At 42.3% G+C, this 142792-nt stretch overlaps 3 protein-coding genes and 1 long non-coding RNA gene across 8 annotated transcripts in view; 2 read left to right on the top strand and 2 right to left on the bottom strand.

The window, feature by feature from the left end:
• The window catches only part of LIMA1 (LIM domain and actin binding 1), a 34404-nt gene extending 940 nt beyond the window's left edge, over positions 1-33464 (bottom strand). The window contains exons 1-12 of the mRNA XM_067314030.1: positions 33395-33464; positions 30166-30301; positions 27562-27607; positions 25131-25478; positions 19603-19714; positions 18027-18181; positions 15578-15685; positions 13360-13417; positions 12495-12610; positions 9295-9428; positions 8382-8872; positions 1-778 (exon numbers count right to left, since the gene is read on the bottom strand). The exon at positions 1-778 is cut by the window's left edge and continues 940 nt beyond it. Of these exons, the coding sequence (XP_067170131.1) occupies positions 261-778; positions 8382-8872; positions 9295-9428; positions 12495-12610; positions 13360-13417; positions 15578-15685; positions 18027-18181; positions 19603-19714; positions 25131-25478; positions 27562-27607; positions 30166-30284 (2205 nt within the window). The 5' untranslated portion in view covers positions 30285-30301; positions 33395-33464 and the 3' untranslated portion in view covers positions 1-260. The remainder of the gene's footprint in view (positions 779-8381; positions 8873-9294; positions 9429-12494; positions 12611-13359; positions 13418-15577; positions 15686-18026; positions 18182-19602; positions 19715-25130; positions 25479-27561; positions 27608-30165; positions 30302-33394) is intronic.
• Positions 33465-44770: 11306 nt separating this feature from the next.
• LARP4 (La ribonucleoprotein 4) lies at positions 44771-65078 on the top strand. 4 transcript variants are annotated; one of them, XM_067314167.1, is made up of 16 exons: positions 44771-44841; positions 49834-49978; positions 51583-51741; positions 53179-53254; positions 53809-53945; positions 54372-54475; positions 55433-55543; positions 55970-56023; positions 56724-56933; positions 57506-57609; positions 61314-61547; positions 62347-62395; positions 63047-63205; positions 63782-63903; positions 64193-64361; positions 64615-65078. In XM_067314167.1, exons 1-16 carry the CDS (start codon positions 44824-44826, stop codon positions 64960-64962), a joined length of 2199 nt encoding a protein of 732 aa, XP_067170268.1. In that variant the 5' UTR covers positions 44771-44823; the 3' UTR covers positions 64963-65078. The 4 variants fall into 4 exon arrangements, with proteins under 4 accessions (XP_067170268.1, XP_067170269.1, XP_067170267.1 ...); XM_067314168.1 differs by having other exon boundaries at positions 49831-49978; positions 61344-61547; XM_067314166.1 differs by having other exon boundaries at positions 49831-49978.
• Positions 64595-70520, bottom strand: LOC136994853 (uncharacterized). The gene is made up of 2 exons (XR_010886689.1): positions 70321-70520; positions 64595-64720 (listed from the first exon to the last, which is right to left on the bottom strand). It is a non-coding gene; the product is annotated as an uncharacterized lncRNA (long non-coding RNA).
• Positions 70521-70649: 129 nt separating this feature from the next.
• DIP2B (disco interacting protein 2 homolog B) lies at positions 70650-142467 on the top strand. 2 transcript variants are annotated; one of them, XM_067314163.1, is made up of 38 exons: positions 70650-70857; positions 101293-101364; positions 109308-109448; positions 110299-110424; positions 112196-112408; positions 114796-114939; positions 115737-115856; positions 116481-116678; positions 116934-117025; positions 117564-117656; positions 119191-119314; positions 119857-119966; positions 120414-120516; positions 121746-121810; positions 122168-122261; positions 122823-122942; positions 123660-123774; positions 124424-124563; positions 125059-125195; positions 125529-125609; positions 126084-126211; positions 126972-127086; positions 128066-128267; positions 128959-129068; positions 129209-129289; positions 129843-129966; positions 130951-131072; positions 131710-131821; positions 132495-132604; positions 133274-133404; positions 133973-134141; positions 135189-135359; positions 135891-135952; positions 136082-136139; positions 136804-136878; positions 137484-137661; positions 137851-137974; positions 138475-142467. In XM_067314163.1, the coding sequence occupies exons 1-38, from the start codon at positions 70770-70772 to the stop codon at positions 138725-138727; spliced, it is 4701 nt and encodes a 1566-aa protein (XP_067170264.1). In that variant the 5' UTR covers positions 70650-70769; the 3' UTR covers positions 138728-142467. The 2 variants fall into 2 exon arrangements, with proteins under 2 accessions (XP_067170264.1, XP_067170263.1); XM_067314162.1 differs by having other exon boundaries at positions 117564-117674.
• The last annotated feature ends 325 nt before the right edge of the window (positions 142468-142792 follow it).

Below are 142792 nucleotides of genomic sequence, written 5' to 3'. Positions count from 1 at the left end.
TTCTGTTCTCATGCTGTGGACAGAGAATACCTGTTGAAGTTATCCCACATCAACAGATACTTGTTTCCATGCACCTAAATATACTCTTTGCAGGCTTCAACAGTACTTCTGTATTCAAGATAATGTGCACATATGATTCCCTTACATGTCAATGTGCAGTACAGCATCACTTTCACAGAGGACAGCTGCTTGTTAAAGCTAAAAATACCGATTTAAAAAGGCCCAGCACCTTGCAGCAAATTTTCTAGTAAAAGGCCAATTCATTCTTCATCTTCTTCCTCATAGTAACGATTCCTTTTGATCTGTTCTTCCACAGATAGATCTTCCATATCTTCACCCTCCCAGAAACCAACATCTTGGGATTTACGATTCTGGTTAGGAGATGATTCGTTAGCAATCTTGATGTTGGCTAAGCTGGAACGTTTAGGAGAATTTGGCTCAAGAAATCCTTCACTTAGAGTTTGCTGCTCTTCCACAGCATGTTCTTCCTCATCTGTCTCTGCACTCACCTGGCCATTTTCTACCAAGTTATGCTCTACTGCTTTGCTATCAGATAATTCCCACTCTTCCTCTTTCTCTTCAGCATTCTGGATGTTCCTATTCTCAACCTTCTTTTCTTTCTGCTTTTTGTCTGTCATGACCTCTCTCTCCAGTTCCTCACTTCTTTTCAAGATGTCTCTCTCTGCCTTAGAAGGAGAAGATAAATTCTCTGTTTTATGACCTTTAACAGACATTGTTCTAAATGAGGCCGCTACTGTGAAGGGACGGTGTTGGGGCCCTTGCGGTACTTCAGAACAATAATCTATATGAAATATAGAGTATGGAACTACACTGTTTAGGATTAGTTGCTTAGCACAACTTGCTTAGCATAAGTAGCTAAATTTGCTGAAGCCTTAGGCCTCAGACTGTAGCTGCTGCTATGTGCTTTGAAGTAGTTTACCAAGGACACTGGTGCAGCTGGGAATGATACATCCTGAGAAAGTACAGATAAACTAGCAGAAGCCAGTGGGAACCAAGGTTAAGGGCTAGACAGCTTTGCCAAACAAGTAGCAAGGTACGAGGCATGACCGCTGTGTGCGTGATCGGTGCAATGATTGGCTACCTGTGACATAATCTGTATGAACCACAAATCAAGGGCCAGAGCGCCGAATACTTGTACTTATAAAATAGGCAAATTGCTGAATAAAGATGGAATTGAACCTGCATTCTGTGAATGCGTATGATTCATTCCCGTCACTCCCGCGGACCGCGACATCTGGCGACCCCGACGTGATACTGCAGAGGAGAAGCTGGCTTTGCTAAGAGTTCGAGTAACGGGAGTGGATACCGCCCGGGAGGCTCGTGCCCGGGGAAAACGAGCCTGGCCGTCTGAAAGAAGACGGGAAAAGTCGTAGCTACGCAACTCTTCTGACCGGTGAGTCAGGCGCCCTTGTGAGGCGGCGGGCGGTATGGGAAACGCTGTATCAGCGGTAGAAAAGGCCACGTTAGAAAAATTGTTACAAGTGGCAGCACAAACAGAGCGCCAGGTGGAGCGCCAGGCGCTGGTGGACTTGCTGTGGTGGAGAAGGCGGCGCGGTTTGTTACGGGAGTCCAGCCAGGTCTTTAGCGCGGTAACCTGGAAGAAGGTCGGGAAGGAACTGTGGGAATCCATCCAGAACGGAGAAAAAGAGGCCAGGCGTCTGGCCAAAATATATCGAGACGTGCGGCTCATGATCGAACAGCTGCACGGGGAGGCACAGGCGACTGCTGCCATACGGAGGGCGCTGCAAGTGGAGCCCTCTGCAGCGGCACTTTCGCCGGGGAGTGAGTGCGCGGAAGGAGCGGAGTGCGCGGTGCCCGGAGCGGAGTGCGCGGTGCCCGGAGCGGAGTGCGCGGTGCCCGGAGCGGAGTGCGCGGTGCCTGTCTTTGATACACCATCCGCGGGGGGGCCCTCGGTGACAGATGAGCCCTCCCTGCCGTGTGCGGCACCTCTCTCTAAGCTAGAGCGGGAGGCTTGGGGGACTGGCACAGGATATGAGGACTTGCCACCGTACAAGAAAGGGGACGTTGCTGATGCCTTTGCCGCCCCCCCGCAGCCGTCCGCTCCCCCTATGGAAGTGGATCCGGCCACTGTGCCTTTACCTGAGGAGAAAAGCGTTGATCTGACTGAATATTCAAAAAAAATGGAGGAACTGTTGGAGGAAATGAGGAGGTTGGATAGGGGGTCGAAAAAGGCGCATGTGAGGGAGGCGTATAAGAAGGCACATCAGGCTATTGTGGACGGCCTGAAGGCGGTTGAGGAACGGTTCTCCGGGGATCCTGCTAGCGGATCCCAGGAGAACCAAGAGATCGCCCCCAGAGACTGGGTGATTACCAACGTACTCAAAGGGACGTGGTCCCTTGAGGAGGCGGAGCAACATCTGCAAGCCTGGAAAAAAACCCCTTTAACACAGAAAGAGTATCGAATGATTTTGGACCGTTTACCGAGAGCACCGGAGAAAGCCCTACCACCTAGGGACCCTGACTTTGATATGGCAAAAAGGTGGCGCGGGATCATTCAGAATGCTGAACTGGTTGGGGACATGCAGTTTTTCCCTATAGTAGCCCCGGTCGTGACCACGGGTCAGGGACAGACGAGGTGGGAGCCTCTGGATTGGCAAGTGGTAACAAAGCTGCAACAGCTGGTAATGCAGTACGGGATAAATAACCATCAAGTGCAAGCGCAGCTGAGAGCACTGGTAAAATATCAGAACCTGGTGCCGAGCGATATCCGCGCCCTTGCCGAACTGATTTTGGGGCCCACCTCTTTGCTGGTGTTTCTGAATAAGTGGCAGGAACTGCTTGGTCTATGCCAATTATCTAATTTGGACTTACCGGCAGATGACCCGTTACGTATGACATCTTTGGACATGCTGATGGGCAACGGAGCTTTTAGAGACCCTGCTCGACAGGCGGCACTGCATCCCCGAGTCCTGATGCAGTCAAAAAACGCTGCCTTAGAGGCATTCGCCGCACTGCCCCAAATAGGGAAAGCTAATCCGCCTTACCTGTCAATAAGGCAGGCGGAAGACCAACCGTTCCTGCAGTTCGTGGACAAACTTAAGGAAGCCGTTGATGCAGCCCCGAACGTGCCACAGGATATGAAAACAATCATGGTTAAGGAGATCGCTACGCAGAATGCCAATCCAACCTGCACAAAACTGCTCGCCACCTTGCCTCCAGGAGCAACTTTGCTCCAAATGGTGGAAATTTGCTCCCGAGCACCCATGGAGCTAGAAAAAGAAAAGGCGAAGATCCATGCTACTGCATTAGCTGTAGCTATGAAACAGGGCCCTACACAAGGAGGGGGCGGCCGCAAAACAGAGAACTGCTACATCTGCGGACAACCTGGGCACTGGAAGAAACATTGCCCCCTCAGACGACTGGCTAAAGACAACCGTATCTGCCAGCGTTGTGACAAGTTTGGGCATCGGACAAGTGAGTGCCGTTCAAAATGCAAGAAAAGCGGCACCCCGTTGTCGGGAAACTGGAACAGCCGCGCCTGGGACGCGGCGAAGAAATATCCCATGGTTGCCTCTTCGAACACCATGCAGCCACAAGAGGGAGCGCCGGAATCGATCTGGCCCTGGCAGAATCAGTAAGCATTACCACTGAGCAGGTCCACTTGGTAAATTCAAACGTTTGTGGCCCCTTGGGGGGGGGGCTGTCGGCCTTACTGATAGGACGATCATCTGCCTCTAGACAGGGAATTTTTGTTCTCCCTGGGTGCATCGACGCCGACTACTGTGGACCTATAAAAATCATGCTGAAGGTCTTCTGTCCCCCAGTTACAATACCAGCAAAAAGCAAAATTGCCCAATTGATCCCTTTCAAGTCTGCGGTCCCCCTGGCCAGCGGAGATGATAGAAGAGGAGGTTTCGGCTCTACGGGGACGCCCCTGGCCTTGTTCTCGACTGCTGTGTCCTCGACTAGACCCATTCGAAAGGTCATCATTACCTCTCCAGACGGAATGAATCACCTAAAAGCCGAGATGATGATGGATACCGGTTCCGACGTCACCATAGTACCTCGCGACTCCTGGCCTGCCGCTTGGGCGCTAGTGGATAGCACCACTGCAGTACAGGGGATTGGTGGTTCAGCCCCCACCTGGAGAAGTGCGAGACCCGTGAGGATCTGCGACGAAGAAGGTCATTTGGGCGTGGTAACACCATACGTAATGAATACCCCTCTCTGGATCTTAGGCCGGGACCTTCTGTCTCAGTGGGGCCTAGTTCTCTCGTGCCCTTTTTAGTAATGGCCGCTGCTGACACTTCTCCGCCCACGCTGAAAATTACATGGAAGACTGACGAACCAGTGTGGGTCGAGCAGTGGCCGCTGCAAAAGGAGAAGCTAAGGGAACTTCACAAATTGGTAGAAGAACAGCTACAATTGGGACATATTCAACCTTCAACCAGCCCATGGAACACACCTATCTTTACCATACAGAAAAGGTCAGGAAAATGGAGACTGCTACACGATCTGCGAGCTGTGAACGCAACAATGGAAGATATGGGAGCGTTACAACCAGGACTGCCATCACCTACCATGCTCCCGCGGGAATGGAGTCTGCTAGTAATTGATCTGAAAGACTGTTTCTTTAGTATCCCCTTACATCTGGAGGACTCCAAACGCTTTGCATTCTCAGTGCCAACGATAAATCGATCTGGTCCTTCGAGACGCTATCAGTGGGTCGTTCTACCCCAAGGTATGAAAAACTCCCCCACGATATGTCAATGGTATGTAGACCGAGCCTTAGAACCCTGGAGGCAGAAACATCCCGAGGCTATAGTATACCACTACATGGACGACATATTAGTCGCAACAGAAACCCCGCTGCTAGAAGAGAGTCAACGGGAATTGAGTCAACAACTCCAGGCCTGGGGTCTTACCATCGCCCCTGAGAAGATCCAGCAACACGCACCGTGGAACTATCTTGGTATGGTCATAACCGAGACCCGAGTCTACCCAATGAAAACCTCGATCACGCGGAAGATCGCAACAGTGAACGATGTACAGAAACTTCTTGGGGACATTCAATGGATCCGTACTTACTGCGGCATTACCAATGAGGAAATTCAACCGCTGGTGAATTTACTTAAGAATAGCAAGAACCCCAGAGAAGCAAGAACGTTGTCTCCTCCAGTGCAGGAAGTCATGGCTAACATAGAGAGGAAGCTTGGAAATGTACAAGCCTATCGCTATGACCCCATGAAACCCATTGACATAGTGTGCTACAATAAACAACAGGAGGTGGTTGGCATAATTGGTCAAACAAACGAGACAAATCAGCTCACGATCCTGGAGTGGGTGTTTTCGCCAGTCCAGCCACGCACAGTGATTATGCCCAGGAAAGATGCTGTGGGAGAACTGTTACTAAAAACAAGACAGCGCGTCCGCATCATATCAGGGAAGGAGCCCTCACGCATCATTCTGCCCCTGGTTTCTTTGGATCTCGTATCCGAATGGACCCAACAGAGCATTTCATTCGCCCTGGCGACGTGTGGGGTTCCCCTCGACAATCATTATCCAAAGCACCCACTACTGCACACGCAATTGATGCTTGAAGAAAGGAAGGTAATGGCAGATGGCCCCATCCACAACGCGAAGTCCGTCTTTACGGACGCTAGCGGCAAAACAAAGAAGTACGGATACGAATACGTGAATGTACGAGGAGAATGGGCTCGAAAGATCATGCAAGGTGCCCCCGAGCACTCCGTGCAAATTTTAGAACTCATGGCAGCTGTACTCGCGTTGAAGGACTTTGCAGAAGAACCTCTTAATCTTATAGTTGATTCACTATATGTGGCGGGTGTGTTACAACGACTACACTCTGCTCTTATTGGGCAGACCGCTAACCCCAAGATTCAGGCGTTGTTGATACAAGCAAGCGGCCATTTAAATTCTCGCGTTCAGCCATTCTGGTGCACACACGTCCGTAGTCATTCGGGACTGCCGGGAATATTGGCGGAGGGCAACCAGCGCATAGATGCCCAAGTCTCAGCCGCCGGTGAAGAAAAAACTAGGTTACAGCTGGCACAACGATCTCATGCGTTTTTTCACCAGTCAGCTAGATCTTTGCAAAAGGAGTTCAACTTATCCCGGGCAGAAAGCAGGGCCATAGTGGCCGCGTGCCCTGATTGTGCACACATTCCCCCGCTGCAGGATACAGGGACAAACCCACGCGGGTTAGAACCTCGCCAGTTATGGCAGACCAATGTCACAGAAGTCCCTGCCTTTGGGCGACTGCGCTTTGTCCATGTATCAGTCGATACATTCAGTAAAATGACCTGGGCCACTGCCGCAACCTCCACACGCTTTACTGCCTGCCGCCTGCATTGGCTGCAAGCCTTTGCCGCGCTGGGGAAGCCGGCTCAGATAAAAACCGACAATGGACCTGCCTATACGAGCGCCGCGTGCGCTGAGTTTATGAGAGCTTGGGACATTACACATTCCACGGGGGTCCCCTATAATTCCACTGGCCAGGCCATAGTGGAGCGCCGTCATCAGGATTTAAAACGCCTTTTTGCTATTTTGAAAAAGGAGGGGGAGGTATCTCTCCCCGTCCATGACATCGTAGCAAAAAGCTGTTATGTGTTAAATTGGTGCAACCTCATTGAAATAGACCAAGGGGAGTTGATCAGCCCAGGGGCACGCCATGCACAGACTACGAGACCTATTAAGACGCTCGTGTCCCGATGGGTACCACAAACACATTCATGGCAGGGGCCTGTGGAATTACTCACTTGGGGCCGAGGGTATGCTTGTGTCATTGCAGGTACTGGTACGGAGTGGATACCGGCGAAGTGGGTTCGACCGTGGTTGAAGAAGAGTAACGTTGGACCTGCGGATGACTGCCCACTGGAAACAGCCCGTGAGTCAGCTACTACCTGCGCTTGAAGACCAGCGGCAGGAACTGGAAGCTCTTGACAGAGGACGAAAACAAAGCACCAGCCTCACCCAGAACGAACGGGATTGTGATTGTGAGCGTGCTGCAATGACTGGGCACGAACAAAAGAGTGTTGGTGGGGTTGGTGGAAGAGCGGTCATCAAAATGGGTAACCTTGAATTCCGCCTTAAGCAGCGGTGACGTGCATGGCCAGGTGTATACGAACTGCAACGCAACAAGCCACATAACAGCGAAAGCACTGCCGCCTGGTATATTTCTGATATGCGGGGATAGGGCCTGGAACGGTGTGCCACGCATCCTGCGTGGAGGCCTGTGCTACCTGGGGAGATTGAGTCTGTTCCACCCCAATCTCACCCAACTGCAGAACTTGGTCTTGATGAAGCGCGGGCGGGGCAGAAGGAGTGTGCATGAGCTAGAGTGCAAGGACATTGGCGATCCCGTATTTTGGTCAGGCTTCCGGCAGCTGGCGACTGCTACGCTACTGCCGGGAGCCGCTGGGCTTAAGGCGATGAAATTGGCGGAGCAATTGGCTTGTTGGACCAAAAATGAGTTAACTATTACATCACGAGTACTAGATGAGATGTCTCAGGATGCACTGAGCATAAACCACGCTGTGTTACAAAATAGGGCCGCTATAGATTTCTTGCTCTTAGCTCATGGACATGGGTGTGACGAGTTTGAGGGGATGTGTTGTCTCAATCTTACCGACCATTCACAATCAATCCACGCGCGTATACGAAACATTCAGAATGGGCTATATAAGCTGAAGCAGGAGAATGGCCTTGGGATTGACGGGTGGCTTCGGGGGCTGGGGATCGGGCCCTGGTTGGCAGCAGGATTAAAACAACTGATTACCATAGGTATCGTGGGTATGTTCCTATTGATTTGTGGGCCTTGTATACTACAATGTATCCTAGCTCGGGTACAGAAAATGGTTGATCTATTATTTGAAAGAAGAGGGGGAAGTGTTGGGGCCCTTGCGGTACTTCAGAACAATAATCTATATGAAATATAGAGTATGGAACTACACTGTTTAGGATTAGTTGCTTAGCACAACTTGCTTAGCATAAGTAGCTAAATTTGCTGAAGCCTTAGGCCTCAGACTGTAGCTGCTGCTATGTGCTTTGAAGTAGTTTACCAAGGACACTGGTGCAGCTGGGAATGATACATCCTGAGAAAGTACAGATAAACTAGCAGAAGCCAGTGGGAACCAAGGTTAAGGGCTAGACAGCTTTGCCAAACAAGTAGCAAGGTACGAGGCATGACCGCTGTGTGCGTGATCGGTGCAATGATTGGCTACCTGTGACATAATCTGTATGAACCACAAATCAAGGGCCAGAGCGCCGAATACTTGTACTTATAAAATAGGCAAATTGCTGAATAAAGATGGAATTGAACCTGCATTCTGTGAATGCGTATGATTCATTCCCGTCACTCCCGCGGACCGCGACAGGACGGCTTCTCTCCTTCAGTGAGGAAGATCTTCTTAACTTTTTGAGATCCAGATCCACATCCTCCTGCATATCTGGCTTAGAAAGCTCTTCTTCTGGGGGCCATTTGGGTTTAAATACTTTGATGCCTTCATCTAAGGCACTTCCTTGAATACTTTGGTCAGATGGAGGCGGCCAGGCAATCCTGAGCTTTTTTGTTTCTGCCGGTCTCTCTTCTCTTTCAGGCAAAGCTGAAGCTTTTGCTTCCATGCTTGCTGCCAGAACTCCCACTTTTGCAATTGGGGCATCCTCTACTCCAGGACTTTGAGGACTTTCTGCTGCGTGTACATCATGGACAGTTTTCTCCAGGGATTCTTCACATTCAGTTTTGCTTGCCCATAATTCCTTATGCTGTTTGTGTCCAAAGCCTTCATCATAATTGCCTTTAGCTTTGAAGAGCTGATTGAAGTGAGGCTTGCAGTAAATGTTCCCACGCAGAGATGCATATGTCCCAAGACTGTTCAGAAAGATATTAAATGAAATGTTAACATTCCATATCTCAGCCACCAAGCAAGGCGTACATTTTAGTTCTGTTACTGAAGAGATTCAGTTTCAGTCTTGCAACATGTTTAGAAAAGACAAACTTGACAGTGGTCCCAGCTTCCATGGGTTTGTATGGTCATCTTTTCAAATTTCAGGAGTTGTCTACAATTATATTTTTCCCCCACATCAAATGACATTAAGAGTTTAAAATAGATTGCACCAGGTGCAAAGGCTACTGGCAGAACTAGGACTATAATACCATTCCTATGCTCCTGTTCAACCCACAGGATTAAAGTTGCCTTCACCTTTGCTAAGCCTGAACAGCATCTTATTCAACTTCTGAGAATAGCATAGCTGAACTGCCTAAAAGGCAGCCAAATGTAGCAGTCTGTTTACCTGAGTTTACTGTTGCAATAGGAACAGCGGAAACAGCTGATGTGAAACACCTGCTGGTTGGCAAAGAGCCTCTCCATTGGGTACACAGTCTTCTGACACCCAACACAGATTTCCTTCGCTGGCAACTGAAACTTCTAAGGGAAGAAGAGAAAGCTGGTTTACTGGCAAATGAATCAACTGCTAAGAGATTTGGCTTGGGTTCATACACAGCTTCCCGAGTTCTCAGAAAATTTGCAACATTTCACTTTCAGCAATTCATTGCTAGTTACGGTACAGTGGGTGCTGGTGGGCAACAAGGGAAGAAAAGGCTACAGCAGGCCCACAGGATTGCCTTGGCTTCGCAGTTAGCCAAGATTTTTCCCCAGTGAATTCCACAGCTGAAGCATCACTAGTTAAGTAGGGTTTGAAAAGCAACAATGGAAATACTAGAGTTCTCAGTCACAACTTTGACAGAGCCAGTTCCCAGAAAGCTGTCTTATTTCTGCAACCTGAAGTTTTCTTTGTTGGAACATGATGAGGAAATATTAAGGTAGATTACAATCAGTGTGAGATTTATCAAAATCAAAGAATTAAGCATAGGAAAAGAGCCAAAACAACCTCAAAAGAAAAGGCAGGGGATGGGGAAAGAATAGGAGTGGAACAGGCTGCTCAACAGTTTGAAACAAACCAATTTTGCTAAAGGTTCTCCTCTTTAAAAGAGGAGGAAATAGTCTCGGCACAGATGCAGGCAGCAGGAAACATTTCTGACTTCATTTGTAAGCGGTTCCAATTCTGTAGCAAAGAAACTATACTCAGGGTTCAGGACACACAGCCCTCAAATTTACTCAAGACTTAATATTAGCAGGTTTTTGACATTAGGCAGCTAGAATTGTTTATGTACTCATGAAGAGAATTTCCTGAGAGTTTAGTGTAAGGGTAAGCTTAAACGCTAAGGAGTCAAGTGTCACTACTGTGCTGCATGGGAATAGTTTCAGATTTTGTTTTCTGACAGCAACAAGGAAGTAAGTACATTGTCCATGAAAAAAGGTCACTTGACGCTGTTCACTTCTTGGAATCTATTAAGGTTGGCCCGTAGGAAACACACTTTAATATAAGAAAAAAAATAAATAACAGGAAGATGAAAAATTGCCGTTTTTGGACTGCATGTTGATTGCAACCACTCTAGCAACAGGGTAAAAGAGTGCCCAGGCTCCATATCCATGGATGTGCAGAGACACATTGATATTGTAGCTTGCTTTTTTCTTTTTTCGGACAAAGAATGACCTGCTACAAACTTACTAAAAAGCTTTGAGGAAAAATATGATGGTTAAAGAAAAAACAGGAAGGTCACAGGAAGACAAATAATTACAGCAATTTATTTATAACAGGCTAGAAACAATGGTTAGGCAATGAAAGTTACAATATGTGAGGGACAGATTGCTGAAGGCAGAGCCAGCTGAAGTCAGTTTTTCACAACCATAAAGTTTGCTGCAAATTTAATTCCAGTTTAACAGGTTTCTATTTTTTCTTCTAATTTAATTTAAGTTTAGTATAACTTCAAACAATGCCTTAAAGTTCAAATTATGATGACAGCTTGACCAAAAGCTTGCAATCTCAGCATTCAGAGCTCCTTCTGGAAAAATAAAAAATAAAAAGAACACCCTCTGGGTGTTGCCAAAACTGCATACGAATTCTCGATGTTGAGTTGCTAAATGCAATCTCAAACATGAGGTAATTTACTGACCCAAACAAAAATCTAATCATCCACACTTGCCACATAGAGCAAGGCAGTGACAATTCGCTTGCCCATCAAAAAATAACTCTTCCTGGGAGCTGAGTTTTGCAAGAAGACATCACAGTGCTGGCAGGTGCTTCTGCAATGCACATCCCCACCTAAGAGGAGGAACTTACTTGTATAACAGTGAGCCCTGTGTCTGATGGAGAGGTGTTTTGGGGTGTGAAGAGAAAGAAATTCCTTTCCAGGCATACTACAAATAGGTGCTACAGGAGGAAGGTGAGGCCCAATTAATATAAAAAACTTGAGAGAAAGCTGAGAGTTGAGCTCACATTAGGAGGGAAGCAGAAGGCAGGAGTAGAGATTAGGAACCAAGAACAGGAAACAGAAGCTGGAAGAGACAAATAGGAACCTTACATGAATAAACAGCATCTAGTTTTCTATCTGAGCAGTGTAGCATCAAAAGCAGTAACAAGGCAGAGGACTAAAATGGTTCTACTACTATAACCAGATTGTACAGGGGACCAAAATGCATAGCTTGCATGTATCTTGCATGCTTTAACAGACTGAAGTTATAGAAAAGCTATAGGCGGCTCTAATTTCACATACTGGCATTTATACTCCAGAACACTAGGAAGCCACATCTCACTCGTCTTGGTGAGGTCAGTACTGTTCCTTTCAAAGATGGGGAAAACAACAAAAGCACAGTTGTTTCCTCAAGAGTGAGCCAGGAAGTCTGTGGCAGCACAGGGAATAGGCATCCTAAGTCCAGACGGCACACGTGACAAGCAAGTACAGTGTGATCAAAATGTTCAGCACTGCAGTTTTTGTGTTTAATAAGATTAGCAAATACATTCCTATCCAAGACGTTCTCCACCTGCTTTATGCTTTAGAGCTCCTGCTAAAGAAAATTTAAAGACTTGCTATTCAAAATGCCAAACTCAAACTTTGTGGAGTCACACACTAAATTGCCCTTACTGTAAAGTTCCTGCCAATTGCAGTTGCTTTGGGAACAGCTGGAAGGGGAAGGCGGAGAGCCAGGTCCCAGCCTGCTGAAGGCTGGGAAGTTCAGTATCAGGATCCTCAATACCAGTCTCTAGAAACCCTGACTTTACCAGAGGCACGGACAAGCCCTGATAGGATCTGCATCCCGACTTCCCTGCTCAACCCCCTTTTCCCATACTGAAGAGACACAGATTGCCACTACCACAGGGACACACTGTTCTAACAGCAGCAGGGCAACTCCCAGCAAGCAATTCAAACTTCATCTTTGAAGAAAAACTGACAGTTTTGCAATATTTTTCCATTCTGAACTTAAGTTCCCTTGTGAACACAGTCTGATGAAGACTGGTCAGATATTGATATAGTCACTGCCAGATTCCTTGAGAGCACACTGATTGGCTGTATAAAGATTGGCTGTTTCAGTAATAGTGAAAAAAGTTTATTTAAACCATTGCTAATGTTTAAGAATAAATAGCTGCTTTACCTTCATTGCTTTTGGCAGAGATGCATCCGTCTGGCCAAGTGGTTTGGAACCAAAGTTTTGCTGTTTTGTGTTGACAGGTTTCTGAACTTCTGTCTCGCTCTCTAAGTTGAGTCCAACTAAGGGAGAAGAACAGGAAGAAAAGAATAACTACAGTGATTTGAAAACCACGGAAAGCTTATTCTGGTAAGGCTGAACTGCAATCCTGCCAGCTAAAGGCCCCAACATTTGTTCTTAAATCTTGCGAGCTAGATCAAGTAAATATATTTAAAAATGATCAGTTTACTCTTCTCACTTACCAGTGTTTGTACAGAAAAGAAATTGCATTGATATATCAAGGAAACTAGTATACAGTGATCCAACATCTAACTCTCAGGAACTGTTTTTCATTTCTGCAAAGTGCTCAAGTATGGGCTTAAATAGGTGTAAAGCTAATGCAACATGAGAACACGTTTAAGCACTTTACTGAGTAGGAACTTGGGTAGCTTTGGACAACACTAAAGATATTTGGTAATTGTCCTCCATTAATAATTACATTCAGACTATTGACTGATATAGTATTTGCTACAGCCAGTAGTTTAAGCCCAAATGGTGAGGAAGCTACACCTAAATATATTAAATCAGAGCAAACAAGAGTTACAGATGTTTCAGAATTACAATTACAAACCAATTTCTAAGCCTGAAAGAAATTATTATAAAGTTGGAGTTAGGCACAGGACTGATTTTTAGTACAAGGCAGATTTTTCCTGGGTCAAATTCATCATTTGGCAAGAGCGACCTTAAGCATCATACACACAAAGGGCAGAGTTTAATATTTTTCCTCAGCCATGCAGTCTACTCTTATCGAGGCAGGAGAATGAGTGCTTACTGTTGCCATCCTCGGAAAGACCCGAATGGAAATGCGGGCTGTTCTCACCTACAGGAGCCTGCAAGAGAATGTTATACAATGAGCATGTTTGACCTTCACGAGTCTGAATAATCACGGCCTGAGTAACACAACAGGCAATTTGATGGAGGAAGGCGCTTAAAGAGGAAGAGACTGGCCACACTGAGGTACACATGAAGCTACTTGTTGTTCTGTAAGGCACAAGGCAGAGTCCTGTTGACTGCCAAGACTGTTCAGTCCTTGCCACAAGGCAGACATCCTCACAGCTTCACACCTCTCGCAATATTCAGATCATCAGTTGTAGTGATCACACAAACATCATGCTTTTGTGCTCCCAAACACCTGCAGCTTGTACACCTCTATGTATTAGTCTTCAGAAAGCCTTGTTGCTTTTGCTGGTGTACTTCCTAGGTTTTCTTACTAAGAAATCCCTTGCCACCAAAGAATACCCATTCACTGGAACTCTCATGACTTCCTCTGAGATTTGACAAATCCGAGATTGAAACACGAAACAAACACAAAACTTTTTTTTTGGGGGGGGGGGGGGAGGGGGGAAAAGCTGAATTTTCAAAAAGGTTCTCTAGGACTAAAAGTTTGGTGTTCCCAGGTTGGGACAAACATGCCTGGACCTATCCTGTTCATCCTCCTTTGGAAATCTTCATTTTTTTTAAAGCAAACTTTTTAAGTCAGGTATAAACCAGTTTCAGATACCAAGTGTGTTACAGATAAAGTTCTTGATGTAGACTTCTTAGTTAAACATGGCCATATTGCTATTAAATCAAATACAGCTAGAAGCAGTGACACTGAGAAACTAAAGTGCTGTAATAAGATTAGCTGTATATAAAATAACATACTTTGTTCTGTTGAAAAGTACAGCTTTAACACTAGCATATTGGGAAGTGCATCAGCATGCTCTGTGTAAGAGTCACAAGTGCCTGGTTACTAAATCTTTCATGAATTTAGTGTGGAAGTGACAGAAAAGGCTAGCAAGTTTGTTTCCTTTTTTGCCAGAGATTCCCATTTCTTTCATTTACTACTAAGAGTTTTAATTAGGCCTAACACCAAAGTTTATCCTGTAATTTTAAAATGACAACTATGACTCTCAAACACTGTTCTGTTCAGGTTCTTTACCATGTTTGGACCCCTCAACAGGATGCAACATAGTAAGAATATCAATAAAGTAAATTGAATAAAATTTCTTGCATTCAGCAGTAATTGTAAAAATCTTCCATTCAACAACAGGGAAGTATTCTGATTTAACAGGTGTTCTTTTAATTAACTCACCTTTTAGCAAAAAGCAGCCTTTACCAATTAAACATGAAGCTGCTCAGCTGTCAGTGAGGAACAGCTGAAAGCAACAATTTGGCCCTCTGCCCAAGGAAGGCTGGAAAGCTCTAAAAGCCCTCCTGGCATTAGGCTGCCATGTGTTCAGAATGGCTGGAATACACAGTACCCCACTTATTATTCAGCTACTTTTATCCCTTCTGCTATCCCCAATTTAGTATACAAATGTCTGAGCAGGCTTTAATATCCCTGTATTCACAGAGTAATTTAGTCTCATTTACAGCTGAAGCTCAAAACCAGGAACAAACCCAAACTGGCATTCTCGGTTACATTAATCAAAATTTAGCCACTAAATGCAGGAGAAAGTGACCCACTCCCTTCGCTTCTGTCACACAAAGCTTTTCATATGTATATTTTTTAAACATCAAACAAATACCTAGCTCTGAATCATCATTTTACAAGTAGGGAACATAACATAAAAAAGTTTAGGTGGCTTTCCCAAAGTCATCAAGTATTAATGGCAGAGATTAAAGAAAACCTTCAAAGGTTTTGGCTCCAGTCAGCTGCTAAAGCCATTAAACAACACATCAGCATGATATTCAAGGATTCTGCCACACAAAGAGTATGTTATTACTGAGAAGACAGGGGAACTCTCTAAAAACGTGTTAATAATTTATCTCTAGATATTCTCTACAAAGGAACTGCTTAAGTCTTCCACAGAGACCTGCAGAGCTTATAGTTCAGATAGAGTCTAAAAATAACATAAAATTAGGAATTCTGCAATGTGTAAATAATTTATATCAGCTGGTAATGTTCAATTTCCAGATGGTATGTGGAACAAGCATCTCAGCTCTGCCTCTTCAACTAGTTCCGCTTAAAGTGAAGTCCTTGATCTTCACCAGTGTAAGCATCTTACCTTCTCCCCATCCTGACAGGAAATGGAGTCCTCAAGACTTGGTGGCATATTCTCCTTCTGCTCAGATTTGTAATTCTTGGGTTCACTTTCACTGGCTTGAATCTCATTCTATAGAATAAAGCACTTGAAAGTTGACAGGTTCTTTTCCCCTAGGAAAGTACTTGCTTTCCATTTCTCTTAAAAATTTTTTTAAACTGTTTTCCTGGCAATGGAGTCATAACTAAAGGGAAAGGCATAAAAATCTACACATACTTTATAAGTGATTCTAATGAGGAGGAAAGATAAGGCTGTAGAATTTTATTAATTCTATGGATACAATGCCAATGTTTTTCTAAAAAACCCTTTTCTCTACTCCTAGATTTCTGCTTAAAATCTCTCTTTCGTTTCCCCCTGCTCATTCCACATCTCCCCTTTCCAGAATGGTTAACCTTTCATTTGAAATTACAAGTATTTCAGGACAAACGCTGTGTAAAGCACTGTGCAACTGATAAATACAATTCAACATAAAAGCAAGTTCTACCCTTGCTTCAACATCAGTCAAAAACATAATTGTTATCTATTAAGATTTTGTTCTTGACAAACTGACTTAAGATTTTCTCAAAAGAGTCTTTCAGACATTTAAAAAACATCCAGTGAAACCTCGTGCTTCTTTCTCCAATTATCTTGAATCCTGTGGCAATGAAAGACTCGTGCCTTTCACAAGGCATCTTCTCTGTAACACGGAAAAGAAAAAGCCAAATGCCAGCAGCAGCAGCTTACTGGATTTTATAAACAGGTCTACACAAAGAAGATCATGTCTAATATGAATGTAATTGAATGTTAGTATTATAATGTACAGATCTGTAAATAAATATCCTGTCTATCATCTCCCCCTCCCCTTTTTGTATCACTTGCAATGCTATAAAAGGATTGCTTCTCACCCATACTCTAACCAGCTATAAAAAAAAAGTATCAGTTTTAATCAGTTTTAAACTCTACCACAGTGCCCTCAAATTAGTTGTTCCCAAAAGAGATTATGTGACACACAGTAAGAGAAGGGAAGTACAAATACCAAACTACCATATCAAAAGACCCATAGTTCCTTCTGGCAGCAGGGAAGAAGCAAAAAGGAGTTACGGCTTCTGTTGGGACACAGAAGTACTGCAGACTCTGGCCTCAGCTGCAGTTGTTTGTTTCCATTTTACCTGCTGTCCTTGTCAGTGCTCCAGGCCAAAATCAAGAGAGATTCTGCCAAATAGAACATCCCAAGAGCATCAGGCTGGACTGACACCCAAACTGATAGTGTTTGAGCTTCATAAACAAGAGTCTCAAGAGATGCCTATGGTAAATCTCGTGCTATTAGGACATAATTTAGTGGATCAGCTACAGATCTTAGCCACAAACTGAAAAAGGCAATCTAGCCAACCAAATACAGGTGAGAAACGGGGTGTAGAAATCAGCCATTAGCAGTTAATCAGATTTGTTGCACTGCCTGCAATTAATTCCCACTCATGCCATGAGGTTTACTTGACTTTCTTCCCAAGGGCTGCAAAGTTAGGCCCACACTGCATATGAAATGCAGAAATCGTTTCAGTTGTGTAGAGATTTTTGCATCTGTATGAAGATACCCAAGAAGCTTGTGCTCTTCTAAAGTTTAGGACCAACGTTTTTTGCTTCTATTGCCAGTGCAAGTTTTCTAACTTAAAAAGGTCCCATCCCTTGGAATTTATCAATACGGTTAAAAAAAAGACATACTTAAACAATGAAAGTTCCCATTACTTAAAAAATAATAATAATAAATCTTCAGACAGTTCCAGCAAATGCACTTAAGCACTTTTTAACAAAAGCTTAGATTCTTGCAGTCTCTTCAGCTGCAGTAGCTTACTGTGATTCATTAATTGCTCATTTCCTGTTTAAATAGCTGTAAAATTGGCACAGGTTAATTCACTGCAACAGAGTAGTTGGATTCATGTAATGGATGAGAAGACTTGAAGGGAGGCGATAACAGAAGGGAGGAAAACTGACTAGAGAACCCAAGGCTGCAGGCCAAGAGATACAGGTTCCATGCACTGTATGACACTGCAAGTCGCTCCATCTTACTGCGCTTCACTTTCCCCTAGTTTACAGCTAATTTACAAATACCGAATTGAGATTTTTAAAGTATGCAGAGAGCTACAGACACACAGAAAAAGAATGTCAGCTATGTTTCAGAAGGACCTCAGTCAGGGTGCCAGCAATTAATTTCTTGGAAAGCTTTCAAGATTATTTCAGGAAGATGCAAATACTTATTTCTTCCTGCAGCCTGTAGAGGAAAATCTTCATTAGAAATTACTCTCATGAGCAAAAAAAACCTCTCTTCAAAACAAGATGACATTATCTTCAAAAAGCCTGCTTTCCGTAAGACCTTCTTTTCAGCCTCAGGTTGAGGCAAAAATTCACTTCTACACAAGCCAAAGAACAATAGACTTACCAGAAGGTTGGTGGCACTGCCCTGCTTGGACACAGCTGCCTGATACTTGGCCAGCCTATCCTTTATTGAAGTTTCTGTCAAGCGAGGCATGTCCAGGGTTTTCTTGCTCTCTGCCTTATCTGGGCTGAGTACTGGACTACTATCGACTAGATGCCCTGGAAAAAGAATTATATAAGTAAAGAGTAACTTCCATGAAACACCAGTAGAGATTTACAAATCCCATCCCTTCACCACTACCAAGACCACAGAAATTCCAGAGCCGAAAGCACAGGCATGCTTGAGTCAATGGCTTATGCTCCAAGTCTTGCAATTAATCCAGCTAGTTTCAGAAGTAATACATTCACCAGACGTGGAGTCCAGCCAGCAGCCTCAGAAGCAACAAGAGCAAACGGTTTGAACCTTGAAGACTGTCTTGCTGTTATTGTTAAATAAGAGCAGCTACTACAGTGGCTAAATACTTCACTTCTGTAGTGGAATAGTTTCAAAGTCTTTTTGGAATGACATGGGAAGTGAGGGAGGAAGTCTCACCTGCCACTTCTAACCTCTCCGTAAATTTAAATCTCTCACATGACATATTACAGCTGAGGAGCTCAAAAAAAAACATTATGAAATAATTCAGTTTAGCCTTGCTCATCCTGGCAGCATAGTTTTGAAGCATCTGCTTTTATCTCAAGAGGAAAGAAACATTTGGCAGCTTACCTACAGGCTTAACTCTTTACATAGGTCCAGATCTCCCAACTCCCAGAACTATTCCCTCGTGCTTGCCATCCATCCTTCATTTTTGCTGCCAAATGTTAGCCAATTAGGTTTAAAAAGCCAGCTCGTTTTACTGTTCTGCTATCTAACTTCCTTATGTAAGGGTTAGCACTTTAGTAATAGCTTTATCGTTCAATACAGAATGATAAAAAGAGACCTTTCGCTAGCTAGTGGCCTTGAATGACTAAAGCATTATGTGGATCATTAAGGTCCCTCTTGGGGACAATAAGCGAGTATAAGTAGTTCTTGCCATTCTCTCCAGTATTGCTCAAATAAGGACATAATCTGTACCACTAAGTGGTAAGATATAATATTAGCCATAGGCTGAAAACACAAAAGTCTGTAAATGCTTTGTTAGAAAAGTGCCTTTAAACATACGAAAAATACGTAATTTTGCTCAAGTCATAAGGCTAGCTGTAGTTGTCCATTTCTGGAAAAGATAGGAAGAGGGAAAGGAATTAAAGCAACAGAAAGAAGGCACATCATCTTGTCCATTTGTATAAAAGAGAAACGTTTGCTACTTAGTTTTTAAATTAGTTTGACTATTAAGGAAGAAAACATTGTCCTAGGACTAAGACACAGGAGAAAAACAGGTTCCGTTCTTTAATTTGCTAGTTATCTCCTGTGCCTTGGTGTCCTCACTTATAGGGATAATGGTTTAACATTCACAGCATGATTTAGTTCATGAGATGTGATGCTCTCAAGGACCTTACAGATGGAAGATGGCTCCATTTTTTTCTGTTTCTGAAAGGCATAAGGCTATTTCCATTGTATCGTATAAAATAGTTTTATAAACCGAAAAAAAATGAAGATTACTAACCTGAGGTACTGTGGCTCTTCTCTCCTTGGCCAACATCAAAGTCCTCTGAAGAGTAGCTGTTTTCAGAAATCCTCCTACCACTTGCTGCTGTCTTCCTTTGGTCCCTAGGGACCTGCTAGAGACAAACCCACCTATCAGCTGCCTGGACAAACAAAGATTGCTGCATATAATCCTTTAAGATGCACAGGTGTCACTAGCAAATCTGCTTTACTGGACTAAACAAGTCTAGCAGGTGACATCCTATTTAACCAGTATAAAGTTTGATCACAGAATACCTAACCCCCGTTCACCTGGGAAACACTTTCTTGAAGAGGTCCATAGGTGCCCTTTGACTGGCTGTCTTTGCTGAAAAGTCACAGAACCACAAAGATCATATTTGTAGGCATTTACCGCTGCAAGAACAAAACTTCAGTCTAGGTGTTCACATCTCATACAATTTATTTGTAAGTTAATATGCAAAGTCATAAATCTTTATGAAGATTTAAAATCAGAGGATGAGAAGAGTGATCTACCAATCTGTATGCATTAATTTTCAACAACAGAAAAGAGAACAAATACTATGGTAATGAAAGTTATCTGGACTTACTTGTTTTGACTTGGATAGCTCATGCATTCAGTACCAAATAATTCCCTAATTAGGTCTGATAAGACTGAAGCTAAGCAGAACAGTGCTAGAGATAAATATTCTCAGATATCCAGGATAATCACTATCTGCAAGGCTGAACTGCTGGACAGGGTGTTTTGTAGCTCTACCAGACAGATGCTCTGGCTGGCTCAATCAGATTTGATAGTCTTTTGTTGACACCGACTCCCCAAAAATCTAACACTCATTAAAAGAGATTGTGAAAAGAATTTCAACAGCTTCACTAAATACTCATGAAGCGCAGAGTTTGACTTCATCAAGATAGGATGTTTTCACAGCTGAAAGTCAGCCTATAAAATACTAGAAGGTGATAGATCTTTCTCCCCTCCCTAGGAAGAGTTAAATCACAGAACCAATTGGAAATTAAGATCGAGGGTAAAGTAAAGAAAAAAGGCAGGTTTGGCAACATGCTTCAACCACACATTTTTTTCTCCCGCTGCTTCCAACAAGTTTCTTATTTGCTGGTCACCAAACTGAAGGAAATTCCAAAGTTTTACTTTAACAGAGCTTCAGTGTAAGATAATCACTGTGAAAAATCAGGCTGCTTTGGCATACAAAACAGCAACTTCACCAGGAAAGAAAAATGCAGCTGAAAGACCTTTTTTTCCATTAGCATGGGAAATATTTTTTATTTCTGTGGTTTAAGACTTTGGTAATGTTTCTTACTGGAAAAGAGCTTAGCTATGACAAGTCTTTTCCTTCCATTGAACGTGTTGATAGGTTCAGTTTGGGAGTGCCTGCACACTTGCAAGAACTTGCAGATTCCTTATTCTGTGCAGACTATCCTTAGATGATTCTTATCCAGCCTACGTCCACTTTAACGTCACCTTGAGCCCACAAATCTAAAGTTCTTACAGCTCAGCAGTTTGTTGTTCAAAGAGTCTAACTTTTGACCAGCATATGTAAGAGAGCGTTATAGGTAGAATGCATTTGAAGACATGATCGTTTGAGGACAGAGAAGAGAGAAAACGTTTATTAGCCCACTTGAAAACCCTGACTGCTTCATCTCAGCCCTATTGGCTTCAGAGAAGTTGGGTTTCTTTTTCTTAAATATAGCACCACGTACATTTTCTTGCACACAGTGAGAGTGACAAAGCTACAAACAGAACAAATAAGTTTGCAATACATATGTGGGGAGTTTAACTGATCAGCAGAGTACATAAGGAAGATTTCACTACTAGGGAATGAAGGTCTTAATTCAAGAACTCTAGATGAAGTGTCTGGGATTCCAATCTCGCTGAAAGAAACTACTAATACTTTTAAGGGCGGGGGGGGGGGGGGGAATCAGAAATCAAGACTGGAAACGTGTTCAGGCTGCCTCTCCTCATTCTCCTTTGTCTCAGGATCTCACTTCAACATACTTTCACTGAAGTCTTCCTCCAGTAACATCATGCTGAATTGCACTTATGTTGAAAAGACGATGAATTCTCTATTATTGCTAAAATAAATTACTAAAGAAATTAAACCTCTAAGTAAGGCTTGGCAAAGTGCCGCTGCATTGTCAAACAATTACAAAAGGTGTTTATCAGTCACCAACCCCCAACAGAAGTTCTGGATCAGGCTCCAGAACCTCATCTAGACATGCGCGCAAAATCAAGTTTTTCCTCCCAAGTAACCAAAATTTTCATCAGAAACAGTCTTTTCTGTTTGATTCTGTATTACCTTCATCTGACTTGAACGTCATGTGAGTTCTGACTTAAGAGCAAAAAAGCTTCCCCCCCGCCTTATCCCACCATGCTGAGAAATCCACGGCAGCAGGAAAAGTCAATTATCAGGGGCAGCTATCTCATGACTCGCTGTACAGACCGAGTTCATGAGCACTGCAGCTCTCAGCTGAATCACCTCCCCGGCCCTGCCTCTCCCCTCCTTCCGTCCCCTGTGCCACCTCGGCCATCTGCAGGTGATACAGTCAGGATAATTTCCCCTGAAGAACTTTTCTGCAGATGAGTCGCATGACACAATTAGACTATGTCTTAATAAGTAAAATCCAAAACAAGTTCAAAACACCAAAATACAAAAGCTTTACACGGAATTCAGAGACAGGTCTTAATACTAAAAACTGCAACTGTAAAGCCGGCATTAATATAGAAGGTACACAACATTCCTACATCATGGAAAAAAGCAGAGTAATAGGGAGGGAAAAAAAGGGTTTACCAAAGAGAAGATGAGGGACTTTCTCTCTCCACTGCAATCAATAGACTGACCGCAAGTAGTTAGGATAACTACGGTTCACGGTAGGCAACGCTTCAGCAGGAAGGAATCCGTGACTCCCAGCCTTACACTCGTGCCACCCAGTTCCCTTTACAGCCCTGACTAGGTCACTATTCCAGTAGCGCAACTTTTGCTACCTGCAAAATGGGATAAAATATTCCTTGTGTCTGGAAAGCCCCAAGGTTCTAAGACAAGAGAGGCAAGAGCAGAAGTACCACAAACAGAGTTAACAACATTTTGCCTAGGGCACAAGGAGCTTTTAGGCAAAACACCAAAGAAAAGTTACACCTACTTCAGTATACACTAACTGTGTCAAATGTGACCCAGCACATTAGGTTAACTACACAAGACAGAGTACGTTTTTGCCTTAAAGGGGGAAAAAAAACCACAAACCGATTTGGAGACTTTCTTTTAAACTGTTGCAGATATGCTTGGCTTTTCTTTTCTTCTAAGCTTCCTTGTGCAAGTTTTTACTGTCATTTAACAGGAAGTATTCTTTGAAATCAGTAAAGACCTGAGATTCAACATTTGCATGGTACTAAAAAAATCAATCTAGATGGATATGCCTGCTTTGATTCCAACTAACATGTTTAGAGGCATTTTCTTCCATGAAGGTGCAATAAAAAAAAAAACTGCCTTGCATCTAAATTGCAGGTGATGGAGCAAGATCTGAATGAATACATGAATAAATTAAGTGGGTTTTGCTTATGTCCCTGAAAATCAGAATAGGTTTGTTTCTGTTGAATGTGATTTAGAGTACGTGACTGGGTCAGGAGATCCAGGCTCTAATCTGGATTCTGCCACATGCTTGCCCAGCAACCAGGCAGATCATTTTACCTTTACTGCCTCAATGTTATAGCCATGTTGCTACTTATCTCATACAGATGTTCTGTCAGCAAAGCTTTGACAGCACTTATACCATACCACTGAAATAAATACCATCTCTGAGCTGAAGCCTTCCTTGCACTTAAACCAGGGCTTCATCAATGGACAGAGTTCAAGGAAAAGCACAAATGGAAGAGCCAAGAGCCAGCTGCACAGCTTGCAGTTAGCCAAATTTATACTACTGCTCCCATTGCTTCCTACTGTCGTGAAAAAGAATTGTGTCTCCATACTATCATTATACGTGACTGCATGACATCATCCTCCAGCCCTCAGATAAACTCCCAGAGCCAGAAACCTTACAATAGTGCTTTTTAATCACAAAGCCCTCCCCCCTCACACACACAGTTAAACTTTAGAACACTTTATGCTTTTTCTCATCCTAAATTAAAAAGTAACCAGATGAACTTGGGATAAGAACAGAGTTTGAGGGAAACCTAACCTGAATAGTTTCATATCTACTGTATGACGGGTACTGTATTAAACTGGTTTTCAACAATATTCAAATGACTAAGCTTGACAGAAATACCAATTCCAGATTCAGTCAGCCCAGAAACAATTTATTCCCCAGGCTAAGATAAAGTTACTTAACGTCCATCTGCAAAACGGTACTTTCCTGTGGAATCCCGACTGATTAATCTTGGAGCGAGATCTCCGAGAACTGCTATCAGGAGATCACCCTCTGCAGCCAGCCCTTTGAATGGGGCTGACAGCAGAGGCAACGCTTGCATAGTGACAGAGACTAAAAAATGTAAGTTGTGAAAGACTGCTTTGATTGCTATGTTCAGACCCCAAACTCATTTTAACGTAAAGCTTCTCCTCTGAAGCTCTCAACTATTATGTATTTAAATAACTTTTATACGAAATTTGTTTGCTTTACTCAATACTGCAAGAAAACCACCCGCGGTAAGACAAAGCCAGAAGTATAGGAAACTATGAGAAAACTGGAAAATCCACCAGCATCTAGGCCTCAGGACTATGTTGCAAGTCACTGGCATATGCAACTCATTTTCTAGTTAAGCAATTCTCCCCGGGGACACAGAGTCTGCAGTCCACATGCAGGATCAGATTTCATGAGCAGTTGTAGGAAAATGCAAGCCCTGTGCATTTGCAAGTCAAAACTAGTGAAGGCAGGAGCTTGCCTGGCTATCTTTGCTTACTTTTCCCTCTGAGAATTTTTGTTGATAAGAAACATTTGTTAAGATACAAAGATGAGAGGACAGCAAAGAAAAGATGGAGTATTTGCTTAGTGCTTTTATGAATACATCTGGATAGATATGTTAAATATAAATATTTTATATATAAATATGCATAGTTAGCCCTGGAACTCTGGCAGTGCTTCCATCTCATCTGCAAGTACCCGAGACTGTTGAGCTTACTTCAAACTTATTTCATATATATATATATATATATATATATATTTTTTTTTACACAATTCATGTTTATGTAACTCATTTCAGTCTTCAGACATGATGCAAACAATCCCAACTTGCTTTAAAAGAACACTTATATATTCCATACTTATTTTTCTCATCTTTAATTGATCCACTCTGTCAAAACCAAGTTCATTTAAAGTCTGCAATGAGCAATCGCAGATACGCACGAGCCCATGCACTTTATGTAGCTCAAAGAAGTTATTAACAGCAGCTACATGAAGTTTCAGCTGGAGCAATGAACAAGGCTGCTCCCCGCAGTCGGCAGCCCGCAGCCCCCCCCTCCGCGGACTTCTCCCGATGCCCAGGAGGCGGCCGAGTTTTAGCTTCTCCTGGGGTTTCACGGGACGGACCCTTACCTTGGCGTGAGCGGCTTCGCCCTTTTCAAACATCATCTTCAGTTTGCTCAGCGGAACGCTGCACTTCTCGATCTTCGCCGCCGAGTCCGGGCTTTCAGCGGCTTCGGGCTTCTCCACCTCTCGCCTGGCTTCTCTCGGGCAGTTTTCCATCTCACCCCCCTCCAGCGAGCGGCTTCTGAGCTCCTCGCTCTCGGCGCCGGGGCACGGCGGCTGGCCGGGGGGGGCCCGGCGCTGGCAGGCAGCGGCAGCCCCCGGCCGCGGCTCGGCGCCCGGGCTCGGGCTCTCCCAGCGCTTCTTCAGCGCGCTCAGCGTCCCCCTCCTAAAGTGAGGGGGGAGATTCTCCGCGCTCTGCAAAGAACGAGGAGTTAACTGCAGTTAGCTGCCTGGTGAAGCACCGAAGCGCTTCCTTTAAATGCGAAAGGAAGTTAATGGCTCAGTACTGATCTCAGCTCTCTGCTTTTTTCAGACAGCTGTGAATAGTTACAACTGTGCCACATGGAGAAAGCATCCCGGATAGGAGAGGAAGGAGGGGGGAGAGGAGAAAAGTCAGGAGCTCAAGCAGGAAGTGATCAAACAGGATGGCCTTATAAGGAAAAAGGGAGTCGAGGTCTAATGAGTTAAATGACACACAAAAGGCTTGAATCTACACATGAAGGAGAGGGACCAAAATCCACATAACAAGGGTCTCTAGTCCTACAACAAGCAAACAGAAAAAGCAGCCATATGAGATGGGTGGTGTGCCATATGTTGCAATGTCTTCCAGCTGTTTCTGAAGACAACAATTAGTAGGCTGTTCTAAAAAGCTATAGATTATCTTTCAGAAACAACTACTTTTTTGGAGTTGGCTATTTGTACCATCAGTTAACCGTAGCATTTTAGTTAGCATTTAGTTACAAGACATCTCCATCTTCCATATTTTATACCATACCTGTAAGGCACAAGCTAAACACTGACTACTAATTTCTTTGTGCTCATGTTTAAAAATACCAGACAATTTGGTGGAATTTGTCTTCTATTTTGCACCACACATTGCAAGCTCTAGACAGGATACAAACACACAGACCACAAGCTCTGCCTTACCATTGCGAATTTGATGGTAACACACGGAGCAGTACTCCTCAGATTCAAGTGCCTTCCAGACTAGTTTTGCTTACAAGCGGTTACCTGTCCCCAGAGTAACAGGCCACCCTACGTTTGATTCATTCAGATGTAATACCTGCCAGCATGGCATTTTTGCTGTCTGTCCCTTATGGAGACCACTACGTATCAAACTCACTGCAAGTGGAACAGGTCTGTAAGGCTTATGGGAATTAACCAGGATTAGCAGCTATATTAGGATTTAAGTCTCTCACCCTGTTACTCTTCTGGTCACATTTTGAACACTGCTTTGCAAATTAACTTGAATCCACTGAGACTTCAAAAAGATCAGTGTGTTAGCTGACTGTATTTAAAAGAAAGCACTAAAGTTGTAAGGCAAATGTTATAATGTAGCAGAAGTAGTCAAAATTGCACATCAGGTTTCCACAGGAACATCTCTGGACACCAGGCATATTGCTGCCTATGAAGTCCTGGCGTACCTCATAACACAAGTCATTCTTGCTTGGGACTTGCCTGTCCCAGGTCATACTAGCAATGAAGAAAATTTAAGAGTGGATAATAATTTTTAGAACACTAGTTTATCACACCTATATCCTGAACAGGAGAATGACTCCTCAAGCATTAAAGAAATCAAGGATGCTGGCACTAACAAAGACTTACCTATATATCCCGTAAATATTGTTGGTCTTTTTAAATGAGCATGAAACTGAGGATCTGCTTATAGACGCAGACCTGCAATGTTAGTGCTTGATCTTCCACCAGGGTCCCCTGGCCCCAGAACAGTGAGTGCGTGTAGTTCACAGGAGGGAATGCGAGGCTGTAACAGAGCCAAACGGAGGGCTCTCCCCTCATCCAGGGGCATTTTGAACCCCATAAGCCCCTTCAGAGATGACTCCCCTGAATGGATTCTACAGTTATCAGATATACACATTAGATTTCAGAGAGGATCACAGATTCTTTTAAGCAGACTTCCAAATTTAGTTATGAAGAGGTACCACATAATTGCCTACAGCTAAGAACAGAGGTGGATATTCATGTGTTGTGGTTAGAACTACAGACTGACAGCCAACTGGTTTTGGCTTTTGCTTAGGACTGAATTGGTGATTCAATATACAGCTTTGGGCAAGTCACTTGATTTTCTTGTGTCTTATTCACACTGGAAAAGGGCAAGGGGAGAGGGCCAAAGGCAGAAACTGGGTCTAAGCCAACTTTTCTGTAGGACACGCGGCAACAACTTTGATATTCCCCAGATCGACTGTCACAGGAATGGTGCATGTAGGCGATCTGTTCTGATTGCAGGCTATTGCTTATTGCCTAAGAAACAAATACTTACATTTCTTTTTTTCTCAGCAGTGGCTTCTTCAGCTGCTTTCTGATACCTTTGAGAAAGAGGAAGGAGGGGGAAAAAAAAACATTTTTAATCAGAATACTGAATGCTCTTGAAGACAGCTGAGATTCTTTCTCCAGCAAGGATTTCATGCACTTCCCAGACCTATCAGATAAAACCAGACGCTGGAAAAAATAATAGTAAATAGTATCTGAACAATGTAAAGTGATAGACACATTTTAAGCCATTCAGCTTACAGTAATAGCATGCATTAACAATTTTCATTATCTAAACACTCTTAGTCTCAAATATAGACAGTTTACCTTGGAATGGCTCTATTGTTTCCCCCACCCAGCTGTCTACTCTGCCCCCTTGCAGGAATAACTCGGCTATTTATACAGCAGCTGCTGAACCGTAACAAATTACAGCTTGGCATACGAGGAAAATCTACATAAGTGCCAGTTTATCTTACTATGCTGGGTTGTAAACTGCAGCAATTCAGCAGTTGCTTCATGAGCAGCTGGACCATCCCAGCAGTGGAAACAGTAATCGCAGCCCTCTGAAGATAAGCCACCCTGGATCATGAATCAAAGTCCTTTAAGAAGCTATAGAAAAATCCCAGCAATCTGCGCTCCGCTGCACTGGGCATAAGCACATCCACAGCTAGGAGCACATACACCACGCCACTCGGGATACTGCACAAGTTGACTGCGCTTTCCTTTTGAAATGCACAGACTAATCTAATCACATATGATGAATTTTGCCACATGTAGTGTAACTAGATATTTACTGTAACTAAGCAACTGTCAATAGGTTACAGACAGTAAATGAAACACTAATAATAGTCATCAACTTCAGCCTTTAAATAATTGTTGGTGTCAAACCTATCAGAGGGCTCAATAACTTCTAAGAAAAAATCCTCTTATGTGCCGATACCTGCTCTGTTACTCAGTTCTTCCTTGTAGCAAGTGATTTTTTTCCCCACTGTGAATGGTATTCTCCCATACGGACTTCTCTTCTTGCTACTGTAGAGATCAGACAGACTGCACCCTTACCTATTCCTGTTCTGTGAGCTGCATTTACTGTGCAGCTGAAAGCTGCTGAAGGAGTGTGCATGGCCCTCTTTAATAAATGCAGAAGCATTAACCCATGTCTTCTATACTACACAGTTTCCAAACGCTGAATGAGTCATGCTGCTGAAAAAGTAAGTTTGTGGAGGAAGAGAAGTCAATACTGGAAGAAGCAGCAAAGAGACCCCTGGGGATGAAAGTCCAATACCATGGTGGAAATCACAGACAAGGACTGAAGAATCCCAGACAGCACTGTAAGTTAGCCCACCTCAGTGCATTTTTTAAGTCTCTGCTGTTAGCTGCAAATTTGTGTGTCTCTGACCTGTCAAAACTCAATCTAAACACTACATGGGATGGGAAAAGTGTTTTCACATACAAATATTTAATAAGAGCAATTTAGAAAAATTATATTTCTTGCTGCAAGTGTCAGAGTTGGCAAAGCCGATAGCACTGTGGTTTTTCAAGGCATTGACACTGCTGATGTAGAGGGACCCTACTTGATTAAGAAATAGCAGTTTGGATTACTTCCAGTAAGCCCTTTTCAAAGGATTATCAACATTTAGCAAGATGACCAGGTTCTGTAATCAAATTTCAGTGAGTGAATAAATTACTTAACAGAGTGGTCAAAGCAAGCAGCTTCTCCCTAGGACACAGTACTTAAAGAATAACAGCTATGTTTCTGTAAAGTCCAGATTGCAATTATTCTCCCTCTATAGACTCCATAAAGTTTCCCCCACACTCAGGATTTAAATACTCCAAAACCTTGCTCCCCTATTAATGCAATAGCCCAGGGGACTTGGTTGTGCAACTCCCATTGAAAATCCAAGCCATAGTCTAGAAACGCAAGCTTTTCCAGAATACACACGTAGGCTACTGCCACTCAGCAACAGTCTTTCCCAATTTATAAAATATTACTTTATTATTTGACTGTCATTTATCATCCACCTCTCAGACAAAAGGGAGAGATGGTATTCCTTTTCTGCACAGTATTGTGAGACATGTGGAAGGGGACGTGTGTAGAGAACACGACTACTGTGAAATTCTCGGAAAGAGTTCTTCCTGGGGGTTACATCCATAACTAGCAGTTGTCAGAAGTGCAGTTTCTAACTGGTACTCCAGTTAGCCAATAAAGCGTTACTGCTACTTTTTATAGTGCCAGGCAGGAAATGCCATGTTAGAGAGGAACCTATGTACCCTGTGCTCGGGCTGTAAAAGCCCATTCTGATTAAGTAAAAGTCTGATGGCAATAGCTGCTACACTCCAATGCTCTACCTTCAAAAGCATATTGTACTTTGACAGAGAATGCTGTACTTTCTTTTCTGCTAGAAGAAAAATTATAATTCTAATTGCTGTAACAATATAATTTGGCAGTAACTAAAAAAAAAATTTGCACAGCACATATTCAACCAGAAACTTAAATGCCTACAGAGCTATGTTATTTTTAAGAAGGAAAGCAACTGTCAGTGAAGCAGTCATTGTTGAAGGTAGCAGCTGCCAACCAACACATACTGATTGCATTCAAAAGCCTGACTGCACTTACTTGGAGAACCTCTCCGCAAGAGCTGATGACTTATTCTTGTTGACTAGAGAAAGCTCTTTGGCAGTGATTCTCAGAGACTGTGAAATCCATTGTCTTCTGTTAAACGGGGAGGGCTCCATCTTATCACCACGAATACCTACTCAGGAAAAAAGTAAAGTATTAGTCAATATGAACTATTCGAGCTGAAAGGTGGTTTCACAAAATGATTCAACACTAAGTCAGCATTTAGGTGCTCCCAACACCTGAACGTTGCCACCATGTCCTGGTCATTCAGGCTCTTGTGTATTAAGTGGCTAAGAAAATGACATCAGATTAAAGTTGCAATTTCCTCTGAAGATGCCTTTGAGATGGTCTCCTTGATAAAACACTAGCCACAATGTCAGGGGTAAGAGAGAAGCCGTAAGCCAGGACAGGAGTAAGAAGCAAGCTGTGATTGAAAAGGATGCTGATGTGAAACTCTGTATTTCTTTAACACACACAAACATGCACGCACTCCAGGAAGCCCTAATATGCCCTCTCTTGTTCTGGCTTCTCAACCAAATATGCTGGCATTTATGTAAGAAGGCAAGAGTTATGAAACCTAAGAGGATGTAATTCCTATGCAAACATTTTTCTTTTACCCTTGTGGTGTTCATTCTTAACGCAGCAGCCGTTTCCTTTGTGAGCTAAAACAAGTCTTCTGTTCAGGGAGGCAGCTGTAAACTTCATGTTGCAATAGCTATCAGTTACCTAAAGGAGTAATTTTAACTGCTCTGTACTGCTGTAAACTGGAATAGATTTTGTACAGCTTTTCATCACAGAAGCCAACAAGACTGTATCAGATTTTTTTTTCTTTACATAGTTTTTTTTTTTTTTGTGGAGGAGGAAAGGGGGGGGAAGTAATTTAGAGTTCTTTGATAAGACCAAAATAAAACTAGTGGGGCAACGCCTTTCCTTTTTTCCTCTTTTCTTTTATCCCTGGTCTTATGTCACACAATGCCTGTAGCAAGTGCATTAACTGATCCTACAATGCTAAGATCACTGAAGCTGATCTCTTTCTCATTTTTTCCATCCATTTCTTTAACTGATTCGCACCATTAGGTCACAGAATGCTAGAAGTCTGAGTACAGGTACACACTCCTAGACCATTAGTCACACTTTAAATGGGAGCACATTAGGAAAACTTGATACGAACAGTCAATCGAATGTAGGGAAGACCACGTTTCTGAAATCTTCATATGCATATAACATAATTGCTCATAAAATGACAAAGACTTGGACTTCAATAGCGCCTCAGTTCAAAAGAATTCAGGTATCAGCAAGCAGAGCCTCACTGATTTGGTGGGAAACTGCATCAGAGGTACCAGGGAACTGGGTCTGCCAGCGCCCGCTTGCTGCTGGAACCAGAGGACTCTCTAGTGCTGCACCCTGCTGCTGTGTACAGCCAAAACAAGGAGCAGATTAACATTTTGCTGTCCTGGCGGACGTAATCAGGAGGAATGTGACTTTCTCTAACATTCCTTAATTCACCTGATGTAACTGAGGGAATGATGCACCATGCCAGTACATGTTTTTCAAGACAATGATTTAGATGGTACGTTTAGATGTACGGATTGAATTGTCCTGGCAAATAATAAAAGTTACGCTATTTCTGTTGTAGCGTTGAAACGCACTAAAACTACTGTTCAATTTTATGTTTCCAGTTGCAGCTTATTGCAGCTTCAGATTCACATCTTCCACTTCAGGCAGTCTCCAAAATACTTCCATTGCCCCTTCCAACTGGCAGTGTTGAAGAGTTACTTTTTGAAATTTATGGTTTCCAGAAAACATTTTGTGTCATTAAGTTATTCTATTAACCTGTGCACTTTCGTACAGATTTACTAGGCTAGAAAAAGGATGCTCTCCGTCCTGCAGGCTCAAAACAGTTACCAGTCTTTGCCAATTGCACAAATGATCATCCACAAGGAAAAAGGCTCTTCTAACTAGAATATAAGAGGAGCACTCATTTTTTTCCTCACTTTTTAAAAGCATATTAACCATGCAAGTAAATAATAATTTCTGTGATTACAAAATTTAGTCCCTATTATCAATGTTCAGTAGCAAACATTTAGCACATAGCTTTAATAAAGCCACACAATACATACACAGAGATTATAGATTATATTTACATCTAAAAAATATTTCCATGTTAAAAAAAAATCTGAAACAGCTGTGTAAAGCTACAGATTAAACTTTTGTTTTAAGATTAATCTTGAGCCAAGAGATTATCTGAGGCACCACTTTGCACTTTAAATTGTCTTTTTCAAAAGGGAGTCAATTTTGTACCGGCGAGAGTAGCAAGACATTTATTAGAGTCGCCCCTTGGCAGAGAGAGCAGGTTGCCAGTCGACACCCACCTGACACGGAACGACAGGTTGAACAGCAAGGCAAACAGAAAGAAAAACAGAAAGAAAACAAAATATAGTTTAAGTGCCCAGGAAATAAACCTCTTCTTGCTGCACAGGCATTCCACTGCTCCCATTAGTGACTGCAGTTTTGGGGATGCATTTTTTTTCCTGTTGCATTATAGTTCACTTTACCTACGTTTCTTCCCCTTTAAAGCCAGAGGTACATTAAGACAATCAGGACTGTCCTGGCAAAGATCTCTGATAGAGGCAATAGCTACTGCTAGGACTTTCAAATGGAAAGTTAAGAAGCTTATTTGTATTCTCTGTCGCTAGAAAAGACCCGAAACGGAACTCTAAGACGCCCAGAAACTTGTGCCCCTACGCTTTTAACGCCATTCCACATTCTCAGCACTTCCCCAAACGCTTATAGTTTCAGCACGTCCAAGCATCTCCGTCCTTTTTTTGCTGCTCCTTCTGAATAATTTATTCCAAGTCATTTCAGGAAATAGTCCTTTACTGTAAGCATTAAAATTTAAACAAGAGCGCAAACATTCTGCACAGCGCAGTGGAGACAGATGATGTTCAGAGCAGGGCACACTTCAGAGGAGGAGGAGAAAGGGGAGGCAGAGTTTTGCAATACGTCGAAAAGGGAAAGAACCGCGATTTAGCCACCGCACCGCACCAGCCCCGCTCCGGTAACCGCCGCTAAGAGGTTAACCAACCAAACAGGACCCACGCGCCCGCAGCCCCCCCCCCCGGCCCGGCCCGGCCCGGCCCGGCGCCGAGAGCCGGCGGCGGGCGAGGCGGAGCGCGGCGGGTCCGACCCCCCCCGCCGCCGCCGCCGCCGCCGCCTCCCCACGCACCTGCGGCGCCGGCCGGAGGCGGCTCCCGCGCGCACCTGTCACGGCTGCGGCAGCGACTGCGCCCCGCGCCCGGCGGCGCCGCCGGGCAGCAGCGCCGGCCCCGCCCCCCCGCAGCCTGGCCCCGCCCCCACAGACTGCTCCCGCCTCCCGCGGATTGGCCCCGCCTCCGCAGAGTGGCCCCGCCCCGCCGCTCCGCGGTGAGGGGGCGCTTCGCCGCGCGCATGCACGAGCCTGCGCCGTTTCCCGCCTCTGCGCTTCGATGCTGAGGGGGGCGGCTCGGCCCTGAGGGGGCGGCGGGTGCCCTCGCCCCGGCGCGGCGGCCCCCGGGCAGGGCCGCCCCGAGGGGGGCTGTACGCAGCCCCCCGCCGCGCTCCGGTGGGCTGGGGCTCCCCGTGCTCACCCCGAAAGGTGGCGGCGTCTCCCAGCGGTGGCCCCAGGCCCGAAAGGCCGGGAGCAGGGGCCGAGGGGCCGCCGCGTCCCGCTGGGCCTTGGCAGCCCCCGCCGCGCCCCGCTGAGCGTTGGCAGCCCCCGCGGCCTGGGCTCGCTGAGCAGCACGGGAAGGTTTTCAGCAGCCAGACTCGATAACCTGCATTCCTGAGATAGGGCCGTTCGGCACAGCCTTGTTAGCACGACGCGAGTGTTCCCCCTCCAGCCAGCGGTGGCTCCTCGAGGTGTTTGAGCCGCATGCTTTCAGGAATAGCTTTAGGTGCCTTTTTTTTCTTTCCTCTCCTTGTTATTTTGCGTAATCTGCAAAGTACCAAATTCCTGAGCGAAAAAAAGCAACTGCGTGCAATCAGTGCTGTAACTCCGCTTCCCCGTGGCGGCTGTTGCGCGGGCTGAATCCGACGTGGCCTTTGTCACACCGCCAGCCTGGATCTGCTTTGAGCCGCCCCAGATCTCAGCCGCCCCTTCTGCGCTCGCAGACCTGCCCCAGCGCCTTCGGCAGGTGCCCTCGTCATTAGGACAGGAAGTGACTAGTTCATGTGCTGCTATTACTTTTATAGTAATCTCAGCGTTGACATGTGAAATTTACTCGTTCCAGTAAAAAGCCCAAATTATGGCCCAGAAGATACATTCAGCTCACAAATTATACTCTTCGTGGCTTAAACAAACAGCACAATGATCTAGCTGCCTGCTGAAAGTTTGGAGGTATGTCCAGGCGGAGCAGAAGTGACACTGTTATTAGAGCATGTCAGATAAACTTATATGTGCTGCTATTAAATGACTTGTACAGGAAATTGCATGTTTATCTAGATTACTTGAGCAGGACGTTTCCAGCTTGATTCAGTTGCCTAAACGTAGGTGTCTGCTGCCATTTCAGGCACCCTCAACTGTCTGAGACACCTGCACGGGGCTGGCCAGCACAACGCAGGACAGCTAGAGGCTTGTACCCTCCTGGACTGGCTTCCCCCCTTTCTGGTGGGGGCATCTCAAATGACAGTAGGTGCCAGTGTCCAGGCAACTCTAACAAGCCATTTTTGTATACCAAAGTGTAGCCTCATCCATGGAAATTGGTGATTTATTTTGACTAAGGGCTGTATAGAAAATACTATTATTTCAATAGACTTGACAAAGATTTTCAAAGGGAGAAATCAGCATCTTTCTCTATGAATATATACTGACAAAAATTAGGATTTTAAGAGTTGAAGATGTATGGTGGAGTAATTATTTGGAAATGTTAGGAATCCAAAATGTACTGCGGTAGTGCCTACAACTTTATTTATTCAAGTATCAAGGATAAAATGATCTATCTCACTAATTATCTACATTACAGCAGCTCCCAGATTGCTAATCAAAATCAGTGACAATTAATAGCATAAAAAAAAGTGAAACTGCGTATGAAAGACTGAAGTGTAACGTCCCAGTCTTGGTAACTGCACCACCTGTGCAGCTTCCTCTCCCCAGCCGCATCCAGCTCTGCTGGTTTCAGCAGAGCTCCATGTGGCAAAGGGATCTGCCTGCGCAGAGCTGCTTGTAGGATTAGTGTCTAAACGAGGCCATGGCGTAACATGAGGCATTGCACACAACAGCAAGGGTGGGCAGAAAGGCAGATGAGAGTAGCAGTGAGGAGATGCCACGTTGCCTCAATTAATTGTGTGTAAAGTTTTCAGGATTTAATTTAGAACATTAAAAACATCCTACCGGGTCAGACGATGACACCTCTAGCCCACTATCCTGTCTCCAGTGGTGACAAAGGAGATGCTGTTTGGGAAGCCAGTGAGCCCCAGTACTGCCTGTGGTCCATTCCCTCATACTCTCCAGCAGCCCAAATAGTCCCATTAGAGATGTTAAAGGTATGTCCTTGCCCAGGCCTTTTAGCAGCCGTGTCTGGACCTGTTGCTCGCGAATTTCTCTAATTCCTTTTGAACTTGTTTATACTGTCTGTCTCCACAATATTTGGTGACCACAGGTTCCAGACTTGTGTCGAAAAGTACTTCTCTCTGTTTTAAATTGATCTCTTCGTAGTTTCAGTGTACCTCCTTGTTCTTCAGTAGTGGGATTTGGTGGCTATCAGGTCTTCATTCACTTTTTTGACCCCCTTCACAACTTTGTAAACCTCAGTCATATCCCATTCAGCCTTCTTCTCTCTAAACTGAAGAGTGCCAGTCTTTGTGGTTACTCCTTATTAAGACAGCTGGTCCATCCCCTTCTCTGGACCTTCTCTAACTCCATCACATTCTTCTTGAGATGTTCGGTCCAGAACTGCACTCTGTACTCCAGATGCAAGTGCTGCAAGGATTTATATAACAGCAAAATGAGGCCCTGTGTCCTCGCCTCAATATCATTCTGGAAAACAGCCAGCATTCAGAAAGCTTTTATAGCTGCTGTCGCACACTGAGCCAGTAGCTTCGGAGAACTGTCAATGATCCAAGATCTCTTTCCTCAGTTGTAACTGACAGCTCTGAACGCAACAGCAATTTAAACTGACTGCAATGTTTTCTGGTATTTAGTTGTTTTGGTAAAAGATTGTTGGGAATTGCAGGTATAAAGGGTGACGGCTCAATAAGATGTGAACGTGTTTGGGAAGATAGTCTCAGGTGTACTTGTTAACACGTTTATGGCATTTGTTTCTTTCAAGGGCCAGCATCTTTTCTAGTATTGCTCCTAGAGCAGTATGATGCAACTCATCTCAGTGGAATTACTCCTGATTTCTACCAGAGAGGATAATCTGAAGAAATATTTTCTGTCTTCTCAGTCCTCCCTGTTGGATATTTCATCTGAAGGGTCTATCTTTTGGCACAGCAGCACTTCCTGAGAGAGGCCGCATTCTCTGACTGATTCCTCTGATTGCTGCGGCTGCCGAACTGCGTACAGAAAGGGCACGGCGCTGGCAGGCCGGAGTAAGGCAGCTGCTGAAGGAACCCGGCGGAATGGACAGCGCTAACACACCCACGTGTCATTTCTTTTTTTCAGATCTCCACCCAACCAGTGAACTTCACATGACCCCTCCCAACAGTTCTGGTTTGTTTAATCAGAGATTAAACTGGAATTTTACTTCATTTCCAAACATACTCATCAGTCCTTAAATTCCCTTTTTTACAGAGCTGAGGCAAGAGAAAAATACAACAATCATTAAAATAGCGTGGCACTAAGGAGACCTCGCACAGCTTCTTCATCAGATATGGTGACTTTGCGTCAATGAGTGCAGAGTTCACTACCCCATAATGATTCCACAAGCTTTTCCTGAGTGGAAATAGTTGACTTAGACCCCATTACTATGTAATTATATTTAGTGTTGCTTTACCCCAGCATCTTTCTTTGTATTCATTAGCATTTAGTTTTGCCTGCAATATTACGGCCCAGGTATTCTGTGTCTTGAGATCCTTCTCTAACCCATTCCAGTCAGTCTGGATATTCTGAATAATTCTGTATCATCAGCAAACTTTGTTACTTTGTTGTTTACCTGTTTTTCAGATCATTTATGACTATATTGTACCATTCAGGCCTCAGCACAGATGCTGCCTTATTATAGCTTTCCACATTGGCGGCTTATAAAGCAAAAGCTGCTATTACTTCATGATGAAAGAATCCCAACCTCCCTCCAGTACAGCAACAACATTTCATAGCAGTACTGACAGGATAGCCTGATACATCTCCTGGCGTGTTCCAACCCCCTTTTTGTCCCCAGGTAACTTTAACCATGCAGTTACTTACTGTGAGTTCTTTCATTTTGGGACACTCACAGTTGCTTCTTTATCTTGAATTACAGAATTCATTCTCACTCAGCCCTCTCAGGGACTGAGAAAGATATTGGATCTACCTGATGAACACAGTTATGGATTTCTTCCCTTTTGTACGCATTTGAGTTTATTGCAGAGGCAACAAATAGAAAGGATGAATAGATTCCCTGCAGGATAGGTGTTCTCTGTGGGACAAAGCCAGAGCTGCTGAACAGTTCTTGTAGACCCCTTTACTGGCAGGTTATGGTTATTCCTGGCATCAGTGGTTGCGGCTCTTGCTTTCGGAGCTAGTAAATCTGTGTTCCCATCCAAGGGGCTCCACTAAGCAGTCCTGTAACAACTGAGTATTTCATAGCAACTGATACAGTGATTTGTTTTTGGAGCTTCCTAATTAGCAATCATTAGGTGACTCTTGCAATTACTAGAAGTCCAGGAAGCATCGTCTGCATTTAACAATGAGCAAAGGAAGGAATAGGAACCTGAAATGGCTATTGAGTCACCACTGTCAGAGCTGGGATTAAAGTCCAGTGTCCTAGCCCTACATTTTAGGCATTATATTCTCTTTCTTATTGAGAGAGTCAAATAAAGACATAAGTACCCTTGGGAAGAAGAATTCGAGACAGAGAAAGAGAGACAATAAAGGGAAGGTGAGATCAGAGTGTGCATCACCCCAGCTTTACAGATCCACTTTCTTCCAAAGAGCACATCCTTGCCTTCCCCTTGACCTCTTCCCCTTGCACAGCAATGAGAACCAGCACCTTCTAGCTACCAGTAACAACTGCTGCGCTAGGGGGATTAATCTGCAGGAGGACACATTATCATGCCAGGAGAGGCCACGAGCCCGCTCTGCAGCCCCAAATACTGCTGGAGAGAGAACAGGCAGGGTGCAAGGAGGCTCTGGAGCATCCCTTTGGAGAAGATCATTGATTACAGCTTTCCTCTGACAACTAACAAGCTCTTCCTTTTTTTACGGTGTCAGTCTACCCTCCTGGATTTGTGGACCCAGCAAAGTGCAGGACGGGAGATTAACTGGTTAATGCCAATGGTTTTATCCATCTCCTTTCTGGAGCTTATCAGTTGCTGGGGGGCCCTTTGGACTTAATTGCCTGTTGAAAGCACAATCCCCGACCAGGCTGCTGTGGTACTGTCACGAGAGCAGCTCCTGGGAAAGCAGTATGTCTCCTGTGAGAAGCCGATGAATCTCAGTTGCCTGTTGCTAAATAAGAGACTTGTGGTGGAGTTAAACATTAACATCCTTCCCAGCTCCCATCTGTTCAAGGTTCAAGAGGGAACCCATGCTGAGTCAGCCTGGCAGCTGCATTTCCTGCTCCAGCTCTCTCCTCCCTCAGCGTGATTCACTGACTCCCCCTTTCCGTCAGGAAGTCTTAGTCCTGGATGAAATGATAAGTAAGAGGCAGAGGGATACTTCAGCTGTCTTGCGCCAGGTCACTGGAGATCAGCTCCAGATAACTTGATACCCTGACATCTTCCCTGGCTGTCCTGCAAGTAATCTTGGTGCAGCAAGGAGAAAGGAGGCTCATGGGTACCAAAAGCCCAGCCTGAGCTGCAGACGACTCTCCACCAGCTATTAGTGACCCAGTGCTTGTGCCACATGGCTGAACTCTTCCATTTCCAGGCAGCACTGGACATGGGCTATGAATGCATAGGCCAGCAGATTGTCTCGCTTTTCCCTGTATGGATTGCTTTTATACGTGCACTTTAAATAAAAAGGTAAATCCTTGTAACTGTGGCAGTTTCAGGAGAGTGGCTCGTTAGCAGGGAAGGAGGGTGGCCAGAGATGAAAAGAGCTGTTCCATGTAATATTATTGCCACGGTACATACGCTCCGGCACTGCCAAGTCTCTGGGCGTAGCCAGAGCCTGACACGGGAAATTGATTGTTCAGTGCTGTTGCCTGGCTGCCTCTTAGAGCCGGGGCTCTGCGCTGTTTGCCTCGCGCTGCTGCACGTTGGAATAAGAGCCAGCGATTGCTGTTCGTTAGCTCAGAGGCTGCCTGAGGCACCTACCCCACACTGGTGGAACTTAGTTTTGCCTGGAAAGCAAATTGTTTACTTCAGCATCGATGGAAGTTTGTGAAAATGCAACTGCACAATCTCTGCTGAGCTCAGACCTAGAAACAGCCAAGAGTCTCACTGGCTTTGGGTAAAACTTTGCTGTGGTTACAGGCGTCATGGGATCATGTGATAGCGCTGCTGATCCCTCCAACGTTGTGTTCTTGCCTTGGGTCTCTTCTGCTGTGTAATAGCACATTTTAGAGTTCAAAACATAGTCTTCTTGCTAGGGTCGTTCTTTAATGATATCAGAGCTGTCATTCAAAGGTTGTTGATGAAACCTTTTACTCCTCTGCCTCTACCTCTATTCCTAATTCCCCCAGCCTCCTTCCCACCATGCCAGCCCATACAAAGGCTTCAGCCTTCCCAGCTAAGGGGTTTCTAAGCAGACACAGCTTCTCCCTCCAGCACAGAGGCACTCTCTTGTCTGCTTAGGACAGTGTCACCTATATCTAGTCCTCAAATGCTTTTGGTTCTCAGAGTCGAGTGAATTAAGAGCGAACACAGACCTAAGTGGGACTCTGAGCCCCTTGGAGACATGCTGACAGAGGAATATAGTATGCCTTGAAACGACTTGAGAAAAAAAAGAACCCTAGAGAGGGAAAAGAGCTGGAAAAAGTGTCAGCTGTGAGCTGCCGCCCTCTCCTGAGATCTCTGCTCCCGCGATGAGCACAGCCCTGGCTCTCCCGTGACCTCTTTCTTCCCACAGGATAATGAAAGTCAGCACACTGTAAAGGCAGTCAGGGAGTCAGCTGCTCTGCCACAGGGTTAGTCCTCCCGACAGATGAAAGGAAAGTGGTTTAGTGCCCAAATGAATGTCATGGCTTTAAAGAAGAATTAAGGCCAGATGTTTCCAACAGGCCTGTTGAGACCAGCCTTTTCTGGCATATTTACCAAGCTGCCAAGGAGACCCAGCCAGTGTCCACAGCCCTCCGTGTTGGGAACACCCTGTAATCCCCACGGCTCCACTGCCATTGCTGGAGGCACGCTGGCTGTCCAGAAGGACTGCGCACACGGAGCTGGGGCAGAGATAATGCTGCCAGCTCAATATTTATTCAGTGTTTGTCAATATTTATTCTTCACTGATAATGGTGATGACAGCAGGGGTGTAATAACCAGACAAAATTTAGCACCTTCTGCCTTTGAACAAAACACTGGGGCCAAAAGGTGGCTTAGCTGTGCTGGCATCACCTGGTGTTTAACAGGCAAATAAAGCTTTTGTGGTGCAGGGACTCCATTAGAGCCAGGGAGAGCGCGTTATATTCTCCTCTTGCACAGGGCTTGATGTTTGTATTCAGCTACGTGGTTGAAGCTAAGGACCATTCAGGTGCAGGTAGAACAGATGTAAAATATTAGGAAAAAGGAAACTGAATCCTTGCCTAAGTGCAAGTCTGGGAAAGATCAACATTTCCCACTTTGCTAGGGAGTAACCCAAACCTCAGGACTGCTGGGTGTGTGGTTCCAGCTCACACCCAGCAGTAATTAATCTTGCTGCCAGTGTAGCTGCTGCAGGCCTTCTGACTACAATAGGTATTGCTCTTTTGCATTTTTCAGTCTGCCTGGTGGTTATAGCATTCAACTTTTGGCCTCTGAAGGACAAATTCCTGATGCTGTGCCCTGAGCACTGCTTTGAGGTGGGGTTTCCTCTTGCAAAATCAGCGAGCGCTGAAAATGCCCTGTTGGCTTTGATGACTGGGAAAGGCTTTGCATAGTGTTTCAGACGTAGGTGTCACGTTCCTCATCTTCCTCCTCCTGCCCCATCCTGACCACTGGGATGCTCCTCCTCTAGAGCAGCAGGCAGGATGCGCTTGAGATCGAGGGTGCCGTTGGATCACCATCTTCTACTGGGGAATAAATGGCAAATTCAAAAAGGGCACCCCAAAGCAAGCAAAAGTAAATATAGCAGAATAAAGTTAGGTGGCAGGAAATCCCACTTTTAACCTTTTTTTTCCTACTGGTGCCCACTCAGATAATCAGATACTTTGACATATAATAAAAAATACCCACTCTATAGCCTGACTCCACAAAGCCGAGCAAATGATTGCTGTAAAAAAGGAGCTTTGTACCACACCATTCATTTGTTCTCACAACGCTGCTTCGTATTTCAGTATATACATCAGGTTCGTTCTGCTCTGTAATGTTATGGATAGAAAATGCAATTGTTTCTGCTGCGGTTCCAAAAGCAAGTTTCAATAGAAGGCCTTTGGGAGAAGGAAGGTGAGCCAGGCAGCAGACTCCATGGCGGTGCTGGATGGAGTTCAAGGAAAACCATTTGCCTCACCACCCTCCTGTAAATTAACAGGAGATGGTGACTAACGGGAGGGAAACCTGACCATGGTGTCAACACACAAATGTTTGTATTTGCCTTCTAGATACGTATAAAGCCTTATCTGATTATAGCATGTTCTATACCTTGAATTGTATTGCTTCTGCACCCTTAGAAGACAGACAAAATTATTGTTATAAAACATGAATTATTTACTAGCTGTACAGACTGGCTCTGTTTTCCCACCCCATCTGCACTTAAAGCCAATGTGGTTACAGTCTGTAAGAACTCTGCCAAAACTGCAGATATCCTGACTGATGTCCGTGGCACGCTGACCACTTTACTGCCGGGCATTTCAGTTCAATGGGGTGATCTCGCAGGAGCAGCGCAGCACTGGCTTCAGGAAAATGATCTAATCTGAGCATTAACAATGATTTACATCACATCAGGGCCTGATTTCAAAGGTCCTGAGCTCCTGTAGGATATCCAGGTATTCAGCATGTCTGAAAATGAGGCTCATAACTGCTTTGTGCGACGATTTCTCCATTGGTTTGATATCCTAATAGAAGGCAATGGATGCACTAAAAATTAACGAGCAGATTCTGGAGGTAAAGAGCTCTGTAAAACACAGATAATACTTAACCGCTTCACAGGGGGCATAAGGATTAATGAGTTAATGTTTGCAAAGTGCTTTGAAGATGAAAAGTGCTAAGTCTTGTTACATCTGGTGGGTGAAGTAAATGAGAATGAGGAACAGGTTCTCGATTCCATACTGTAACTACCAGAAACAAGGTCTCTCTACATGTCATAAAAAATAAGGCTCTGAAAATGGTTTGCTCGCCTGCTGTCCAGGGCAGTTTATATTCAGAGGGCCCCTGGCATCGACAGGGCAGAAGGAAGGGTGCCACACTGATTCCACAGACTGCAGTTGGTCACTTCCCATTTATTTTGCTCCAAGTTATTTATTCTTTAATTTGCTTTTCTTTCATTCTTATGTGCACGTCTTGGAGATGCTGTTCAATGAAACTCTCGCAGAATCTGCCAGCTGGACCATCAATTTATAGTACAGCTTGTGCTATAGTTTCTAATCTCTTGGATAGACCTTGATTACTTCACTGGCTGTAACTTAAACACCTCCATTTGCTAGACCATAATTGCAGGTAATATTGTTAAGCAGGGTCCAGGTTACCTTGCTGGGCAAGTGGCAGAGTGTAGGAACATTGTCCTGACAAGTATCTTGAGCCTTGAAGGCTGCAAAACTGTATCCTTCACCCGAACCAAACCCACTACAAAATGTATTATTTCTTTAACAGCATATTTCTTAATCATCTAAAATCCCCAAACAACCCTCAGTCTCTTAATTTTGCTGTATAATTTCTGTGGAATCTTTCCATGTCCTTTCCCTGTTGTGCTAAAGCAAGATGATTGCAAGGTGTTTTTCCCCTGTGGGAATCCCCTTCAGGGCATCATTCTCCACTGCAGCCCCACGTGGCCCTGCCTAACGCCGGTGGGCTGAGGCACGTGCGAGCAGTCTGCGATTGCCGTGGGTTTGATGCTCTCAGTAGGTGAGATCTGGTCCTTTATCTGTCAGTCTGATGCTTTCGTTTCAAGTATGATGGCTCTGCAATGTTAATATTAAATGTGCAATGCCTAGAATTAAACATTCAAGTTCCCGTGGGCTCTAATGAGTCCTTCCTGTGTAAATGAACTGATTTTACGCTGTTTGGCCTGGATTTACAAAGCTACTGCAAGACATCAGTGGATTTATGCCCTTTCTATATTGGAACCGTCTGGAGGAAATCCTGCGTCCTGCGACATTTCTGGCTGGAGCCGAGGTTTCCCTCCTGTCCCCAATGTCCCCCCGCCCCGTCCCTGGTGGTGGGAGCCCTGGCAGCTGCCGCGGCCCCTTCCCCATCCGCAGGGCCGGGGACATACGGTCTGTAACCTTGGCAAGGAAAGCCCGCTGCCAACGCTGGGCAGGACCCGTCCCACCCCGAATGCGCTTGCACCGCTCTTTTCCTCAGTTAATTTCTGTATCCTTGAATCACCCACTCAATTTAACCCCGCAAATGCCACAGAGGGTGTCTGCGCGTGCGAGGGAGGAGGGGCGGGCGGGACAGGATCGGTGCAGGACACGCTGTACCGAATTTCGGGGCACGTTCACCTTTGCGCTATTCAACAATGACACCTACAGGCCGCGGAGGGACAGAAGCGAACAGAGATCGGCGCAAAGAAGCGGCCAGCGCCGCGGGTGCGAAGCCAAGGCTGCGCCTCGGGCTCCGGCTTCTGTGAGAAGCCCCGGGGAGCACCCCGCACCCCCCTTAGGCTGCTGCCTTCAGTGTGCAGAAGAGTGTTGGGATCTTTGGGGGAAAAATAGAAATAGAAAAAAATATATATATATATATGTATGTATATGTAGTCCTGCTCAGGGATGTGTGCGTCCCCGTTGTGACTGGAATAAAGCGCGCTGCGGGGCTGCTCTCCCCGCCCGTGGAGCGGCCGCGCGCAGCCGTTAGCGGTGGCGCGCAGCCGTTAACGGTCGTTTCTGTCAGGGCGCCCGCGGGCGCGCGGCGGCTGGCGCAGCCCATTCCTGCCGGCGGGGGGGTGGGGTGGGGTGGGGTGGGTGGGAGGGGCGGCTCCTCCCCCTCCTCCCTCGCGCAATGGTTCGCTCCGCCCCAAGGACCTCCCTCCCCGCCCCCGCCCCCGCCGGAAGCCGGCCGGCCTGCGCGGCCCCGGAAGCGCTCGGCGTGACCCGGAAGAGGCGGCGGGCGGGCGGCAGGGGGCCGGGCCCTGGCGGCGGAGCCGGAGGCGGAGCCCGAGTGTCCTTATCGCTGGCGCTGGCGCGGCCGCCGCCGGGCAGCGGGGAGCGCGGCGCGGGTCCCGGGCCCGCCGGCCTCGGCGCGGGCGGCAGGATGCTGCTGTTCGTGGAGGTGGGGGCGCGGCGCGGCGGGGCCATGTGGCGGCAGGCCGCGCACGCCGCGCGGGCGGGTGGCGGGGGAGGGGAGGGGACGGGCTGACACAGCAAATCTGGGGGCGGCGGCGGCGGCCACGGGCCCGGCGGGGGGGGGGGGGGCTCGGCGGGGGAGCGCCCGGCGCTCTGGAAGGTTCCGTCGGCGGCGGCGCCTCGGCGCGGGGGCGGCGGCGGCGGGTGAAAGGCACCGCCGTGACCTTCCGGGGGAGCCGCCGCGCCGCGGCCTGGCCTGAAGGTTACGGCGGCGCGGCCCGAGGGCGGCCCCGCTCGGCGCCGGCGGCTCCCCCGGGGCGCAGCCAGGCGGGGCCCGGCGCGCGGCGGCCCCGGTGCTGCCGGCGGGCTGAGCCCGGCCCCCCGGAGGGAGCAGCGCGGCCTGTCCGGGGCCTCCGCGCCGAGCGGGTTGGTTCCCTCGTGGCGCCGCGGGGGACGATGATTTCCCGGCGAGAGGTGGGGGCGGGCGGCCCCGCGGGGCGGCCGCGCCGGGGAGGACACGGGGGACGCGGCCCCGCCGGGGCTCGGCTCGGCCGCTGGGCGCCCCGGCCCGCGCGGCGCGGGTTTTCCTGCGTTTCGCGGAATCCGGCGAGAGGCAGTTTCGGTATTTGCTGGGCAAACGCGGCGCCATGAAACTTCCCAGTAAGTTTTGTCCGAAAAGCGCGCGGGGGTGGGCTGCCCCCCTCCCGGCTGCGGCGTGGGAGTAACCGGGGAGCCCCAATCGCTTTCTGCTGCAGCGCTCCGCTGAAGCGCCGTGGTGTTCCCTCGCACGGACACCGAAGCGCATACCGCAATTAAAGACTTGTAAATAAAACAGGTTGGGAAACACTTTCTGTTTTATGAGCTGGTCACCTTAGTTCTGAAATAAATACTGTTTGCCTCACACGGCGAGAAGAACCCGTGGTGTAACCCCAGAGTGACGAGCCTGGAGGTTTTGGTGTCGCAGCGTTTAACTTTGAAGAGGAACTGTTGAAGCTGATCAGAGCCGCGGCCTGGAGTCGTGAACAGCCGCCGTCGCCTGAGCCCCGGCGCGGCAGCGAGGCGCTCGGCCTGCGAGACGGCTGCCCTCGCGCAGGGGCGTGCGAGGCGGCTTCCAGGATTTGCAGGGGTGAAACGAAGCAGTAGTTTGGTGAACGGGGCTCAGGCTGCTCGCAGGAAGCCGGAGCACGTCGGGAGCCTGCGAAGGCAGGCAGGGCACGTCTGAATATTTAGCAAATCCTTTTAGAGCTTCAACTTGACTTATTTTAGTTGCTTTGTTTGATCTCCTTCCTTCTTTCCTACAGACAGTGTTACAAGTTAGTTTTTGTGATCTTCCTTCAGGAAGCAGCGGTGTTTAATTTTGAGCTTCTGAGGGCGATCCTGATTTGCTTTTTCCAAGGTGCCTTTTCGCTGCCAGGACAGGGAACTCAAGCTCTTAACTAGGTGTTCTGAAATGCTGTAGTCAAATGCTTTAAAGCAGACGGTACCTTTTATCCTAGGATCTTTGGGGTTGTCTGAAAAATACCTTACAGAACAGGATTGTATTTGAAGCCCTGAAATGCTTTTGGGAGGATTAGCTGAGTTATTTTATCTGTCAGTGATATATTTCATGTTTAACTGACATATGCATGTGCTAATTGTGAACAGATTCCTTCACAGCATGCACAGTGGAGTTCTGTTCACCTTAAATATTTCTTTTAGCTGAAAATATTTGGTGTAGTGAGAGATTTGTATAAGGCTCAGGTTATTTTTCATTCATTCATCTTTAGGGTAGATTTTATCTTTTGCTTTCAGGGGCAAGCAAGGGCCAGCATATTGTTAGCATTTAATGATAATTAAGGTGCATTTGGGAGTATTATTAAATGTGTTCTGAAAAATACTAATGGCTTACTGTGTCTGCTCTGAGGCTTGGTGAGTTGAATGCGGGTTTCTAATTCAGTAATGTAATTATATTAGCACCTTACTGGGAAAATTGAAATTGTGCATTTCAGATGGATGGAATTTTGCACTAATTGTTGTCAGTGATGTTTCCCAGTGACAAAGCAGGCCTGTAAGACGCACTAGACGTTGCTGGCCCTCTTCAGCATGTGAGGCTTCCTGTTTCACTCTGGGTGGCAAACAAAAAAAATAACGTGCACAGTTTGTACAGGACTGTGGCATTAAACATTTAAAGCTGGACAAGTCCTGGTGGACCATTTTCTGCTTTTGTTACTTCAGATACGTTCTCTCTGATCAATCTCTTCCAGGAAATCCCGGGATTGCAGAGAGGAATTCATTAAAAACTCAGTGCGGCACAGTTGCGCGAAGTCTTTCGGGTCCTACAGCGGCGTCTCCCTCCGCCGCAGCTGTGTGGGGGCAGAGCTGCTGGCCTGCCGGGGGTCCCGGCCTTTGCAGCCCCTCCAGGGAAGGCGACCGCAGACCTCTCCTGGGCGGAGAGGAAGCAGCCTCGGCAGACGGGGAATTGCGGGAGAGCTCATCTGCCCCCTCCTGATCCAGAGCCGCAAATAGCGAGCAATGTGGGGCACTGACACAGTTGAGGGTGGTGCCATCTTCATCTGGCACGACTTGCACGAAGGAGCCTGCGCTTTACCTAGCGATAAAGGAGCCGCATTCTAGTTCTGGGGTGCTTGTACTGGCTAATGAAAAAGTGTTCTGTATTCAATGAAAGTAGTTCTCCCCTGACCATTAAAGTTAACGTATGTTTTGAGAATTACCTGGGATCCTCAGAGCACTGAATAGTTTTTACGTGATGCGCTGCAGTCAGGTCAAAGGAGATCTGATTGCTGCAGAATACCTTAAAGCAAACTCAGAATATTTTCATTCTTGTTGGCTTAATTGATTATGTTACATTTAACTTAGGCTTTTGTGACAGGAAAAATGTTTCTTTGCTGTTCTTTTGAGATGAGACTGATTCGATAGTTGGTCTGGAGGAATTTCTGGAGGAGCAGCTTTGATCCACGTTTGTCGAAAGCAATGTAAACTAAAGGGAAGCCCTGCTGCAGAGGACAGCTTTGTCAGCTCATGGATACCCATGAGCGTTCCTAACCTTTGTATCTCTGTAAAGCTTTAACCTCATCATGAAAGTTCCCGATAGCAGCTGGGAGGATTGTTCTGCGGCCAATCAAATAGGCTCCGTATTTGTCTGTTAGCTGCAGTTAAATAAGCAAGAATTGATATTTTGGCCTTCTCTTCTGAAGGGTCACTTGCTAGAACTGAATGGCACTGCTCCTGGAGCATAACACACTAATTTCAGAAAATTTACGAGAATTAGGGACTTTTTTATTCTCTCAATCTGTGGTGTCTTGCTATTAAGATGAATGACATCAGGGCTGGGTCTTGATGAGCTGTGTTACAGCTCATTTAGTGTTTCTGGCACAAAGAGGAAGTAGCCCACGCTACAGTTCAGGCGTAGCCATTGTATTAATAGATCCATTCATCTCTTAATCAGCCTGAATCTGTTGGTTTCTTAGCACTTCTTGCAGCAACCTGTGATTTCTGGACTTCTGTGTTGCTGCATTTGATATTCAGTATGTTCTGAAGTGAGGAGCAGCGTCATCTGCCATCCTCGAGATTGCTCATGTGCTCCAGGGGTGCAGCAACCTCCCTAAAGGGTGTCAGCTGCAGTATATCATACTTAAAGGTACTTTCAGCTTGAGCTAAGCACTGACTTCTAAGGTAAAAGACAGTGAGGCGCTGTTTATTTCCACAGAACAATGAATCATCTCCTGGAAGTGCGACTTGTCCTTTCTCTTTGATGGAAGGGCTGTTTCAGGAAAAGGGATCTGCTTGCTTTTGGTTCTTGAGCTGGTGTCCCAGCTGACCGGCATGTTGTGTCACAGGAGTGACGAGCTGTTGAGCAAGGTTAAGTTTTCAATTTGCTCAACTGCTTTAACAGGAGGATTGAAGTACGTTGGCAGTGATCATTACGTGGGTGTAACATGCTACTGGGTGTTTTCTTGAGGAGGAACTACTCTGAAAACTAAGAATGGGAATGCACTTGTGTCCCTTCACATTAGCTTCACTGCTACCTCTTCTTTCTCTTTCCAGCTATATTTTTCTTCTAATATTCATGAAAGGGGAAAAACTGCATTGCTGTTTCAGTGAGTCTAGGAGTTTTCACATCCCAAAGAGGGCCATGCAAAAATTGTGATCTCTGTTTTGCCGTCTCTTGTGGTTGTCTTGAACTTCTGCGGTGTTTGGAGGCTTTTTGTTACTGGATTTGGGCTTGTCCTTGTAGCAAATAGCTTTGGAACTAGGTGTGACCTTGGCAAAGGAATTATCTCTAAAGCTATTGCAACTGCTTCCTTATCCTTTTGCTTTATGTATGAGGCTTGGTAGTAAGCCACTCCTTAATTTCAGACTCTAACAGGCTAGCCTCTGAAATACCAAACTTCCTTATTCTTGAATTAGGCTTCTGTGTGAGCTTTGAGCTAGGATTAATGGGTTTTGCCTTATAAATTCAAGCAAGTGTTGTGAATGAAGTGGGCTATCCTATATAGATAGGATATAGGTGACGTTTTCTTCGGATAGATGTCATGACGAAACTCAGTAACTCATCAGTTTACTCTCCTTGAAATGTGGCTTTTTTTAACCTTCCTTTCTAGGAAGAGGTCTTCAGCAGGGAAGAGTTCCCTTTTTGGTGAAAGGGGCTGGAGGATTATGAGAGTCAAGCTCTTAAAAGCTTATGAGTTATCAGAGTTCTTCAAAGCTAGTTGCTTCCTCTGCTGATGTTACTGGATGTCAATAAAAGAGAGGCTGAAGGCAACATTTCTAAGGGAGGTAGAAACTAAATACTTGGAAAATACCGAGGACTTTCCTATTTTGATCAATGAAGAATGACATTGGTGCTTAATAGATGGTTAGAAACTTGAGATGTGGAACTGTATAGGAAATTGCTAAATTCAGCTCTATTGTCTGGCTTGACTTCTAAATCATCTTTGGATTTCCTCTTCTAATAAAAGTGTTCTGGTCTCTTCAGCAGGTAACATCGAAAGGTGCTGGCTTAAACCCTAATGCAAAAGTGTGGCAAGAAGTACCCCAAGGGAGCGGTGAGGCTGTGCCAGCAACAAATGGTGCTGAGCACTCGTGGCAAGAAACAGCGGCTGCACAAGGGACTCATACCGAGGGTGAGATGTCACAGGCCTGTGTTTAAACGCTAGCAATGATACATCCCTTGCTAATTAGCACTGAGTAGTCTCTATGAGACTTAGTCTGGTAGGGAGATGCAATCTCATGCTCTTGTCCTTGGGGTTATTAGTGCTGGTGTAGTCATGAGTACAAATGAATGTGACAAATCAGTAGATAGAAAGATAATTGTTTGTAGAGATTAGATGTCCGAGTAGCGAGCTTTGGCTTAGGAATTCAAGGAGGTATCCAGAGCTGAGCTTGAGCTAGAGTAGCAGTATTCAGGGGGCCCAATGATGACCAAGTATCGCGCTAAGAGGGAAACGGGTTGCTAAATGTGTAGAATGGATTCATGATTGTCTTTCACCATTGCTGCACTTTAGTATACTCTTGACCCTATGAACAGGAAAATTATAGATCTGAGGGCCGCCTACAAGCCTGGCAGATTACTGAGCTGCTGCTGAGAACTGTTGCACGATGGCATTTGTACTGGAGTAGAAATTGCAAAGCATTTATAGTTAGCTGCTTTAAGTCTGTATTCAGTTTCAATCCTTATTTTCCATCCTTACCACATGGTTAATCCTGTCATCCGGAATTAACTAAAGATTCCAGTGGTTTAGCTCTCGATTCATTTTAGAATCGATATGGAGTGAATTGTATAGCTGATGTGACTTGAAACATAGCAGCGGTCTGTTAAAATAGGAAGCATAAGATTCTCTGGAAAAAAGCTTTAGGAAAAGTTAGGGATCAAGGAGGGAGGGTTCAGTTTGTGTGACTGTGTGAAAAGTTTCTGGTAAGTCAGGAGAAATTGAGAGCGCACTGAATTTGTGCGCTGGCTGAGAAACTCATTTGTCTCTTCATAACAATATGAAATAATCAGATCAATGTTGCACTGCTTGGAAAGCTGAGGGATATTTCTCTAAACATGTTTTTATGGCTTTCAGGCGATATCTACTGTAATGGTAAGTGCTTGAATAGTATCACTTCTAAAAGTACATTGTTAGTGGATTAGTCAGTAGTGTGGAAAAGATCTAGTAGAGCATAGTTGATTCTGAATAATCTATCTTGCCTGACTCTGTTGGATTAAACTGAAATTATGCTTGTTTCTATTTCAAGCAGCTGTGGTGAAAACTTAAGTCTGAAGTGTCTTGAACAAGAGATTGGCCAATTTCAACGTCATTCCAGTGTGGTTTTATAGCAATCACTTGATGCTTCTGAGTCCTTTATATAAACAAGGATCACGTAGTGTGTTGAATAAGTCTTTCAGTGATGTAAGCTATTGAAGTGCTTTGTTTTTTAGGCACCTAATTTAAATATTTTAAATATCAGGTGGTAAGCCTGTTTTTAGATCCTCTGCCGCTTTTTGCAATCTTACAATTTCATGATCCTATTATTTATTCTTCTTGCTAAAATTCTAGTGCAAACCAGAAGATCTGTCTGAAAATAGAGAGATAGAAAGTGCTACCCAGTACAAAGTAGACATTGAAGGTGTAAGCTTTTCAGTTAAAGCATTTATTCTTTAAAAGTTGGTAGCCAAAACTTTTCAAATGAAAAATAATCTGAAGCTTATAGTAGGCTTTCTGTTAATGATGTGTTCTTTTGCCAGGTAACATAGAGATTTCGGAGGATAGCTGCAAGCAATATGAAGTGATGTATTCTCCATCTTGTGAAGCTACAAGAAATGGCACAGTAGTTGATGAGGCATCTGCAAATGGAATGGTCCTAGCAGCTGAAGATCTTGGATACCAAATCTATGAAGTTTCTGGTGAGTATTCATGTTACAGTAACGCTGTCAATTCCTGTAATTCTGTGAAGTCTTGTGCAGTTAATCTTGTCCTTTCTGATTGCCATCTGCCTTTCTCTAGGCATTTTAAAGTCCACATCTTTTCTGGTCCACAGAAGATTGCTTATAAAGCACAGGCATTTGGAGAACAATAACGCGGCTATGTGAGGCACTCAGCAGAGCAGGAGGCTCCTTTTCTGTAGTGTTTAAATGAAGTATTTCCTATCAGCAAACCTATGAGAAGTGAATCTGTCCTGTGTGAGAGAAATGGGAACTCCATAAGTGAAAGACCTTGTCTTCTAATGTTCTTGTCACAAGTGAATCCCAAAATGTTGGGCTGTAATATTGATACTTACTGGTTTTTGTCTCTTTCAGTATGGTGAGTCTTTATGTATAGGCAAGGTTTCTTTCTTTAGAAAGAACTTGGTTTAGCTTGTTTATACTTTTCCACCCGTATTCTGGTAGTGTTGAGAATGTACATAGCTGTGAGAAAAGGCTTATTTTTCCAACTGAAATAATAGTAGCCAAGTCCACACTTCCCTCAAGTGGAGGCTTTTAAAAAGTTGATTTTTCTGGGGGAGGGATATAATCAGCAAACCTTTTTCTACCCCAAATTAATTCTGGGTTCTTGTTGTATTAGCAAAACTGGAGTGAATTTATCTTTGCAGAGGCAAAAGTTGGGAAATGTAACCAGGCACAGCAATGTGTTTTTTTATTATTATTGTATATTAAAATTCTGAAAGTGTAATTCCGCTCTTGTCTACAATTTAACTTCTAATTTGAGATTTAATGCTGTTATAGTGGGAGAAGATCTTGGGAAATTTAAGTGCAATTTATAAACTAGGTTAGTAAAGTCCAGTGTTTCTCCCAAGATGGTGCTGATAGAAATGAGTGATATTCTGTTCTTTGTGGACAGGTCTTGAAACTGCTTAATGTGGCAAATACATGTGTGCAGATAGAGCCATCAGTGTAGTTAGTAATTAACTTACCAGGCCTGTAGGTATCTCTCTGGTTACCTGGGAAAACAAAAGACCAAGCGATGTATGTGCATCTCATAGCTTGCTGCAGAAAACAAGCCCTTGGCTCTGTTTAGTAAATATTTTCTGAGTTAAGGTATCACTTGTAAATTCCTAGTAGAAACTCTGGAATTTTCCATTCAATGCGCACTTAAGAGGATCTAAGCCAGCTGCAGCACTTGGGCAAGTACCTGAAAACCATGGGATCTAAATCGCTTCAACAGGATTGACGCAACCTGGAATGCACAGTATGGTGCTGTTTAAGAATGTCTCAATTACCTTTTTCTCTTGTTCTTATCCAGAAGGATTCATGCTTGTATTATACAATGAAACTCCTTCTTGCATTGTATTCTCAATGTGGAACTGAGACCTGATGGTGTTTTGTAAATATGATAACTTTTAGGTGAAGGCAGCTCTGCTGTGTCCACAGAAGACATTAGAGAATGTTTGAAAAAACAACTTGAATTCTGCTTCTCACGGTATAGTACAGTTAATTCAACTGTATATGAAACCTTTATTAAAATTGACACATATTTCCTTTTTGGCTCTATATGTACTGTGCTTGCATCTTCAATTATAAAGTTAGCTGTGGAAAGGAGTTGGTTGGGATTTAAAGCAAGTTTCACTGAACTGCTGCAGAAGCCTTGCGGTATCAGCTGTCTCAGTCTCGTCCACACAGTCTTGTCCTTTAATGAGAATCCAGTTAATGAGAATTTCACAGCTGTAGGATCCTGAGATAATTTAGCTGTGTTGCCAGAAAATATCTCTTTGGCAAGATCCTTCTTTGCAGACAAAGTATCACCCAGAGCACTATAACCTAGGACATCTTTCCAAATGTGGTTGTCTTTAATTATCTTCATTCTGCTTTGTCTGCTAGGATTTTTTTCCGGGAGTGGAAATCTGGGTATATTTTGGCTAGAGTAGCTGTGAATGTTATCAGTGAAAATTTAAGCCTGTAGTTACCCTTTTGTTGCAAGACTTCTGTTAATAAAGTCCAGGATTTGTCTAAAGGGCTGCATTTATGTATTTCCAGTGAGAATCTCTCAAAGGATCTCTATTTGATGTCTCAAATGGATAGCGACCAGTTTGTTCCGATATGGACAATTGCCAACATGGAAGGTATTAAGAAGCTGACAACTGATATGGATCTTATTCTTGAAGTTTTGAGATGTAAGTCTGGGTGTTTGATGTCTATATTAGTAGAACAAAAACCCCTTGCTTGCTTTAGAGAAATGTGTTTGTGTCTTAGCTGGTTATGGCATATTGTCCTAAGAAAACGGTGAAGGGAACTTTTTTCTCCAAATGGTGCTTGTACATAAGTGGCTGTTCTAGACTGAATTTAATTTGGGACTGAGCTTTTTAGATACCTGAACTGTGGATGGAGGCAGCCTCAGACAAGTAACTAAAATGTACTGAAGATCTAACAGAATGCTGCTGATGAATTCAGAGTAAAAGGACTGTTTTAAGAAATCTGTTTTGTTTAGCAGCTTGTCAAAGTACTTTGTTACAAGTTGGGTATGAGGAGTCTAGTACTGCTGAGAGCTTTTACAGTATACAATGTCCAATATTAAGCCAAATTTTGTATTTTAATTTTAGCTTCTCCTATGGTACAAGTGGATGAGAGAGGGGAGAAAGTAAGACCAAACCACAAACGATGTATTATTATTCTTCGTGAGATCCCTGAAACAACACCTATAGAGGTAAAAAGAAAAACGCGCTGCTTGAAACAGCAAGTGTTGCTTTAAAGGTTGACTGGTATTTAATTTAATTCAACTCTGATATTTTTTGTAAACCACTGAAGTGATTTTTGCTGCCTTGATGTAACATCAAAAAAGCCAAACCAAAAAGTTGTTGTTATTGCCCCTTTCCATTATTTTACTAATATATTAAAATGAAATGCTCTTACATAAGTTTTTCCATAGAAACTTGAGCTACCAAGGCTTTTCTGGAAGGGAGCTTGAACTGGTTTCTTTTCAGATCCAAAAATAAAATCAGTCCAGGGCATAGCTTGGAATTCAGGCTGAATTTTTGTCACAGCGGTAACTTTACTTGAAGTCAGACGGTTGTTTTGGCATCTACAAACATTATTAAACATTTCTCATTCATTGTGACCCAGTGTGAACTGAGCTCATTATGCTCAGAGGAGAGGGGATAATAAAATTCCTACTGACATTTGGCTAACAGAATCGTATAATTCTTTGTTTTTTAAAGTTGTAACACAGGGTATTTGTCTAATAGCATTTTTAATTAGTATTTCTAATGCAAATGCTCAACAGCTGAATTGCCCCCTCTTTAAACTCTGGTTATTGCAGTTATCAAGTTGTCTTGGGTTGGTAGTATTCCTTAGTCATTCCTGTCTAGATGACTCTCCCGATCTAAAGGCATGTTTTTGCTACCTCTTTAATATTAAATACCACCAATTCTACTCTGTAGTCTTACTCTTCTTACTGGGTCTGCCTGCTACTTTTAATTTTGAGGACTCAGTATGCTGGGCTAATATTCTTGAATTCAGGAACCGGTAAAGGACAGTTTGGTGACTCTGAAGGGGTGAGTGTGTACCCAGTCAAGAGGAACTTGTAGCTGAGTTTGGTTTAGTGTTCAACTTGCAGCTTAGAGCTTGGACTAGGTCCCCTTAACTGAGTCTTTCTCTCCCTCAGGAGGTTAAGGCTCTCTTTAAAAATGAAAACTGCCCCAAAGTGATAAGCTGTGAGTTTGCTCACAACAACAACTGGTACATTACATTCCAGTCGGACACAGACGCGCAACAGGTAAGGCTGCTTTCGACTCTTAATGACATCCCAATCCTGTTAACAACGCTTCCCCTGCTCGGGAGAATTGTGTGCGCGCTGCCTGTAGTGAAGATGTTCGTTTATTTACTGATCCTCCTTTTGGTATTTTAAGAGGTTATTGGCAAATTGTGGTTGACACAGAAGAAAAGCTGGGAGACTGTAGGGTTGTAATTCCTTTGTCTGACTCTTGCCTCAGTCCTCTCTGGCCATAACAATGAAATTACAGCACCCAGCCACTGAGTACGCGAGGAACTGACATCTGATATCCTGAATTTGAAGGGGTAGCGAATGTAGCTGGCCTAGCAGGGAAGCACATGGCTAGGAGTTCATGTTAAATCATGTAATATCCTTTAAGTATTATTTTATCAACGTATTCTAACGGTTATCTTTTTTTTTGTTATGCAGGCGTTTAAATACTTAAGGGAAGAAGTGAAAACCTTTCAGGGCAAGCCAGTAATGGTAAGACTGTTTTATATGGTGAGAGATTTCAGAATAAAACATTGTTTGAATAACATTGTGAATTTATGGAAAAAAGTAAGGAATTAGCAATGGGATAGGTCATAACACTTGCCCTATAGGTTAGCTTGAATGAGGTCATGTATGGCTTTGAAAAATTGCAGTTCGGTGGCTGCTTGTTATTCACAGGGCTGTTTCTTGTGAGGTGTGAATTGAATTTGTTTCATCTTCCCTCCTCCATTTTCCCCCAAATCTGGGTCTTCCCATGCAGAACTCAGGAGAGGGATTCCTGCTATCATGAGTGTCTGGCTTGAGTTAGCAGCTCCATAAATAAGGCTGAAGCAGGCTGGTTGTATTGGGAGAGGACAACTAGTCAAATGAATAGCATCTGCTGGAGACTGAAATCTGGCTTTTTCTTTGTAAAATTGTTGAAGTTGGAGTCTGGACAGTCACTGCTATAGAAAGCAGCATTTATTCTGTAAACTTGAGAGTTTCTCTGGCTAAAGCAGCATGTGCATCCTTCCCTTTAGCATATTTTAAGGATGTGATCTGGACTGATTTTTATAACAGTTTCTATTTGTAAGCAGTAATTAACCTACCACCCCACCCCTTCTGTTATAATTTCAGTAGGCAAGAAAAATTGCAAATTCAGCTTTTCCTCTTCTCCCAATTAATGTATGTGATATCATTTCATCTCTTGCAGGCAAGGATAAAAGCCATCAACACATTTTTTGCAAAGAATGGTTACCGGGTAGTGGATTCTAGTGTCTATACTCAGCCAGTTCAAACACAAGCACAGTTTGCCTCACCACTGTTTATGCAGCCTGTATATAGTCCTCAGCAGTACTCTATTTACAGCATTGTGCCTCAGACATGGTCTCCAAACCCTGCACCTTACTTCGAAACACCACTGGTAAGTAACGGCTGCTAATCGGGGAAAATGAGGGGAGGATTTTAAGAATCTGCTGACTAGGACTCAGGCCTGAGATCACAGATCAACAGGTAGCCCAAAACACAAATAATAATTTGGATAACGAAACAAGGTGGTGGCGGGTTTTTTGGCTGCAGGATGCACAGATTTTCTAGTCAGATCCCTCTGCTTCTGTTTTACCATACTTCCCTTCAGTTGGTGTCACGGCCCTAATAATGCAAGACTGTCAAAGGAGCCATGTGGCTCGCCATTGGCTGCAGTTTATTTCAAGGAATTTTGGTGTGAAACTCCATTTATCCATTATCTAGTAACTCATGTTACTGGAAGAGCTTTGGAGCTTTTTCTGGAACCAGAGGACTCTGAGACTAAAGTAGATTTGCAGACTGTTAACCTAGTGGGGCTTTTTTTAACTAGTGAGATTACAATGCACTGGATGTGGTAGCCCAGTGTAAAAGTATGAACAGACTGGATGAATAACTGCTGAAGCTGATCTCATGTAACTGCAAACATTTCTCTTTTTAGTTCAGCCATTGAGACTGTTCTGTCTGTTGCAGGCCCCCTTTCCTAACGGTGGATTTATGAATGGCTTTAATACACCAGGATCATATAAAACAAATGCTGCTTCTTTGAGTATAGGTCGCCCATTCCATAGAAATCGGTAAGATAGTTCTGTCAGTTGCTTTGCTCTCTGAGAATTTACAGTATTCAGATCCTTAAGTGTGTTCCTTGCGCTTGTAAAGTGCAGTGCCTCGCAACGGGACTAGGCTACTTGCTTTGTTTATCAAATACACATGGTGTTTTTCAATTCTACTTGATTAAAAAAAATTAAGTCAGCAGTTTGAGATCCCAAAATAATGGACAAATGTGCTGGAGAGAGCAAAGGTATCTCCTCTAAAAACCTCGGAGGAATTTCTGCAGACACATAAATAACTTCCTCTAAAGGTAGTACTTCGAATTGTTTGTTATATACGGGTTGTAAACTGCTGCAAAACAAACTTAAGCTTTTCCTGTAGTGTGAGTAGTTTTGCAGAGAGCCATTCAGTTTATACAGCTGCGAGTTGCATGCCCTGGCTTCTGTGTGCTAAAACTGCTTGATGCTGAGTCTGTTACTGTGATTTATTTGCTATATTGCCATCTTTCCAGATAACTGTAAGGACTCAGCTCCGATATAAACATCGGAGAGGAGGAAACAGCTTTGTATTTGCTGGAACAGTGCTCTGTAAATACAATGGAGTAGTAATCTGTTTGCGTGGGTGGAAATTGTTTTATTTGCAAGCTCTTTTACTGTATTCAGCATGTGGGCTGATAGCGTAGGAATAGCTTTTTATCCTGTTTGAGAAGTCAGTTGATAACTGCCAGTACTGTTAATGTTTTTGTGACGCAGTTAAGGTTTGTGGCTGTTGGCAAAAGGTGAACTTGGAAGTCAGGTCTGCAGTGACTCAGTGGAGCCTTAATACAGGGCTCTGAGACTGGTAGTACACACCTGTGTTCAGAAGACTGGGCAATCGATTCAGTTACAGCTGTGCAGTGCCCATCTAAGGTCTTTTTAAAGTTTTTTTTTGCCTTAAGTTGTGCTCAAACTTAAATGAAGAGTTTTACAGACTTTATATGGATCATCTTAAAGAAGTATAGATACTGAAACTGTACAGGAATTGTATGTGCCCGAAGACTAACATCTTGAAATGCCCACATATTCACTCCGTGCTTGTAGATCACATTCTGTCTAATAATCTTAAGCTTTTAAAACTCTTCCTGGTTATTTTAAGACTTTAATTTGCAAAACTTCAGTCATTTTGCAGTTATAGCTTCAGAGCCATGTGTGTACAGGTTCTGCTACTCTGTCTGGGTTGTGTTATCTTTCCTGCCAAGCTCGCTCAGCCTTTGTGCTAGTACAAAGCTCTGCTTTTGCAGTAATAGAGCTTCAGAAGCTGGAAGCAGGCACAATTATGCTTCAGCAGGATTTCTTCCCAAATGGGGGACATGTAATAGTGACTGCAGGCTTGAAGGTTTGGCCCAGTGATGATCAAGTATCGCGCTTAGAGAGAACAGGTCCAACAGTCAATTGTCTGGGCAGCCTGCACTTTACGCTTTTCCTCCTTTTTACTCTCTCACATCATGTCTCGTTCTCTCTGCTTTTTTCCTCCTTATCTTTCCTTCTCTTTTCTGCTTTGCTCTTCTGCCCGGACTGAGATTGTGGCCTTCTCAATGATGGGTAAGATTATGAGATCTGAGGGCTGAATGATGCCTTACGCATCTTTTCCATTTTAAGAGTGAACTGAACAAAATGGGAGAAGTCAGTTGTCTTATCTCCTCTTCCCTGTGCTCACTGCTGATGGAAAACTTTATTGGGCCTGAAAACTGGTTCCTAATGCTTTTTGAAGCTGTAAGGTATGAACTAGTCCTTGTTCAACATGTCTTCTCTTGAACTGCGGAAGAGTTCTTTCACAGAGGTGATGCTGCTGCTTGTAGCTTTGTCCCCTGGCCCATTAAACTCAATTTATTTTGTCACACAGGCAGTCACTAGTTAAATATTGGTTTTTTTGTCTGTAAAAACAAACATTTATTTAAGCTGGTCATGTTTATTTTGTCCTCATTTGTTGCAACATGCCTGTGGGAATGGAAGGCTGTATCCTGTGACGGAGATCCTCAGTGCTAATATTAGTTAAATTGATATTTTTCTATCCAGCCATTTAAAAGATAACTGAAAATGTATTTGACAGAGCAGATGAATTTGAACACTCAGAATTGGGCTATTAAGTCAGGTGAAACTTTTTCCACTCTTTTGTTATGTATAAAATGCTGAAAAGCTTCTGGCTATTAATTGCAAGGCTATGGAGAAGCCTGTCAGAGTCATGGAGTTGATTTAAAATACTAGGGGAGAACTGCAGAGCAAAGAGAAGAATCTTGTGCTGTTAGGACCAGATCGCTTACTGCTCTTCTGATTCAGTAGTCCAGTGTTGGCAAATAATAACTTGCTGTCATTCATTAAATTCTTTCTCCTGTGTTGCTTTCTTTTCCTCACAACTTTAAGCTCCCTGGCCAAGTGGGAGGGAACAAGTTAACTGGTGGGCGCTGGAAGGAAACTACCTTTCTGTTAGCCAGTCTAGAATCCATGGTGTCCACAACGCGCCCTTCAATATTCCCTCAGCCCAAAGAAACCAGAAGCTGTGTGATTTGTAGTCTGTTGAATTCAAGGGCTCTCTTTCAGCCTGGAGTCCAGTCCTTGTTTGCTCTGTAGGAGATCATGTAGCAGTGTTAACCTTTCCTCCCAGACAGGTATCACAGTTTGACTGGCAGTGGGAGAACTTACTCCTTGATTGCATTGTTTTTAAACACTCCTGCAATAGCATACCGTAAACATGCGACATCCTCCTTCTGTCCTTAAGCTATGAGCTATGCAGGGTTGATCACGTGAAGTATGTAGTTCAAGATCCCTGCCTCATTTGCTGAAACTAGTTGCTGCTGAGTTGAAAAAACAGTGAGTTGCAGAAGTGGAAAATAGTCTAATGAGTCTGAATGCCACTCTGGAAAACTGGGTTTCCTCCTTGCCACTATTCCATGCCATGGTAGGTCAGAGTTTTTTCTGGGTAATTCTCTGTTTGAGGCCTGAGCCTTATCTCGCAGAGCCACTGAACATGTGCAGCTACATCTCAGTTCAAAGAAAACTGTGCTTTGAATGCTTTGATGCTGAATAATCAATAACTGGGTAAAATGTCTGGGGTATCACAAACTGCAGAGTCAATGTTGCAGGTGTTTGATAGCAGGAGCAGTGAGATGAAGATCCTGGCTTTTCAAGCTCTTGGAGAAATGGGCTCTCAGCCACCCTAGCCTTAGCTGCCCTGCTCTCTCCAGCCGGTTCAGTCCTTGTCTACTCCTGGCTTCTTGTTCCAGTTCAACTCTAGGCTGATGGCCAGATCAGCCTGTTCCTCAGGCATTGCTCAGTTCTCCAGAACACTTTCAAGCACCTCGTGCCCATGCTCCAGGCCTAGACAACTGAAGAATCCCTCTCGGGGTTTCTGCTGAGACAATTCCTGCCCCTATTTTTTTTTTTCTTTCCTTTAGTATCTGTCAGGCCGTGGTCTCAATGTTTTCTTTTAATGGCCACACTTGGGGGTGGGGGATTGCAAGAGAACTAGAATGAAAGGAGTAGATGAAGGTAAGGAAGAACAATTTTTTTTTTGTTTGTTTTTGACAACTGACGAATGTATGTAGGAAGTAACACTTCTCTGATGATGGAGCTCCAGTACTTACTGATCTCCTCTTCTCTTGTCAGCTACAAACTAGCTGTAGTTGGTGGTACAGTTTTGCAGAGTGTTCTTTAGAGTCTTGAGTTACCACAGCCTCTTGCTGTACCTCATGCAGTGTGAAGCCTCACTTCCGATCATCTAACAGCTCAGAACATGCTGCGGAGGGTCCAGCTGCAGTCAGTACCATGTCGATGGGGGAAGGACCACTGAACAGAACCAACTCAAGGAATTTTGTTATGGAGCGACATAACAGTACGTTACCAGGGCACCAAGACCAAGGTTATTCCCAGAAGGATTCTCCTACCATGCAGATGGAGCAGAACGGAGATTACAGCATTGGCAGGGGCAGGTAAAGAATTGTGTGAACTGCTCTCTACTGTAAAATAGCAATGCAGTTGTGACATTGTTGTGTGCTGGAGGCTTGAATGACTTGTATGAGCCAAGGAACATCAACCACTGGCACAATGCATATTTCTATAAACAAGTGAGAAAGGGAAAATTGACATTTAAATAAATTGATAAATATTTAACTCTATTAGGAGCATGGATGCTTCCTGCTCGTCTATACATCTATTAGTTTTACTGCCAAATACCTTACAGTAAGATAGCAAGGAATTTTTATTTTAAAATAACTGACTGACTTGTCTCCAGAATTAAAACAGCCAATGAAGTAAAATTGGAATTTGTATTGCCATAAATGTGAAGCCAGTCCTCGGACTGGGAATCTGATGCTCCCAAATGTTGTAAGATTAACTGTTTTTATCCTTTGTCTGTTAATTCAGGTTTCTGTTGCTTAAAAATAAGTTGCTGACCAAGATAGAGACATGAGAAATATGATCAATAAGCTTGTTACTATAGAATGCTAGTCTATAATATTAAAGTCTAAATGGTCAACATGCTTGCTTAGATACAGTGCTTTAGGGTACCTCCTTCAAGGGGAGAGAAGAGCGATTCAGGTTCCCATATTGGCTATTTTTCAGGAATATAAGAGGTTTGAGCCCACTGAAGATAGAGAACATCCCAGAATTGTAGCTTGAGAAATATCAGTAGGCTGCTGGGAATCCCCTGCCACAGGCTCCCCTCTGTGCAGATGAGTGCATACTTGAGCTAGATGAATGCACTTACTGCCTTTTTTTTTTCCTTTAAAGGAGGAATGTTTTCCGAGGTCGGAGGAGACGGGAAGATGACCGCATTTCAGTAAGTTCTGCTTCCCCTATTGCAAAGAGTTGCATGAAATGCCTGGGCTTGCTTCGTGGGCCAGAGGATGGAAGCTTGTGCCTGTTTGTAAAACAGATTGTGCACAATTGTTCAGCGAGTGAAAAGACAAATTGTTTACAAACTCAGTTTTCTCTTTGTAGAGTTTGTCTTGCATCTTGGGATGCAAGATAACCTTTTTGAGTAAAGTCATTACACTGTCTCCTTACTGAAATATGCTTCTCCATACGGCTAGGTTTTTAAGGTAGATATTGTTGAGATATTCAACGTTTAGTTATCTTGTTCTGGATTAGGTGCTGTGAAATAAGACAAGTAGCAGGCATGGCTCTTGTACTATTAAGAGATCATGTAAGCCAAAGAAAGCATGGAAGGATTCAGGCAGATAAGGATGAGTAGATGATCTTGTAGTAATTCACAATTCCCAAGTAGTTTTATGCCAATCTCTTCTGGAAAAAATGTCACTACCTGACACCAACTGCAGCGTGTTGGCTTTGCATTTACTGAAGGAATGGCACAGTCCTTAAGTCCTCTGATCAAATTGGGGGGATTCGGTGTTTCTAGGGAATTTCCTGACACTCAGTGCTTTCAGTGCTAGATGATACAACTCTCTTAACAGACCTTTTCTTTTTCTAGAGGCCTCAACCTTCAGCAGAAACAAAGACTCAGACACCAAAGTTTGACTTGCTAGCATCAAATTTCCCACCTTTGCCTGGCAGCACAGCAAAAACACCAGGAGAGCCTGTTCTGGAGAGCAGGATGTCTGATATTGTTAAAGGAATCTGCAAAGAAAAGGTACTTACTCTTGTTTCGTACATGCAAATAATATGCACATGCTGTCTGTCTCTCCTCCCCTGCTTAAAGCATCAATGTTTGTTAGAGCTGTGCATTAGAATGCCTTAAGTCCAAACATCATAATGTGTCTGTTAAGATAATATTTTCTGTCTTTCTGTTCTTGGATTTCCTTGGCTTCTTGGAGGTATTTAGCTCCTGCAGTTACACTATTGTAGATTCGGTACTATTTTGGAATAAAGCAGGCAAATGAGAAGTGTTGGCTGTTGAAGTAGGAACAGTTTGAACGTAGTGTAGGTTAGGGATGTTTTCATATCGATCTGATCGCTTGAGGTGGCATGACTGGGCATTGATTGTCTGGGTGATGTAGTCTTACTTTTTTGATTTAATTCCATTTTTGTTTAACTCATGTAAAGGGTAACTCCACTTCAGAGGTCAGGCTCTGTGAAAGAAGTTACAATCAGGACTCTAGCAGCCTTTGGAAATATCTTGCTTCTCAGATGTCTTGAACTGGCATGTGCTTAAATTGCTGAACATCTGCCGTCTTTCCATGCTTTGCAACTTATGCTTTCTGTACAGGAAAGCAAAGATTTGCTGTCCAGCTGTCCAGCTTCTGCTCAGGAAGAACAGATGCACAGCACTGTCCAACAGCCTGTCACAAGCGTGAGTTCACCAAGTCGGACTGAAGCTGTGGTGTTAAGGTATGCAGTTTGCTTGAAATGACAGTATTAAAACTTGCTTCTGCATGGTCTTGCAAAGGCTCTAGCTGGTATTCTGCAAGGTAGTCATAATACTTAAGCTTCCTTCTCCATTTGTGGTAGGCAGCTTCTCTAGAGGCCACTAGATGGAAGTCACAAATCGTAACAGCCTTACTGTGCTATTTTGTGAGTGGAAACTTTTGTGAGTGTGACTTGAAAGAAAGAAAATACCTTCTCAAACAGAATTTTTGAATTGGTAGATTTTAATGTTAAATTGTTCTTGATTTAACAGCACAGTTCAGCCAGATAGCAAGCCAGAAGAAGTGTCTGCTCAGAAAGATGTTACAAGCCACACTTCCCCACCAGTGTCCGTCTGTCCTGTCAGCGCTGCAAAGCTGCCAAGGACAAATACCACTTCATCTTCTACTAATGCAAGTGCAGCACCTGCTGTGTTGATGCAGGTAAGGTCTGTCCGGAGCAGGGAATGGGTGGGGAACATGGGCAGATTTCTCTTCGACATGCTGATGTAGCACCTGGGACCTCTTGTCAGTTCAAGACCTGGTGTTCTTGTGCGGTTTGCCATGGTTGTGGTGTACTAGTTCGCTGTACTTGTTCTCGCTGTTGTACCTTAACGCTGTGCCTAGGATAGTCTGGAAGGATGTAGAGTGGTCATTCTGCTGTGTAAACCTTGCTCTTCTACCCTTGATCCCAAAGGAGCCACGTAAGCTAAGTTACGCTGAAGTCTGCCAGAAGCCCCCGAAGGAGCCTCCTCCAGTTCCCGTTCAGCCTCTTAGGGAGCTTCGCACTAACATAGTTCCCCCTGCCAAAAATGAAGAAAATGGTACACCTGAGAAGGCTTCAGAGAAAACTTCAGAAAAGGCTCATGACAAGGTTGAAGGTCGAATGAAGGATTATTCTGGGTTTCGAGGCAACGGGCCTCCCAGGGGAGCTGCTGGGAAAATCAGGGAACAGAGGCGCCAATTTGGACGCAGATCATCGCCTCAGGGAGCACCTCGACGTATCGGCAAGGAGCAGTATGTGCCACCCCGGTCACCAAAGTAATGCTTGTCCAGCCAATTATTCTCTATTTAATTTGAGCTGTGGACTAATGAGCAGCAAAGGAGACTGTGAGAAAGAAGTATTCATGAAGGGGAATACCGAACTGGAGTGTGGCTTGTAGGGAGAAGTTGTGGAGGGTCCCAAAATTCATCTCTAAAAGTGATTTCACAAATGCTGGAGGATTCCAATCAATATAAATATAGAGATTATAATTTTTGTATTTTTGTTTTTAATTTGCAGAGGGTTTCCTGCTTGAAATCAGTTTTGGGGTTGTGAAACTAGCATTTTGACAAGGTGAAAAATTATGAATTGACAAATTAACATGTCCCTCAGTGTAGGAGGAAGAGGGTAAGAGAATATTATTTTTGAAAAATAAGCATTTCTGTAAAATTAGAACTTTTTTTAACCTATTTAACATTTGGCTTGTAGGATGATGTGTCTGCCATTAATGGCCTTGCATTGCAGAGCACATCTGCAGCTGAGGTGCTTGGTCGGCGTGTGAGTTGAATGAGTGCAGCCAGATACTGTTGTCATGACTTAGTCACCGATGATAAAAACTGAATGTACTACTGTAGTAAACTTTGTGTTTCCAGCTTGAAGTATAGTCTCTTGACCTTACTAATTCATTCAGCAAGCTTTTTAAACTATAATTTTTACAGGAGACTGGATTGTAGATCAGAGCACATGGACAGCAAAAAATGTCTTCTAGATATAATTGGAAGGAGGCGGAAGGGAGCATGTCAGAATCTTTACTTTGCCCTTTTTCCCCGCCTCCTTTTGAGGGCAACTTTTTAGGGTTTTTTTATTGCTTGTTACTTTCTCTAATCTTTATTACAGACTTTTGTGCATTTATCTTGGTATGTTTTCCCGAGGCAGACCCAGTACGGGATTGATGGACAGCTACACAGTACATGTTAGCTTCACATGTAAAGAGCCGGAACTTCCAGCTCCAGACACGGCAGTCTGCCTTGCAGATGGGCGCTCTGAGCACGCAGTTCTGGCCCCTCTCCCCCCAGTGTTAAACTGCTGTCTCTTCTTGAACAGTTAGCAATTTGGAGACGTGGCCAGGTTTCCCATTTACTGACCTATCTTTGTGTTCTGGAGTAGGGTGTTGGATGCTGTATACTAGAAATCAGGGTTTATATGTACTGGGAACTCATTGTTTACAGCTGATGTAGTAGCAACTGACTTTTTTTTTTCAACTGTTTAAAGTGAAACTAAAGGTGAAGAGTTAAACAAAAAACCCTCATGTTCAGAGAAGCTACTTGATGAAAGGTAGCATCTTGCCTAGCTTTATGCTGACTAAATTTGCAACACTATTGTGAAGTAAGTGGTTAAGTTTACAAGGTGATTACTGTAATGACTGAAATAGGAAAATACAATGCATTAATCTGCCAAAATCAGCATGCCAGGGTTCGAAGTTCTGTATAAAGCGTTAGGGAAAAGTAGCTTCCAGCAGTAAGAATCACACCTACTTTTTTCTTTTTTTTTTTTAGTGAATAGCAAGTGTACAAATTTAAAGTCGTAAGTTGTGAACACTGGAAAACTCAATTGTGATATATACCGTAAACATCTTAGTAATATATGCTAGTGTTGCCATTAGAATGAATGTAAGTGGCAGTTAAAATAACTGTGAAAACTTTCATCTTCTGATTTCTTAGCCAGATAACCCTTGGCGATTTCTTACTCAGTAGGCATTCTCTATCAGCTGCTTTGAGAACACTCATATCTATTTTTATAAATATATATATAAAGCCAGAGTTGTCATTTCTCTAACTTATTATTCAGCTTGGCAATTGCTTTGATTTGATTCATAACACAATATATTGTATTTATGCAGTTAACTGTTCATTTCTACGCATGTTATATATATACACATATATATATATAAAAAATCATTACTCACTTTTAAACTACCTGTACTGGGTTTGGGAATTTTTTTAATTTAGTAAAAATCATTGATCACATCTACAGTTTAGGGATGCTTACAAAACCCTTCTCCATTTATTTGGATAATGCTACATTTGAGGGAATAATGGAGAAGTTAAATATTTAAGTGTTAAAGCTCTGAAATGCAATGATTTCAAAGTTAATTTTTAATCATTTTAAAGTCTATAAACAATTACTGCAGTCAAACTGGAAAAAAAATTCTGTTCTGTACAATAGTCACAGATATTTTAGGATAGATGTGCACTGTCATTGCAAGTTGAGTAAGTATTGGAATGCTAATAGCTGCCTTAAGCTGGTTGCTGTTCAAAAGGAAGAGTTATTCGGGAAGAGGCTTGTACAGATGTTGATCTTTGGCCTCCACGGTGAAGTTGGCATGCTAATTCATGCGGGCATCTGCTTTCAGTGCAGTGCGTAGAATAACCTTGTAGTGCTGAAAGATAGAATTTGAATTTTTTCTAACAATTGTGAAATGTAACCTTTTTCATTTATTAGATGTGAAAAAATTACTACAGTTCAATCTTTCTTGTAAGGTGATTGGAAAAACTTGACCGTGGAAAGGATGCTTTTGTATGTCCTGGGTGTGCAGCAGCAGATTATGGCTCTTGTACAGTGTATGCAAATAAATCTGTAAACCTGTTGGCTTTTTCCAGCATATTCGAACTTTTATCAGATTAGGGCACTCATAGTTATTTATTTAATGCGTGCAAGGATTTAACAGCATTCCCCTTCTTCCTCCTCCCCCCACTGCCATTTATACTGTGGGGTTTTTTTTTTCCTCCTCTCTAATTTTTTTGTGTGTCGGGGCAGGGGGGGAAACAACCAAGTAAATATAAAGGCTGTGAAAACCATAGTTTTGTGTGCAAGTTCTCCTGCAGTACTTGTATTGCATGGCAATCATATAACTTAGACTGGCTAGCTGCTACTTTCTCATCCCCGTACTAGACTCAGGCAAGCTGTTGCGTCTCTATCCACCAAGTTAGCCTGTTGGACGGACTGGGGGAAACAGGGACAAAATGATCACTTGGGAGCCAGATTGACTGCTGGTGCAGCTCACTGATTTCCGTTGAGTTGTATTGTTTTATCAGCAGAGGTGAAACTGTCCCGTGTTCAACCAAGATGTTCAGTGCGCAGTTGAAGTGAGAAATAACAGTTCTCAGTTCCTTTTTGGTAGCTCACTACATGACGTAAACAGAAATTTTTTCCTACTCTGCTGATATTAAATACCGTAAGTTCAGTTTTGGTTTCATGAACTGTGACTTGTTTTCAGAAGTAGTGACTTTTGTTAGCTACAGAAGTATACTTCCCCAGTTAAGTTCTTTTCCGAATTATTGTGCATGGAAAAGATTGGGCTACTCTCTTGTACTTCTGCTGGGGAGTGAAAAGAGTAATTATCTGCATGTGATAGTAAAAGTGCAAAATTCTCTTTTGTTTTCTAAAGTTAAGTTAGTTTTTTATAGTATCTTACATTCCTGCTTTTTTTTTTTTTTAAAGTTAGCCTGGCACAGTATGATGGTGCAGTTTTAGCAGTAGGTTTAAAAAAAGAAAAGTAACCCACCCTATTAACCAAGAGAGAAAGATGATACTGTGGCAGATCAGTAGCAAATAAGTGACTTAATCAATGCTTTACTGTAGTTAAATAGCTATGGCCTTACTACTTTGTCAATATCAGCTTAATTGTCTTGAAAATGTCCGCTATTTTTACTGTTACCCAAGTGAATGTTCACCTGGGGTAAAATATCTGGTATGTACAGATGATATTTTAAATTTGTAAAATGCGCCATTGTATTACAGACGATGCAACAGAAATGCACTTCGGGGGGAAATTGCTTCTGATAAGTTTTTTTGTAAATCCTTGATTACTACAGATATGCAATAGAATTTTTGTTTCTAATTTTGATATTTCCTTCTGAAACATAAGGTTGTTGCCATTAATCTGAATGATTTATCATGCTCTTCTTTGTGTGTATATATTACATATAGTCTGAGCTTCCTTTAGGATGGTACATAATTTTGGTTTGTTGTAGTATTTTAGTTGGCTCTTCTCTTATGTGCCTTTAGCATAGGCACTTCAAGAGGTTAATTGAGTCTGTTTTTAATGTACAGTTGGGAGGACTTGAAATGAAGTTAAATCAACTTATTTCTGAAAAATCCATCTGCAAACTAACCTGTAACAACTTAAAATTTTATATTTAAGAACCAGAGGTTTATTTTTATGGAGCTTCAGTTATGGATACAGTTTCCAAAAATGCAACTTCAAATGTAAACAGACTGTGCATAAATGGTTTTTTGTTCTAATTTTTATAGAATACAAAATATTCAGATAATATATTGAGCTCAAGTTACTACAGACATCTTGTTCCTCCCGGATGAATCTAGCTTCCCCTTGGCATTTATGATCTCTCTTCAACGTGGTAGGGCTTCAGGGAAAGGAGAAAAAGCAACCTATCTGGCTTCTATACTTTTGTCTGTTCTGGTATATTCCTGTTGTCAAAACTGTCCAAAACAAGACTTGTGTAAAGTAGGTTCATGCTTTAAATGTTAAAATGATAATACATGTATTTGTATTTGTTTTTGACATTGCCAAGGTGCTATGGGAAATTGAAATAACAGTTAGAAAAAATAAAGCTGATTTAAAAGAAGAAAAAAAAAAAACCACAAAACCCCCAAAGCTCTTAAGTGCGTGTGTGGTAATGTGCTGCTCGGCTAACGGGCGGCACGCGCGCCCTCTCGCTCCCCTGGGAGGGGGGGGGGCGGGCGGGAAGGGCGCGCGCCCTCTCGCTCCCCTGGGAGGGGGGGGGCGGGCGGGAAGGGCGCGCGCCCTCTCGCTCCCCTGGGAGGGGGGGGGCGGGCGGGAAGGGCGCGCGCCCTCTCGCTCCCCTGGGAGGGGGGGGGCGGGCGGGAAGGGCGCGCGCCCTCTCGCTCCCCTGGGAGGGGGGGGGCGGGCGGGAAGGGCGCGCGCCCTCTCGCTCCCCTGGGAGGGGGGGGGGCGGGCGGGAAGGGCGCGCGCCCTCTCGCTCCCCTGGGAGGGGGGGGGGCGGGCGGGAAGGGCGCGCGCCCTCTCGCTCCCCTGGGAGGGGGGGGGCGGGCGGGAAGGGCGCGCGCCCTCTCGCTCCCCTGGGAGGGGGGGGCGGGCGGGAAGGGCGCGCGCCCTCTCGCTCCCCTGGGAGGGGGGGGGGGCGGGCGGGAAGGGCGCGCGCCCTCTCGCTCCCCTGGGAGGGGGGGGGGGGCGGGCGGGAAGGGCGCGCGCCCTCTCGCTCCCCTGGGAGGGGGGGGGCGGGCGGGAAGGGCGCGCGCCCTCTCGCTCCCCTGGGAGGGGGGGGGCGGGCGGGAAGGGCGCGCGCCCTCTCGCTCCCCTGGGAGGGGGGGGGCGGGCGGGCGGGAAGGGCGCGCTGAGGCATCTCTACCTCGCACCTCGGTCGCGGCGCCGCCAGGTTTCCTCAGTGCTGCTCCCGCTGTGCCGCACTGCTGGAGGCGACGGAGGCGCCAGGTGCCGGCCGCCAGAGCCCCCCTCGAGCGGCTCCGGTGCGTTCGGGTGCGGGCAGAGGAGAGGCCGGCTCCGCTTTTGAGCCGCGCGGCTGCGGCGCGGGGCCGGCGGGGGGCGCGAGGCCCCGGGGAAGGGCGCGCGGGGGGGAACGGGGGGGGGGGCAGGGTGCGGCGCGGGGCCCGGCCGCCGGGGGGCGCGCGGTGGAGGCGGGGCGCGGCCGGCCCCGCCCCGTCACGTGACGACGGCGCTAGGGCGCAGCATGGCGGAGGTGGCGGCTGCTCCTGCTGCGCCCGCGATCCGGAGCCGCCGGCGCTGAGACGGAGCCGGAGCCGCGCCGAGCCGGCGGCCGGGCCTGTTCCCATCCCTTCCGCCCGCCATGGCCGAGCCGGCGGCCGCGGGCGTCTCTTCCCTGCCCCGCGAGGTCCGCGAGCAGCTGGCCGAGCTGGAGCTGGAGCTCTCCGAAGGTGAGGAGCGCCGGGACGCCGCCTGCCCGCGGGGCATCGGGTCGCGCCGGCCGCCCGCGGGCGGTGAGGGGCCGGGGGGGGGGGGCGCGAGCGAGGCTTCGTGCGCGGGAGCGGAGGCCGCGAGCGAGGCTCTGCGTGTCCGTGAGGGGCCCGCGAGGGAGGCCGCGTGAGGAGGCCGTGGAGAGCGGGGGGGTTGCGGAGGCCCCGTGAGCGCGTGTGAGAGGAGGGGGCTGCGTGGGGGGGGGAGTGGGTGTTGCGTGCTTTGTTTCTGCGTGGGGGAACCCCCTTCCTGGCCCCGCGGCGGTCCCCGTCCCCCTCCCCGCGCTCTTCGGGGGGGGGGAATCCTGCTGGGGGCGGGGGGGGGGGGTCCCTTCTCGTGTTCCATTTTCCACGGTTTCTAAGCTCTTCCATGAGGATATTGCGGGGGGGGGGAGGCTCTTGGGACAAGGGAAGTGACGGAACTTCAGATAAATAGTGAAGCTCTAACCCAGTGTTCTTTACACTTTGTGAGTTGTTTTGTGTAGCTCTAGTCAGCGCAGAGTTTACGCTTTTTGCTGAGAACAAAACCCAGGGAACTTGTTTCCCTTTTCGCACGGATACGTCTTCATGTTTCCTGGCGTCTAAGATATATCTTTGTTGTAAAATTCCCTCACGAAGTTGTAGGGTGAGAGATGAATTTTGGGATAGAGAGTGAAGGTTGCAGAGCAGGTAGCTCTGTTTTGCATATCTTGAAATGCCCTAGTTCCATCAAGGTACTGAACTTGATGCCATAATCGGTGGCTTGCCAGAAGGTCTCACTGCATAGTTGCGATAATCTCCCTTAGCATTAAAATTTATGAAAAATCAAGTTGCAGTAACATCTTTCTTTGTCACTTTGTCCCAGACCGTTCAGCATATAAAGGAGATCTATTTGCAATTTTGAAGATTAGGAATGGATTCACTGAGCTCCTGGGTGCTGTCAGCTCCCACTGCCTGCATTGGTATATTGTGCTCAATATTTTGCAGGATGAAAACACTACAGTAATGCTTTTTTAACATAAGTCATTTATAGTTGAAATTTTATTACTAGCTGTTTTTGTCAAATGTTTTTCAGATATGTTTACTGTAAACACTTAAGGAAAGCGATAATCCTCTCTGTTTGCTTTTGTAGTTATTTTGTAGTTTCTAAAACTTGTTTCTTGTGGTACTAAAAGCCCATTATAGTTTGACCTTTTACTATATAGTACTGTGAAAATAGAAAAAGAAATACTCCTTTTCCTGGAATGGCTGGTTGTCACATCCTACTAATTTTTAACAAGCTTCTCTAATAACTTAAACTTCCAAGCTACAGAGTAAAGTTTCCTGTGTTAGGTACATAATTCTGTGAATTTTAAATCCATTATTAGTGTACACATTTAATAACCAAATTTTTTAATAAGTGTACTATGTATTTGTTGTGTAAATCTCTTTCTCTCTCCAAAAGCCATCAGTGCAAAGAATCTTATGTGACTGTGGCCTCAAGCTCCTTGGAAACATCTTTCACAACGTTGCTGAGATAACTGGGGTCTGACCTGTAGGGGAGCTGAGCGAGCAGTGAAGGACTGTCAGTGTATGTTCCTTGGAAAATAGACCTTAGTTTGAGAGATTTAAGCTTAAAGATTTTAAGGTGTATGTATGCATTGTTCCAGTGAGTATAACTATGGATTTGTTTACAGTAAACAATATTGTATAGTAGTGTTTTATTTAAAAAGGCAGTAATGGTTCATGTTGAACTAATTAATGTTGCTCAGATAAGAACACTTGAGCCTTTTTTTTTCCCCCCCTTGTTGCAGCTTCATTTGTCTCTAGGTTTGATAGCCTACTACGTGAATGTTTCTGTCAGGGTTTCTGAACAAGAACAGCTTATTCAAGAGAAGAATTGCACCGTTTCTGAATGTGAATGCCTTGCGCGGGAAAGGAACTGCACCTGCAATGAGTTCATGCAAGTAGGCCAGGGTCCCTGACCGTAATGACTGAGAGACAGCTCTGTTCTTGATGTAGGATGTTATGTTGGGCAGCATCTGAGTTGACTATTTGAAAGATAGCTTCAGATGCAGTCGGACTGTAGGCTAGTAGTGTAAACAAATTGTATGTTAAGCCTCACAGCTAGCTTTATGCGGGGCTAGGTTACCATTAATTAACACGGTTTAGAGAACTTGTAACCATATGGGGGAAAATATAGTATTAAAATCTTATCTGGTGTTTTGCTTGTGAAGGATGCTGTGTCAGCATGTAGAATGCAAAGTGTAACAGAAGGATTAGTTTAATACATGCTTGAAATAGAAATCATAGTTTGCAGTGATATGAACCATGAGGCTTTCTACAGGAACAATCTGTGCAGACGGAGGAACAGGCCTAATTATACCTCTGCCATCTCTGGATGAGCTCCTGACTGAGCCTTGTGGTCAGAATGGAAGTAACAGTAGTCCCATTCCTGAATACATTTAAAACTTCTAAGCAAAATAGTGGAATGTGTTTCAGGAAACAAACTCTTTTCTTGCTAGCAGAAATTGTTCCCTGCCCCCCCCCCCCCCTTAGTCTTTCATTGTGCATCTTTATTTGACCTCAGTGATTGGTTTGAGTTTAACTCATTTATTTCTAAATGAGTTTGGATAAAAATTCAGTTGTCTTCTATCAGCTTGAAATACCTTCTACCCAGTCTTAAACAGCATACCTCACAGAGGCATCTAATTTCCTTGCAGAAGAAATCAGTGTTGTTGCATCCAATTAAAAATTTTGAATAACAATAACTGTATATAAGCAATGAATTAAGTCCTGGAACTGTGTGAGTGACCTACTGATTACTCATGTTTTCCTTCTTTTCTCACTTTCAGATTTTTTTTTTCTTTCTAGTGCTTTTCTTCATCTGTCAGTAACACCCACATTATGCATCAGTAATGATGGGTAGGGCTGTCTTTGTATTTGCATCTGCTTCTTAATGAGTTAAAGTGCCAGGGATATTAACTTTAAAGAAGACTTACCCACACCATTGGCTGAGGCTCAAAAAGAATGAACAGGTTTCATGTTTCTGTAAGTAACAGGAACTCAGTTTTACATCTTTGGGGGTTGAACTGCAGCTGTGTGTGAAGGTGACTTTGTATCCACTATATGATGCTGTTTCTTAAACTGTTTGCAGTTTGTGCTAATGAAGGCGTAGAGCATGGTAAATGTTTGAATTCCTCCTATGCTCAGTTTAAGGTATTAGCATTAAAGCACTTCAGCACTCACTTTGGGGATGTGTAGTTATTTCTGCTTTTGGGCCGAAATTCTCAAACAGCTTCTCTCATATTAACATCATCGCAGTAGTGTTAATAGAGCTAAGAAATTTTGAATTAGCCAGATTCAAAGGTTGTAATTATGCCTGTTAAGTTGATTTGTGTTATACAGTACATGTTATGAGGCTGTTATACTGTTTGTGTGGTTAAATTTGTTCTCCTGGTACAACATAGATGGTGGCGTTACAAGAGCTTTTTGCTTTGAAAGTAGGACAGCTGTCTTCCAGACTGTGCTGTATGGGCTAACTTGCCTCTGAGAGGGTTAAGTGTTCTCATAAAGAGCTTTATTTGGCTGCCAGTTTCTATCTGACTATGGTTTCTGTCTTGTCTGATGTTTCTGAGTAGTAAAGGGGTGTCAGTGGAGTGAACTTCACTTTGTGATATCTATGAAAGTATGAGGTAACGGGAGGGGGAACTCCACCTAGTCATAAGGAAGAATTTCCCCTGTTAGTGGTTCAGGCCCTGGAACATAATTTGAATCTTTTCTGGCTTATGTGACAGAGTTATATCATAGCTCTTGCTTCATGGATTGAAGTAGCTGGTTTCTGTTTACTTTTCTGGTTAAACATACATTTGGCTGTCTGGTTTGTGATTTTGTGTGGGCGTTTCTGTGAATGGCTTCGTGTACCTGTGTTTGTTACTTTTAGAGCCGATTGTCTCTTACTGAAGAATTGAGGCTCTGTATGCAGAGGAAGGCTTTGTATTAGGATTTTCAGAAGCAGAAGAAATAGCAAGGCTGGTGGCATGTCTGGAAAAAGTAGTATCAGCAAAATGGTTGAAGCCCAGGTCTGAAGGCCTGCCAGATAGGATAGAAACGTACTGGAAGAAAACATGTTGACTCAGGCAAGTGGGTAGAATCTTTATTTTGTTTGGCTTGAAAAATTCCAATGTAATCATGGTGTTTTTCTGTTCTTCTGAAAATTGTGCATTTTGGTTTTCATTCTTTGATTATCAAGCACCTTTCAAAGTAGGTGAGTCGGTTTTCTTTTTTCTTTTCCTTTTTCTTTTTTCTTCTTCAGATTCTGAAGAACAGATTTTAAGTAGATTGGAGAAGAGTCAGGTGAAGTAATTGTCCAAGTAAGGACTGCTTATGTAGATTTTGCTGAGTGGGCAGAAAGGTTTCACTTCAGTTATTTCCCTAGCATTCAGAGGGGAACTATGGCTGTAGCAGGGTTGAATGTGAAGGCTGAAGAAGAGCGTATGAACATAAGCAAGTTGGATCTGATTGTCTTGTAGCTGGCAGGACTTACAGGTGGGTTTTGTGCATTTATGCAGCATCTCACCCACAAGTCTTACATTAGGCAAAACTAGTAATGGGAAACCTTTTATGTTGCTTCCTTAATGTACCGACAGGACTGACAGCTGATGGGTACCAAATCTGCTGAGAAATCTGTGTATGGCTTTGACACAGTCCTTCTGTATGCAGCCAACAAAGGCAGAGTTCTGAGGCAGTGCTTTGAAATGCATAAAATTCCTTTTGGAGCGTGTTACAGGGAGTGTTTACACAAATCCAGGGATCATCATTCCTGCCTTGTTTAACTTTATAAAGATTCTGATAAGAACCTTCACTTCTGATGTTACTTTTTTTTCTTAAGCCTTACTACCCAGGAAAAAGTGACGCAAGCCTGGTAATACATGGATTCCCTGCAGTGTCTGTGGCTCAGAGGAAAAGGAAATACTGCTCAAGTCATGCTTGACAGAGGAGCAAAGTAACAAATCTTTCCTATCACCAGTGCATCAAACAGAAAGCCCCTAAGATGGTCACAAATTTAGACTATGCAGATGGTCAAAGCAGAATGATGAAAATGCTTAAGGGTTGGATAGAGTGAGTTAAGAGCAAATACTGAAAGAAATGTTTTGACTGGACTGTGACTGGGAGGTAGGTGTTACTGTTGGTACATGATTGAAGCATGTAAATGTGATGAAATAAAAGGCTTTTTTGGAGAATCTGGTTTGGAATAATAAAGAATAACAAGAGTTAAAGGATGTGCATATTTTTCTATTCTCTCTTTTATAGTTAGGAAATGAGTGAGTTGGGGGGGGGGAAGTTTAAGCTGCAACTCTGACCCTTTGCCTTGGGAAGAGGAGGAAATTGGAGGCTTTGGAGAGAGTCTTCTGCCTCCTTCCTGATTGCTTCTCTGAAGCCTTGCTGTAGTTGGAACCAGTTTTCCTCTGTGGGGTGGAGGGGACATCTGGTAGCAATGATTCCTGGTTTGTCTTTATGGTCGTTACTATTTCTAGCATGGGTGATGCTTGCAGTTTCATTTGGATACTTAGGCTACATGTGTTAATCAGACCTGTTAGCCTGACATATCTGTGTTAGTCTCCTCTGTTCTTTTCATGATGTCCTAGGTAACTGATTTTCAGTTTTCCATTTTAAATTCTGTAATGTGAAATGTTGAATGGTAAATGTGATGGATGGTGGCATAGCTGCATGGAGCCAAATTGCTGGTCTTTCCAACACGCATCTAACTCTGGACAGTACTTGGATCTCCATAGGAAAGAATGCATGTAGAGGACCCCTCGTGTTTCCAGTTCGTTTGTAATATTGTGGAAAGGGTAATGGGTTCCTTCCTGATTCCCTCCATCTGATTAGTTTTTGTCATGAAGCATTTTATTCATTGAATTTATCATGTTTGTTCAGGGACAAGTTTCAGAAGCCAAAGAGTGAACTAATGGTGAGGAGTCCCAGAGGTGCAAGCAGAAGCTGAATAGTTTCCTGTTTTGATTTGCTTCAAATATAATGTTCAGATAATTTCTTAAAATGGTTTTCTTCAAACTGCATGCCTCAAAGTTATAAAAAGCATTTCCTGAATCTCACAGTAAGTTACTCAGCTTCTGTAGCCCAGGCTCTTTGGACCTGGCTGGATAGATAGAGGAATTGAAGAGTTTCTCTGTTAAGTTTGTTTCAATCCAAAATTTTTCTTAGGGCTCATGAAATTGGGGAAGAGTCATCAGGCTGGGATATCTCCTTGTATTAATTAGAATGGGAGGCTCTTAAATTTGCACCATGTGTGAGGGGAAACAGTGATTTATAGCTAACGGATGCTCTGCAGGCAGCATTCCATCTGCTACGCAAATTTTGCCATTACATTTTGACGAAAAGTCTTGGGAAAAGTCTCACACCTGTATTTCTTGTTCTGAATAATGCTTGGCAGTAGTGGATTGTTACTGTCTCCTGCATTTGGGGGGTGGGGGGGTGGGGAGTAAAATACCTTTTTCTATCAGGTTGCATAACATTTTTCCAAACTTCAAAGCTGAGAGTATCTGAAATAGTGCTTAATCTCTGCTGCTTGTGTTATATGTTTATACCAAAGATAGTCAATGTAATAGTAATTTAACTTGTCCTTTTTACTGAGGTAAGCACCTCATTTTATTTAGTGTAACTTAAGCTGCTCAAAAAGAAAAAGAATTTTTAAAGTTTAAACACTTCTCTGCCAAAATAACCTTTTTTAATTCTTGTTGTTTTGAGAATTGCTGACACAAAGTAGATCTTTCTGGACTTCGAATTCTGTGGGGATGGGAGCCTACAGAGCATGCATTAATATATTTTAAGAACCCAGAATGTGAATTACTGCCTCAATGATCAGCAACTGAGCCTTTCAGAATTGTTCCCCAGCAGTCAGGCAACCTGCTTTCACCAGCCCGTGTCCCCAGGGAGCAAAAACAACCGAAAGAATTGTATCTCTGCCTGATAAAATTAGGTCTTCTGTAATCTCTCTCAGAACAGCCGGATGGCTAGCTGCCTTGAAAAACATATGTTTTAATGCAGGAATAATGCATTCCATTTAGGATGGCTATAGCCGTGGGAGCTGGTTGACTTAGTGGATAAAGCACTCCCGTTTTGCCTCTGGGATCAGGACTGATGTCAAACATCAGGTCTAAAGTGCAGCAGTGAAAAAGGCTTGTCTAGGATGTTTTCCCTGTCTTTGACTCCTAACAGGGATGCTGTTCCTGTACCTTAGTTCTAAAGGAGTTTGAGAATAAACTGTCCTATTACTGGAAATAAAGCATAAATTGCAAAGAAGAGGATTTAGCACATATGTTTCTAGATTGTAGCTCACTCTGCATGAATAAAACTTATGTAAGTATAGCAGTGTTGGTGTTCCTCTAATACAAGCTTCTAATAAATTCCTCTAAGAGCAGCATGTGTAATTTTCTGCAAGGAGAAAAAAAAAAAAAAAGAAAAAAGGAGGTTAGCTGCCTGGGTGTTAGTTCTGCTCTGTCCCTGGCTCCCCTAACAGAGCTTCTCTGCCCAGAGGAAAGACACCAGTGTCATTACAGCTGCACACATCTCAGGAGTGCAGACAAAGCCTGCTGTTATGCTGGGAATTGACTGATCATGTGATACTTCCAGCTCCTCCTTTCTAGCTGAATTTCATTAAAGGAAGCTAAGAATAAGTATTTTCCCAGTAATGTTTTTCCATATGAGCAATTGCTGTAGCTGCCACAAGCATGTTCTGTGGCTGAACGCGTGCTGCTATCAGTAGGAAGGGGGGTGACCAGGAAGGCAAGCTGTTCATGTGGGACAAGCCATGGAAGGTTACAAGAAGTGCTAAGTTTGGAGTGTACCCACAAGTTGCGACGGGCCGTTTGGTTGTAAAGTTGAAGGGTATGATCTAAAGGGGGAATGATACAGCAGATAAAGCACCACCAGGTTGAGAATTGGAAGATGCGGTTTTAGTTCCTATCTGTGTGGTTTCTTTACGTAGCTTCGTAGCCATCGTTCCAGAAAGGGTAGAGTCAGATGAGGATGTGTTAAGGAAAGTTTTATGTTGCCTGCTGGCCCATCTGTGCCTTTACTGCAGCAGCTCTTCATTTAGAGTGGTGATTAATCTTTGAAATGAAGAGTCATTTCAGTATGAAGCACCTTTTTTGGAAATACTGTAATTTACTCACTAAGAACAGAAGAGAATGCATGTATGTCAATATGGATGTTCTGATAAGACTGTTTTCTTTGCCTAGTCATTGTGTCTTTATCATCACCTTTCACTGTAATTACCCACGAGAAACTTTGTGTGCTTGTCTGGAAGCAATGATCCCATAGATACCCCAAGGAAACTGTGAGAGGAGAAAGGGTTTTTTAAGCCTTCTGGTTACTTTCTAGAAAGCGGTATGAGCAAAGTTAACAAACAGTTGCAAAAGGTCACTATTTGCCTTCTGTCAAGACAGCAAGATCTGTAGCTAGCACAGTTTTGTGTTGAATAACAGCAGCTGACATCCTTGTTCACAATGTGCATTGTCACTGCGGTAAGGGGAATGAGTGTTACTCCTGAGAGCTGGGAAGTGACATGGCAAATTCCAGTCTATGATTATTCACCATGCAGTGGAGAGCCGAGTCGGTGACCAGCATGAGAGAGAAAAGATCCTTAATCCTCAGCGTTCTGGTAGAATAAACAGAACTACAGCTTATTAAACTACGGTGTCCTTCTTTATTTATTTATTTTTCTTAATTGAATATAAATGGTAAATGCCTACTGAAGGTGTTCCATGTCTGGTGTGTTTTTTTTTTTAAAAAAAAGATTATTACGTGCCCCCAGGGGGTGATTCTAGCAAGGTAACAATGGAATTGGGTTAGCTAAATGCAGAACTTCTTGTAATGCTCTGTCTTCTGTTTGCAAAAGAAGGGTATTGCTGAAAAGCTTGCTTCAGATGACCCCTATTGTGTCTCCAAGCTAGAGGAGAGCATTTATGTTCCTATGGTGTGTCCTCAAGTTTCATAACAAAGCTTTGGGCAGTAATATTGGCTCAAGGTGTTTGCAGTTCTTAGCACTTTACTCTTTTCTGTTGTGGAGAGCACAGTCACCTCTGCTGTGCAGTCTGCGGAGCTGAATGATGAACTGGAGAGGGGAAGTGATTGAGTTTTTAAGAATGCAAGTTTTTCTCTCTCTCTCTCATATTGAACCATTTACTTTGCAGCGAAACACTTCCAGTTGATCAAACTTACAACTGGTCTTTGTACAGATTTTTTTTTTTTAAACTTTTGTGGCAATCCTGGAAAAATACTGAAGTCTGTCTTGCGTTAAAGTACAACAGTAAAGTGCACATGTAAATGTTCTTCAGGACTGAGACCTTTGTTTATTCTTAGGGCAGAAACTTGAAAGTGATCCCTTGTGGATTAAAAAAAAATGTGAACAATTCTTATTGTAATTGGAATGAAAGCCTCCATACTTCTGCAATTTTGGATTGGAAGTTACTTCAATGAAAAGGGGGAAGTATTGTTATTTTCAGTTCACAGACAGGAAATTGAGATGCACAGAGGTGAGGTGACTTGGTCAGTCTCACAAATCAGTAGCAGGGCTGGGAACAGAACTGAGATGTTTTGACACTCGGCCCTCTGCTCCATGGAAGAGAAGGGTGTATTGTCACTGACAAAGGAGGAGACCTGAAACACGCGGTCTGATCCACTGGTAAATGGATGTCTGTATGGTGTGCTGAGAGTTTGTATGTTCTTTAACAGATTTAGTTAATCTGAAAATTAGTTCTGCCAGTGGTGCTAAGTTTCAGTTGAACACAGATTGATTTAAATTGACTGTATCTTTGGAATTTCTGAAAGATACATTTTCCAGGTGGAGGAGTTTCTCAGCATAACTATGTTTTCTTGTCATCTTTAAATTCTTGAGTCCCCCTTTAAAATGTCCTGAAGTTAAAAAGTCCTATGCTGCAGAAGACTTGGTTATTGAGTCCCAAGCAGGGAGAATCATGGATGAAGACAAAGCAAATGAGTCAGATATAAATAATCCTATTATGGCTTGGCTGCAGCCACACCTAGAAACCTTGAACAAACATTGCTGTTCTGTTTAGTTATTCCTGTATTCGATACACTTTACTTGTTAAATCCTGTTTTAAAATTGCAGCATGTAAAGCTTGTGTAGGACTAGTTGCCATTAGTGTTAAATACTTGTGAATGTTTTAGTAAGTTTGACCTGAGACACAGATGCCTGTGATAGCACGTAAGTTCATTGCTGTCGTGTTTTCCCCCAAAGCAAAAAAAGCAAACAAACAAAAAAACCCAAAATCTTGGAGCTGTTGTTGCTTTAAAAGGCTTTCGGGGCAATTCTTTTTTTGCATTCGGCCTTTTAAAAAAATGTCTGGCTGGAACAGCAAACAGGAAGATGTAATTGCCCTTTGGCTTTTGTGTATCAAAAGGTTGTTCACTGTATCAAGCTTTGATAAAGCACTTTTAGTAGTATCTGGTTATAGCATGGAAAGTATAAAGAAAGGATTTGGGATCTCGTAAAATCATGTTTGATACATCGTGATTGCTGTCATGTATCCTACTAGGTAATTAGTTACCTAATAGCATGTTTCTCCTTCCCTCATTCATGGTGAATAGGCTGATTTTTAAGAAATCTGAATGAAGCTATTTGTCAGATGAGGCTTTAATTTAAAAAAGAAAAAGTCAGGCCCTTCTTCCTCCCTGTTGTGGACCCTTAAGGGGGAGCCCTGAAGTCTTGTCTGTTAAGCATGGCTGTCATTGATTCCAAGGGTTTTTTTTAATAGAGGTTAGGGTTTATTTGTTGATTCTTGTCCAAACACGTACCATTTGCTTTGCATTGTTTTTTTGTACTGGCTGCTATCCTTTGGGCTTTGTATGTGACCTATGAAATGTGATACTCTGGCTGAAAAGAGTTGTAGAGATTTGTCTTATGCATGCTTACCTGCGGTAATCCTTCTTGGTTTATCAGTGCTGCAGTGTGACAGCTCATGATATTCAACCCATGCGTTTCCCTGGAGTGAGAAGGTAATTCCTTGTTTTAAACCTGATCGAGAAAGCCAAGTAGACTAAAGGTTCACATACAGGCAGCTCTTCAGGGGCTTCTCCGTGGAGGCTCCCTCTCATCTGCACTGAATATGTAGCAAAGGCAACACTCTCTTCTCACGTTCTAGAGATGGAAGTGGATGCAGCAAAGCAACAGAGGGCACACAAATATGGTAAGGTGGATGGTGGTGATGAAATTATCCATGCTGTGCCAGATGCCATAACTTGGCCTTTTCTCCTAGGAAAGTAATTAATTCTTGTGTTCTGTTGCTTAAAACTACAGAATACCTTCCTGTGAACAATAAAATGGTGTGAAAGAGAGACAGACATGTTGTACAGCACTGCAGGCACGCTCCTCTTCCAGCAGAGACAGAACTATTTGGGCAGAAGGATAAAAGGAAAGACTTGGCATGGAAAACTGGGGAAGGAGTAGATAGTCTTCTATTAGAATTGAGTTTGGCTTCAGGTTATGAAAGATCTGGCAACAGTACAGCTGAGAACGTGTTCGCTACTTTCTATTGCTCTTGCCCTGCAAAGGGACAACCTCTCAATTGTGCTGTACGGCTGTTCACGGGCCTGTGTTGTGAACTGGACTGAGGAGCTGACGGGCTTAAAAAAATTAACATTATTGAACTGTATTGCTCTTGAACAGTTGATGTCATGAGAGAATAGCCTGCAGAATATTTCAAGAAAGGAACAATGAAAGGAACTGATGAAGTGGAGAGATTTGGAAGATGTAAGACTTTTTTTTTTGTCTGTAATTCTACTGTCAGTTTTGTGTTTAGTCTGGCCTTGCTCTTTCTCTTTTCTGCATGCTAGCTTTTCCTTTTCAACTCTGCTATTGTATCTGGAAGGCAGGTTGAGGAAACGTGTAGGTACCTTACAGAAGGCAAAATATTGTCAGTTGAAAGGGTAAAAGAGAAAGAGTGATGTTTACTTGTAGAGGAGAACCAGCAGCATCTGCTTCTGAGATATCGGCTTCAGTTCAGAAGTCATCAAAACTACTGTAGCAGAGTTGACCTGAAATAATAATCTCTGTTTCAGATAGCATTTTCCCAACGGCTCTTAAATGGCTGTTATTCTTAAATGCAAGAATAGCTTAGATTTTCTGTGGCTGAAATGTGGCAAAAGTCTCTAAGAGTTATTGTCACATGAAAGTAAGCTAGCAGTTGTTGGATTGTTTCCATATTTTAAGGGATTGTTTGAAGCTATTTCATAGTTTCCTAGTTGAAAGGTAAATTTCTGCTCCTTCAGCACATTCTGCCTCAAGCAATTGCAGACAGCATCTCTCTTCTTAACTCACTAAACCAGTTAATGTTTGAGCTTTGAACATATTGTCTGCTATTTAAGTGTTACATACTGTTGGGTACGTAAATGAAAAAGACTGTGTTGGTTGTTCCAGGGAGTTACCTCATGAAGGGGAAAGGCTGACTTGGTTTTCCTGTGATATCCTTTACCTCTGATTGTGCAGGGTGCAAACCACTCTGCCTTATCTATGGATGGAGGCACATATGAAAAGGAAGATGACAGCTAGGCTAGGGCAGCTTGCCAATTGCTTAAAGCCTTTGTTAGAGACTAAAGGAAACCTGCGTCCATTTAGGCACTAGTACAGCCCCAGGGGCTTTCTTGGCCTCATACGTAAACAAGATGAAGGCAGCCGCATGGAAATGATTGCACACTTCTGCGTGTCAGTCTACATTAGCTCTTTAGGCCTTGGTTGTTGTGTTTCAATGCTAGGATCTTGCGTGTCATTCTCAGGATTTTCATCCTGGGGGTTTGCCAGTATAGCACTTAATCCATCTGGTGATCCTAAATCATTAGGAAAGTATCTTCTGTGCAAGAACGTCTGCAAAACTGGTCACTTGTCATTGAACTGTTCAGAGCCTGTATGTGACTCTTCATCCTGATTGCAAGGAAAGGGGTGTCTCCAATGGTCAGGCATGTGCTGTCCTATCTCTGGGAAAGGTATCTGCCTCTGTGACGACTGCTTTTTCCTTGTGATAAATTCCTTGTTCTCAGTTTGTGCACTGAAATAAAATGGAGACACACAAAGTCAAGTCTCAAACTCCATTTTTAAGCCAATAAAACCAATCCAATTAAAAAATGGACACACTTTTCCTCTCAAATCTGCATTGTTCTGCCATTTCCTTTCCCTCTGCATGGAAAGCAGATTTTGGAGTGATTTACAGCTGTTACAACAGTGTCTTAAGAATCCCTAGGTAAAGTACTGTCTGCTGTAGTTGAAGGGTTGACTTCTGCAGACTGTGTTTCTGGGCTAGTTTGTTTTCTTCCTTTAAAGCTTGTAACATGGAATATTCAATCATTATCTGTGCAGAGCACAATTAATATAGATATCACTTCAGAGAACTGTAATGCGGGTGAGCACGTTCTTTGTTTGTGGCTTTTGTGTGTTTGTGTATTTTTCATGAAGATGATAGCTACCTGGGGATCAGTCTTGGATTTCAGGAGAAGCTTTGTTGTCTCTGGCAGAGTTGGCTGGGGTTAGGTGGGACGTCTGCCCAGAGTTTCTTGAAAAGACTCGGAGATACTACATTCTACAAGGGGGGGTTTATGGATACTCCAAACTGGCTGTCACTGGAAAGGCAGGGTCAGTATCATATTTGGTAGGAGTATCTAAGCTGGTTTGCCCTGAGAAACTTATTTTGTTTGTTTGTTTTGTATAGTAGTGTCTTGTGCTTCTAGAATACCAAATGCCTAAGAAGAAATGATCCTGTTGTACAAGGGATATTGAAGAGAAGTAGTTGCTTTATTTCCCAAACATCATAATTTCTCTTAGGAGTCTATTAAGTAGCATGGCACAAATTTAACTTATATGAAACATATGGAGTCAGCAGGCAAGTTTTACTGAACAAATTGGAGGGCAGTGTTCCAAACCAATGCCTGGTGTCTGCATTCCTCATTTTTCAGAGTTTTTGCTTAATTGCAAGCTTTCTATTTGGACTTTAATTCTCTAGTTTTTCTTTCTTGGCAGAATATCTTGTCTTAAATTACTGCTGTCAACACTTCCTTAGCCCTTCCTGCTTCTCCCACCCCCCACCCCCCAAATGTATAGTGCTATCTGTGGTGCTTCAAATTACTATGGAAAGACCACTACATTTGTAGTTGAAAACAAATCCTGCTGCGTATAACATTTTATAAAAGAAGATAAAAGCCTCTCCCTGTTAATATTATTACATCGGCGCACTCATTTTATAAACATTGTAGTGCTCTTTGAAATGCCTGGTATCTAGTGATTATGGCTTAGGTACAGTAACAGATGGTTAATATGCAAGTACTTTTTAATGTTGTCATCTATAGCAGAAACACTGAAACAAAAGAGAATGTTAAATTCTAATCTCTGAATGGCAAGAGATAAGACTCGGGGAAATTAGCATGTGGTGTGGTGGAGGATCTTGTATTAATGAAAGATTGTGTGACCAAGGGAAAAATGAAAACTGCTGTCTAGAATGTAAAAAATAGACTGGAGAGGAGTAATGAAGCATGCTGGAGCATGACCACGGAGAACATGGACACTAAAATGAGTAATAAGCCAGTGTCTTCAGACGAGAGTTTTCAGGTGGCCAGACCACAGTATTCTGTAGCATTTTCAGGTTTTAGAAGAGGCAGAACTCCTGCAGTTACTAAGGCAGAGGCCTGGAAAGTCCCTGCCGCCTTTACTACCCCAAATAAAGGTGGAATTAAACCATGGACATCAGATAACTTTGCCAGCGTCATATTCTGGAGCTGAAAAAGCAGCTTTACCGAACGCCTACAGTTACCCTTTGCACCCTGCATTCAGTTGCGGCTTCCCTCACGTTTTCCCAGCAGGCACAGCGTGAGCTGGAATTGGAGACTGCCATGTCCCCACTAGCAGTCGTAAGATAAGCCTAACTTTACCCCCTGCAATTCTTAGCTTGCTTTTTCTGATGATGCTTTTGTTAAGTGTGGGGTTTTTTTTTTTTTTTTTTTTTGGACACTTTACAGTTGTATATTCTTAAATTTTACTCTGTCTCTACCTAAAGAGACTTTGGCTAGCACTTCAGTTTTTTCCAGTGATTGACATTCTTGGGCTTCTGTTTTACATGGATATCCTGAAGGGCTGGATATTTTTTGCTTAGTAATAAAAACAGGCTAATACTGTTAGAGTTAAATGCTAATGGAAAATAAACAAATAAAGATCAGTACCTTGTTTAAAGTAATGCTGCTTATAGCTTTGAGGGAGATTGGCTATTGCTAAGAGAAACTGCGCAGTCACCTTTGCATTAAATTTATTATGGAAAGAGAAATAAAAATGTGATCTCATTCTCATTAAAATTAAGTAACTGATGTCATCACTCAATTAGAAGATTTTCTTGGGAGTTTTTGGCAAGTCATTCCGGGTTGTTATTAAGACCTGACAAACCAGGCATTCTTAAAGTGGAGGGAATAGGAATAGTTCTCTGTTAACGAACTGGAAGATGAGGGAGCATCTTAAAGAAACACCTAACTAGCAAAAAAAACAAAAACTAAAAAACCCCCTCAAACTGTGGTACAGTAGTGCTATCAATGTCCTTTTCTTTTATGGAGATTTTTCCTCCTGAAGTTAGATTAAGGCAAAAGCAAAATTCTGAAATAGGGCTGAATATATTCGTCTTAATGTGCTTGTCTTTTCAGGTACCTGGCTTGAAGAGGAGTGTTCTGAATATGAATGAACATCAAAAGGGGGACTTTGAAGGGAGGGATTCTAATTTTATCTTCAACAGAGTTTTTGTTTTTTTCATCATATTAAACATAACTATAAGGCCAGTCCAGTACTGATAGCCTTTTGGCTGTGCTTTTCATTAGCCGGCATTATAACAATTAACTGTTACCACTAGTTTACTGTGAATGCTTGTTGCTTACTGCTTTTTCAGACAGCCTGCAGTTCCCAACCTGTACAGCTATAGCCTGCTTTTTTCCTGTTTTATTCATAATACCATCTAGTATGTTTTAAATAAAAAGGCATGCCCGTTTGCAAGAAATCTTTCATCTCTAGCTCTGGGCTGTACAGAACTGGAGTGGCAAAGGAGACTTGTGTTTTTGTGCTGGCTTCATCATTTTTAGAATATTAATATTTAATTTAGGCTTTTTAAAGCTTTTAGCAGACTTGTCAGGCTTCCTTCCCTGTAGTGGTATATATGAGGTCAACTTGAGAGAACACTCTGATTAACTTACAATGTGGAATGTGGTTTTATTTATTTTGATTTACGATTGATAAAACTTTTTAAGAAGCTCATCCTGTTCTGTAAGTAACTTTGCCATAAACTTAACCATAAAACAGATCCAGCAGTTTTTCCCATCTCTTCAGCTAGAGCCTAACCAAGCAGGTACTATATCAAATCCAAACAAGACTTTTCTTGCCTGTAAATACCAGTCCATGCATTTTCCAGTAAAAAACGAATAGGAGACCAGCAGTCAGCTCTGCTGTGTGGGAAGCAGCAGGTTTCCAAGAAACCCTTAGTGACATGAACTCTACCAGTAGCTGTTTCCTCATTCTGCTTCGTGCTTACAGTGAGACGGTGATGTTGGACTTCTGAATCCGGAAGTGATTTTGCCAGGACAGAAATCGGTTCGTGCTCAGTTCCAGCCCTGTCTTGCTTTCGTGCAAGCAAATAAGCAATGCCAACATGGGTGTTTTGGTGTCAAGGAAGTGTTCAGCTTTCACTTTGTTAGGGCTGAAAAGCACTTATTTATTTACACTGCTGTTTTGCTTTTAGAAGTGTATAGAAATAATATTTCATCTCTCTTGGAGAGATTGCAGCTTGTACACAAATACAGTAAAATTTTTACTCATCAGAAATAAGCGTTTTCCTCATCCCAATTACAGATATTTGTTCAAGTGAAGCACACAGAATACGAGGGCAGATCCGATTTAAATTGGTTGCCTTTCACTGCATGAGATAATTTGGCCTGAAAAACATTTGGAACTTGCTTGGAGATTGATTGTGTTTTTACTCTAACTGTGCAGCTGCCTTCAGTACACAAGCTCACAGTTGTTTTGCGTTGTGCTCAGTAAGTTCCTGATTAGGCCTGTGCAGGGGTTTGGGCTTTTCAGCTGACAACCCTCTGAGCCGTGACTGAATCGCACTTTGAGCCTTCTGAAATCTGGTGTTCGTGATTCAAGATGGAGACAACAAAGGGGAAAGGCAGTCAGCGTTCTGGCCTCTGGCAGAGGCCGTTCTTGTTTACTAGTTGATGTTACTTTCCAAATGGCTAGTGTTTGCTGGGTCAGTTGATCTGTTGTTAAAACGCATTTGTTTAGAGCTAGTTTTGTCTTTTGATTCTTTAATGCTGAGTTTACTAACAGAAAATTTTCATTTTACCTAGTGAAAGCTGTTTCATTATTAGAGGAACGTTTCCACTATATCAAATGTTTCTGGCCTTCATGGCTTGCTGTCCTGATATGCCAGGTGCCAGATGTAAAATATGCTTGCTTTTTCATTGATATTCAGCTGCTGTATGTAGTTAGAGGGCTGACTCATTAATATTACAAGTGTCATATGTATTGTTAGGGCCAGTCCCTGTTCTGCAGTCCTCTAAAGTGGAGACAGTTTTGTTGGAAGCTGTCCAATTTGTGCTTCACGAGGCTTCTGTCAGTGAGATTATTAGGCCCTAATCTGTCTCATGGTGATAGCTTTGCCTTTCCAGAAGGGAGGTTACTTTTGCATGTAGAACAGACCACACCAGAACTGGTCATTGGACTGCTGAGAGGAGGATACCTTCTGTAATGAGAGGAGTCTTGTATTTCAAAGAGGAGTGAAGGGCTGTCAGATTTTCTGAGTAATTCAGAATATTAAAGTAGCTTTACAGAAATACTGGCCTAGGTAGACCCAGGGCTAGGAAGGACTGTCAGGAACTCAGATGAGATGTTTTCTTAGCCTCTCTATGTAGACTTTTGCAGAGACTTTAGTTATTTGCTGGGTAAACAAAGCAGTTATTGTCCAAAGCTTTGTGTCATCTTCTCTTTTTTGTTTTATTGAGCACCTCTATTCCCCACTGCTAAGATTCTCAAGCAAAGTGTTTGGGAGTCGTGATTACTCCATTGTTATCTTCTGCTTTGTTTTTCACTAAGGAAAAATCAACAAGATAATTTTCTCTTGTGGATTTTGCTTATGCGAATGCTTGACTGGAAAATGTGGTCTCAGAAACACTTTTTAACAAGTTTGCAGTGGCAAATTTTATAATAAACATATACAATATTTTCAAAGACTATTTTACTGTAAATATTTCCTTATTAGTTTGCTGTCAAAGATTGAGCTTCAGACTAAATCGTATCTGCATCTGCAATTTCTTTTGTAAGCTCTTTTGTTCATTTTGTTTGCATTCTTTTTCTTTCTGGCAAATTGCTGACTGTGTGCCCTTAAATAATCTTACTGATTTCTCCACACTTCCTTCCTTCCACAAGTAAGACATTTGAGAATTCAGTTTATTTAAACTGAAAAAGGAGACGTTGCACCCCTAAAGAGGCCATAACAGGAAAATGCACTGAATGTGGTAATTGTGTTTTTGGGGATAACTTGTTGAATAAGATCTTTCTTTCTTTAAGCCTATTGGTGTAGGTTCAAGGGCTATTGGTGTCAATCAAGAAAGGATATTTGCTCCCAGAGTTTTGTGACAATATATTATGATGGTGGTGATATACTCATACAAGGCAGGAAAAATTCTTCTGCTAGGGTCCTTCCATTGTGGAAGGACAGCAATAGCTATTATAATTGGTCTGAATATTCCTTCTCTTTATACTAATAGCATGTTTTTTCAACCTAAAGGCAGGTGGGATGGAGCTACTTTGTACCAACAACTTTAAACTGTTTTCTTTAAAGAAGTATTGATGTGCAGAATTAGTAAGGGGGAATTGGTGTGCTGGCAGAGGTCTGTATGAAGTAGTCAAGCTCAGTAGCTATGTGGTAGATTTCCAAATGCAGCTAAATTGTTAAGCTGTGGTGTGAGGGTTCAAACGTTTGCTGTTATAATGTGTTTTGCATGTTATTTTCCTCTTCCACACAGCTTAAAGGCTTTCACATAACAAGGATCTTGCCACATCCTGCTATCCAGTGTCCTAACGAAATGCTTCAGAAGCAGACATTGACTCTTCTTTAGCATAGCGAAAGATCCCCAAACAGAAGTTGTTCCTTGCATGATCTTTCTTGTAAAGAACATTGCAGCTGACAGAATAATGGGTTTTCTTAGGCTTGTTGGTGACATGCCAACATGGTTTCCTTAGCAGTGAAATTCCTTAAGAAGCCATGGCTGCTGATGTAAACATAGCTGAAAGCTTAACACAGCCTGTACTGAGCACAGGGCCTGAAATCTGCTTCCTGTGCCATGCTGTACAGTTCATTTTTCTTCTCTTTCTATTTAAATCAGGTTTCCCAAGCTTGTCACCAACTTGAATGGGGAGTACTCTTCAATCCAGAAAAGATGGTCTGGTCTCTGCATAAAGAAGCCTGTAAAGGCTCCTGGGCTTTTATGCAGCAAGGATCACTCCACAGTGCTGTGTTCCATTGACTTGAATATAGATCTGCTTTTGTAGAACTGTATTGGGGTGGGGTTGGTGTTATTTTAAATTACCATGTGCAGAGCAGGTCTAAGGATATTTAACATAGTGCAAATGACTCCTAATATCTATCAGTGCTTCTGTTTGCACTAGTCAGGCTTAAAAGAAATAAAGCAGCAAAATCCAAGAAAAGTTTAGAAGCTGCTCACCAACTCCGTCTCCCATCTTTTTGTCAGGTATGCTTCTGGAATTTGGTGGCAGTTTCTGCAAGTGAAATTACTAGTGTTACGGATTAATTTGAGGCCAGGATTAATAATTGTATTACTTTAAGCAGTGGAATCCTACTATGGTGACTAATGCTGTTTAATGGTAAGTATCCTAGAGTAAGCGCTTGTTAATGCTGTAAGCTAACTGTGGTCTGTGAATGCTAGGGGGAAAGCAATGCATTTGGCTCTCTAAAGCAGCCATCATTTCCTCTGCTGCCCTTTTCTGTGAGATGGGAGTGACATCCTTATGGATATACACTTAGTACTACCTCTTTGGGAAAATCAGGGCAGGAGGCAGGTGGGAAAGCATGTAGCAATAGATGTCTCACCTCTTTACTTTTGAAAAATTTATTCTTAGGATTGATTTTTGACTTTTTTTTTAAGCACTAACGCTTTCATCAAGATAGCTTTCTTTGTTTCATCATGCATAACCATCGGGCTCATCCAGTTATGATTTCAGATAGCATTTTCCCATCTAGAAGTATGTAATTATTGTGCTATGATGCAGTGTGACATGCCAACTGGGTTAGTGCTCTGCTAGCATTGTGTTTAGAGGAAGATTCAGGACACCGGTTAATTTTATAATCTCTCTTCTTAGATTAAGGTTAATTTTCTCTTAGTTGTAACCTGCATTCTTTCAGCAAATGAGTTCTTTGCTTTATTCTGTAGCTCATAGAGTTAAAGAACATTGCTGTAAGGGAAAAATAGTTTGCATTCTGAAAGTCAAGGATCAAATACTTATAAAGGATTTTTTTAATCACAGGCTTCTTTTCTACATTGTGGGTTAGCTGCAATCAGCTTGTAAATTTGCAAGTGTGTCACAACTTGGAATACAGACAGTGAAGGAGTTTGGAGCAGGCCACATTGTGACTTCTGTCTTGAGTGTGTCTCTAAAACCAGCTTCAGTTTCAGAGAACCATTGAGAGTCTTGGAAATTCACTATATACTTGGCGACAGATTTGGAGGAGGAAAGTCATTAGCAAAGAACACCTGGGGCAGCTGGCCTATGGTTTAAAAAAAAAAAAAGCCTATTTCAGAGAATTATTAAATATTGCAGTATATAAGCCTTGACAGGGTAGGTGATAGGAGTTGCACACACAATAAAATCCATAGTAATTTCTGTTTTAATCTTATCCCAGGCAGATCTACTATGGTAATAACATGTCCACAAAAATATTAGGATAACTGCTGAGCAGAAGGCTGCAAAAATGTGGTCGCATTTCTTTGCAAGAGAGTTGAGAGGAAAACAGTCCTAGGGAAGGCCCTACCTTCCCTGGAATGAGGGTGCAGAATAGTCCAAACTAAATACCAGAGACTATTTGGTTTCATTGAATACCTTGGACTGGAAACTGTGGCGTTGCAGATTGCTGTGGGTGGAGTAAAAGCTTCATACATCTGACTTTAATCAATCACGATGTTTTTCAGAGCCCCAGATCTTCACTGAGTATTGTTTACTGCAGGCTGTGGTAAACCTAAGTAAAGGAAACTTTTGACTTTGTAATTGTGGGAGGCTTCCTGCATGAGTCTTAAATATTTTGAAGCAAGACAGTTGTCTTTAGGTGCCTCCATTTCTTTTTGTCTTTATTTCTGTGTTAAGAAAAGGCTTGATTTGGAAAATCATCTGTCCATCCTAGACTATTCTGTGGAGAAAGTATAAGTTGTTTAGAATAGGCGAAGAGTTTACTTAAGTGCAATCTTTTGTAGGTGGGCTGGAAGGACAACTCCTGGGAGAAGGTTATCAACACGAACTGTTCTGATAATTCAGTTTCTACCTTGAGGAAGACGATGATGCAGCTACTGAACAAGTGCTGAATCAGAGGGTTGTTGGTCTTGCATAAAGTTTAGTCATTTCCTGGGAAACTTCTGTTTGATTCTAGTGGTGGAGGGCTTAGGTCCACGCATTTGTGTTAAGGATTAAATAACTGTGAAATTCTGCTAGTACCTATGATCAGGAGATTGGCCAGAAAAAAAGGTTCTGTCGTCTTAGGACGGAACTGCTTCATCTGTGTGCTTTTTGGGTTGGTTGGTTGGTTTGTTCGTTTGTACTTTGTGGTTTGTGATGCTTTATTCACACTGTGAGTATAGTTGTTAGTTCTTGCATATATGTATGTGGTATTTGCTGTTTCTCCTCATTTAAATGTGTTGTTTTGGTGCAGCATTAGTATTGTAAACTGTTAAGGGCTTCTACATCTAAATCCTCATACTTCTCATTGACTACTTATTAAAAATAGATGAAAACACTTCTCTTAAATAGATTCTGTAAAATCCTATTTTGTGACAAAGCCTTGGTTTTGTGCCCTTTATAGTATTCAGAAAGGAAAACGCATTTTTTCCTTTTTTCCCCATGACAAGTTGCAGCTATTTAAAAGTTGTTATTTTTTCCAGTGTGGGGTTAGATGCAAAATTTATTATTTGTATATGGAATTAAGCTATTTATGTACATATGCTGGTTTTATGGGTAATACGTCACATGGCTGCACTTTGCAATGTAATAGTTTATAAAATTGACTTCAGTGATCATATTTTGCAGATGTTTGTTAGAGGTTGTAAGCAGAACATTTATTTAGTAAGTTTATTAGTTAACTTAGAATTTAGTGATAGGTTTGAAGGTTTTCTTAGAGTTTTTGGAACATCTTGTAAAATGTGCATAAAGGTAGATGTTACCCTTCCATTAAGTGCACTGTGCCTCCTTTTGCCTCTATGTAGGGATCTGAAGGGCGAAGTATTTCCGACTTTTTAGTTCTCGTATACGAATGAACGAGAAGTATGGCTTATACAGCCAAGCTTGACTCATTTGAGCAACTTACCTGGGAAAGTCCTTTAGAGAAACTGTTAACTGCTGAGAATAGCAGGGTCATGCTGATGCTGCGTGAGCCAGGCACACATTTATATATGTTAGAGTTCTCATGTTTGCTCCAAAGAATCAACAAAACTGTAGTACATCTATAGGAGATGGTTTTATTTATGGTGGTAAGCTGCCAAGTATTTTTCAGCATTCCAGTCTTGTGGAGCCTTTGAGAGCTTGTTTTGCTAACCAAGACTACTGTTGTTTTCAGCAGAAATGGAAATAGGGTACCGTTTGTTTTCTATTTTGAGGGGAAGGGAAGGTCTTCAGTTGAAATTCTTCCGGTGGCACCTCTTTCTCATTGGTTGCCCCCTGCCCACACACACAGAAAATTAGACTCTGTCCTTAGCTCACCCAGTTTGGTGATGCATCGCATATGGCATCTAAGATTACTATCCGTAATGCATAGGCCCAGATGGGTGAATCAAGGACACCAGATCATCTGGAACTCTGAAATGCTGCTGCAAGATAAAGAGATTCTTCACTATAGTTCTAGTAGCTGCATTTATTGTTTAAATAGAAAACAATAACAGCAAAATTAAAAAGCTTATGGCATAGTAAGTGACTTGTAAAGTTGCAAGTTGTGACCTTAAATGACACGCGGACCCCTGCAGTATGGCAGTCTGGCATTTAACATTTGCATAGGGTAGACTATGCCACAAAAATCTAATCTTGAATTGTATTATTTTGAAATACTAAATGTTGGGATTAAAAAAGTTTAATTTGTTACAGCAACCTTCATTAAGCCTTTAGAATAGATTTTTGAAACGGTGGAGCAGAGTCCCCACAGTGCTGGAGCCAAGTAGACTTGTAGTGTATATAAATTAATCTGGAGCTGATCTGTCTGTGAAACTTTTAGTACTGAAACTGTAGCAGTATAATGCTTGTGCTCAACAAACACAGCTTTGTAAGGCTTGCTGTTTTTTCAGTAGCCTATTCATGTTCTTAATGGGAAAAGACGGGTGCTGTTAAAGGGAAACTGCAAAGCACAAACCTGTTCTGTTTGTTTTCTTTGCTATTTTTTTGTGTGATATACAGAGTGAGTAAGGCTTTCTTTCAAGAAATCAGTGACTTTTCTTCTGGAAGACAGTATAGATGGAAGACCTTGGTATTGTTTCCAAACCTGATATGCAGCTTCATCAGATGGAAGGAGGAGGGAATCTTTGAAGCTGTGTCATCATTTGGCCTTAAACAGAGGGAATTGTCCAAACTTGTTTCAAACATAGTTTTAGTGCTATAGCTAGAGCCAGAGCGTTAGGACTGCAAGGCCGTTTGACAGGTATGCTCTGTTTGGATACATGGCTTCAGAAAAAAGATTTAAACGTTGTCTTTTGGATTGCTGAAGCCTGCAATTGAGGACGTGCTAACTAATTTAAAAACACTGAGTGGTGACAACATTTGTTACTGAAGTGATGAACTGGTTGGTTTGATGCTTAATTTCTGCATAGGCCATAGCTGAGACAGTCCGAGTGCTAAAGGAAGCGTAGCCTCCTTACCGGGCATTTCTCAAACATGCCACTAACACTTCCACACAGACTGGAAAAGTCTTTGTAAATGTGACATACAGCAGAAGAATATTTTAGACTTTCAGCTACGCTTTGGGGTTTCAGTATCTCTGACTTGGTATCTACTTCTAGCCAAGAACAGAAAATCCAAAATCTAACTGTGCAAAATCAGGCTTTATTTTGTATTCTCTGAGAGCACATTAGAGGTAATAAAACTGTAGGGAGACCTTGCAGGTAATGTGCACCTAGAGATCAAGCAGGGGAAAAGGGAAGAAATGAAAGGCAAAATCATCAAGGTAATTCATAAGGGAGAGATCTGAAATGCAAATGCAGTGGTCATAACAGAATTTGTTTTCCTGTTTTTATTGTAAGCTTGTTACATTATTTGCTGTTAAAAGAGAGTAGCTATCCATCTTTTGGGGATAGTGGATATACCAGAAGCATTTTTAGGATTCTGTTAGGTTAAACTGCTGTAAACATCAGAATTGTGTGGATTTTTTAAAAATGTATACAAACTTTTTTTAAAAATGCATACAAACTCATTTCAAACTTGAATCTTTTACTTGATACAGTCAAGTGTTTAGAGGCTTTGTTGGGGAGATGCTGTGCACTACGTGATCATTTTCCTTAATTTCTCCACTGTAGTAATTATGGTTTTGTTAGACAGTAAATGATTCAGTGTTCTCATTCCATGGGGGGAAGGGGAGCAAGGATGTTGAAAGAGGAGCATTGTCTGAGCGCAGCAGGATTAGCTGGTGTTACTACCTTGCACTGGTTGAGCACCACTGTTTAGAATAGATCATCAACTCTAATTGCTAAAAAGCAGCCTGGCGTCACGGGGCGATGAGACTCCTGACGTTTCAGGCTTCTGTGTTGTATGATTTGAATATAGGTGTAACATCTAGGCTGATCAGTTGCGATTTGCTGGACTTCCTTCTGCCCTGTGTAAGCCCGTACGACCCTGGCTTTTTTTGGTCATTGCTGAGTTTGTCCTTTCTCTTGCCTTCTCAATAGTCAGAAAATGCAGATTGGATTTGTATGATGAGGATCAATTTTAACTTTCTCTTAAGAAATGTGAATCGTATAAAGGGGAATTTGGGAAGCCTGTTTTGCATTTTTCTAGGCAATCCTGTTTCTCAAATATACGCTTGTTTAATCATAAACAGGTAGGGCTTCTTGGGTTTTACGATGGAGGTGTCTGCAGTCAGGATTGTAGTCCATGCACTCTAAGTGAGGAAAGAAGTCTTGCTCCTTGATTGAGCTTGGCTCTTTCTGCAAGCCATGTGTCTAGATTTATTTCCCATTCTGACCCCAGAGAAGGGCACCTCATGTATTTGCAGGATCTGCTGTGTCTTGAAGTAGAGGGATTTTTTTATTGTCTTTTGAAGAAACTGGCACAAGAGAAAAGAGATTAAATGTGTCTGTAAGTGGGGGTTGAAAGAGGGGAACAGTATTGTGATATATAGCAAGAGGAGGAGCTAATGAAGCAATGCGTCGAGCAGGGTGTGATGGGAAAGGCGTTCTTTCCCGTCCCGGTAAAGTGCTGCCAGGGCCAGCTTGCTGCTGGAGGACCTGTTGCGTGAGGCTGCCTGGAGCTAGTCCATCGAGTGCTGTGTAAATGAGCAGAAAAGTTCTGGGCTGGCAGCTGAAGAGCCTGCACAGGAGAAAGTTTCTCATATGCTGGGATGAGAAGGAAGCAGTTAGCCTGTTTAATGGTGAAGGTGGTAGCAGAATTTTGCACTGATTGGGATGGAAAAAACTAAGTGGAAGTGTAGTCCAGTAAGGAAAATGGTAGTGTATGGGGTTGATGAACACAATTCTGGTGGTTGAGGGGGCCCGTATTTACACTTTGACCTGTTTTAACGTACCAGTTATCTCTGGAAGTTGAAGACATCACTGCACCTGAGCTGGTTGTTGCCATCACTGTAACAGAGCTGTCAGCAAGGAATGAGTGGCTGTACCTCAGCTGCATCGGCGTTCGGCTTAGCTCATGCACACACTTGTCCTTTAAAAAACAAAACAAAAAAAAAAACAGAAAAAGATGCTGGACTTCACATGAAAGCAGCGCTGGTGATGTTGTAAACTTGTTGTAGCAAGTTTTGCCAGAACTCTTCTGTCAAATCCCTTAACAGATGGTCTGTGGTTGTAATTATAAAGGGCCTGGAACCACTGCTCTTTAGAGTGAGCAGGTAAATAGGCCTTGGTGAATCTTGGGAATAGTCAGTGTTGGGGGGATGACTTTTGAGAAACTAGGAAAGATCACAATATACAAGAGTCTTAGAATTCGTTATGGTGAAAGGGTCTTGTCCGAAAAGAAGCTGGAACTTTTGCTTTCTTCTAGACAAGAATGCCCTTTCCTTATCAGGGCCTCAGCATGTGGAGGCATAACCATGGCTAGCTTAGGATATAGATAAATGTAGGATACAACTGAACAGTAACAGTTGTAGCTGGGAGAGGACCAAAAGACTGCCTCAGCGTTAAGTGTTGTTGTTTGTAACTTCTTGCTCAGGAATGAGCAAACACTAGCACCATTTTAAAGCTAAATTGCTGGCTCTCGTTTGCTTTGCAAATGCTTTCTTTGTAGTGCTGTGTCTTGCATCTGTGCAGAGATGGGATGTGGTTATTAGGGTGCTGGGTGTTTTAGCTATCTGGAAGAATTTTGCACAACATATGTCACAAAGCACTGAATTTATGGAAGCAGGGCTGATAATGTACCAGGTTTATGTAGCAGGAGGGAATGGTTCTTGAGATTGCAGACCTATTGTCTTGGTTCTCTTCCTGTTGCTGTAATTTATGATATTCTGTGAGGAAATCCGCATTTAGGTTCAGATCTAGCTGTTTCCATTTCCTGTCGATCGGTAGAAAAGAGATAGGGCGAGAGAAAGTTTCTCTATTTGTATATCTTTCGTTTCTGTCTCAGCAGATTGATACCAAATTTGGACTACGTAGGACTGGAGAGAAGAGGTTTTACACAATAAATTCATTCCTATTGTGCAGCATATTAAAAGGACATTTGCTTCCAAGACTTGTGATGTCAATTTAGGCATAACTTTTGTGGTTGTAGTAATCGGATCATAATTTTATAGAGATGACTTTACACCTGTCACCCATGCCTTACGCACATGCTTTTTCCTAATAGTCTTAGTCCCTGTGTCTGGCTGGAGTTCCTATTACAGTTTACTGTCTTCTGTTTTCTAACTTGTGCTGGAGGCTATGCTTGAGTAAAGAACTTTATTTTATTGTTTTTTTTTCCTAACTTTTTGTACTCTATCAAATGTTACCTGCCACTTCACACTGAAATGAGGCCAAAATGCTACTGGGATCTTTGAGCGGTATTTCAGAAAGCTGCAAAATTGCTCCAGTGCCTATCTCTTCTCTCTCCAACAGAAAGCATCTGTTTCCAATAGTGAAAGATAACTTTATGCATTTGTTGATAGGGTACCATTAAGAATGAGTTGGATTTTAAAAGAAAAATGAAAGTGTTACCAGGAGCTTGTTTTGGACAGACAGACACTTGAGTTCTACAGCAGTGAGCAAAATGTCTCGTAGTTCTTTGTTCCAGCCACATTTTTGGTATGGAAATATGGTCTGCAGTGACGATCTTGATAGGCAAATGAGTTTTTCCTCTGGGCATTCCCAGTATTCTGAAGAGTAAACAACCTTTTCATTCTCTACTGGCTAGTCTAAAAGTAAGTTTTACAGTTTCTGATCTTGTAAGGCATGTGGTCCAGACTGACAACCTGTTTGTCAAAAAAGTGGTTGATTTTTGCAGAGTCTATTTGGAAATTCGGCAATAGGAAGACACAGGCTGCCGGGAAGCCCCAGAAGTTTTCACCCTTATTTCTGTTGCTTAGGTTTTACTAAGTGGAAATTCTCCTGCTATTGTCAAATAGCATTAGAAAATTTTTTTATTGGTTCACTAGTTCAGTTTGCTCAGAAAATCCAGTTTTCAAGCAGTAATATAAATTATCTGGATCACATCGTAACTAAGGCTGCGAATGGTGTTTTGGCCTGAGTCACCTTCTTGTTTTCAGTGGTATTTTCCCATAACTTCAGATTTCCAAATGTGAATCCGAACTGCAGGGCTTGCATTCTTGTGAGGAAGGGTATGTTCTGGGTTTTTTAGATATTAGCGTGGAACAAGTGATTAGAGGGAATACTCTGCTTCCCAATTCATAATGTGGAGTGTGATGCTACTAGTGCTTAAATTGAGACTGCTGGTGTTCCTTTGTAAGGTACTGCTAATGGTGTTCCTTAGTAATTCCAACAATTTTCTGTGGCGGATGTTTCATTATATATAGTGTGTGCAACCACCAATGCCAAGTGTCCAATTAAATCTTGCGGAGAAATTAATCACAAAATAACAAGCTACAAACAAATCTGTGGGTTGGCTTATAAGGAAAAAACCCTCCCCTTGTCTGTGCAGGTTTGTTTTTCCTGAAGTGGCAGTCACCCTGGTCTATTTGCTACCCAAATGAATGAGTGTGGGGAATAAAAACTGCCTCTGCAAATGGAGAGAGAAATCTCAGAAAAGCTTGTGGACATAGTAGCTTACCCAGCTGGTTGGAACAAAACGCTGTCCTTTCGGTGTAAGCTTTATGTAGCCCTTTTTTGAAGGGGTACACTGGCAGCATACCTTTCTTGTGAGCTGGATTAATTTAACTGAGCTCTGTACTGCAATCAAGCATTGAAATTAATGCTTTGGTTGTCATTTCAGTGCTTCGTGGACTTTCTAATTTTCTGTTGCTGGATTTGTTTAGACTTGCTGGGGCCTGACTCTCGAGTAAGAGAGGAGTGCGATAAAATTTGGTGCGCAAATGCGTGCCCTCCACTAGGCAGTATTCCTTTCAGCTCTGAGGCTTTTGGTCTGAGTGTTTTAAATGATTCTGAGACTTGATTATCCAGTGTAAAGGAAGCGATTCCTTCCCTTTCCAAACATTTCATACTGCAAAACCACCTTTATAACCAAAATGGCCAGTTAGTTGGAACGTTAGCAGAGATGCTGGGCTGTGTTGGGAGGCTCAGAGCCTAAACTCTTTAATCACGTTTCTGGTGTGACCCTCTGGATCAGGCCGAAAGTGTCTGGCAGAGAGATGCCATAAAGTAATGAACATTACAGTGACTTGGGCTGTTCAATATCTAACATGCTGTTGCCTCACAATAATCAAGCTTCTGGCAAAGAAAACCTGCCATATATGATCACTAGTTTCTTCTATAATACAAATATGGACTTAATTTTAGCAGGAGTCAGTACTACAAAATAATTCTGTTTTCTTATTGCTAGATATTTGATCACTTCCAATTTTTTGGCCCCAAGAGAGATGAGGTTACGAGTGCAGGTCAGGCTGCGAAAAGGCTTGAAATGCTGCAGGGCTTTTTGTTTTAATCCCTTCAAGGTCTTTCTTGCGGTTCAGATGTAATGTGAGAAATTAAAACAAAAGACAGCAGCCAGATGGTACATCTCTGGGGTCAGACAGATTAGTTTAAAAAAAAAAAAAAAAGTTTACTAACATTTATTCTCCTCTAGAGTTTTTGCATCTGTGGAACTCAAACATCTATCTTCTGCATGATTCTCCGAGTTGGCAAACAGTGGAATTACAGCTATTAACAAGTTAGAAAAACACCCCACCCTGCCCCCATAAGCTTGCTTTCACTGAATATCAAGACAGGCATGATTAAAAGTCTGATTTTTCTGGATGATAGGGTGTGCTTGCTGAGCAATGGTCTAGAAATTGTCTCCATTCATCCTTGTCTGGTCAGCTCAGTCTTCTGCAGCACTCTAAACAGCATTCCCTCCTGCAGTGGGCCTACTTGATTTGCTAAATGCTGTTATCTATTTGATTAGTTTAAGACCAGACTCTGAATTTGCACCTTCCTATGCCCTGTTCTTTGGGAATTGTTCTGTTTTGTTACCATAGCTGGCTTTGCAGTTATGGAATATTTTCATGCACCCTGAGTTTCCCTTTTTAGGTTTTCATTACTTTGATATTCCATTTAGATAGCTGTTCTGATTCAAATTATTGCATTTAAATGGTGTGTGGTGCGTATCTATAATCTCAAGGGACGTTATAGAAATTCTGTGATTTGGAGACTTTGAACTCATAACGTACTTGCATATTTTTAGTCTCAGGTTTTCTTCTCCCTGTTTGTTGACATGTTCAGGTTAACCTTCCTGTCACTGAAAAGGAAACCAAAGAAACCTCAAACTAAAAAGTGAGGACAACAATCTGACTTTTCTTTTCTCGATTTTAGGGGACATCACACAGAAGGGATATGAGAAGAAGAGAGCAAAGCTTCTGGCTCCTTATGTCCCACAGACCCAAGGTAGGTACCGGTTTCAACTAGAATAATAATTTTGCATAACTTTGACATTAAAGGGACCTTGTGAAATGTCTGTGGAGTGGTGGAGCATTGATATTTCATTTATTAACTTTAAACCATTATGTTTTGATATGTGTTTTCTTAACTATCTAACAATTACATTGTGCTGGTTGCACGGATGCCACGAAGTCATGGGCAGCAGAGCGTTTTGCCTCTAGTTTGCTGGATTGTACTGAACTCCAGGGATTGCTGAAAATTCCAGAGCTGGTTTGGGGGTCTCAACAGAGCCTGTGTGTTTCAACACGTCTTATGCCCTGTCTTTCTCTCACACACACAAATCACTTCCTACTCCCTTGTCAGCTGACATGTCAAGGGCTTTGAATCAATCATGAAGTGTGAGGCCCTCAAGAATCATTCTTAAACTTCTTAAAAATGATTTAACTACAAAGTTGGTCTGTGTTCTGCCCTGCTTTCAGCCATTCTTAATTTCTTCTTTGAGAAACATTAGCATTTGCATAATTTGTTAGCTTATTTTGCCTGACTATGTGAATTCATTTACTTTGTTTACCTCTGCTTCTTTTGGTTCGAAGATCCTTAGCAGTAGGGCTAACTCCATGTAGGATAATTATGTATAATTGTAAACTGTAGGACAAGACTGAAAGCATGTCCAGTAATTAATATGCGGATGCTTACCCAAAATAATTACACTGCTGATATGCTCAGATGTTTAACCATTAAAAGCGAATATGTCTGGCTTTTGCAGTTTGGGGGGTGAATGATTATGACAGGCAGTCATGACTTAACATACTGTAATTTACTGAGATTGAACTACTGCCCAAAAAAAAAAAAAGTGAGGGCTAAAGCTTATTGATTGACCACAACACTGCTTCTATTGGGGAAAGATCATATGCTTTTTTTCTGCCCAAATTGCAGCAGTTCACGTCAGGCAAATGCTTGAGGAACAGAAAAGAATTCTGCCACTGTCATGTGGTAGCTTCTAGACTCTGCCTCTCCAAAACACTTGATGTTTGCGTTGCTGGTCTTCTCCATCCCAGCTGTTTCTCAACCTTGTTTTGTTTGTATATTCAACAAATGCTGAGCCTTTTTGTCTGCTGAAGCCTTGTGCAAGTTTCTTATTGCCATAGTAGGTGCTTTATGGACAGAAGAATAGTGTATTCTGCCTAGGCTAACGGACCGAAGGTAGCAGTGCAAGCAGAAACTGTATTTTAGCCTTTAGCTTTGAGATTTTCTTATAAACAGCACTGACTACTGAAAACTGCCTCCCTGAACCAGTGATGTGATAGGAATCTCTGAAGACTCAGTTGTTTCCTTTGTATCAAGTCTATTATTTAAAGAAACCAAAACTAATACCTCTGACTAATCTCTCATAGTCTTTATAGGTAGATATTCGTTAAGCAGGTCTTGCAGTCCCTCAGTTCAAGGTGTGTATCAGTGGCGAACTTGAGCCTTAGAAGGAAACGTGGGCTCCTTTCATACGTGCAGCTGCCTGCTTGGCAGCTTTGCCTTTGTTGTGGAGTCCAGTGGAGGCTGAAGCTCTACAAATTGCTTTTCATTTGTCAACATGATCTTGTGCCCCTCATGCCTGTCACTTTGCATGCATGTTTGGTTTGTTTCAGAAAATGTTGTTTAATTAGGAGGAAAAAAATGTTTGGCAAAACCATCTGTGGCCCTGCTACTCTAATTGTCGTGCTTTTCAAGGCTGCAGAATGAGCTGAAGTTTGGGAGGAAGCTAGAGGCCAAGAGCAGGTCACCAATTAAGATGGCGTTTTGACTGCTGTTCTGACTCGGCCCTCCAGCTTTTTATATATCCTGTATTCAGCTGTCCCTATACTGGGGAATCTCCTGTTGTAAAAATCCTGTTGACGTCATGCATGAGGGATTAAGAATTGGGTCACCTTTTTAATGAGCAGAAAACCAACAGAAAAATATTTACTCCTGGCATCTAGTGCATTATATTTCTCAAAGTGCTATCATAATGTTAGCTAACGTATTGTCTCCATTTCATAGATGTGAAATGAGACAAAGGAAGGTATGATGACATGTCAGAGCAAGTCAGGATTATAATTCAGGAGATTCTTATTGCTAAATCTGTACTCCATTCACATTGCCTCTGGGAGTTTGCCTCATTATTTTAGAGGTAAGGCAACAATGTTAATTACCTAAAGATACATGTTTTCCTGGTGCAACATCCATTTTTGTAAATGGAACTTACTGAAGTGATGGAGCTGTGATACCAGAGTTGTTGTTCCTCTATTATGTGCTGGCTGCTGCACAAAAAGGTTTTGAAGAAAGTATTTTGAGAAGCTTCCCAGGTTGTGCGTATTAAGTAATGCAGCTTACTTCACTGTTGCCTGGACTGAAGCATGCCCATTTCGTGTTATACTGCTGACTAACCGCTCACAAAAATGAAGACAGCACCCTCCTGTCGTGTCATCTTCAGCATCTTTCTGAACGTGTGTAACTCCAGCTAAACCATGAGCTTTTGAAATGAACAGAGGGTCTAGATGCTTTGAAATACTACTTTTGTTGGAGTAAATCTGACATTATCAAGTTATCCTCAGTTGTTAGTGAGGACCAAATACTTTTTATGTCTGTCTTAAAAGGTGTAATGAATTGAGAGAGAGTTGAATGGCCATGTTTTTACTTTTTGTCATCTCTGAGGAGAAATGTTCACTGAAGTGTCCCGAGCCCCTGGTGGGCCTTGTTCGGTCTGATTCATACTTCGCTTTATAGAAGCTTGCTGTATGCTTGAATTCTTTCCATTTTATTGGCATAATCGTAAGCCACTGGGCAAAAGATGGAAGTGTATTTGAAATGAAATTTATAAAGCGTTCTTTCTTATAGCAAGGTCAAAATAGAGATGTTTTGGGCTAGGTATGATGAAAATTTTCCTGAGCACGAGAGAGCGTGTAATGATTTGAATATAGGAAGAGCTCAGCTACATTCATATTGATGTAATATTGAATTTAGGACTTGGTTGGTAAATATCTTGATATTTTTGTTTCAAATAGGTTCAAGACAGATGCACTTTGAGATGTGTACAGAGCATGAGAAAATCCAGCTATATGAATAAAAATGTGCTTGATTGAGAAGCCAGTTGTTTAAAGAGGTGGGAAACTGGAAACTTTGAAACCAGTGTTGAAACTATTACATTAAATTTTTTAAATATATAATTTCAAGGCAAATTGATTATATGATATAATGGATTTTATTTTTTTTTTTTTAAAGCAATTTCATCAGCTACAGTATTTTGGATAGATAGATGCACTGTTCTGGAACTAAGAGGTGATTGAGTAACCAGCCACCTCTTGAAACTAGTTTTTGCTGCGGATTACAGGCAAACATAGTCTGCCTGAAGATATAGCTGCTGTCCATATTGTGTTGCTGCGAATCTGGAAAAGCATTTACAGCTTTTTAGCTCAATGCAGATGCAGGAATACCTTGTGCCAAAATCAGCAGCCTTTGCACACAGACTGTTGGCAGAGTGCGTTTTCTTGCTATTTACAATAATGCATTGGGTTCCTCTGCTAATGCGTAAAGGAAATCATTCACCAAGCCCTGACTGACTGTCAGAACCTTTTTATGTAGTTGCTGGAGCTTTGTGCTTTTGCTCTTGACTTCTAGTCTCATGATGATTTAAAATAAATATTTGGAACAAGCACATTTGGAAAGAGAACGTTAGAGTACTTTCTTTATTGAAAAGATAAGATGAATGTGATCCAGTGCTTTTTGTATTCCAGTTCATCAGGGAAAGATGTTGGAATGAAAGAGTAATGCAATTGTAATCCTATGGAAAGTGACGGTAACATTTGAAGCTAATTTAGCTCTGAGAACTTATTTGAATGTTGAGTTGATAAGGCATGTTTTGTTGTTTTTCTGCTTCATGTTATTCATGGATATCGTGAGGTGGGAATATTACGGATTCTGTTATTTTAGTGCATAATTCCTTTGAAATCATGGCACTTTGGAAATGAAGCATTTCTTCACTTCCGGAGTAGGCTGTCATTTATTTCCTGTCTCAAAAAAGTTTAATCCTTCCTGCCATCCTGTGTGGTGTGGACGACCGGTAAATTCAGTTGGCAGAACTCTTCTGTAAAGTTTGTTTTACTAGTTTTTGGTTTTTTTTTCTTTGTCTTTCAGCACTTCATTGTTTCAAATGGGAGCTAATGAGGAACAGTAACCAGTGATAAAACAGCTTTGTCTAAACCTGTAAATCATGTACACGTGCTCCAGCTTACAGTGTTGTTTAGACTGTTTCGCTCATTTACAAGATCTGACTTGCAGCTACCACAAATGGGGAATTATCTTCTTCCTTATTAAGTCTAAGGGATATCACACTTGCAAATAAAGCTTAACACCTGACTCTAGGAAATCAATTTCTCCATCTTTGAAATCTTTTCCCGGACTAAATCGGTGGAATACCTGAATTCTCCCTTAATGTCTTCCGTAGGGCAGAACTGAGATGCATCCTGCTAATACCTCCTGCAAAAGTCTTTGAAATCTTGCATGTCTAGTGTGTTCTCAGGCTCCTCAACCCTGGAAGATAGCAATAATCACACTAAACCTTATGCAGGCATGCCTGCTACTGAGAGAGCTGCCCCTGTGTTCTGTTCAGACTAACTTGCAAAACTCAGTTGCTTGCATTTATTTTTGACATGATTTTTACAGACATGCAGCTTGAAAAATCATGTCGTTATAAGGAATAGCCAGTCCAACATTAACACTTCTGTTCAATTTTGTATGCAAAGCAGCAGAAAAACAGGTTTGCCTGCTGCTTTTTTCCTGTCAGATGAATGCAACACTCTGTCCTTGTTATTAATGTAAGCATTTGTTTGTTGATCATACATGATGTTTTTAGTGATTCTTTTAATCTGAAAATCTTTATATTTAAAAAAAACCAAAAAACTCTCCCTTCAACAAACTGCAGGGATCACAAAACCGTCAATTCTGTTAAAAACTAATGGCAATTAAAAATCCATAGCGTCCTATAACAGCAAATGTAGCATCATGTCTTTTTCTTGTCTCTGTAGATTCAGATCCTGACAGCAGAAACTGGAGCTATAGTGGGATTATTCTAAGGGGAATGCTAACTGAAGTCACCTAGCACCTGCCGGGCTTAGCTCGCTTGTGTTGTTTTGTTTAACCATTTATGATTTACTGTTGTATTTTTCCCTGATCTGTGCTTGTATGCTTTGTTAGGCTACCGTAACGCATTATTATGTCATAACAAAATACTTAAAGAGCTTACTCTTGGCATGTCGTGTCATCTAGAGATGCATTCAATCCCTTTGGAAACGAAATGTCATGCTTACCTTGTGATGCTCTGTAGAACAGATGAGGCGCTTTTGCAAGACCTATGAGAAAGAATGTAATATGAATTTAATAATTCATTTAAAATTGTTAAAACTGCTGCTGACATCTAGTGGGTACTTGAAGTCGCAAATAGCTGAATATTCAGAAAGCATTAAGCTTTTCTTATCAGTCTGTGAAGCTGTCTTGTCTTTGGGTCAAAATAAAGCTCTCTAGTTTATGAGAAAGACAAATATAGTCCAGTTTGGGCTAAAAAATGCAGTTCTCCACTCTGCTATTTGTGTCCTAGATGAGTTCACTTTGGCATCCAAGGAAGATACTTGATTGCATTTGAATAGTGTAGTCTGGGCTTAAGTAAACTTAATATGCTTGATGCTATGCAAAGTATAGAGAGTCTGTTTTTAACGAATTATAGTTTAGGATCTGGCAATATCCCCATTATTTAATATATCCTGTTCTAGAACTTAAAAAAAAATATTCTGCTTGTATCAAATCTCCATGTATGATGTTACAAAGGTGCTAGACTACACAGTTGTTATAGATATCACTCAAATTTGCTCCAGCATCTCAGAAGGGGATGTGCACTGATTCTTTTGGATGTGGGCAAACTGAGGTTTGGAATTAAAAATCTTGCTCCTCAGTCCAGGTTCTCTGATTACCAGGTCATGTGCCTAAACCACACAAGTCTTGCTTCTGCTTTCTCAGTCTATTTATTGTGCTGCTGACATTTTTGTGCAGATGATGGTTATGTTTTGATAATGGAAAACAAAACTCTGCATTATGATATTTTACTCCCCTCGCCTCCAAAATAGCAATGAAAACAGGAAACAGTTGTTTTTCGGATCTCTTCTCTTGGTTTGAGAATTTCTGGCTAGCAGATATGTTCTTTTTAATTAGAAATAAAGGTTTTAATATTTTGCATGATAGTTTAAAGAGCTGTTAATGTATAAGTTCAGTAGCTTGCCTCCGTTGAATGTTGCTATGGCAAACTGGCCTACCCAAAATTTGAGTAAGAGGTGAAAAGTTTTGAAAAGGTTCCCAGACCAAATAGTAATGTTAAGGGATGGAAAAGAACTTCTTGCAGGAGCAAGTTGTCCCCATATTCTTGAATTTTTCCTCTGAAAGTTATAATACTGGTAACAAAACTTTGGGCTAAATATATAGCTAATTTGCTATGACATTCAATTAATATTCTGCTCTTTAGGATGTTGGAAGCTATAGGGCATGTTTGAAGATTTCTGCAACTAGTTTGGTGTGATTTGCTGGTACTGTAAGTTCTCTGAGCTTGAGGCACTTGCCTTAAGTTGTTTGCCTAAAACCACACACTAAGAAAGTAGTATGACTGGAATTGGAATTTAGGATTTGTGGTTTCCTCTTAATTTCTCTAATTCTTTGGTAGTTTGTGAGAATTCATAAGAGGTGCATTTTTAGATGATACAATTGCCCTTCTTTTTGCATGACTTCAGGTGACAGTCTGAAGGCAATTACAGCTATGTGACCTTTGGTTGTAGTTCTTAGAAGTTCCCACTGAAGCACAGATTAATTTTAGAATTGCAGTTCCAGTAGCAGCCATTCCTGATGATATGTGCCTTGGTGAATTATGTAAAATGATAATTTCTTATCAGATTATCTATTTAGCTCCCTGTATTCATGGGAAAAGCAAACCTTTTCAGGATGGTAATGCCTCGACACGCACTGGAAGTAGCCAGAACCTGGAGAAGTAGAGCTCTGTTAGGTTTCATTATTAATGTGAACAGCAAAGGCTCTTGCCATCGGTGATATTGTTGGTTTTACTGTCGATAATTCACACCGATCAGTCAGGTTTCATGAATGTTGAGTAATGAACCTGGCTTCTCTGCTCCCTCCTCCCCCCACCATGGGTTTGCTCTTTCCCACAACTCAAACTTAACTTTGGATAATGATTTATTGCATCAGTTAAACCCCTTTACTGCACTGTGTCTGCAGCAGTGGTGTCTAAGAGGAGGCTGGTATAAATGAGTATGATTTCTAAAAGCAATTTGCTTATGTGATTTGACCACAAGTTAAACTGCTAATTCTGATCTGTCTTAATGCAATGATGAGTGTATTCCCATTGGAAACATGGCGAAATAGGGAGCAAACCATACAGATACTGAATCACAAAATGTTGATGTTCATTGTGGACGGCTCGAAGTCTTTGGATCTGCAGACTTTGCCTGCTTTTTCTACTGATTTAATCTATTAAGATTTATCTGAATCTTACTACCTTTTGTATTTTGTAACAGGTTCTTTATCTCTCTTTTTTTACTGATGGACTACTTAAATTATGTGAAAATGTGTATCATGTCACCTGTTCCAGGTTTGTTATAAATTCTCTTTTATGTCATTTGCTTAACCCATTAAAACAGGAAAGAAAAAGGGAGAGGGAAGGGAACACTTAAGAATAAGGTTGAAGAAGGGACATGTATGCCCCTAAGTGATTAGGGTATAATTGGACAGATGTATTAATGTGCTAGTCAAATTTGCTTCACTACAGAAAATGTGAAATCCTGTAATTATATAGTAAAACAAAGAAGTATGCTCAAAAAAGGCTATTTTTCTTTTCTGCCCTCAAAGAGTTGTGGACTGTTTTCCAGGGGTTGATCCAGCATTACAGAAGGAAACCAGAACTCAGATGCCCGTTCCATCTGCAACTCCAGCCTCAGCATCGTCATCATCCTCATCCAAATTTCACCGAGCTCGCTCAGGGGGAGCCAGAGATGAACGCTATCGATCTGGTAAGGGTAGGGCAAGAGTTCACTGGGATTCTTGTTGAAGAGGAAGTGTGTACAATTTCCTTTCAAGGAGTCGAGCTGATGATTCATCCAGTGATGGAAGGTCCTACCTTGATGGTTCTGTATAAAGAAACATCAGACTTGCAGGCTGCAGCTGCTGAGGCAAAAAGTGCTAAGTAGAAAAAGCAAATAACTCTTTGCCTTCTTGATTTTCTAGCTTGAATGCAGCTATTCAGGGCAAGTTCTTCACGCAGTTGAAAGTCTATTTTAACCACCTCTGTAGGTAATCAGATTCAGAGAAGTGACAGGTAACAATTTTTTCCTGGAACTGGTGATTGCTGAGCATATCTGCTGTAGGAGCCAGAGAAGGAGCTGGCTTTTTGTATCTATGTTTTAAGCACTTCTGAAGAGCAGCAAAAATGGCTGACTAGTGCCCTGCTGATTTCCTTCTCCACTTAAGGGAAGGAGAGGAAGAAGGCACCTGTTTATTGTTTCAATCTGGTTTTGTTCTTCACTTTGTATTAACAGGTTGAAATATTTCTCTCCATGGGGGCAAGTAAAATAGATAAAATATACCTGCTCCAATGACACTGCTATCACACCAACATTTCATAAAGCATTAGAAGGGCTTCATTTTCTGATTTTCTGGAAAGACCTCAGGAAAAAACACATGAATCTGATTACGCCATGTAGATTAGCTTTCCCACTTATCCATAGTAGTTGGTTAATATGTTGTTTTGTCATCAGCTGTGATCTGTCTCCTCCTTTAAAGAGTTCTTCATGTTTGCTGGGGGAAGGAAGCCTCCCCTCTTAGCTTGTTTCGCAGTGAGGTACTGTAACTTCCATTTTGCAGATATCCACACAGAAGCAGTTCAAGCAGCGCTGGCAAAACACAAAGAACAGAAGATGGCTCTGCCCATGCCAACGAAAAGACGGTCTACGTTTGTTCAGTCTCCAGCTGATGCCTGCACTCCCCCAGGTTAGGTTCTTACGGTGTGCTTGTCTGTGTGGATGTTAAGGTATGCATTACTAACAGTTTCCAAATCAAGAAGCTGCAATTGTCAAAATATTCAGTATCTTCTGCACATATGTAGGTTGTCTGTAATTCCTGTAGCTCTCTTGCTACGTTTGAGCAGCTGCTTGTTTTCATGGAGCTGCTGTTACGGCTGCGGAAGTGAATCCTCTTCTGGGAACTCTTAAAGAATTAATTGGCAAGAACTGAGCAGGCCTTCTGGACTGAGACTTCTTTTGCTTCCCTCACACGTATCTTAGTTACATAATTCATTTTTCCTTTCTGGTAAGGTTAGTACTCAACATACAGCAAAAGGTATCAGTTCTCCAGAGTTCAAGGATTTGCAGTGATGCATGTTTCTGGGCAAGGACCATGGAGAGGGTCCTGTGGGAGTCCATGATTTGTGTAAGACTTCTAATTTCTAGCACCTCTTGTGTAATAGCTGTTTTGCCTCAGTGGCAGAATAGCTGAGATAATGTGGTGTCTGTTATGATGCATATTCATCAGATATTAACAAAAACTTCCATTTTCAAGCAGCTACGCACACAGGTTGAAGATGAATATTATAAATTTCAGCAGTGACTTTTGTGTTGGCTCCCATTGTATGGGAGCATCGTGGTCATTTGGATTGACAAAGTTACCTGAAGAGATTAAAAACCCTCCTCATCATCATGAATTCATCATATCTCTGTATGAAACCTCTCTGTTAGGCCACTTCGCTTGTGACTCTTCTTTTACTCCTTTTTTTTAATTCATTTTTCCTGTTACCTTTTCGTTCCTATTAGGGTCTCATGCCCGTTCCCAGTTTCTGCTTGGGACTCAGCTTTGTACTAACTTGTCCAGGACTACAGCATGTTCTGAGCTGTGGGTGCTACGCAAATAAAGATTAGCATTAAAACTTCCAGTTCAACTTGCAGTATGACTGGAATTAGTCCCCTTTTCCAAATGGTGGCTGTATTTTGCTTTAGCAAGTAGGTAGAATATGATTTAATAGTTTGATTTATAATTTAAGGGACGCTATTGAAGACCAGAATATAGGCAGCCAGTCTTAAGAATACTTAAATTTTAGGCCAGAGTCTAATTGAATGTTTATATGTAGCACTGTACAACTTAAGATATCAAATAATGAATGCTTTCTTCACGATAAAGAAATAATTAGTTCATAGCTTTAGGACAGAGGAGATATCTGTTCTCTTGTAAGTGCAAGATGCAGTTCCTTGTTGTGTTTTTTTCTTGTTTTTTTTGTTTCTGCAGTTGAAAGGGACCCATTTAGAATAGCATACAAAAGCATTTTCTACATGTGGCCTTGACACATTTATTTCCCAGTGCCTGCGTTCTACTTTGTTTCTGTAAATTTTCAGTTTTGAGAATGATACTTACCCCTCACTTTCCATTTCAGAATTATCAGTGTTAGGCAATAGAGTGTCTGATTTTTATAGAATATGAATGAAACAGTGATGAGTGAAAAGGCAATAAACTAAGACAGGATATTTGTCTAATGTGTTGAATCTTTTGTATGCTTTAAACAGAGGAAAAAAACAGGAGTAAATATATTCATATTGGAGATGTTTGCTGCTTTAACTTCTGTTTTGGCCTGCATAACCATGTTTGACAGTCTGTGAAAAAAGATTTTCATATTACAAGCCTTTGCCATTGATACGTGAATTGCAAAGAGAGCATGTTCAGTGCAATGTGCCTTTCCATAAGGAGCTAGATTTTCTTTTCTGCTTCCACACAGACACGTCTTCCGCATCCGAGGATGAGGGGTCGCTAAGGCGCCAAGCTGCTCTTTCTGCTGCATTGCATCAGAGCTTACAGAATGCTGAGTCTTGGATCAACCGATCTATTCAGGGGTCATCCACATCTTCATCAGCATCTTCTACACTATCCCATGGAGAAGGCAAAGGGACCAGTGGGTCACTAGCTGATGTATTTGCCAATACTCGAATAGGTAGGAGCTGGGTATGAACAGAAAAACTGCTTCAAGTTCAGATTGTATTAATAAAGCTGGAGTTGTCCATTGTGTAAGGGAAATTTGGAATGAGAGTTCAGTTAGTGTTGGTGGAACTGCTTGGATTCATTGGAGTTACGCCACCACTGGTGTGGGTTTTTTGTTATTTTATTTTTTTCTTCCCTTAAGGATTGAAGAATATTGAGTTGGTTGAAAAAGGGGACGTGGGGAGCAGGAGCTTGCTGAAGTAGAAAAGACTCCTTAGTGTGATTACAGTATTGACAAATTCAGTAGGCAGAACTTTTCCTGTATACAGTATTGCTTATGTCTACAGCTATTTGAAGCTACTGTGTGCACAAAGCTACCGTATGCAAGTAGCATTTGGCATCTGTGTCCTGATTAATATCACAGGGGTGTCTTTGCCTATTCAGTGGGGAAAAGCTGTGTTCTAACACTGTCTTTTTGCTATAAGCCCTAATGGTTTATTGTTTTAGTGTTATTTAAAAAAAAAAAAGAGAGACAGCCAAATATATGAATAACTGAGCATGTCGTTTAGGAAGTAAACATAGCAGAGAATAAAGATTTAACACAGATCTTCCATGAGTAGTCTGGGAAATAATCAGGGCATCCAGGTATTGAGAAGAGGGAGCAAAAAACTACAGATCTGGATACCCCAGGCTCAGTTTTTTGAGGCTCTAAGTTGCTCCTTGCTGCTGATGCTTCTGTATGAAATGGCAAAGTTTGTTTTGCTTTGTGTATGTTTGTCTTTTTTATCTGCTATTAAGGATATTACCGCATCTTAGAAGATGTCTGTATTTGTGCGCTCTCTGCTTTTGCTTAACTGGTTTGGGGCAAGCAGTACATAGAAGCACTGGGGTTTTTAATCGCTTCACTTAATTCTTTTTGTTTTTTTGTTTGTTTCTTTCTTTGCTGAGATTCAAGTTGTTTTCTGAAATGGAAAACTTGGGAAATTGTCCGTAAAGTATAGTCAATATAACTAATGTATCTTTGAAGCAGAGAGGCTCTTCTTAATTGGAGAATACAGAAAGCCACAGTACCTTTTGTAATGAGTTAAGGTAGTCTAGCTGTTTACGTACAGAATAACTGCTATGTAATATAATTAGTATTTTATGCAAAGTAGAAGTGTTACATTTTCATCACAATTATATTTGCCATGTACATATTTATCCTATGTTAACACCTAATTTACATGAATAGAAACACTAACATATGCAATTTTATACATCTCTTTGGAGAGAGCAATAGAAAGTCCTGCAAATGTTGTATAAAATCTGTCCTTCCTAGTGAGCTTAGAAGTTCTATATATGAGAAATATTCCTTGCCACCGTATCTCCAAAAGGTATAAAGAAATGGAATTTTTCCCTCTAGAAAGAAGGACTCAAAGAATAAACCACACAAACCTTTCTTTAGGAATTGTTCAGTATCTGACTTTCTTCAAGACTTTCTCTGTGCAAGCCAACATGTGGTTTCAAAGTTCTTGGGCTTTTTTCTTCAGAAGCAACGGTTGCTGCTTCTGTTAAACTGGAATAGAATATTCTTGCCCTGTCAGATGATTGAACCTACTGTGTTGTATAAAGAAATCCTATGCAAGCAAAAATTGCGTATTTAAGGTGAGGCTAATGAGAGAATTACTGAAGTATGCAGAGTTACTTACAGTTTTGAAGCATTACAAGCTCATCTGAAAAGCAGGACTTCTGGCAGAACAGTGTTTTGCAACTTGAGGCTGTCAGAGCTGACAGGTTTAAGAACTGTCTCATTTTATAGGTTAGATTTTATTATTTAACTGCTGGATAGACTCATACTGTTTAGTCACTGAAGTGAAAGAAATTTCAACCCAACATGATTCTTTTATCTGCTTTAGTCAATAGCCTCCTGCTCTTTTAGATTTAGAAAGTTCTTTAGAGGAAAAGGTTAAATATTATAATTCCAGCAAGAGAGATTACTGCATAGGTGATATAGGTTTTTTGTTCTGGGGTTTTGAATATTCCAGAGCTTATTTAGATCTCAACTGACTTTTTTTCCTTCTTTCCTTAAGAGTACTGAATGCCAAGAGATTTAGCTTTATTTGAAGGTTAAAGACCAAGAATAGGAATTTTGTCAGTATTTTGCTGAATTACTTTCCTGACATGGACAAAACCACTCATCTGTGCCTTCATTTTCTGTTTTCCAAAATGGATGATGTACACACCTCCTAGGGCTACTTAGAATTTAGGAAGTGGCTTGTGTAGCATTGATAAGAGCCCCCATAAGAATCTGACCCACTAAATTGTTAAGGTTGCTGGTAATGGGTAACAGACACTTCACTTGTGCTATGTGATAACGAAAGGTACATGTTAATCGTCATCTCAATTTTCTCCCTTTTTTAGAAAATTTCTCAGTTCCCCCAGATGTCACAGCAACTACCTCCTCTTCCTCAGCACGGCCAGCAGCGATCGACCTTCCTCCTTCAGGGATTGTGAAAGGCATGCACAAGGGATCTAATCGGTCTAGTCTCATGGATACTGCTGATGGTACGGAACCTTTCGGAGTACCCAGAAATTAGAATGGTGTCTAAGGAGGGACTTGACTTGGGGGATCAAATCCTGTAACTTAAATCTAGCCCATTTAAGCACTTCATAAATTTGAAATGGTTACGGCATTAGCATTAACACTTTTCCATGCTACAAAAATTACCTACTGTGAACTGAGTTGGAGAAGATCATGGAGAGATAATAGGCTTTTCTCTTCTGCTTACTGCTTTTTTTAGGAATAATTAAAAATGCATAGGTAGGCTAATTGGTTTTAAAAGCCTTTTTCCTGGAATCCCCAAAAGGAAAGGTAAGATGAAAGAAAATGTGTAATTCTTAATTATAGTTAAGCTCCCGTGCAGCTGATAATACTGACTCTAAGCTGTTTGGCATAAACCTTTGTGCAGAAGGGTAGCATTAATACTTCTGCTTCTTACTGTGTCCTCCCTCTGCTGGCAGTCTTGCACTGCAGTTGATCAATATTTCAAGCAGGCGCAGATCTGTAGGCCATGTTTTACAGCAAGTGTGGTTTGTCAAAGACAGATGGAAATTAGGCTTTGGAATGGAGGGAATACTTTAAAAAGGACTTTATATTATTAGCTTTTTCTGACCACTGAGTTAATACAGAACTGACGTAATATCTACTAATGTCAGCCTGCATTGGCACAACCTTTAGTGTTGTAAACCCTTAGCTGAATGAGTGGGCACACCAAGAGAAGTATCCTCCAGCGGAAGGAGGTAAGACATAAATGTCAGTAGAGATGATGAGTACTTTTATTAGCCAAAATCTTTCCCTCCAGGTGTTCCTGTGAGTAGTAGAGTCTCCACGAAAATTCAGCAGTTGCTTAACACCTTGAAAAGACCTAAAAGGCCACCCCTGAAAGAATTTTTTGTGGATGATTTTGAAGAAATTGTGGAAGGTAATTAGCACCAAGTAATATTTTTATTAATCATTTGTTATAAGCACGCAGACCTGCACAGTACTATATTTAATTATGCCATTGTTTCTGAAGCTGACTCTGATTCCCTATTTGCAGCTAGTGATAGCATTCCTGAATAGTCTGTGGCCAGCAATCTCTGGTATAAAAATAGTGTTTGAAGTAATTCACTTGACTGCAGAGCTTTGTGTGGCCTCTTCAGTGCTAAACTTCTTACAATAACTGAAACTTATTAACAAAAATATTTAAATAGATTTTTTTTTTTTTAAATGTTCATTTTCTTAGGCTACTTTAAAGTCCCAAGGGAATTGTCTTTACTGGTAGTTTCATTACAACCTTACTTAGTAAGGTTCTTTTCTCTTTTCTCCAATTCCGTGTTATCCTCCTTGATACTGTATTGAAATCAGTAGCACATTAGGAGAAGACTATATTCATGGTGATGGTTTGTTTTCTGCAGGGCTCTGTAGAGAGCAAAATGTGATAGAGATTGTTAAACGTACAGGCTATTTGGAAAAGCTTTTTTTTTTTCCAGTGTGTCTTTTCAGCTTAAGTGTCTAGCAGTAAATGAGCTAAGATGAACTGGGAACATGATCAAATTTTCTTCAGTTCCACAGCCTGACCCAAATCAGCCCAAGCCGGAGGGACGCCAGATGACACCTGTGAAAGGAGAACCCCTGGGAGTTGTTTGCAACTGGCCTCCTGCCTTAGAAGCAGCACTGCAGCGCTGGGGAACCACACAGGCTAAATGCCCCTGTCTGACAGCACTGGATGTTACAGGAAAACCAGTTTATACCCTCACGTATGGTGAGCCGAGCACTGGCTTTTGTCGTTAAACTCTTCTGAAAGGGTAGTAGAGGATAGAACATAGTTGTTGTACAGGACTTTTCCTAGCGTGGTTGCAAATACGTTCCTGGGTTGAGAGGGGTTTGTAGATGAAGCAGTGTAACTGAAACACAGGAGGTGACAGTAGATGGATAAAGCAGTCAGGAATTGAAATATTGTTCTCTTGTATGTTGGGTTGATTTAGAGTTGTGCAAGTCTCTCCTCTTTGTGTTCTAGGCAAACTGTGGAGCAGAAGTCTCAAGCTGGCCTACACACTGCTTAATAAACTGGGGACCAAAAATGAACCTGTGTTAAAACCTGGAGATAGGGTAATGAGTTTTGAACTGTCTGGTTCTCCCTCTGAAGTTATTTAAAATAAAAAAAAAGGGGGGGGGGAGGCAGAGCACTGTAACTTACCACAGGCACTAAAATCTGCTTCTTTTAATAGTGAGACTCTTATCCCAGAAACAGGCTACTTGGGAAAGATATCTTTGTGATTTTTCAATCTGCTGATTCCTCTGTAAGCAAATTCTTGGTTCTGGACTTTGAGATAAATCTAAGGAAGAGCGTAGCAGCTCTGAGAGAAATACAGAGTTTTAGATCTCTGTGCGTGGGGGCGGGGGGTGGTGGTGGTGCATCTGCATGTGTGTGTATACATGTACACAGGGAATACTGACATAGTCCCTGCATGAGGAACGTGTGCGTGTACCAGATCGGTGTGAGAAGGAGTGCTTGAAGATGCCCTGTGAAAAATGCTGGGGCGGAGTGTGAAATCATGTGAAGTTTTCTGACTTGTAGTCGCTACAGATCTGAACTTTGCAATTTTGCTTTGTATTTCACCTAACAAAATCTTTTTGTGAATTGTAGGTAGCCCTTGTTTATCCCAACAATGACCCAGTCATGTTTATGGTGGCGTTTTATGGCTGTCTTCTAGCAGAAGTCATACCAGTGCCTATAGAGGTACCTCTTACCAGAAAGGTAACGTTGATGGAACTTAGAGGAGTGATAGGCTGATGTGGGATGAAAACCAAGTCAGACCATCAACCTCTGATAGTGTTTCACAGCATCCAGCTGCTGCCTCAATGATTCTGTGTCAACACAAGGTGCAAGACCTATGTGAACCTGCAATAGGAGTTCAAAAATGGAAAAAAAATAGATATATAGACCAGATAGCCATGCTAAGCAGCTGGAAATGATTGATTCACCTTAAACGCTATAGTCTTGTCTCTGTTATTGCAAATAGTTTATAAGAGTACAGATAACGCTGTGAATCTGCCCTCTGCTCTGTGTGAAGGGGATCTCATTTCCAACAGTGCTAAGCGGATTTGTCGGTCTTTTGGCTTTGCTGGAGACTGAAGGTACTAAGCATTTCTGAAAACTACCAGGCACCACCTCTTGTAAAATCTCTGCTCAAAATAGTATTTTCTTTAGCCTTACCATATTTTTTACGATTTTGCCATATTATTGCCATTTCAAGAACTGTCTAAAACTGTAAAATTTCATAAGAGGAAACAAAGTAACAGTAGAATGGCAAGCATATGGCAAGAGAGGTGGTAGTGAAATGGTAAGCTAGTCTGGTAATATTATGGGAGTCACAGAACTTTTTTTTTCATTTGTCCTCAACATGACAACTGCTATAGCAACCAAATATAAAATTTAAAGCTTCTCACATTATTTGTCCGATCAGGTTTCTTGGTAAGCTACCTCATTTCAGTGTTTTTATCATTGTGCAATAGAAATTAGTTACTGAGGAAACAGGGACCTTGTTATTTCAGTGTAATTATACATTTTCCCTTTTTATGCCTCGTTATTTCTCTCTGAGGCATCTGTGCTTCTGTTAATGAAAATAAATGGTGTATACTCAATGCCTGAATGCTGGGCATGCATCTAAGCGAGAGCCTGCTTTCTGTGAATTTCATGTCCAGTTCCTTTTAGTCTTGCCAGTGTAATATTTGCTTGGGGTATGAAGGGTTCCCTTTGAGAATCACCTGATTTCTCTGCAGTCTGTCCCCAGTTATGTAATCTTTTCGTTGTTGAACTGCAGAATGAATTGAAAAGAGCAGACATGGTATGCAGAAGATTAAGTAGCCATTTTTCTTTTTATAATGGCATATCATTTTCTTATGGACTTTGATTGGCTCATAGCGTGTCTCCATTTTCACCCAGCGTGCCTTTGTGTTGGCCATGACATCTTCCAAAATGTATTACTGTAGAAGCTTAGGAATTGTTGTATTCATTCCTGCCAGACAGTGGTTGTCATTTGAGTTTCAAACCAATGCCAGGCATTGGGGGTGGGAGGAAAAGGGCAAACCAACAGAAAGAGTGTTTGTGAGGGGTTTGGGGTGGTTTTGTGTTTTTGTTTTCCCTACTGTGATCCATAATGTTACCATCCAGTTACCAGACCATTACCAAACCTTAGAATTTGGTAAGGGGAAAGTTGGCTATCATTTTGAAACAGAAATGATTTCCCCCCCCTCCCCTTCTCTTCCCTCAGGATGCTGGCGGTCAGCAGATTGGTTTTCTGCTGGGCAGCTGTGGCATTGCTTTGGCCCTCACCACTGAAGTTTGTCTGAAAGGGCTTCCAAAAACCCAAAACGGAGAAATCGTGCAGTTTAAAGGTTAGATCAGTTATATACTCACTTTTGATTGTACTTCTGACAACTACTCTCAGACAGTTCAGCTATAGAAGTCTGAGTGCATTTTTTGGGGCCTTTTTTGGCAAAATGAACAAGTTTCCTGGTAACATTGCTTACAATTGTGGGTTTTATGCATATGGTATAGATTGATCCATATCTCTGACAGAACTACTTTGTTGCTTTGGAAGTCATGATGAAGCCATCTTACAAATCAGGGTTGTCCTCAGATTCCTTCAGTGGCATTTGGCAGGTTCAGAAGCAGTTTTATTAATGATACAACAAGCTATATTTAGAAATACTGCAGGGATCTTTCCTGAGTAGAGGAAGTGCCATGTTGCCCACTGAACTCCCTGATGAGAAATGAGATGAGCCTTCTGGCTAGTAGCTTGACTTGGATTGGTATGCGTGCTTGCATAACTGAACTTGGACGAATGATTGCTGCTTTTTTTTTTTTTTCTTTCTTTTGTACTTTTGCAGAATATCAATTCCTCACTAAATAAACTCCACTTTAATTTTGGCTCTAGGTTGGCCCAGACTCAAATGGGTTGTGACAGATTCAAAATATCTCTCCAAATCTCCTAAGGACTGGCAGCCCAACATCTCAGCTGCGGGAACTGAGCCAGCATATATCGAGGTAAGTAGTGAATGGGAAATGAGAAGTAGCTTCTGTGAGTTGAATTTAATGTTCTAGTCATCGGAGAGAGAATACTTTCACCTCAACACCTTAGACTTCCCAGTTTCTAGCCACTGCAACAACAGCCTTTCATTGTGTACAACCTGCTGTGAAGTTTGTTTTGTGTATCTTTGTGGCCTTGTAGTAGTAATAAAACAAGTACAAATACATTAAATTGGTATCTTTATCTCATATCTCTTTGGAGTTATCTGAATATGTTTGTTACTTGAAAAACTATCTTTTCTATAGTGAACCTTGCTGATACATTGCTACAAGCAAGTACTTTTTTTGAATACATCTCAGCAGTTTAAGTGGAACAAAACTTGATTTCAGCGTGGATCCAGTGCTTTAATTTCCTTTATATGTGGGATCCAGAGTCTCACCTTGACACTTTTTTCCCTTTTGTAGTACAAGACTAGCAAAGAGGGCAGTGTGATGGGTGTCACGGTGTCTCGAGTTGCCATGCTCTCTCACTGTCAAGCCTTGTCGCAGGCCTGCAACTATTCTGAAGGTAGGTGATGTCATGGAAGCAGCAAAGGACTGAAGATTCGGTGACATCGTTTTTGCTGTTTGCCTCTCATATTTTTAACAGCTGCTTTTGGGTAACCAGTGCACAATGGTATCTACTTTAAACAAAAGAACACAAAAAGTAAAAGTAAAGATTAAAACTCCCCCAAACTAAAGACTACTCATAATCTTTTCCACCCAAAACTACATTATCTTCATTGCCCAGTGAAGGTGAACTAAAAGTGAGATCTGCATCGTGTCTAGGAAGTTAACAAGTCTGTGTTCTGATGAATCAGAAGGGGAGTGCTTTTCAAGGGGCTGAGTCGTCTTCTGGCAGTACTGAGGGATCACCCCCAAAAATATTTTTCCAAGCTTTTGTTCTTGGTACAGCATGTGTAAATATTAAAACACCTCTTGAATAACCAGGTTCTGTACTAGTCACAAAGGCTTTTTGACTAAACCAATAGAGAAGACTGGAAACTATTGGTAGGAGTATAGAGAGCTCTGCTGTAGGATATGGTTTTAGTCTGGTCTCCCTTCTAAATCAAGCTAATTTTCATATCCAGTGACTGAAAGTTCCTTTTTAAAGAGCAGTATGTCATAGTAGTTTAAAAGGCAGAGTGTCTTGTGGAAGCCCTTGTTTAAATTTGCATTGCTTCTGGGAGTCAGTGCTTCTCTACTCTCTTTCCCTGCTCCTGCTTATGCAAAATGAAGTATAATAAGATAATTAAGGCACTTTCTATTAGTGACGTACATTACAGGCTAGAATGTAATTTTATTGCAACTTTGTGATATGTTCCTTTTCTTAAACTGGTATTCAGTTGTGTTATTTTGCGTAGTAAGGAGCTCTGACTAGTAAAACCTGTAATCAGACAAACAAGGCTCTGTACTTTCTACGTGTGTGCCTCTTGGAGCAGATCTGCCAATTTCTTACCTGTATGATTTGTCCCAGATAGTTGCATAATGTTTTATGTAGTATATGAAGCATTTAAAAGCTCCTTAACATTTGAATTTGTTGAACATAGTGGGAATAGGAGAGCTTCAGTAAATACAAGAAAATTAGGGCTGCAATTTTCTTCACAGATTTTCTTACATCTTCCTGAAAAAAAAGAGTATTTTAAGTTGCCAGATTGGAGTCCGTTTGGGAGAACAGGAAAAGCAGCAGATTCTAGCATAAATAATGGTCAAAGCTGTCCAGGCACATTTTACTCCAATGCAACAACTTTCTTCTAGGTGAAACGATAGTGAATGTTTTGGATTTTAAGAAGGATGCAGGGCTGTGGCATGGTATTCTAACGGTGAGTTGAGCCTGTGAAGACTTTCTGAAGCATTTCATAACTCTTCCTAATTACAAAGTTTGAGGAGATGGTTTTGGACCATTGCCTATTAAGTCAGTCATATCTCTCTCTTCAGAGAACTGCAGATCTGGCAGAAGTAATAACATTTCCTGCTCAATTGCTAAGCTTTCCTGTAAATTCAAATGATGCTTTGAAATTTTAACTGTTTTACAGGAAGCATAGAAGCATCCCAGGTAAATGCATGTGAATTCATGTGGAAGGGAGGGAGGGCTTGATGAGGAGTGGGGGTGACTCCTGTTTCTGCTTCATAATAGATTTTGTGCACACTCTCTTAAAAATCTTGTTTCTCCTTTTCAGAATGTAATGAACAAACTGCATACTATCAGCGTGCCCTATTCTGTGATGAAAACCTGCCCGCTCTCATGGGTGCAGAGAGTTCATGCTCACAAAGGTAATTGCATGTCTTCAACTTAAGCTTTAAGTTTTTAGGATAAATGAATGAGGGGCATTAAAATATCAAATGTATTAGAGCCTGCCTTATTGCTCTTCAGTAACAAACCATGTGGGCCAAAACTCTGAGTTATTTCTAAGTATACACAAAGTCCTAATGCTTTGTGGATGATGGCAAACCACACAGAACTTGATGGCGGCTTCAAAACCTGTGTATTTGGAGCCAATGCTTTTTATGAGACCAGGAAAATAACTGAGCACAAAAAGATCCATTTGATCCCAAGTCTTTAGCCAGGATATTCAGATGGTGATAGTGATTTGTGCATTTTGGAGGGAGGGCTGCAGTAGTGATGCCTTGGCTCAGGGGCCGGGAAATGGCCTGCATCCCACAGCAGATGCTTTTGTATGTTGGGGCTTGCCATTACTGCAGGCTCAATGTTTTAAGGTTTGCTTGCCTTAGAGTTTTCTCCTTTTGGAGAGTTGGATAGTGCCTTCATATGAAAATGACTCATGGAAAGCTTTTCTTTTTATTGATAACTGTTTTTGTTGCCTTCATTTGCAGCAAAAGTTGCTTTAGTGAAGTGTCGAGACTTGCACTGGGCCATGATGGCCCATCGAGACCAAAGAGATGTCAGTTTGAGTTCTCTGCGGATGCTGATTGTAACTGATGGTGCAAATCCCTGTGAGTATGCACATCCTGTTGTTTTAAGGAGAGAGGTTTCTCAGAAGGTTGTTGCCATAGGCTCAAGTTTTGCTCCTTTTGTAGCTGCTTCCAAGAAGACTAAGTTAGGGCAGCTGTCTAGTAACACAGAGCTGTGGATTGTGGTACTTCAGCACGAGGGCAAGGGGTTTCCTGTGCTTTATTCCTTTGAGTATGAGTTGTGAAAGATGCTGCAAAGGGTAGAAAGAGGAGAGTTTACTGGGGAGCTTGTGTGTGTAAAACAGAATTCTGGCAGACTGGAGTGAGACTGATTTTTAAATTGCTCACCAGGGGATAAGGTGAAGGCTTTTAAGAACAATGTTGAAGGGGAGGAAAAAAAACCCAAAAGATCTGCAATGAATGCTGCTAATGAAGAGGCTTAAAGACTATCTGTCTAGATGACACCAACAGAAGGGAGATTTGGAATACTATTAGCTCTGTGTTATGCACAGTGCATGGAAACAGGCCCTATATGTGTGCACTAATCTGTTGGAGGTTGGGGCAGTCTTTTATTCCTGTCGTCGTCGTTCCATGAGCACTTCCTAAATGTAACAACTCCGGAGCAAACTGGGGCAGAAAAGCAGACTTGTTCAAAACAATATGCTTTTTTCCCAGCTGCATTTATTTCTAGGTTATTTTACAGACAGTTTTTAAATCAAATCATGTAAAGTCATAGTTACATATTTTCTTACTTTCCAGGGTCTGTTTCCTCATGTGATGCCTTCCTGAGTTTGTTTCAGAGCCATGGGCTTAAACCAGAGGCAATTTGTCCTTGTGCCACATCTCCAGAAGCAATGACTATTGCAATACGGAGGTAATGCGCATACAGCGTTGCAGTCTGTTTGCTAGTTTAAGTGATCCTGGCTATGGTTTGTTCACATATCTATTGGTCATAGTTGGCTTAAGCATGTAATAAGCTCCACTGACATTTGTTTGTGCTCAGGTATTCAAGTGGCTATGTTATTAAACATTTCTCCTAAGATAGGAGTGCTTTTGTTCCTGTAAGATATATGGTGGCACAACAGTGCCTGTAAGAAAGGTGCACTGTTTTATCCTACTCTTGATGTACGCAGCTAGTGTGGTGTTTCTGAATCTGAGCTAAAATCTGTTATCGCTTTGGATAGTCATTTTCATAGCCTTTTGGTCCATTGCTGCCTTCTGTAATAAATAGTACTGTAATCCTCTAGCCTAGGAGCTAGTGCTTGTCACAGATTAAGCTTAAAACCTGGAAGAAGAGTTGTGATTCACATGATGTTTTGCACTTGCCTAAGAATAAGGTTTCTTAGTCATTGATCAGTGGGCTCTTCTGGGAAGTAATCTTTACTACCATCTCATGACTTTAAATTTGTTATGAAATGAGGAGACATTGCAGTATGCGTTTCTCTGTTGCTGTGATGTCTTCATCAGAGTCTAAGAATACCCTGTATGTCTGCTTCAGTGTATTGATTTTGTGTCCTTCAAAGGCCTGGGGTCCCTGGGGCACCTTTGCCCGGAAGAGCCATCCTGTCCATGAATGGGCTGAGTTTTGGTGTGATTCGTGTCAACACCGAAGATAAAAACTCTGCTCTCACTGTCCAGGATGTCGGCCACGTGATGCCAGGAGGTAAGAATGCACAGGAGTGCCCTGTAACACCTTTTTGTGAATGGTCTGGAACTTTTCAGAGCAGGTAGTGAAGGCTTTTGAGCCGAGACCTTCAAAGCTGTTCTACAGGCCATTTAAATAAATAACCCAGAAAGCCTTGTGCTCGTGCGGTACTGTGAAGTCCTTGCAGGAAATGCGGTGTCCCAGCAGCAGCTCTGTTCTTAAGCCCAAAGCGGTTAGGACACGTTCTCACACTACTGCATGTTGTTCTGTGGCAATGTGACATCTACGAGAACTGTCAGAGGTGTTTGCTTAGTCTGTTTGGACAATGCAGCGATTGCGAGACCCATAATGTGAGGAAAAAGAGCTAGACTAGATACTCTCCCATATTCAGCCCCATTATTGGGGGAGGTTAAGCAGTTCCCATGACGTGTCCTATTTGTCATGGTTGAAAGTGTCAGCTCTTCTACAAGCCAAATCTTGGGAATATTCGTAACAGTATGTAATTTGTCTTAGGAATGATGTGTATAGTGAAACCCGATGGGCCACCTCAGCTCTGTAAAACAGATGAGATTGGTGAAATCTGTGTTAGCTCCAGAGTAGGAGGAATGATGTATTATGGACTGGCAGGGGTGACAAAGAACACGTTTGAGGTATGTATGATAGAGTGCATCTTTCTTTCTCTGTTTCCTATGTAGAACTGATGATTGTGTATAATCTCTTGATTTCTTTTAAACTTAAAGTGTTAATGTTGATTTTTAAAGAGAGATCCTGAAAGACTTGTTAGATATTTTCAGCTTCCCCTTTTGTAAAGATCTCCCATAGTGCTAAAATGACAAGTAAATGAAGGATCCCCCCCACCACCACCACCAGTTTTCCTCATCACTTGCATGTAGGGCGATTTCCAGTGCAGAATTAGGTGGGGAATATCTTTCTATCCTTGGGTAAATCCACTCCACCTCCAACTGCCCTCCCTTCTGTTGCAGGTTATTCCTGTGAACTCAGCTGGCTCTCCAGTAGGTGATGTGCCATTCGTCCGTTCAGGCTTGTTGGGATTTGTTGGACCTGTACGTAACATGGTTTTTGAGCTTGCATTGCTGTTTTCCTGTGTTAATACTAATAGCCTTAGATATTTAAGAGAAAAACATCTGGGTACAGAAGCACATGTACTGGCAGTTGAGAGATAATGGGTTTGCTTGAGCCAGTAGGAACCCTTACTTTTTCAGTATGTTACCATTACAGTACTTTACCATGCTACTTGTTGCATTTTTAGATTGGTAGTTCTTTTAAAATCAAATGTAAAAAGCTTTTGAATGGCAGTTCTGCTGCACATGCTAAAGTATCTTGGTTCAGTGAGTTGCTAGAATGATTCACCTGAGTTAGTCGCATAGGATGTAATTCAAAGAGAAAGAAAATATATTTTATACAAATTCCATTGATCTAGCAATTGAAATTATAGATGAGTAATAGTTAAAAATATGCCATCAAAGACATTTGAATATCTGCTTTGTATAACTTCATCACGTCTTTTTATCTTTCAGGGCAGCTTGGTGTTTGTGGTTGGAAAAATGGATGGATTGCTGACAGTTAGTGGACGTAGACACAATGCTGACGACATTGTAGCAACTGGATTGGCAGTAGAGTCAATAAAAACAGTTTACAGAGGAAGGTTAGCAAAAGAAACCTGGCTCCCTCCCATAAATTTCTGCATGTGGTATAATGAAATGTGATCTATAGTGTGATCTCTGTTTTCTCGTCAGTAATTGACTTGTTTGAGTAGCTCAGTGTAAAACAAGTATGTTTTTGGTTTAGGCAGTAGTTGGCCCGATCCTTCCTCACACAGGTCAGTTTTCCTCAATATCCTGTCTGACTTTTCATCAAGTCTGTGTACTTTAGGGGAAGGAATCAGCTTACGAGATAAGCCAGCCACATGGAAAATTTGCTTCTGTCTCTATAGAACTTCTGAGTCTCTGAAGTAACTAGCCATTGGCTGATGTTCTGCAGCAAGGAAGAGTTCTGTTAATTTCCAAAGACACTTAATTTTATTTGGCAGTTGTGGATATAATTTTCTAAATCCCCAGAATAGTGTAGGAGCTCATGTCTCTAAGAGTAGGTTTTAAGCCCCCTACATCATGTAGATGCTTTTAAAGTTTTTATTATAGTGGTAAGTTACCACAGGTTGGAACATAGTGTGATAGCAGGATGAGAGGACAGGGGCTATTCTGTGTAGAAAATTCATCACCTGGTGGAATTAATCCCTTATGTAATCCACAGAGCCTTTCCCTTTTGACTCTGTTTTAATAGCCTGATGATTTTCCTCTCTGCCCCATGCATTTTAGGAGCTTTGCCTTTGGTCTGTTTCCTTTGCTCCTTATTCCCAAGGAGTAAAATTGGAATTCCTGCCAATATGGCTCTTCCCTTTTCCTTAGGATTGCTGTGTTCTCAGTATCTGTGTTCTATGATGAGCGGATTGTGGTGGTTGCAGAGCAGAGGCCAGATGCATCTGAAGAGGACAGTTTTCAGTGGATGAGTCGAGTGCTGCAGGTAAGCCAAGCTGCGCAGGTGGGCGAGGTGAGTTAGTGCGTATTTTTCAGTGTGTGGGCAGATCAGAGGCCATTAGCATGCCCCAGATGGAAAGAGCATGGGCTCATGATCCCTCTTGGCAGCAAGATATTTTTACAAGGTCACAAGCTGGTACATCTGCTGTGCACAAGCTGTTCTTTTATGTCTGAAGGTCCTGGGAAAATGGCTGCAACACAGAATAGGGTAGGCTCTGATGAAGTGGTCAGCATTATGCTAGCAAGGTGACTGTGTAGGGAGAAACATAACTGCCTCTCAATGCTACAAAGCAGACCCAGTGTTCACGCTTAGGAATTCTGCTTTTAGTCTTGAATTGTGCTGGTGCTCAAAGCTTTAAAGCTGCCCTTATCTTTGGAGATGCAATTGCAGCAGGGAGACAGTGAACAGAGAACAGTAAAAACAGCTGAAGAAGTGTGGTCCTAAGAAACCAGAATGAGTGGTGAATGCTTACTTTGAGAGCTGCATGCATGTATGTGACTCTTGGGAATAATATTTCAGGTTGTGAAATAGACACACTGGGGAGAGAAGTCAGGGAAGTACTTGGTGATCTGAATAATGTATTAGATGCCTGAACGCCGAGGAGGACAAAACAGGAACAGAGGGTGCTGGTTCAGAGGAGACAGATGGATGAAATCCTAAAATCAAAATCGGATGATTCATCAAGCAACTGTCTATATTTTGAGATTTTAGTCATGAACAATTTAAAAATGGATTTCTTGTATATGGAAGGGATTATAAAGGAAGGCATGCTCACAAGCACTTAGCAAGCCCTATGGTAAGAGTTAATGTTGCACAGGTGAAAGGGAATGATAGTGACTGTCTTGCTCCCCCAGCACCTTACAGATATGTAGGGATTTGTCTTGGAATAGGTCAACGCAGCCAGTAACACTCAACTATCTCCAGTAATACTGAGCAGTCAAGTGACCGTCTTTCCTTTCTCTAGGCAATTGACAGCATTCACCAAGTGGGCGTATATTGCCTTGCTCTTGTGCCAGCCAACACATTGCCAAAAACTCCATTGGGAGGGATCCATATCTCTCAAACTAAGCAGCACTTTCTGGAGGGCTCTCTGCATCCATGCAACATCCTCATGTGCCCACACACGTGTGTGACGAACTTGCCAAAACCCAGGCAGAAACAACCAGGTAACTTGAGCTGCTTTTGTTTAGAGTTAATAAACTAAAGTTCACTACCTCAGACCTCCAAAGCTGTGCAATGCCTCTAACAGAAAGACAAATTCTGCTGAGCGTTCTGCTTGCTGGGGACCACAGTGAGTCTTGTGGCCTGTGGCTGGGGCTTGCTTCAGGCCTCTCTTTGCATGTGTCAGTCAGAAATTTTAATTCCTATCTCTGAATTCATTGGGATTCTCTCCACTGCTGAACAGGATACTTCCAAATGAAGATGAGGAGCCTAGTAATACCTTATGTACTGCATCAGTGAGGTCATTACCTCTGTTCCTGTCATCCGTGCCCAGGAGCAGTGTGATCCTACAGAGAATCTTTGTACTTTTGCTCTCCTAAGCCAGCCCCTTGCCACTTGCATTAGAAGTTCCTACTCCAACGGTGCAGCGTAGACCCAGAGCTTCCTCTACAAAGCAACCCCGCTGTTCTTCTTTAACTCTGCTTTTCAGGTAGAAGAAGCTGGATCTGCCTCATAATGAAGTGACTTGCCTTTGGTCATATATGAGTCGCTATGGGGCCTGAAGTCCTGGCAGCTTTTGCTTGTTTTAAACATTATACTGCAGCAGTATCTAGCAGATAACTTTGAAAGAATCTATTCCTAGCACGTGCATGTGATCCTTTGTTCTGATTCCATGTGGCTGTTCTTTATCAACAGGTGTTGGCCCTGCCTCTGTGATGGTAGGGAACCTGGTCGCTGGGAAGCGTATTGCTCAAGCTTCTGGAAGAGATCTTGGTCAAATAGAAGACAATGATTTAGTTAAAAAGGTAAATCAGTATTTGCTACAGCTAGAGAATGGGAAGAGGATTTACCCTACAGCCAAATGTGAGGCAGCAATGCGTGACAGACTTAAGTATCACCTCTGAAGTAGAAGTACTAGTATTTAATTGCTGCCTCTTTATTTCAGCACCAGTTTCTGACAGAGGTGTTACAGTGGAGAGCTCAAGCAACTCCTGACCACCCACTCTTCCTGTTATTAAATGCCAAGGTACAGTCAGTGTTGAGTTTTTGTGAAGGTCTACAGCATATCATTCAGCGCAAATTTGAGACTGTTTAAAATCTTTTGCCCGCTCCGGTGTCCTCTGTTCAGACTCTGTATCGGGTTTTGCCCAAGAATTTGGAATTTAAACTTGAATCTTTGAACCTGCGTGTCCCTTTCATTTGAATGACTAGAGTGGTTCCATGCCTCGCTTTAAAACTGTGCCGGTTTGTAGGTCCCATTAGTTCCTGTATCATTTAGGTATGTATCCATGTTGAGTATACTGTGGCAAGGTTCTGGTGCAAGAAGAGCTGAACTGACTCCCTAGTAGGTAGAATTTTCTAGAACAGATCTAACTGTTCCTGTCTGTGATGTGTGTGGTGGATAGATGGCTCACTGAATGCTAGAAGCCTGTAGGTATAGACAGCTAGTAGGTATAGACTGACACTGGTTACTAAGGTGGTGGTTGTTGTTGTTGGGGGGGGGGGGTTTAGCAGCAGCCATTTCACTGCCACATGTGTTAAGCCAGGCTTTGTTTAGAACATTTTTGTTTCCTTTCAAGGGAACCACTGTGTGTACAGCCACCTGCCTTCAGCTGCACAAAAAAGCTGAGCGAATTGCATCAATTCTGTATGACAAAGGACATCTCAACGCAGGAGACAATGTGGTGCTTCTCTATCCTCCTGGTAAGCACGTTTCACTGAAATGGTGATGCCTTAGGGGCTACATAACTCACTGATCAAGTTTTGACTCCAAGGAGGGCAGTCCTGATGTCTTGCTGTCACCGTATCAGGACTTGCACTTTGACTGTAGAGTTTTTGGAAGAGCTGATTTGTAACTTCCCACTCCTGGATAGATGCTCTGAGCTCTAGAGAATTTGCTGTGTCCTTATGTTTAGAATAAAACCTTTAAAAAGTTTTGTGGTTATCAAAGATCCTCTGGTATTGTATGTTCACTGCAAGATTATTAGCAACTTGTGACCACACTGGTTCTACTGGAGAAATGCATTAGTCACTCCACCAGAGACTCCTTGGCTCCTGGTCTCTATCCAGCTCTTGTTTGGCTGGAGTCACCCCGCCAGTTGGCAGTTCTTCATCCAGGGAAAGCGTTTAGTTTGCTGTAGGAAATGGCAGGGTGGCTTGTGGTAGAGGCTGGTGCCATCACCTATAGCTGTGCAGACAGTGGGCACTTCCTTTGAGACTGTTAGTTGCCTGCTCTGCAGCGGTAGGTTGGGAGCAGTGGGAGCTGCAGTCTGCCTGCTGTGCGCTACAGGCCACAGCTTTTATCACTTGGGGTGTGTAGAACACTCGCTGCTAGTGAGGGGTGCTTGCTGGTGTGTGGTTCTCCTTCCACCGCCAGACCATCGTGTTTTGTCCTGACTTACTTTTGAGTCATCTGACACCTGGGATATTCTTTCCCTGCGAGATGGTTCTGTGTGGTCAGTCTGCTTTCCCAGTCCCCTGTCTCAGGCTTAGCTGCCTTGTCGTGCTGCCCTCAGTGTTTGGACTGCTTATGTTGCACATCTGTGCTGTGGGAGTGCCTAGTCTGTGTACCTTCTTCTAATAAAAGCTGTAACCGATGCTTGGAGTGAAAGTACTTGGGGAAAGGCTGGTGTCACCAGGGTGTCCACCCACCAGTGTCCTACACTACAGCCTATCGTGTCCTTGCAGGCATTGAGCTAATCACCGCGTTCTATGGCTGTTTGTATGCTGGCTGCATCCCTGTGACCGTGAGACCACCTCATGCTCAGAGCCTCACTGCTACTCTGCCCACTGTGCGAATGATCGTGGAAGTGAGTAACGGGGCCGTAGCCGAGAGCATGGCTGGAGCACTATCGCTTCAGCCTCTCAGACTTGAGCGATTAACACAGTTGTTCAAATTCCATGCTGTTTACGTGACAGTGGTGATTGAAGCATATCTTATAACTGAAGGACAGTGTTTTCATTCATAAAAATGCGAGGGAGAACTGCCTTTCCTTCTTATGTGGCAAGGTGAATTATGAAACAGGTGGTTTCCAAGGTAAATTAACATTGTGATATTACCGCCTAAAACCTCACATTGACACTCCTTTAAGTAATTATTGGGCAAGTGCAGATCCTGCCATTAGTTATTCTCCAAGTCCAGTAATCACTAAAAGCTGTCTACCCGTTGTGACCATGGGGAAGAAGCTGCATATACATATCTACTCTGAAGATCCTGCCATGGTTACTTGCATTTTAGTCTGCATCTGGGGTTTTAGTGAAGGAAGAGTGGAGAGCTGGATTGTTGGAAAAGCCAAAGGAACTAATGCAAGTCTGCTGGGGGAAGTTGGCTACAGGTGGTAAATATACTCTCTGGATATCAGACCTTGCAAGTACAGTGCCCATGCGACATGCTTTTGTCTTTTTTGTCTTTTTTTTCTTTTTTTGAGGAAGTGTTTATCTTTTTAGGTCAGCAAAGCTGCCTGTATTCTCACAACCCAGACCTTAATGAGACTGCTGAAATCCAGAGAGGCAGCTGCTGCTGTAGATGTGAAAACTTGGCCAACCATCATTGACACAGGTGCGGTCCATGGACTAAAAGACTTTTTGAAGTCCTGTGTTGGGATTACCATCGGCTTCCAAAGGGAGAGAACGATGTCCCCCATTTCAGATGCTAACTGCGTGGCTCTTAAGAAATGCTTGCATATTTAGAAGAAACATCCAAGACATAAGCCAGGCCTGATCTTGTTTGTTCTCATCTCTTCTGCATTTGTTGAGTCTTCTACGGAGTGTAATTCTAGTGAAAAACCATGTTCCAGGCAGCTATAATCTCCTTATGATAAGTTTTCATGTAACGGTTAATATGCCTGGACTCCCAGTCTGGTAACAGGGAGGGACTGAATAACATGGATTGTATAAAAAGCAGGCTATGCTTTTGTGTTGATTGTGCCTCAGAATACCTGGTCATGCCCATCCTGTGTCCCTGGAGACTGAAAAAATGAAAGTAAAATTATGTATTTTAAAGTTCAGTTCACACACACAAGAGGAAGAAGTCTTTTCTCTGTTTTTTCTGAGAATAAATAATTTTCTACGTGAGAACTTTGGCAAAGGCCTTCTCATGTGTTAGTCTCTCTTTTGGAAAGAGTTACTAGAAAGCTTTATGATCCATCTCAGCCTTTTTGAAAGTTTTGTTCTCCTTTCAAGTACCAGTTCATTAGCCATTAACTAACTGTGTTTGCTCCTTTCTTGCACAGATGACTTGCCCAGGAAGCGACTGTCTCAAGTCTATAAACCACCTACGCCTGAAATGTTGGCATATCTAGATTTTAGCGTTTCCACAACAGGCATGCTTACAGGAGTAAAGGTACAGTAAAATGGTATTAGAAGACGGGGGTTTTGGTGTTGTGTCTTTGGCTTGTATTTTGACCCATCTCTTGCCTCTACCACCACCAAAGCCGGCTCTTGTAGTTTGAATAAAGAGCATGGTTTTCTTCCAATAAAGCTATGGATTAGCTATAGACAATGCAGTCTGACTTCATGCCGAAGAACTAGTCCTACCATGTAGGAAGACAGGGCTCTACAGTGGCATCAGGAATTTTTCTGCTGCATCTCACTGGAGAGTTGCCTATTAGGGGAACAGTGAGTGATGTGAGCAGCATAACTGTGAGCTTTTGCTTTCCCCCCCGCAGAGAGCTGGGTAGGAATGCAGTTGACAGAGGAGAAGAAATAAAGCTGAAAAATGAAAGCCTCAGACTACGCTTAATGGTTGTCTGTGTTGGGAGTCTGAGATCCCTAACAAGTGGACCTAAAGTTTTTAAGCCATAGTTATTGATATGACTCTTTCTCCTTTACAAAGGCTCAGGGGGTTCTGCAGCGCTCTATATCTGCTATAAGGATAAGGGAACAAAAAACTTAGTATATGGAGTAGTGCTATCAAGACAAACCCATATTTATTCTTATCTACCCATCTTGGTGAATTCCTGTTTTCATGTCCTTGAATTTCAACACAGTTTCTCTGTCTCTTCTGCTGCAGATGTCCCATGCTGCAGTGAGTGGTCTTTGCAGGGCAATTAAACTTCAGTGTGAGCTGTACTCCTCTCGGCAGATTGCAATTTGTCTTGACCCCTATTGTGGACTTGGTTTTGTGCTCTGGTGCCTTTGCAGGTATGACTTTCTAGGGAAAAAGGTAACGATTAGTTTTTGGCTGGTTTTAAATAGGAAATATCAATCAGTGTCCTTATCTGGTGTAATTACAGACAGATATGTTGACACTACCAAAATGACTAATTTACCATTAAGTGGAGGATTTGCCTTTAAGCTGAAAATAATGTTCCCTTTTCCTGTAGATTAGTAAAATATTATCCTGTCTTGATCATGCATATTTGTGCTGCCAAATATTACTGGCTCCGGAATGTTTTTCTTGTCTTTCTTCCTTGATTATATGTTGCAGTAGGGGAGTTTTCTTTCTGTAAACCGTATGGTTAAGCCAGTTCTCTTCCTTCACTCTGACTGCGTGTGTGTGCAGATTATTATTCTGGTACAATAAATTAGTAACAACATTTACTACAGATACAAAGATGGCTATTGGAGCTGTTACCAGTTTTCTTCAGACACAGAGTCCCACAGCCTCCTTTTGATCTAGCTGGAATCTAACATGAAAATACAGTAAATACTAATTTAAAGATAACTATATGCAACACAAAAATGTTCTGTTCTTTGATGTTTTTCACAGTGTGTATTCTGGTCACCAGTCAATCTTAATTCCTCCTATGGAGCTGGAATCCAATCTTTTCCTCTGGTTATCTACTGTCAGCCAGTATAAAATAAGGGACACTTTCTGTTCCTATTCAGTCATGGAACTGTGTACAAAGGGACTTGGAAACCAAGTTGAAATGTTAAAGGTAAGAAATGCTTCCTGAATCTTACATTACATAAAGTAATTAAACTGTTGTACTAAAGCAAAGTGATATGGTTGTTAAATACAGAAGTTTTGATGGCGCACAAGTCCCTGACCCACAGCTTGCTCAAAAAGCAAAAGCAACAAAAAATGTTGCAGCTAAAGGAAATTAAAGGGATTAAAACAGAGTGAAGTATGTTGCAGTGTAGGCAGCACTTCCTTGGTGGTGTTGCCAGTGAGTGTCAGAGACTGCTGGGCAAACCCTAAAGAGATGATGCCAGCAGCAGAATGCTATGCAGAAAATTGCTTATATAACAGTCTGCAGTGAAGGCTCAGACCAGCCCATGATGTAAAGCACACGTTAGGCAATCTGCTAAATAAAGGTGTTTCCTCCTAGGAGAAGAGGCAAGAGAAATTAGCTACATAAGAGGCTTGAGGTGGCTTTTTGCATGGATTTTACTGAAATAAGTTGTGTATTTCATCTACAAAGTTAAGGATCGGTCTTGTTCTGTGTCTGCTTTGGCACAGAAGTGTCTGCTTTGTGGTGTGTCTCCAGTTAAACGGAGTAATGATAACAGATTTGAACAGCTGGCTAGTGCTGTTCAGTTCATTCCTGGTCATGTGTAGAAGTAAGAGGAGATAATACTGGTTTCTGGTCGCAGTTTTGTGGAAGACTCAGTGTGATCCTAGCAAATGACGTTATTCTGGCTTGGTTTGGTTTCCATGTATGCAAATAGGTAATAAGAGATGTAATCTTAGCTGCAAGGTGCTGCATCCTCTGGCACAGAGGAAGAAGCAGTATTGATGATTCCATTGGTCTAACTATTCCTAGGCTCTGGTCAGACACAGTTACAAACAGAAGCTCAAAAGAGGAAATAGAACATGAACACAAAGACAGGGTGTCCTGCATTTTTTAAGAGTAATTTCTTTCAGATTCAAAGGATGGAAAGCAAATGTCACTTGTAAGGGGGTAGATCTCAGTGCAGTGTAAAAGAGGTAATCAACAGATTCAGTCCTCTGCACTCACTTGTGTCTGCACGCTCTTCTCCAGGCACGTGGAATTAATCTCTCTTGTGTCCGGACTTGTGTGGTAGTTGCAGAGGAACGGCCACGAGTTTCTCTGACTCATTCCTTCTCAAAACTCTTCAAAGACATTGGCTTGTCATCTCGGGCTGTAAGCACCACCTTCGGATCAAGAGTCAACGTTGCTATCTGTTTACAGGTAATGTGAGTGCTTACTGGTGCGTGTGTTGTCAGGGGCATTAGATTCCAGGTTCCATTGTATTCTGGATCGGCAAACTTCCTAATCTGCACATGCTTCCGTGTCATTAGCTTAGCCCGGTGTCTGCTCTGCGGAGACAGCTGGCACAAGATTTAAGCAGCTTCTCTTGTTGTCAACTGCCAGATTACATCACAGGCGCTCAGAACAACTGAAACATGGCATTAGGGAACTGTTTATTTCCATATAAACAATGATCCTCGTTGCCCCAGGGCTGATGGCGATGAGCGCTTGGGCTGTTTACGTATAGCAGCCCCCTCTCAGGATGCATCCCACACTGGTGTTACACTCAACATAGAGAGTAATAGCCTGTGTCTGTTCCCTCAGTGCAACTGCAAAGGTGGGGAAATGTGAATATGAATTCTGCTGTCAGTATGAAGCCCCTGGAAATGCTTATGAGCTCAGGCAGAGGTTACCCTGGCTTGAGTAAATTAATAAAATACATAAAATATTTCTTTAATGTTAACTCCTTAGGGAACATCTGGGCCTGATCCCACCACGGTGTATGTAGATCTGAAATCCTTGAGACATGACAGGTACAGTAAGTTTAATTAAACTTGTTAATGACTTATCTACCTAAAACATTGTAATGGTACTGAGCTGTCACCCCTCCCCAGTAGATTTCAGCTCATTGCTTTTCCTGACAATGTTTTCTTTACCTTCAGAGTACGCTTAGTGGAAAGGGGAGCTCCACAAAGCCTGCTACTTTCAGAATCTGGGAAGGTAATTTCATGCTATTCCCTAGCAGCAGGGCACACTGAGCATCTGAGCATGCACCTCTCTTTCTGCCCTTCATAGGGCTGTAGATGTGTGGTTGGGAAAGGCAGCTGTGTTAAAGCAGTGCTGTGGCATGGCATGGGATGGGATGAGGTGATTGTTGGTTACAGTGCTCTGGAAGGTTGATTTGATTTATGATAAAGTATCTGTTGATTTTTAGAGCATGCTTTGCTAAAACAATTTGGAGGATTGATCCTGTTTTTGTAGTAATTAACCATATCAAAATACTCAAATTAGTGTCTGCTGTATCTTTGAAATATGCATGCATTTGGGGTTTACAGCTGTCCTTACTCTCTTCTTTAAATACATTAACAAAAAGATGTCTTCCTGTAGTTTTGGCTGATTTTTAACATGGAATTCTTCAAAATCGTGATGTACCAGTATTTATGAGCCTAGAATGCCTTGCTTATGTGGATTTTAAGTAGTTTAATAGTTTCTTACTGTTACAGTATTTCAGTGTACATGCTCTGGTTTGTTTTATGCATGTTTGTAACTTGCACAGGTGACAATCATGCCATAAAAATCCGGAGGTAAACAAACAACTTTTGAATTTTAGTTACTTGTAAGATAACTCATAATTTGATTAAATATTCCTTCTTGTAATCCTTAGATTTTACCTGGAGTCAAAGTAGTCATTGTTAATCCTGAGACAAAAGGGCCTCTTGGAGATTCTCATCTTGGGGAGGCAAGTACACATTTTACTATTTGGGTAGCTTTTCCTTTTGTCTGCTGCTTGAGCTATATTCTGTCTTTTTGATTACATAAGTTGCTGGGTGACAGTTTGTGAGTGGTAATGCTTGTATACCATTATAAGTTGAATTATTGCTGGAATGTTCAGAATTTGGGGGTGTTATTTTAGTGTCAAGTTTAAAGAAAGAGAAAGCCTGCTAAAAAGGAAGGCTCTTCCCATTCTAAGTCTTGCATAACTGGCTTCCAAAGAATCTCATTTGCATTTGCTCTCCTTATTGTGATTACTTGCCAGTACATTTGCTCTGTGTTGATAGATTATTATAAATTGTTGGAAATCACATGTAATAAAAATCCATAGTTCATTTACTCAGTTCGTCCTCAGCTTACAGTTATTAAATCTGCAAGATCAGTTTTTAAGATTCTGCAGGATGTTTGGAGGTTTGAGTTAAATGCACAATTTTGGGGGTGGGGGGAGGCAAGAAAATCTCAAATAAAAAGACAGCCTCCTATTATAGTTTATTCTCTGCTTCCCTTTAATACTCACAAGATGTTCCATTTTCATAGTGCATGAATCTGACTGGTTTTCCACTTCCTGTACAGATTTGGGTAAATAGTCCACACACAGCCAGTGGCTACTATACTATCTACGATAATGAAACCCTTCAAGCTGATCATTTCAACACTCGTCTAAGCTTTGGTGATGCTGCTCAGACCCTTTGGGCTCGAACCGGATACCTTGGTTTTGTTCGTCGAACAGAGCTTACAGCTGCCAGTGGAGGTATGGTAGAAATTAGTTTTATCTTTTAAATGAAGAGGAAGAGCTTTTTCCCATACTGTGCAGTGAACAAATCCCGATCTGTGTGTCTGGATACAAGAGATGCTTTGTTTTTATCTACAGTATGTTTATTGTCTGCTATTTTCTGTTTTATAGTATGCATACATTTTATTTTCCATTTCTCCTTTCCAGAGCGTCATGATGCACTGTATGTTGTTGGGGCACTGGATGAAACTTTGGAACTGCGAGGGCTGCGTTACCATCCAATTGATATAGAGACCTCTGTATCTCGAACGCACAGAAGCATTGCTGAATGGTAAAACAGCAGTGAAAAATGAATTCATCCCAACCTAGCTGGAATGTAGAAATGTTTATGCAGAGATGCAGGATTTAATAGAAAAAGATAAGGCAAAGGCAGAATTCTTTTTTCATGACCATCAGCAAAACTTGTGACCTTTCTATGTATCTCTCTCTACCCATTTGTATACGGGGATAATATTGAGCTGACTGACTCTTATTTATGCATGTTTTCTCAAGAGCTTTAATTCAAAATAGAAGTTACAATTTCCTGCTTTGTTGTGTAAAGAACCATTTATACTTGAGTGAGGAAAAGCAGCATTTAGTTTGTATGTCAAACTAAGTAGTACTGACATGTTTGATTTGATCTATGGCATGCTGGAACTGGGACTTTTCAGAGTTGGGTCGCTTGGAAATGCAGCCCAAAGCAGGTGGTAAACTCCATCTAAGGCTTGAGAAAAGATAAACTTTGGATCTTTATCTGTGAAAATAACTTTTTTCTTTTTTTTCTTTTTTTAGTGCTGTATTCACTTGGACCAACTTGCTTGTGGTTGTTGTGGAGCTCTGTGGCTGTGAACAGGAAGCCCTGGATTTAGTTCCTCTAGTTACAAACGTGGTCCTGGAAGAACATTATCTAATCGTGGGAGTGGTGGTGGTAGTGGATCCAGGAGTTATTCCTATCAATTCCAGAGGAGAGAAACAACGAATGCATCTCCGTGACAGTTTTCTAGCTGATCAGTTAGACCCCATATATGTAGCCTATAACATGTAACGTGTATGGGGGGGGCAAAAGATGTTCAGAAACTTTGCGGGACCACCAAGTAACAAGGGTGTCTAGAGCATGAAGCTGGTGAAAATTACTAATACTTGACATAAAGTTTGAGATTGCTGCCATATTCCCTTCATCTCATCCTGTGGTATTAAGATCACATTTATTACCAAGGGACAAAAGGAAATGTGGTAGACAATGGAAAACATTTGTAACAGTTTACTGAAATATTAGCTTTATAGAAAATGCAAAGTTGACAAACGTGTGAGCTACAAAACTCCTAAGGCCTTTACTGTAGTGTTACTTTTTTCATCTGTTGTACATATCTGTATTTTTATCTAATACTGTTCTAGGATTCTATAAGGGGAGGGTTTATTTAGTTAAGATAATAAACTATTAAGAGGAGGGTCATCAGAGTTCTGCAGTTCCCTACTATATAATGTACTTTGCATCTGTACGGTAGCTATTTGTTCCATGGGATCACACAACTTATTTAAAATTGTGCCATGACCAAATCAATAACTTACGGAATCTAAGAGTTACTTATTCATATAGATATTTCTTGAATTAAAAAAAAATTGCCTATATTTTAAATATGTAAATATTATTATACATAATTCACTTAGATAGAAAATTGACTTGGATAATGATGACAGCTGAAGGTAGAAATTTTTAAGGACGGTAACTTTGTGGTCCTTAGCATAATTACATTTGGTTAGACAACTAATGTGAGATGCACAAATCTTGCACAAGTTTTCTTAATTCAGTATGTAGTCTTTCATTGCTGGCCAGAAGTGTGTCATAGCATGTAGAAACCTATTTTTTTAAGGCATATCTTTCTAAAAGAGGCTGAAATGTTTAAATGGTAACATGAATCTGGTAGAAATTGCAGTGCGAGTCCAAAATGCGTAACTGAAACTGGTGCATCTGGGTGACAGCCTCTGCCTCCACCCTTTATGACACCTTGTATTTAAAGGGGGGGGGGGAAATCCTGTAGATTAGCACACAGTTAAATTCACTGTGTGCAATTCAGTCATTAGTTTATGTGCCCCATAGGTATAGGAAGAAATATTGCAGATGGGCTTTAATGATAGCTGGGAGACAACCCAGATTTCCTTGAAACATCCACTAGAAAAAATATATTTCTTGGTTTTGGGTTGAATGCAATTTTTCCTTATAGCAGGAGGCACAAAAATGAGACAGAGCAGTTCTAGCAAATACATGGTTAAATGACTTCAGGAAAGATCCCAGCACTCAAAATACTGTGTCGGTTTTCACATTTATTAATGGAGAGAAACAGAACCCTTAGAGTCTAAGTACAAGCTCTCGCTGTTAGAAGCTGCTGCACACTGGGTTGAGGGAGAGATAATGTTTCAGCTTTGACTGAGAAATACCTTTCTTTGCTCTAATCCGTAATAATCTTTTAAGAACAATTAAATTCCTAAAGATGTTAAGAAAATATGATTTTGGAAGCAATGAAAGCTGATACCAGATACTGCAACAGGTTTTTTTGAGTCAAGTATGGTATATAGTGTAAATAAACTTGTTACTAAAATGTTCTACATTACCTCATTCAAAGTTTGTAGGCAGTTTTTAAAAGGTTTATAGTATAAACTCTGAAGAGCCTGTGGCAGTTATCAGAGCAGCACCCGATGTATCTGTAAGCAAATCCCAGTTTTGTACTTGAAAAACTCCTGAGGCATTGTTAGTTCTTCACTGAGGGCAGGAGTATTAAAATTTTCATAGAAAGTTCTGAATGGTATTTTAAAGAGTATTTTGTGGGGGGGAAATAGGTTTAGAAACTGCCAGTTGTTATGGCAAGTCTAAAGTTATTGCAAACACTTCTGTTTACAAGTGCATATTTCCGAACGATTTCTTTTTCTGTATCAACCCCTGTAACAAGACAACATTGCAGGTGCTATTTTCATGGTATCATGCTGCTGCATAGGTGTAAATGGTTGTTCTGTTAACAGTAGGACAATATCTGGTTTCGTATATGTGCCCTAAAATACCTGTGTGTGAGGTCTTAAAAATATTAAGCTTTAACAGATTGGCCACAAAATGAGGAATGTGACAGGTGTAACTGTGACTAATACAGTTGGTACTGTACCTTAGGGTGTAGAGTGTACAAAACCTGATCTCCCTTTTCAGCCAGCAAAGAGAGAGAATCTCCTTTTTGTTATACACCATTTTCTTTTGATTTTTTTTTCTTGCACAGCAAAACAACTTCAGTTCAGCTTCACTTCATTGTTGCACATTTCAGAAAGAGTCTTAACTTTTGTCTTATTCAAATTAATGCTTTTAGCTAAATTGTTGAGACAATTTAAAGTATTTGTCCATTTAAATGGATTTTAAGTACAATTATAGGATTGTCTTTTTTACTTGCCATTTTTCAGAAATAAATGCTTATATTAATTTGATCAAAGATACCTAATATGTGGCAGACTGACTTTCCAAAATGGCATTTTGAATGGCATACTCCATGTTTTTCTTGTTTTTTTTGTATGGCTAGAAATCAATATTTTGTTATGGTTTGGGTTTTTTTTTGTCTTCTAAGCTTAGTTTGTGATCTTAATTTTTTTCTGGCATATTACATTTCTCTGTTGGAGAATTGTAATTTACAGTCCTCCCTTTCTAATGACATAACATTCTGCTCTTGGTTGCCAGTAAGTGACGTATAGAAGCTGGCCAGTTTTGATTTTATCGAATGCTTTTGTCCATGTTTTGTTTTTTGTCCGTGTCCAGGAAGTATGGAGCTGTGAATCTGGAAATCCTGATTCTTAACTCCAGCTCTGCTAATGACTTGCCACAAGGCCTTCAATGGGTCATTTCACTCCTTCAGTTTCCTCATCTGTAGATGAGGATATTTTCTAATCCTTACAACATCCCTGTGAGGTAACTAACTGTACAGCACTAAGTGCTAAGTATTATTCATTGCTAGCCTCTTTGAGGTTGGGGACAGTTTGTTCTTCCAAACTGATAAACGATTATTTGGTTGTCTTGGGAGGGCTGTCAGGATACGTGACCGATTCACTTTAAGGCAGTTGCTTGGTATGATAGGGAAAACATTCCATATGTGCACGAACGGTGACATTTAACTTCAGAGATTTGGCAGGGCCACTGAAAGTTCTGAGGTTGTATGTTCCTGCTCAGAGTTGGATTCTTTTCCGTAACTGCTGAATCCAGCGTTGAGTCCAGCAAAGCAGACTCTTTCAGACTGATGTTCAGCTCTCCATGCCAGTTTGACTTTGCAACTTATCCAGTTGCAGAAGACAAATTATTTCCTATTCTCATCCATCTCACTCCAAGCTAACAGCTGCAATGAAACTTAACAACTAGGAATTTTTACCACTTTGAACTAAAAGATTTTGTATGTCTTATTGTTTCTGAATATTCCCTAAGCAAAATTTGTGGGTTCAGGTAATTTAAAGTCCTGTTTTGTTAACATTTGCACTGCATTTCTCATTCAAATAAATGTAATTAAGATGTGTCATACTAACTGTCCTGAAAATAAGGTGGTTAAGATAAATTTAAGCCCTAAATGCAATTTTTCTTTAATTTCTGTCAACCTATTTACCACTGTCAAATTCAGACTACAACATTATGTAATTATGTATAAAGTTTTTATTTATTTGAAATTAGATTAGATATACGTTTTTAAATTTAACATCTGGCTGGACAGTGTTCCATTAACGCATTGATTGTGTTTCCTTTGTCTTGTGTTAATAAATATTGATGCTTGATTGCTTGCTTTAGTTCTTCGTCTGCTGTTTCCCTGAAGGATTTTTTTTAACGAAGCAAACATTAGTAAGCATTTATTCTGGTGAAAGGTAGAACTTGTATTTTTGCAGGTATGTCACATCACTTGTGTATAAAAACGTATGAGACCTGAATTGGTGAAGAGCCTCCACTTTCATGGTTGGATATAAAGTTGTCTTGTACCTGCAGCAGTAGGCCGTTATAGCTTTCAAAATTAGAGTTATAACTGAGTTCATTCATTGAGGATGACCTAGATAAAGTTTGGAGCACGACCTACCTCTATCTAAGATTTTACTGTAGTATTAAATA

This window comes from Apteryx mantelli, chromosome 33 (genome assembly GCF_036417845.1).
Source record: "Apteryx mantelli isolate bAptMan1 chromosome 33, bAptMan1.hap1, whole genome shotgun sequence".
Lineage (NCBI taxonomy): Eukaryota > Metazoa > Chordata > Aves > Apterygiformes > Apterygidae > Apteryx > Apteryx mantelli.
This window is presented reverse-complemented; position numbering and strand designations above follow the sequence as displayed.

Coding starts and splice junctions, on each gene's coding strand:
- LARP4 (XM_067314166.1), top strand. Junction 53,946..54,371: donor TATTCTTGAAGTTTTGAGAT/GTAAGTCTGGGT, acceptor TTTTAATTTTAG/CTTCTCCTATGGTACAAGTG. Junction 63,206..63,781: donor AAGGAATCTGCAAAGAAAAG/GTACTTACTCTT, acceptor CTTTCTGTACAG/GAAAGCAAAGATTTGCTGTC.
- DIP2B (XM_067314162.1), top strand. CDS start 70,770: ATGGCCGAGCCGGCGGCCGCGGGCGTCTCTTCCCTGCCCCGCGAGGTC. Junction 120,517..121,745: donor GGCCTGCAACTATTCTGAAG/GTAGGTGATGTC, acceptor ACTTTCTTCTAG/GTGAAACGATAGTGAATGTT. Junction 123,775..124,423: donor ATGACTATTGCAATACGGAG/GTAATGCGCATA, acceptor TGTCCTTCAAAG/GCCTGGGGTCCCTGGGGCAC.